The sequence below is a fragment of the Orbicella faveolata genome, unplaced genomic scaffold (genome assembly GCF_042242905.1).
Source record: "Orbicella faveolata isolate gen_17 unplaced genomic scaffold, um_ofav_v1 contig_12, whole genome shotgun sequence".
NCBI classification, from domain to species: domain Eukaryota; kingdom Metazoa; phylum Cnidaria; class Anthozoa; order Scleractinia; family Merulinidae; genus Orbicella; species Orbicella faveolata.
Window position 1 is genome coordinate 20,347,265 of NW_028301539.1, and position 141,346 is coordinate 20,488,610.

A 141,346-nucleotide genomic window follows, 5' to 3' on the forward strand; every position below is an offset into this window, starting at 1 on the left:
CCGTACGAACAAATGGTCTCGATCTTAAAGGAAAAAGGTGTTGTTTTATAAATAATTAGAATGCCTGCATTTGCAAGGACGTCCAAGAAGTGCAATTTAAATTTAAAAACGCAGCTTTATTTACTACAGTCCACACTAATCCGTCACGAAATCGCAGCTAATCGAGAACACTCTTCACACCGGGCGGAGTGAAAACGCTGGTTTTGCGTTTCTTTTTGTGGACGGAAAACATTTTGAAAACGGAACTTTTCGAAAACGATGACATTACGATAATCATGTGATTTCCCTGCTCGAGTTGACCTCAACCACAAATCCAAAATGACCGGTGACTGTTGCGTTTCCCAATTCCTGCGGCGTAGTGTGGACGGAAAACACATTTGATGCGTTTTGAGAGTGAGAACTTCGTTTTCAAATTTCTCCGGCGTAGTGTGGACTGGCCCAACGAGTGAAATTTGAAAATTCTTTCAAAATATATTGCAATACAAATATATTACAAAAAAAGTTATTTGCTTAAGCTTTCATGCGATTACTCATTTATTATACGACTGAGAAAATTGCAAACGTGCCAGCATTAATTTGCACTGCAGTGCAATTAAAAATATAAAATAGATTGTCCCGGTCTCAGCCAATCACAATGAAGTAGTTTTCTCAGCCATGATAGTTTTCTAATTTTGCCAAGCAAACGGAATAATGAGTACTTCGCTTTTCGATGGAATTTTCACGTAAGATTACTTGACCGCCTCTTTGACCAAGACAATTGTCGTGGAATTTACATTATATATATGCAAATTGAAAAAAAAAAAATATTTGATACTCTAGCTTCAGAAAACTCGTACTGCAAATACACTATAAATAGCTTAAACATTCAAATCTTTGGACATACCATTTTTTCGACCGAAATTTTCGTAAGTCGACCATATTCCGGCGAAGCGTCTTGTAAAACATAAACTCTTAGATATGTGCCCAATCTGACCTTAAAGGAGCTCAGTCACGCGCGGTTTGCGCATATTTACAAGTTTAGCCTCAATTTTTCAAATTCGTCGTTTGTAATCCGTGTTAATCTTTTCCGTCCGTAGCCATCCTTGTTTCTTGATGGTTTATCATGATTTCTTTGGTGTTTTTCTATCTTATTAAAGTATTATTATTTAACTCAAAATACCGTAACTGAGCCCCTTTAAATATTATTTGACAGGGTGCCAATATTAACTCTTCTACCTGTTACTGTTGGCAAAGAGAAAATCTAAACAACCAAATGTTTTCAAGTCAAATAAACAAGTCTCTGCTAGATAAAAGACATTGATGAAACCGTGGGATTACTCGGCGGGGAATTGGCGACAAACGAAAACTTTTGTAATTCTGCGCATTGCACACGGTAAGTTTATTAGGTTTGTTTGTTTATTTGATGTATAAGTACGTAAGACTTAACAACTGCTGTCAGGTTTGCATGGGATGGGATACTAGCACGCTATGTACAATAATAAAGCTTCCACGTGTCTACCTGCAATTTGGCGATTGGCAGATACTAGCTATTTTTCATTTACGTTAACTGTACAGGGTCCAACTTAAATATCTGTTGCAAATATATCTGACATTTAAAAAATTGGGGTACCGTACTTTTGTTCTTTACTTTCAAAAGTGACAAATAACATTAAACAATTAACTTAATGTTTTGCTTGGTTTTTGTCAATCGGTTCAGAGCGATGATGTCAGTATGAGACGTTTCGTGAACTACTTTATTATACGTAGCATGTAAGCATTAAACCAAACCGACATGTAAGAGACAGTATTTCATCACATTTTCAAGCACCGAGAAGAGAGCTGAAAATACAGTCGAACCCTTATTAAGCGGCCACTATCGGGGAAATGGGAGGTGGTCACTTGATAGGGCTTGGCCGCCTAATTAATAGGGGTTCGTCAGGAAATAAACATGAGGCTTAGTGGAAACGTCAATTTATTTAAACACAAACATGCTTTAGGCAACATGGAATCACGCCAAGAAAACAGTAATTGTGTGCTTTAATGTTTTTATTAGTGGTCACTTTCTTCTTTGGACTAGCTGTTATCGCCTTTACCAAAACAAAGCCTAACTTCGTGCATTACATTTTGGGTGACCGCTTAAATAGGGGTGATCTGAAGACAATAGTAAAGACCCTCGTCAGGAAGACAAAAAGGTAGCCGCCGCCACTTAATAGAGGCGGCCGGCTGATAGGGGTGTTACGTACACTATTTTACTGACAACAATTTTGGGACTTGAATAACTGGCCGCTTAACAGGTGGCCGCTTAATAGAAGTTCGACTAGACGACGCTGGGAGGAATATTTGTGATATTTGTGATATTTGTGATTCACGTTCGATTGATCTTTTTAGTCGAAACCAAAGCTGAAAAGCTAGGAGGCAATGCAAAATATGTGAATCCCGTGACAGTCACCTTTACGATGAATGATTAAGTATTGTTCAGTTCCGAGAGCCTATACTGAAAATGCAATCGCACCCTTCAATGTGCAGGTTAGCCCTCTCATGGACATTATTATCATAACTTTTTAATATTCTAGTGGCAATGAGGAAGTAAGAGTATTTGTAGCCTACTTGTGCTTGTGATAGTATACTCTAAAATTGAGAAAGCTGAAAACGTATTTGTAAGGTTTGAGGCTTATGAAAAACAAGGTTACAAAGACAACACACCAGTCTGCTCCAGAAAGTTTTCCTGAAGGTACTCATTTTGCAAATTTTACTGTCGAGAAGTCAGAGGGCTGCTTTCTCTAGCAGAGCACAAGCATCACACGCAGAAGCAGTAAGGTGCTGTTAAGTAACGTCTTTTGTTACGAATTTTTCCTAACAAAAGTCACTAATAATACCATCCGAAAATTAAGAGGGAACCCACCAGAAAATCGAGTAACAAGAAGACAAAAACTTTGTACCAAGATTATTTATATTGTATAACAAACTTCTATGCGACTGTTTGAAATACCTTCTCAAAGGAAATCATTTCCTACAACACCAAATGTCGAAAACAAATGTTGAAGTTTATATCATGATGAAACACTTGAAAGTACTGGTGAAATGAAACTGATGATAAACTTTTGCCTGTGTTTGCACAATTTCTCCGGACTTTGAAATTTATTTCCTCGACTTCCCAAGGGAAATTGCTGTTGGTGTTATTTCAGGCAAATATTTATATCTTTAGCTTTTCGAAAATGCACAAAGGACTGTAATATAAAAATATATTCTGGTACAAGTTTTTGTTCCACTAAAAATTGAAATTGATGGATTTCCTACCGGATTTCGTCGTAGAGACATTCAGTACCAAAGTTTTCGGTTTAACGGCAAACCGCAAACGGTAGTTTCATGCTTGGCGTTTTGCGTTTGGCGTTTGACGTACGTTTATGGTCTCTACTGCTTTAGTTATAAAAACATGAAAAATTTGTTTCACTTGAAAGGGCCTGTACGGGTCCGCAAATGATCCCAGGACCGCAAATGATGTCCGAATTCAACCGTAAATGATCCCGGACCGGAAATGATCCCCATATTGGACGGCAAATGATCCCGATCAAAAAATAAGGAATAGCATAGATTTATATCAGAGCAAGGTGAGAACATGTACAAAACTCATGAACTAAAAAGCATGTTTTATCATTTTACAAAAAAATATTCCACAGTTGCTGTTTTGTTCTTCGAAGGGTACAGATCGTTTTCACTGTCATGCAATAACAAAAATAATAAATCGAAAACCAACCAACGGAAAAAGCTAAGAAATTGTGATGTACTCTATAGAAGATAACTAAATAAGACACTTCTCCAAGTTCTAGGCCTGTGCGTTTCCCCAAACTTCAGACTGAAAATGGGGAAGTGGGTGACAGAGTGCTCAGTTAATATTTTAGCCCCATGAACCCCTGGAGTGTCAAGAAAACAAAACCTATAGCCCAAGGAGACGTAGACAGTGGATGGAGAGAAGGGAGCAGGCCTTCACTCAGGGCCACTGTAAACATTCCATGGTAGAGAGGAGGGAGTGGGCCTCCACTAACCTAACTCCACGGGGTAAAATTGGAGGGAGTTGGCCTCCTAAAATCGAGTCTATGGGGGCAAGAGTGTGACGAGTGGAGCATTCCCGGGTTTATTTGACCAACCTTAACAGAACTTGCAAAGAACGGTAACAATATAAAAAAGTATAAATTGTGAATTATGATCTCAAGTATGTATTACTGGACTGGCAGACTGTTCTAATCGACATAAACAAACCTAAGCGAGGTACTTAGTTTCTATAGTTCGTTCAGATAAGTAACATACTTAAGTGTCTCTGAGAATCGTAAAGATCCTTCAATAGATTGACATGTCTAAACCACCTCAAATGTGGTATGTAATTGCTCTAAAAGTTATAAATGTTCGTTTTGGTAATTTTAAGTCGAGTGTACACAAAGAAACCTCAAAAGAGGTACTTATTCTAAGAGTCCCATTGCTTATCTTAACAATTAACGCATCTATTAAATACAACTAAAAGTGGTGCTGGAACCCTCAAGATTTACATGTTATGCCATGTTATTGATTGGGTACATTAAAACCTAGGTATAAAACTGATGTCGCCCTACAATTTAAGTTGTATTACAAAATATCCTAGATGATTGGAAAAGCCCTTAGGCAAACTATATTACTACGAAGACTTATGAGCGGGCAAGTGCTTTGGGTTGGTGGGAGGGAATAAAAAATATTCTGGACAAAATGTCGCACTGTAGTCTATCTCGTGTGAGAGCAAAAGACACTGGCCAAATTTAGCAAGCACGTATCAAGATGCTAAGGTTCACTCTGATTGGCTGGTTTTAAGGATTATCACGTGAGGCCATCCAAGGTCGATGAACGGATGATTAGCAAAGCACATAGCTCAAAATAGAAACAAGAGTTGTTGATTAACTGAAATTTATTTCATATGTTCAATAAATTGTGATATTGTCGAAACGAAGCGCAAGCCTTGGCCTTTCTTGGTCATGAAGCTGAACTTAATTCATAACTATAGCTTGGAATTTTGGCTTCTTAGAATACTCAAGTAGTCATTTCCGAGGAATTAAAGCCAAAACACGACCAAGGAAAAATTACAAAATAAATTTGTTCAAATCTCCAGTTTTACAGAGTGATGAAGCGTTGTAGGCTTGTGGTCTACTCAGGTGACAGCGTCTTCTGTTTAAAACTTTAGACGAGTGGCGTTAATGGCTGATAAAATGTGATTTACTATAACACCGAACTATCAATGTTTAACAAAGGAGGATATGTAGCGTATGTTGCACTGATCGTAATTTTACTCAGAATTGCAAAGAAATGCAAGCCAAGTCGTGTTTTGATAATTGAGTGGTGATATTCATAACATCGTAGTTAGCAACAAAATTTAGTCCAAGGTATGAAAAAAAGCAAGTTGTAAGCCATTATAAATATAAGATGGCTTTAATAAAAACATCGGTATTCACGTACGCCAATTCCCTAGCCACACCATTCCACCATCCATGCCATTCCATATTTTTTAGTCAGGATTATTTGCGGTCCCTATCGGTGATCATTTCCGGTCCGGGATCATTTGCGGTCCAATTTGGGAATCATTTGCGGTCCGGGATCATTTGCAGTCCTGGGATCATTTGCGGACCCGTACAGGCGGCCATACTGAACTTCCGGACAGAGATACTTTGAGAGTCCAAAAGAGCGAATGAGAGAGTTTGTTGATTATTATTTATTCATTTCATTTTAATTTTTTTATTTGAATTTGTGCATTTTGAATATTTTAGTGCGAGATGGGTTTAAGATAATGCACCCTATAAGAATGTTTGTATTATTACATTATTGTGGATAAAAACGACAGCGGTTGTACCTTGATGTGGTCATTAATATCACTCTCTACAATAGTACGACCAAAACAATGCCAGTAATCATTCTGATAATCGGTGACCACACTGCGGTCATTTTCTTGGCATCAGACCGGCTGCCCCTGTAACAATATAACCTGTTAATTTGAGCTGTAGTGGATGTACTTAAAACAAAGTCGTTAACTTACATTTATCACGGAATTGCGATCAAAATTTCCAAATATTGGAACAGGTTGGCCAAACGTGACCAAATGTTCTGCGCAACAACTTAGTTGCAACAAGTGACGCTGCTTTGCATGCTTTTCGCCTTCCCTTAAGGTTACCGCATACCTTCAGGGGTGTCTCGCGTGCAAGCGATGTAGGGCGTGCAGTTTAAGCTGTAGATACCTAAACCCCTATATCAAATTAAAGCTTATAGAGCTGGCTATCAAACTACACCAAGAATTTTGAAATAAAATGAATTGTCGAATTTTTCACGAGCAGTAAATACGAGCGCCCGAATCACCTTTCGAAAGCTACAACTCAAAGCGAATTTTGTTTTTCGCCAATTTAATTTTTTCCTCGGTTTCAGGGCTCAAAGCGCTTAAAAAACGTGTCTGCGTTTTGGCATGTTCAATTGCAGTAAAAAGTTACAGAACATTTTCGAAATAGGATTAAAAAAATGTGGAGTGATCGTACAAAAATCTCTCTCGAAGAAAAAGTACTCCGAAATTTGCAATTCGCAGACACGCTTTTCTAGTTTATATGTTAAACTAGCTACTGTCCAAATTTGAGGGCAATTGAACAAATTCCCTTTGAGTTATAACTCTTTAAAGTGCCTGCTTCGAGCCTGTACCTCGGTTTTTCTTGAAGCTGGTCTGGCAAAATGGGGAAGACTAAAAAGGATACGAACGCTAGAGTGGCTGGGCGAAGGAAACAAACAAAAGAAAGCGCTGTGGAGCAACTGTGTGTGGTCAACTTTGTATGGAAAATATTTCAAATGGTCTCATTGAGTGAGGTTTTCCTTCAGTGTTAACTCAAGATGCACAAGATAAACGAAAGATCTTAGTGCGTCCTCAATCACGTCACACAGACCGCCACGCTGGCTGATAAGATCATCCCATAGTCCTTAGCGATATGCAATATGGAAATGAACATTACATTCGTCGACATCGCACTCATCAGAAGAGTCTCTGTCAACATCCCTGTTATTGCTGTCAAGTTCCAAAATTTTTACAGAACCTTCCTTTTCTCTTACCAAGATTTTTTTGCCCGCCCTATAGCGCATCCGCGTGGCGAACTTTTGCTTCTTCACTCATTGATGTATTTTCATTCGTTCTTCGCTGTTTTCGCTTTTTCGAACTGGTTTATGTTTTTAACGTGGTCTATGTTTACTTCTAACTTAATAGAGTTAAACCAATAACAAGAATGCTTGGTAGTCGGAACAACAAGGCTGACATCCGCACAGGTAATTCCCGCCAAAATCGTCTCGGTTGACTGTACGCGCGCCATAGGGCTGTCAATCAAGAGGTAAACTTTTACCTCCGGCGAAAACGAAAAACCGCCATTTCTCCGCCAATATTTAGCCTTTTTCAAACATTTTTTTCAGAAATTCGAGATTAATCTTCGACCACTACTTTGACTCAAGAAAGCCAAATTTGAAGAAAATTGCCGACTCGAAGGTATACTGTAACCTTAAATAGATGTTTTTGAACCTGGCATACAGGTGCACGTTGACACTTTAAAAATTACGCAAATTGGAAAATAAATAATGTTCTTGAGATATTCAGATGAAGTGGCATGGAAATAAATTTTGTAAGTCTCAAAATATAAAAAAAAACTTCAGGTGTATGCAGTTAGACTGATTTGCATGGAAAATAATTCTAGGTTCCTATCGGTACCTTGAAATCTACTCGAAAAGGTAGTTACACACTGTACATACATTTGGGCTGGTGACGTTAAACGGATCTACTAAAGAATGGCAGTTATCACAAAATGCTCAGTTACATTTGGGGCCTGTTCATTACAAGGTTGGAAATAAGCTTTTAATTTGGAAATTCCTGCAGAAATTTATATTTTTGACAATAATACAGAAGAAAAACAGTTATATCAACCCTTTGAGAGGGCTAAAATTTGATTAAATACTACAACCAGTAGGTTTTGTTTGTAGGGTGAAAACAGGTTATAGTACGTCAGACAAACGAAAGGCGGTGATTAATAAATCACACTACGGGTGTAGAAAAAAAAGAAAAAAAAAAAACAAGAGACGCCGGATAAGCTATGTTATGAGGACTGGCTGTATAGGTAAAATTTTAAATAGCAAGGTTCAAAAGTAAACTTGGCTTAAGTCAAAAGGTTTATTTTCTGATAATCTCATCTCCCACAAAACTCTTACTTTATCTCAGGGCGTTTGGGGCTTCTGCCAAATTAGAAAAGCAGACATAAGAATCTCTAGTGGAAGCTGTTGGCTAATGAAAATTGAAATCTCCTCGAGGGCTCGTGAAGCCGCAGATTTGGACGGTCATAATGTAAAATGATTGTGGCTACTGAATGGCCTTAATTATTGTGTCTCGGCCTCAGATTTCCTAATTGGTCCTGCTCGCTGCCATACAGTTTATCGCTACATCTATACAGCACGTTTCACTCCACTGAGAATAAATTATTCATGCAATGATGTTACTAACAGCCATATCAGGTATAGCATCACCTTCTTTCAATTTATTCGAACACGTGCCCTATCAAAGAAATGCAAACATTGCTCTCAGTTGTTTAGACATTAAGCTGCTTTTTTCAGGTTATGCGATCCACTCAGGAGAGCTGATGTACATCACAATGATTATCCACTTCATAGACTACAGGTAACTATTTGTTAGCCTTTAAATGCAAACCATCATATACAAGGAAGATTATTCAAAATTAATAATTCTTTAACGTGCCGCTGCAGTGAAATATTTAAAAACTGAACATAACAGCCATAAAATATTACTATCAGAGGTATACAGGAAGGCAAAGCTAAGGGGGAATCTTACAGAGACAATATTTTGTGTTGTTTACGATAAGGTGTTTAACAAGAACAACAGAGACATCGAGCCCTTACAAGGACTAAAACATAAATAACGTAATGTTTGGTCTCTTTCACCTGTTGTAATGCAAATATGGTGTTGCCTGTTGTTTGTTTGATAGTAAATATGAAAAAAAGAAAGAAAATTGCAAGTTAAGGCGAGTCGCGGCAAAACTCAGCTGGTAACTGGAGCAACTGAATTTAAAGGCATAAGAAGTCTGCGTGGAAAGACGCTGTTTTTGAGGGGGTCACAAAACAAATAACAAAGCACCAAAATAATCATAGTTGTCGTCCTTCTTTACAAGAAAGTTTCGCAGGCATACAAATCAAATATGCAATTTAGCTGCACGCTGACTTGATTTCATCTCAGTCAGGAAGCAACATAGGCAGAAAGTGTCCTCCATTTTGGGCTACATTTTTCCCAGTTTACCTTTAAAACTGCGTGTAAAGGTGCAAAGGTTCTTAGCACAAAATATGCGATCAGTTACAGGATTACTGAAATGTATTCGCGAGAGCCCGCAAAAAAAAAAAAAAAAGAGAACTAAAAAGTGCTGGTTTATAAAAGGTAGGGCTAAGAAGTTTAATGGCTTCTAAAGCATCGTATGTTAAAACTGCGTTGCCCTCCGAATTAGCTGTCGATAGCCATCAAGAAAATAATTTTCATCAGTATCTATAGACAGCCACCTAACACATTGTCCTCTGTCGATCGATTAACGGTGCTTGAATAGCCAATCAGTTTTCGGTTTTTCTTTTAAAATCAAACTTTTCTATTCTACTTCAGTCATGCAACGACACTAGCCTAAACTTGGCGCAATGACCAAGGACCGTTCAATTAAACCCATCAGATACATTGTGCGATCAGATAACGTAAATGACATGTTAAATCAGATATTGAATACGGCGAGCCAAGCCGTAATAAAAAAAGAAAACAACTTTTCAAAGAATAAGACATGCTTTTGATATTCCAGCTGCTTTACTTTCTAATTCATTAAAATTGGCACTGGTAAGTACTTTAGCTACAAAAACAAAACCGCACAAATTCATTGTAGAAAGAAGTCGCCTTCCTTTCACGCCACCAAAATGCGTTCTCCTAATCCGATCAAAACTGTAGATTTTGGTGCGTTTTTTGAGACGTAGAACGGCTCCTTTTAAACCCGAGAGGCGTATTTTGGAAGCCCGCTACTCTCCTCGTCATTTCCGTGCGTCAGTTTACTTCCCAAGAGTTGCTGGACGCCCTGTCGAGTCATCATGGTCGCGTTGTAATTCCGATGTTCGTTCACATACTGGCAACAAATCATTTTTCTTTTCATAATTTTAGTTGGGGAACAACTCCCTTCATTAACTCATTGTCTGCGTTTTCTTCTTATGTTATCGTTTATCTCCACCGTCACCAATGCCGCGACAGATTTTGAGTATTCTGTTCCCTGAGCGGGAATCGAACGGAATAGCGACTTCATCAATCCATTCTTATTCAGGAACTAGGCCAATCGACCGTACCCAAAGTGGTATAAATTTGTCTTTACTATTTTAGTTTGTGTAGACAAGATTGGAATGTCTGGGGAGATAGGATATCCCCAGAAAGAATAAGTTGAAGACACCCAATAGGTTAAGTCTACATACGAACCAGGTGGGCCATCAGGCCGGAGCTTATAAAGCCACTTTCTACGCAGACTTGAAATGCCATTAAATTCGGTTGCTCCAGTTTGTTTGGCAAAACTCCTGACGAGTTTTGCAGCAACTCGCATTATCTTGCAGTTTAATTTCTGTTTTTCATTTACTTTAAAAAACAACAGGCAACACCACATTTGCATTACTTGTGTTTCGACCAAACAGCCAGACGTGCGTGTAACAGCTTTCGCACTTTTGAACAGACTTAAAAGATAGGTTGGCTGTTTCCCCTCAACGGAGATAGATGGAAATTAGTTCGCTAGCCAACACTTGACTCCAGGGACTTCACTTCGTAAAAAGAGTTCTCAAATAGACGCTATCCTAAGTTGCGCATGTGCGACCTTTCGATCGTCCGGCGGACGATTTCAAACAGATGCTCGGAATTCAAGATGGCGTTGACAATTGGGGACTACATAGTGAATGTACCTGGCCAATTGAGCTACTTAGTGCATCTTGACGAACAAATCATAATTTTCATAAGAATTCACGTTCTCTTAGCTTTCTACTGACGTATTGAACGTAGAATTCTGTGCAGGTATGCTGGAAAAAGCAAGTTATTCATAACATAATATTTGAAAGGTGCATGGATGGGATGAGTTTGAGATGGTTTTAATTAGCCATTTGAGGGTAATTGTGGTGAAAAACGGAATGATTTTTTGGCCATTTGACGATCATGGACTATACTGGCCTCTGAATCTTAGCGTACTGCGGAATCTATGTTCAATTAGCTTTCAAATGGCGTATCTAACTTAGAAATCTGTGGAGAAGTAATGGAGAAAAGTGATTATTTACATGAGTCGGTTAGCACTGTGAAGCTGAAAGCTAAATGGATCGTGTTGCAATTCGACGATAACTACAGCGAAACACGGCATGATTTTTTAGGCTTTTTAGCACATCATGATCTTTGAATCGTCATGTACAATGGAATTTGCGATAACGTTGCTGTCATCAACAGCATTCAACTTAGAAATCTGAGGGGGATATACTACAGAACAAAATCTTTTACACGAGACATGAAGCACTGGTGAATTGTCTCGATCACGCTGCGGCCCGACAGGCCGGAAACACGGCAAGAGTTATAGGTTATTTAACTCAAACAGACCTAAAAGGAATTTAGTTTTGACAAATTTGTTTTCCCTTAAGGTTACTCCAAACCTTCGCGGGGATACTTTTGCCAAATTTTCTTTTTTTCTTCAACCAAATTAGAGTCCATTATTTAAGGTAACGTCTTCCAAAAAATGAAAATGAAATATTAAAGCGCGCGAGATATTGGGAAAAAGATATTTTTATTTAATAAAAGTAAACCGTCAAGGTGTAATAATCCTCAAAAGGCTTTCAAGATCGCCTCCTTGTAATCACCCTTCGGCAATTGCTCCTCGGTTTCTTTTTATTTTGTTAGAGATTGCTTTCGTGACGTGTGCGCCTAAAACGCGACTGTAACACTATCGCTTTCCCGCGAAGCCCCAGTTTGCACACTGTGAACACTAGGGGTTCAGCTATTTCGTTGGTTGGCGGCTTTTTGAGTTGACATATCCCTCTGGGAAGGTGTAACATGTTTATAAATCTTTATAAGGCGAGAACTCGCACTCGTCTGTTTTTCGAGAGAATCCCTCTTCTTTAAATGAATTAATAGGGTATGTAGAATCGACGGTTTTCCGTGAAATTTGGCCAGAACATTCACTGATAGATAACGAACAACACTGTCGGCGAATTCTTTAATTTTAAGTACTTTTCTCGTGGCGACCTCTAACGCAATACGTTACGCGAATTTTTCGATAGTGGAACTTGACAGATCTATAAAGATAACCAATAGAAATAAAAGAAAATACTGACACACTTTGGGAGATTTTCATAACTTTAAGGCGGCTCTGAACCCTATGCAGAGATTTTTTTAAAAACTTTGCCAAAAGTTGCGTCTTATCGTGCTTTTGAAAATTTCATAATATAAAAAAATTTCACCATACCGTTTTTTAATTATAAGCCCCTAAAACTGTAATTAAGGGTATTTTAGCGGATCATACTGTTGCTATGGTAACCTATTGCGTCACGAAAATGATAACATCGTGTTCACCAATGATTGGGCAGTTTTTTTGATACCATGATTGCAGCGTCAAGTGATAAAGAGTGGTTATAAGGACCCATCAAAATCTAAACGCTGGAAACTGTTTTGAGCCACCGTCCGACAACAATAACAATGACAAAGTTGCCAGTTGCTCGCAAGGGTAATGAGTACTTTTGAACTAAATTACAACATTGCAAAAAATTATAAAAATCCTTTTGTACTTCAAGATGAACATTCTTTCTCTTGCAGGTAGAAAAAGGAAAGACCAATCATGAATAACCTGTACAGTAACCAAACACTCAATACATCAGCAGTGAATGCAAGCGTCTCGCCAACTGCAGCACCGGGTTTTCCAGTCTACCTCCACCAGCCATTAGGAGCTATAGTGTTCCAAATCAGTTTGTGGTCAACCATTGTACTCCTGGGTGTGATTGGTAATGTTTTCGTGTGCATCGCTATCCTTACACGCCCCAAGATGAAGAGCTCCATGAATTATTACTTGCTGAGCTTGGCCATAGCAGATTTGGGGGTACTACTTATCATCTATCCTATGGTAGTGTTAAAATACCTCTTCCCATTTCGCTGGTTGTTAGGAAAACATGCGTGTCATTACCTGTATCCTACCGTGGAGATATTCTTCGGAGCCTCAGTCTGGTCGATTACGGCCATTGCCATCGAGAGATATCGGAATATTGTTGGCGCCAAACGATATCAGATCAAGCACAGATCTCGAATGACGACTTTTGTGGTTATTGGCGTAGTGTGGTTGACGTCGTTTTTATTTTCATCTGTTCCTCTGTACGCGGTTATGGCTTACCATTCGACTCTGGAAATCTGCTACCTGGAATGGCCTGATATGTCTGGGGCAAATGCGGTATTCCTGTCTTACTCAATAGCTCTCATCGTCGGCTGGTATGCACTTCCTCTGGTTGTCATAACATTCACTTATTTGAGGATCAAGAAAAGGGTACGTGAAAGTGTCAAGTTCCGAACCTCGATGTCAGAGTACGATGATGGAGATCAGGCAGTCTTGTCGCAAGCTCCATCAAACAAAGAAAGAAGCGACAAAAGAATCTGGCGAAAAAGCAAGAAGACAACGCGAATTCTTACACCTCTGGTAGTTTTGTTTGCTGTAACAATGTTTCCCATGAACGTTCTACGCGTCGTGCTGCTGATTAAGCCAGGGTTTTGGATGAAATCTTACTACAACCTGATCATTGGCCAGCTTATAATGTTGATTATGATCAATTCGTCTGCTAATCCACTAGTCTATTACATCACGAGTAAAGAGTTCAAAGATGCATTCAGGGAGATACTCAAGAGATCCAGTCAAAAGAAGTGGTCGTGGAAACCACTGATGAACAGAAGGAGACAATCATCGAATGTCTCGAGAACGACAGTTGTCTGATTTCAAGATTAAGAAAGATTTAGCCTCATCCAAGGAACACAGCAGCTTAAACTCTCTTCTGGTGATATCCAGTTCGCCCGGAGTTAGGACAAGAGCAGGCCAGTTTAAGGAACTCAGTCACAGTATTTTGAGTTACTTTGGCCGGGTACAAAATCACCTTCAAATTGAAGGAAACCTGAAAATAGTAGTTTACTAAGATAGAAAAACCACAAAGAGATAATAATAAACCATAAAGTAACAAGGGGGCTAAGGATGACGAAGATTACCACGGATTACAAAGGACAAGCTTGAGAGATTTAGCTTTTCAAGATGCGCAAACTCTTCGTCCTCACGACTCGTACCAATGGATTCAAAAGAAATAGTGACCTTTTATTTCACATATTTTGATAGGCTCTAGGCGCGGTTTCGCTTTCAACTACAACACTCTGATTTGTACCAGTACAAGGGATAAAATGTTCATCTCCATTGTACATGATCATTTTTGTTTTTCAGGATAAAAACTTCTTCAGCGGTAATTATTGTGGAGGAATATTTCCGAGTCTCGCTCGTATATCCCACGTTCCATAGTTAGTCTTACTAAGAAACGTTTAGTTGTCTTCGTTAGAAACACGAACCCTCGAGCAAGTCGTAGCATTTACCCATATTCGACCATATCGTGTATAAATAAACGACTTTGTGTTGTTGCTGTTTCACTGACTGAACTTGAAGACATCATCGAGCGACTAATTTACCGCCTTTTACAAAGATTCATATAGATCCGATCTATTGGCAATCTGAAGTGTCCACTTCACTCAGTAGAATTCTTTTTATCCCAGACCCCCATCAAGAAAGAAAGAGAAATGTAAGGAACTCCAACTGTTGTACTATTCGAGGCTACTGCCAACCATTTTTGAAGCTTTTCCCTCACAGGCTACATATGAAAAATACGTAACATAAATTCTTTAGTTTGTTTAAAAGTAAAAACTTACCTATCCAAGAATATAGTACAATAGTTTATGTTTCGTGTTTAACTGTATAGGAATTAATTTTAAGCGTGCTTTAACATGTGATGAATGCCCAGCGACTAGTAGGCTACCGTGTGCCACGAAATTTTTGCGGTTTTCTACACGACACAAAAATTTACTCCGCAAAAAAATTTACTCCACTGGCGAAAACATCTCGTTTAAAAACATCACATGTAGAATTTTGTTGATGTTTTTTATTTAAAACGTGTGTGTCGTTCAGAAACTAAACGGTAAAATTAGGAACAAAACGAAAAAAAGCAGTGGCGGATCTAGGGGGGAGGGGCCCCCCGCCTCCCCCCTTATTTTCGCTAAAAAAAAGAAGAAATCACAGCAGGAAGAAAGGCCGGCAGGGCAATCAAAACACCCCCCCCCCCCCCCCCCACCTTAGCTCAAGGTCTAGATCCGCCACTGGTACACTATAGGTGTATCTGCTAAATGGTTAAGGTACTTTCAGCCACGCTAAAATGTTGTCAATGAATTCAATAAAACGCGGGTCATTGAAAATCGCAAAAAGTAATAACCAGCGAAAACAACCAGTCTATTACGATCGCAAAAATTAATTCCCGCAAAATACAAAAAATAGCCGATCCCCAAACTTAAACTGCCGCAAAAATTTCGGCCCACACTGTATTTAAGGTTTTCTAAGTTATGCAAGAGCCACTCGAAGGCATCTGTCAATGTTGCTTTTCAACGTTTTGGTTTCTACCGCTGTATTTTCTTTGATGATGTAATGCTCGCTGTATCCTGCATCAATAAACGAGATGCCCGCTCTTGATGCGGTGTTTGTGTTTATTAAGATTAGTTTATTATATGGCTTTGGCTTGTGGCCGATATAACGCGCGCTCTGATTGGTTAATTGTCACTGAATTGTAGCGCATTATTCTCCCGTAATGCCCACGGGCCGATTACGGATTATGCAAATTAGGAAGAGCCCGGTTCTGAAAATTCAAGCGCATTGAAGCGATGAAAGCCGATTAAAATCAGTACGAGAATATCAGTAGCTAAAAGTTTAGAGATATTTCTTTAATAAAATTTATATAGTTGACTTACCAGTCGGTAACCTTGGCGGGCACTAGTGAAAAACAATCAAAGTTTGCCTAGTCTTAAGTAAAGCTAAAATCGCTAAGTAAAAAACACCATCGGCAGATCTGCCATGCATCCTGAGCAGAACATCACAAAGAAACTTATAAGTTATCATCTTAGTCACAGCAATTACCGAAGTATTGAACTCCGTCAAAGTTCTCGTCAAATAGATTCCCTCGTTTTGACACTAGCAAGTGTAAATCAGCTTCCAGGATCATCAGATGTAAACAATCGGGCGGTTTCTGTCGGTAGCAGTGTTTCTGATAACTGCAGACGTTCACAAGGCTTGAAATGTTCATCCATAAATCCCAGAATGAAGAAGGCGAAGATATGTTGTCGAAAGCGAATGCGAAGATCGAGTTAAGCTTATTTTGAGCAGTGCATTCTGAAGCATTAGTATTTTCTTTCACCGAAAGACGGTTGGTTTGGACAATTTTGAAGCACTTGCTGTCTTTTCTATATGCGCTGACGTTTCGCCCCAAAAGTCGGAAAAACTTCCCCATCAACTTGTGGTACCACGATACTAAAATACGTTTTTGAGGCTGTGACAGTGACTTTTCCGTAAAGAAATGAGTGTTTTTAACGGAATACGTAATACAGTGGTGAAATTCACTGACTGTGTAGTTTTGCCCTAGGTTTGAGACGATGAATGAATCGGTAAACACGCGCATCGCCGGATGTAAATTGGCAACTTCCGCTCGAACGATTTTTCTCTTTATTAATGAGCCATATAATTAACAACTTAATAACCTCGACCGTTCGGTCGTTACGGGAAAATCTCAAACCTCGGCCTGCCGTATTGACCGAGCGATAGCGAGGTCAATACGGTAGGCCGAGGTTTGAGATTTTCCCGTAACGACCTCACTCTCGGTTATTAAGTAGTTATTACAAAATATTTTACAACCGTTTCAGTGTGATTAGAGGATAACGACAATTGATTTGATGTTGAAGTTTGAGATAATTTTTGGTTTTAGAAATTTCTAATTCTACTAATTTGGAGGCTAATAATCATTATTGTCCTATAGTTGTAATTTAAAACAGTATGCAGAGCAATCTTGATCAGGAAATGCACATGGCTTCACTAAATTATTAATAACCTCAGCCTTGATTATTCAACCACATCAAACAACTATTTAGCATCAGGTTAATTATGCTGTACGAGGAGGTTCAAAATTTTTAACTTCACGGATTGTGTCTGTAGACTGTCGAAAGTTTTGAGCTTTTAAAACATTTTTAACCAGAGAACGATTGAACACCGATTCCAACGGTTATATCACCTTGTGGATTAAATGACAGTGTGAGATCATTAAAAAATAATATACTTATAACGAGAGATAGTGCTACTTAAGTGTAACACTGAGCGCAGTAAACATTTTTGTCAGTTCCGATAATGCCCTCTCCGTATATCCCCTGGAATAATCCCCCCGGAATAATCCCTCCGAAAGTAAGTTCCCCAAACCTCAAACGCAAAAATCAGAAGCCGTCCTCCCACTCCCCTTGAGTGTAAGCCCATGGCATAAGCATAAGCCATTCAATTTCTGATCGAGCTACAGAAATATCAGTTCTGAATATTGAAAGGGTATTGGACGATTAAACTACTATCCCAAAGACTCTGAGCCCGGCCCAAGTATTGAATAACTTTTTTGTTAGACGCGGGTATAAAAACTCAAAATCATGTTGTAAAGAATGTATGCGCCGACTAGAGCTTTTGCCAGCCAGAAATTATGCAGTTTTTGAAATCCAATATCTCCTTGAAAATTACAACCAAAGATCGAGAGCCAAGAGTTTCACCGATTACTAAGTTGCACAAGCTCTTTGAATGTTTGTAGTCATTCTGTATCGAGCATGATACCTTCTCTGTGCAAAGTCGTATGTTAATGAGGGGAAATGTCACAAATAACGTCACCAACGACCGCTTTTTTCAGTGTTAAGATTCATCCCTTGTTTCGTACTTCGGCTTAAACGTATGCGCAGAGACAGGGTGTCCATTAACCGACTGTAGAACTCGTATTGTGTGTTATATAGATATGTTTAGATAATTTTACCATCCTATTTTGCAGGCACCTAAAATCTATCTGATCTATCCAAATGTGACTACCAAGTAACGTAGTAACGTAACATACATTCAGTTTGTGGGCTTATAATCAAAACAAACCCAGCAACATCGAAGAAAAACACCCAGTAAATACAAGGGAGTTATATGGAAGGACACCATCGAAACAGATTAAACCATTATAGAAATATAAAACAACCCTTGGAAGCCACAGAACACTGCGTACCAAAATGAGAAATACGGTCTACGATTATCCTGCGTCATATGATATGAACGAAAAGTCCCCAGGGCGGATTTAGGAAAAGGGGGAGGCAGGTTGGGTGGCTAGCCACACCCTCCCTTTTGGAAAGACAAAAATGAAATTGAAAACGATTGTGAATATTTTGGCAGAAATATGGGCAAACACTCTGAACAGCTACCTCGTTGTAATTTCTACTCTGTGGCAATTGCTAGTATTTTGAAATTAGGTTCCAATTCTCTAATTGCAACATTTTGGAGGAATGCCTCATTGAAGAACCAACGAATCACCTCCTCTTGACAAATACTGGATTCCGCCCCTGTGGTCCGAGTAGGACGCGAACCTGGGTAATAGCAGTCAAGCACTGACAAGCACTGTGACCATTACACCATGAAGCAACCGTGCCTTCGGGCGATCCATCTTCCCCCCCCCCCACCCCTCCCCCCAACAACATTCGATTCCTAGTCTTGATAACTTTTGCTTTCACAGGAGATGTGTCGAAAATCGATCTCAAAGTGTGAAGAACTCTCGTATAAATTTGCTATGTAATGGATATCTTTGTTTGTCATTTCGCGGGGATATAATCAGTAAGTCTGGGCACATTGGAACAGACCAAAATCAAACTACTGCAGGGTGTTCGAGAGTGACCAGAAGTTAAAGTTAAAGTTAAAGCTTTGGACCTTTTAATTCCTCCAATGCAGTCGGACGTGGCCGTGAAACTGATTACTGGTTCGTTAAAAGCTACAACACAACTAAAATTCGTTAATTTATAACCAATTAGCGCTAAACTGTCTTATAACCTCGGTCGGCTCCAGACAGATTTTCGTTAACGTTCTGGTTACTTCGCGCGGCGTGGAAACCCACCGTGCAAACAGCGTTGCCAAACAACGCTTCATAGTCTCCCGAATACTCGAAATCTTATGGAGACTCCACGCTTCGACGTTACGGCTGTTCATTTCTCGCTCTCTTCAGATCCTCAAAAGGAAACAGTAAAACTTGGAAAGGGATCTCATAAACAGACGCGAAATAGAAGGAAAGAAGAAAGGATAGGCGGGAAAAGACAAATTTAAGCGGTTTAAACAAAATATGTACGGTAGCCCTGTCTTTTCTGTAGTTTTTATATGGAGCACACACACGCCACTTCCATCAGTCTTGTTTAGTTCCCAGGGCCCTGAGTCGTTCAATCAGTGGAGGGTGTGAGTAGTGATAGGCAGAATACAGTTTGTCTGCCACAGGAAAACCAAGGTTGTCTTTGTGGAGCTTTATCAGGGATGAGCGCAGGGAGGTGGCAAATCCAAGGCTCTTTGCAAAGTCGTCTGCTTGAAATTCAAACTTTCGGCTGAGGACGGTCATCAGAAACCCAAGAAGCTTAAAAAAATGACACACGTGATTTACGAAGACATCACTGATTGATGACTGCAGTTATATGCACAACTTAAGCAGCTATGAAATTAAGGCCTGAAAAAAATTCAGGCTTGAACGGGATTCGAACCCATGACCTTTGCGATACCAGTGCAGTGTTCTACCAGCTGAGCTATCAAGCCAGCCGGAAGCTGGTCACGTTGTGAGTTCGTACTATACCCGTAGGTGGTGAAGAATATTCACTTGCGTGCTACACATGATTTACAGTTCATAGCTATGTGGATAATTGGTCTTCGTTCCAAGACTAATGCCTTGTCGCTGCATCAGGTTTAGGTTTTCCAATTTGTCGATTACGCTTTACAGTCCTTTTGAGAAGACAAATTACAAATCATTTTGCTAAAATGTTTTATTCAAACAGGGGTTTTATCTTGTTTAGTTGTGGGGTGAGCACAGTATGAGCAACTAATTTTTAACCTTGCTTAGTTAAGCCACTTTTAAACATAGTTAACATGCTGGTATGAACGGGGTATAACTTCGTTTTTTATTAGCCAGGCAATAGTAAAACTAACATAAGGATGTTAAAAATAATAAATTAGCCAAAACTCTTAGCCTAGTGGCAAAGTGCAGATCATTTCCCTGTAAGAATGTCTCTTCTTTTAAACGACTTTACAAAGGAAGGACACAACCGCTTTCGAAATGCTCCAGGAACTTGAGCCTACCAAACGCTTTGTTCCTATTTTTGCACCCAGTCGTGTACTGTTTTTGCACTTTATTTTGGATCCATTGTTGGACGGCTTGTATCTAATTTTCCTGCTATTTTAAAAAGGTTACAGTAATCTTTCTGCGACGATTTCTACCCCTATGTGTAACCACTCCAACTTTAAAAACGTTATCCTATTTCTGTACCGTACCGTTATCGTTTTTATCTCTTTGTGGCACCCCATAACCTGTTTTAGCTTTTTTGCACCTAAATTTGTCTTCATTTTGGTAGTCAACTTCGTACCTCATTGTACTCTTACATACTTAACGCTTATTCCACGAGCGCACGTGGGATGTGAGATGATACATAGCCAACGAGGCGCGTGGCGCCGAGCAGGCTATAATCATCTTAAATCCAACAGGCGCGATTGGTATAATTGCTTTATTAAAAATGCCCACAAAACATAGAAAAATAAAATAAAAATAAAAACGCACCAAAGAATAACGCGTACGCTTAACATATTTGTAGAGCATGGCACAATTGCTCATATATCATGATGGCTAAGCCAATTAAAATTCTTGAATCACATTATCCCATGATCCAGTTTTTAATAATAAGTGCTATATTACCGTAATGTACTACCAAACTCTCAAAACTAAGGAGAAAATAATTACATGACAGACGGTAAGGAGAATTAGTACTTTGTGCTCGGGACTTACCTCATTGTAAGGTGAAAATATGAACTGGAATATAATCACCAAACCGATCATTGTGGGCTGAGAGTCAGGGAAACCAAAACTAGCAAACAAAACCTTGTTGTGCATCAGGTGACCGAATATCATGAACGACAAGAACGTATTCACCTGTGGATAGGTAAAATAATTAAGTGGAGTACTACACTTATACCGGCCCTATCCCCCACTCGGGGGCAAGGAACTAAACAACAACACTTATAGCATGTCTACTTATACGTTACAGTGTATAACCTCCCCCCCCCCCCCCCCCAACCTACTCCCACCCACCCCTAGTCAATGAACAATTTGGAAAACCCAAAACAATGAGTTTAAAATTTAAGAAAAACGTATGCCCCACTAAAGTTTTGGGTAGAGAAACGCCAACCCCATTTCTGACTAAGAAGGCTAAAACCCAGCTCTACCAACTGGCAAGAAATACATGAATATCCTCACAATGCCATAACTAAACGTCCACTACAATTACTTCACCCAAGTTCACCTGTGAAATACCAAGGTTCTTAAGAGTGTGGCTGAGTGACCAGTGACCAAGTTCATGTCCTAGTACCGCTAATATCTCGTCATTTGAGCAGCCTTTGGGAGCCTTTTTTATCTCATCATCTTCAGTGACAACCTATACGAATGTTGTGGTAGAAAGTTGGTTAGCCTCGGTTCTCAAAGTCATTGGGAAAACAAGTAAAATCCGGGAATATATCACCTACATGTATTTTACTCCTAAGCCTTATGTCATCAGTGCCTGATGACACGCGCTTAAAAAAAAATACAAGCGGATAATTTAAAGACATGAATTATCATCGCAGTTACGTACACAACTCACGTAGGCTCCATTACCAGTTGCTGTCCGGGAAAAGAGCCCGTGCTCCTCCTCTGAAGGCACTTAGATCGGACTCGAGAGAGCGGCGGAAATAGAGCCTACATGCGCAGCTTACGCAGTTGTCAAGATCCATGTAATGCCTGAAAAAAAAAAATAGGCTTGAACGGCATTCGAACTCATGACATGACCTCTTAGTCTACCAATTGAGCTATCAAGCCAAATGGCTGCTGGCCACGTTGTGAGTTCGCAGGATGCCCGTAGATAGTGAAGAATGCAAGTGGATAATTTAATAAAATTGTAGATGATGTAAATACGTTCAGGAATTGAAACACAATGAGACCGTGTACCGTGTTTCTATCGAGTTTTAGTATAAATTTACCAGCGGTCTATCACGAATGCCGTTCTCTGATTGGCTATGCTACTCACTATCTATTCTGTAATAGATAGTGAGTAGCGAGGCAGTGTGCGCTTGTTAACAGAATGACGGCCGCTTCTTGGCGTTTTCGAAGTGTCTGTGAAGAGGATCTAGATAAAGTTTTGAACGACTTGTTGATTTATACTAAAAAAAAATAGATTATTCGCCATCGATTTCTATGCGTGATAGTTGACGAGGGCTGCGCCCTCGTCAACTACCACGCGATAGAGCTCATAATCTTATTGTTAAATAGAAACACGATTTTTACATCTACATTTGATTTCGTCGGTAAAGTCATTAGACATCACACCAACGTTAAACCAATCAGCGCGCTTATTTTCTTTGGGTTATTTTCTAACGTAGTACAGTATCTTACCTCGTCCTTAACATCATTTTCCTCTTTTCCCTCAAATTTCCCATGCTCGTTTTCCGTATTTTCAACATTTTCCTTTCCATCCTCGCCTTCGTTGCCTTCTTTTTTTACAGGATTATCAGCCAGTAAAGTATCAAATAACACTATCCTCTTGTTCTTGAAGAAGCCATAAAAATAAGCATTGCTATGAGATGATCGCTTGGAGCCCTCCACTATATATATCTTGGTTAAGGGAAATGAAATCTTGGCTGCTAGCTGTTCAATTGCAGTGCGTAGGGCACCTTCAGGAAGGAGAGTGAACTTGTCAAACAGTGGAGCAATGTAGTCCATGTACACAGTCACTAAAACCTGCAATACAAAGAGACAATTCTTTGTGACGAAAAACATTTTGAAAACAGAGCTTTTAAAAAATAATGGCATCACGATTATCATGTGATCAGGAGGGAGACAAGCTAAAGTGTCCGTATTGGGGGAGTAGGGATGGTGCAGTGGTTAAAGCATTCGTCTCCTACCAAGGGTGGCCCAGGTTCAGATCTCAGATCTCGCATCATAAGTGGGTTGAGTTTGTTGTTGGTTCTCGCTTTGTCCCAGGGTTTTATTCCCTGGGTTCTCCGGTTTTCCTCACTCCACAAAAACCAAGACTTGTAAATTCCAATTCCATCTGGAAACAGTAGACATCTGTCTGTCTGTCTGTCTGTCTTTAATTAATTAATTATTTATTTATTAGTTCATGTGTTTTAACGGTAAACCAGTGTTTGTATAAGCAGGCTAATGTAAGAGAAAATATATAATTAGCTTTTCAACAGGATAAACAACACTGTCTGTGCTAAGTGGACTTCCATATTAATTGGGTGCCCATATGGTGGTGTTCCCTTCTTTAATAGTGTTAAACTGACATACCACATACCAAGGTGACAACAAGTGTAAATAGCCAAGCGTAAATGAAGAAGTACTGTCCTCCCCACTTAATGATGAACTGCAATGCAGCAACTAAGGGAAGTGATATAACCAGCATGACAGCAAGCTTCTTTACAAGGTCTTTGAAAAAGAAACCAAGAGTCTGTAGAATAAACAAAAGTTAAACAATGTCATCTACATTTACACCAAATTCAGTTCTTATGTACTAACAAAACTTGCAAGCTATTATCTTACAATATTGTGATCAGGCTTTTAGCCAGATGGGCATCCAGGCATGACCTGTGGACGGTCACTTCATAAAGAAAATTGCTTTCTTTTTCATAAATTGTTCATTTGCGCAGGCCTAATACAGCTGTAGCACATTTTGGATGGCCACTTTTCAAATCCTGGCTAAAAGCCTGATTGTGATTAATTAAAAATTGTAACTGAAAATAAGTAATTGCTTTGTGTTCTTGGGCATGACGCCTCACAATCACAGCACTGAGCAGTCTGTCCACACTGGAGTAATGTACATACAGTACACTGGCTGTAGCATCGACAAACTGATGAGGTACATGTACCTGACAAAATTTTAGGAGGGCAGGAAAGGGCAGGCGGTACCTAGTCCAGGGAGGATTATTGATCCTGTTAGTTGGTTCATGCTATAGAAATCAAAGGAAGCTTTTGGAGATGGAGGGTTCCATTCCAATATTCAACAAAAGAGGCTGGAATCTGCCCAACTTCAAATAACCATTGAAGCTCACATTTAAGAAAACTACTGTGATGTAATACCCAGCTCTCAGAAGCAGTATTAAGCAAAAAGCATATCACTAAAAAGAAGTAACATTTTGAGTTAAAAGGAATATCCTTCACAGCTTTTGTAAATTAGAAAACTAACTGTACACTGCATTGCAACCTGTTTTAATTTGCAAAAACACAAAATATAAAGTTATTTTCAAAAAAAATAAAACTGCTTAGAAAAATTTGCAAGCTTGAGAGGATAACAGAAACACTAATGCTTAATACTCTGCACTAGTATATCAGACAGTTAATATTATTGTTCAAAGTGTTCAATGTGTGGTTACAAGTAGTTAAAAAGAAAACTTCCTTATAGCTCAGTAAATTGTACTGAACTTACCTGCTTGTTAAATCCATGCTTTTCTTCGATAACAAATGTGCTATAAAGGCTCCAAGGAAGATCAGTGATGGTACTAAATAACATTCCAAGCAAGAGAAATGCTATAGACTGGGTGATCTAGGAAGAACAAATAGCCACTTTTAATACTGGCAGTTTAGCCAAGACTTAAGGGCCGTGGGTATGTTGGGGTTTATTTGTGGAAAATTTGCTGTTAGTTTAAAATTGTTCAAACCAGTTTGATTATATTTCCCTTTGCCTGAAATAAAAAAGACCAACATTTAGTGCATGTTTTGAGAACAATCTTCCACTGACACCTGTTGCTGCAGTAAACTTAGCACTGAATATTAGTTCTCCTGGCACTGGAATAAAGGTGCAAAACACTTTCTGCAGGCCATCATAAAGTAACCAAATTCAGCTAAATGTACATGTACATGAACAATCTGTGAAGTTCAGACTGTGGGCAGTACTTGCTATGTGTAGCTCTGCATGTGATAGTTTCTACAATGTATTTTCTTCAATTCTACAGACCTCATAGTCAGTTGTATATCCAAACTTGGAAATCAGTACTCCAGAAACTCTCCACAAAAATGGAATCCCACCAAGCAACAGGATCAGCTACAGAAATAAAGTAAAACAACATATTTTGAATTGTTAACACATTATTTTTCCCATAAACAGCATAAATTCCTCTGAACTATTTGCTGTTTGTATTGAAGATTCTATGTTTCAAATTATGCTACCAACGACCTTTCTTTTTTCTCCTTTTTAAGGAGGGGATTTATGAGATGGACCAGAGGGGAGCAGACACCTTTCAATCAGGGATTTTAAATATTCAACTACATGTAATACTCCCAAAACATTACAAAACTGGCATCGCAAAGGGCCTTAATTTCAAAATATTCTCGCAACCTCTCCAGTTTGTAATGCTTGCTATGACCTGCTGTTTACAAGTAGAATAAACCAGCAAATCTAACAATGTGTACATGTCAAGTTTGTTTTTATTTAATAGTAAGTATTTTAAAGGAGGTCAGTCAAGGTTTGCTCATATTGAATAGTTTAGCCTCAATTTTTCAAATTTGTTGTTTGTAATCCATGTCAATCTTCTCCATCCTTAGCCATCCTTGTTCTTTTATGGTTTATCATTATCTCTTTGGTGTTTTTCTGTCTTATTAAACTGTTATTTTCAGGTTTCCTACCATTTAAAGGTAATTTTGTATGTGGCCAAAATAACTCAAAATACCGTGACTGAGCCCCTTTAAGGAGATTGAATTTTTCTAAACAAGACAAGTGCACTAATCTTACTGTTGTTTCAAGCTGGGAGTAAGCCCCTGAAATGAAACCAAAAGAAGAGCGATCCAACTGGTAAAGCCTGGCCTTTTCAAAGGATTCATGATCCAACGTATCTTTCAGCTCAACAGGAACATCTTTGGTGTATTTCAAAACTTTTTGCTAAAAAACAAATAGCCAAATAAGAACTTGAATCAGGCAAAATATTCCTACAGTTGCGAAGTATTAAACTTTCTACATGACTGTACACATGTAATTTTCAAGCCCTCTCAAACATTTTGTTTTAAAAATGTATTTATTAATATAAATAAACAATTTAAATCAAATACCACCTCCCCCCTCCTGTTTCCTGGGAGATAAAGCTACATGTCTGTCCAAAATTATAACACAATGACTGAATGTGTGAGTGTTAAAATCTGTTAAATGCACTCAAATTGCAGTAAAAACAAAAATGCTCACAATTCTCATGTCTAATGAAACTGTTATAATTCCAAAACTAGTTCTTTTGACAATTTGCATACTCTATGACCTAGGTCTTCATTTGCTTCAATTCTATTGTCACAGCAATGTTAGGGAATTTAGGGAATGGAAATAATACCTATATCATGGATTTCCACGATACACATTGAACCTTTGTGGCTCTTCCAAAACAGAATACCAATTTTCAAGAAACATCAGTAGCCGACAAGCCTTGAAACCTTCTAATGTGTTCTCCCACGTGCTGTTGCCCCAGTCATGAGGGTTTTGAGCGAAAAATGTTTTGATTTCCAAAACTGGAGGGGGGGGGGGAGAGGGGGGGGGGGTTGAAGCCCCTCCACGCCATCCAGTACACCTATGGTTGTTAATCCACCACACATAAACAGTGATGAACAACGTTTGTACATTACCATATATAAACAAAATGAAAGAGAAATTCGGATTTTTATTGCATCTAGCTATTTCTGCTTGGAAAGTGAAACCTCTAGATAAGCTTACGTGGCTTTAGAAGGGAAATTCAAACATGCATTTGACAGGAAGTAGTAAAACATATGAGAATGAAGAATATTTTTCTCGTTTGCCTATGACACTGAAAGTTACTTCAATGTACTGAATGAATGCTAAGAGGAGGTTTTGTATAAGTCTTGTGAGCTTTAAAAATCAAAAATTCCCGCATGTGCCGAGCAAATTGCTGTAAACGAATCAGTTCGGGTAAGGAAAGGGAGGGGACCACCTCAGTGCAACCAAACTCACATTACTCGTTCTTTAAATGTCTTACCTGACGGTATGAGAGATAATTTTCCCACAAATACGTTATCCACAGAAAGACAACCACAGCGACCAGAATGTCCACCATCTTGAACAGAAGAGTGCCGGCGATCCATCAATGCAGCAAACTACCACGTAAAGTAATGCGTGACTGCGCAATTCAATTCCAGTCTCTCGCAATTTTTGATAAAAATCCAAAAAAATAGTTGTTGATATTGTTGTGGCGACGTTGTCAAAAGATCACTCGACATTGTTGGAATATAGGATTTCGTTTCCTGACGTAATGTAGAAGATTCCGACGCGGTAGGTCATGAAGAACTGAGTGGTTTTGGATTGCCAGCGAACTTTTCTCGGGTAACCGTAAGAATGGGCAACGGGGCAAATTCACGGCCCGAAAACCCTGTCGTGATGCAACCGTCGCGGACCAGAGGACCTGTCCCGCAAACGAGTGGTTATTACGGGTCTCAGCCTGCTTATAGCTCTAGCAGCTATGTTGCTAATGGCGATGGTGGGAGGTTGCAACCCCATTACGGTTCCCACTCTCAATATTCGGGAGATCCCGCGCTCAGAAATGGTTGGTCATCACAGCATTCGGGCACGTACGGCTCCGGTTATGGTAGCTACGGGTTAGACCGAAACATGGAGCGTACAGTCGCTCCGTATTCCAGTTCGAATTCTCGATCGCCTCACCGGAAAGAGAGACACGACAGGAATCATGGAGATTCTTCAATTCATCAGTCAGTCTTGTCGTCACACAATCACCCAAAAAGAGCAAAAACAAATGGACAACTTAGGAATGACAATCAGCGAGCCTACGATAAGACAGAGAGGGATCCATACTCAACTTCAGACGAAATTTTATTCGAAGTTTTCCACTGTGTCAAAACCGGAAGGGATTACAGTGTGATCAATGTGGATGGAGAGAGATATCTCGTGGACTTTTGGAATCCAGGTATAGAGCAATATATTTTCTATTTGGGGGTGGAAAAAAGGACAGGTGGAGGTAGAGTTATTGTTTAGGAGGGGGTTACTCTTCAAACGATTGGAGACGTTTCTGAGCCAAAAAACCCTCATACTGCATGCAGACTGAAGGTTAATTACTACCCTGTTCCCGGTAAATTTTTCTGGAGTGACTGTCAACTTGCATTTGGTCAGGACTATATTAAATGGTACCCTGTGTATTCCAGACTACCTTGTTCCCACAATTTTCTTCTTCATTCAATTAACTAATCAAAATTTCTTTGAGCAATTGAGTTGTTTACATGGTAGAAGGACCCTTTGTTTCTGTTTACAAGTAGATGTTTACTCTACTCGAGTCTGTCAATTAATATTTAGTGGACGTCATGCTGTTTCTGGAAAATTTGTACCCTCATCATGTTGCAGATCAAAATTTTAACAAACCATACAGTGTTTTATGGCACACAAGGAAAAGCTCTCCCTCCAAAGGGGTGCATAGGGCATCAACAGTGTTTCTCCATTCCTGTTTATCCTTTCAGTATGTGCACTTATTATCCAACTGCAGCAAATACTGTCCAAATAACAGTACAAATATACAGCAATATTGTACAGTTATTTGTACACTAGGAGACCTGTTTACCAGACAGGTCGGCATGTGCACGCAAAACTGTCACACTCTCCCCCTTTCCCTGATGAATTTATTGACTACAGCAGTTAGATAATAAATATCTTATTAGATGTTTTGATATGTGGTATTGCTGTATATTTTTACGAGTTCTGCAATATTTTGACGAGCCTGTAGGGTGAGTCAAAATAGGGCATTTTTCCATTAAGGAGTGGTCTTTCTTTTTCATTTTGTCTTGTCAATTTACAATAGTGCCTTTTAACTCCCAACTACCCTCTGTTTTGGGGGGAGGGGTGTGGTAAGGACAGGCTCGTGAATTCATTCCATGTAGTCTCAAGATGTACAAATACCATCATTCTCAGGCCCCCGGAACACAGGAAATATTTGCAAAAGAAAAATTGTGCCATCCACCATTGGAATTGGTCTCTGACTGTTAGCCTTAGGGTGGACATGAGGGACTAAACAAGGCAAAGACTTAATCTGTTGACCTTGGTGGAATTCAATTTACCACCCAAGTTAATTGCACAGTGCGCTCATCCCAGAGTGAGCAATGCGGGTTTGAGCCCTGGCCAGGGACACTGTGTTGTGTTCTTGGGCAAGACACTTAACTCTCACAGTGCCTCTCTCCACCCAGGTGTATAAATGGGTACCAGCAAATTGTTGGGGAAATCTAACAAATTGTGGGGGTAACCCTGCGATGGACTGGTATCCCGTGCAGGGGAGTAAAAGTACTCATAGCCGCTTCATGCTACAGAAATGGGATAAGCTGCAGCAGCTATGAGCCAGCTGGCTCCAAGGCTTCACACTTCCCATGTGGTGTTGTATTTCTAAGGTCATGCATTTGAATCTCACCGAGGCCAAGAGATTGTTTTAATGTCTTGCATGGGCCAATGCTCAGAGGGAAATTGGTGGGTTGTTTCCAGCACTTAAAATAACCTCAGAGTTTACTCTCTACCTTCCACATTTTTAGTACTGATTGAAGTTTTCTACCTTTACCTACCTTAACATGAAAATCCAAACAATCTATTTTGTCTTAAGAAAAAAAATGAACACTAAGTTACTGGCAATTGCACACACAACTTGGCAGATGATAACTTCCTTTTGCTTTCCAGCGGATGAACCACGCCCATTTCCTGAAGAATGGTATCAACATGGTTACATAGAAAACAACGATCAGCCTGGGTCTGCCAACCACATGTATGATGAAGGGTCTTATGCCACAGCACCAGCTGATGACACCTGGGTGCCAAGATGGGAAGATGATCGCATGGGAATGATGGAACACCCACACAGAGGTAAACAGAATTATCTACTCTAGATATCTTTGTTTTGTATTGTGGCTGTGGTTAATGTGGTGTACCATGCATTCAGGCCTCGTGCACACTACACCGGAGGAATTTAAAAATGCAGCTTTATTTCTCTGGTTAGGCCTACTGTCCACACTAATCCGACACCGTAGGGCAAATATATCATCATTCGCTGAAATCTCGTTTAAACTCTCTGGAATGAGAAAAGATGACACCATTGAATGTTCAAGAGTCTTTATTTGGTAGATTACCCATACATCGATTGATTTCAATGTCATCTTCTAATCTCCATACAAACTCTTATATTTCAGCGACAGTTCACCAAACAAACTCTTATATTACGCTTGTGTGACCAGTGTGCTAATCCGTCACGAAAGCGGTGCTTTTCGAAAACGGTCTTCAAACCATAGTAACTTCAAAACGTACCTTTATTTCTAAACGGTCTTAAAAACGGCAGAGTAACAGCAATTTTTAAAAAGGAAATTACAAAACATGTTTCGACATTCCTATGTCATCTTCCGTTGCAAATGTTCGACGGTTGTACGTTTGAATTTTCACTGTATACATGATTACGTTAGAGAAGTACGCCATAAAATTTACGTTCACAAGTTGAATACTTTGCAATAACTGTCCAATTTCTTGTGCGCTGATTGGCTCATTTTTATCATCAATAAGAGTACAGACGGATAAAATTTTATTTGTGTAAGCTTTCAATAGTTCAACTTTCAGCTGTCGAACTGTCAACTTTTTAACCAATGGGATTTTATTGACTTTATTAAGTAGCCAATCAAAAAGCGAGAAAAGCTATTGACAATGTTCGCGTCATTTTGAATAAAATTCACTTATCTTTGTTTACGGCAAGTTTGCGGCGTCTTTTCCCTCATTTATTCCCGGCATTTGACCATTTTGGGGTCTTGTTATTGTAAAAATCAAATTGACGTCAGCTTTTTATGCGTCTGTCCTCTTATTGATGATAACTCTCGTCATAACATTGTCAAAGTTTACTGCGGAACCACTAGCCTGCGGCTCGTGGTTCCACAACCACTTTGGCAATGTTATGACGCAGTTTATCATTAATAAGAGGACAGACGCATAAAAGACTGAGTTCAATTTGTTTATTGGAATACACTGGGAACAAAGGCTGCGCGCGCGCCAACAGTAGTTGAAACAGAAACAAAAAATTAAATAAAACGAAATAAAGAATGAAAAAGAATTAAAAAGAAAGAGACAAATTTAAGTGCCGCAGCTGTTGCTTTATTTCTACGGTTAAGCCTAACGTCCACACTAATCCCTTCGAAAACGCTCTTCAAACCATAGGAATTTGAAAACGCCAGCTTTGCGTTTTAGTGTAGACGGAAAACATTTCGAAAACGGAGCTTTTCGGAAACGATGACGTCACGATAATCATGTGATTTGGAAGTGTTCATCAGTGTCATCCTGTCACCGTTACTGTAACTGTAATTTCGAAATTCCCAATTGTAATCATCAACTACATGTAACTTATCAACTACATGCGGGGAATATCGGAGGTAACATTAAATGAAAACTGAGACAATCAGTTAACAGGCTTGTTTTTTAATCTTTTTTAGGAATGTTGAGTACGTACTTTGAAGAAACAAAGTTGAATGTTCTCAGTGTGTACGATGAAGGCTCGGGTACATGGCTGAAGATGCCTTTAGCATGGGAGCTGTATGTACCAGACGTGAGGTCACGTGTCGCGTCCATTCAAGAGGCTTTTCCAGACTGGGATGACCAGTTTGAGATTCTTGCGTTACTGAGGCAGTGCAACTATGACCTCGACGAAGTCACTAACACGTACATAACGCTGCTAACGGACGATACCGCTGGCAAGAGGGTGGCGTCAAGACTTAAGGGCAGCTCGGGCTCAAGTAAAGAACACGCAGCGGAGATTGAACTTTTGAGGGAGAGAATTGACCAACTCGAGGAACAGCTCCGAGAAAAAGATTCTCAGTTGCAAGATTCTCAGAGAGCGAACGCGGATTTGCAAACCAAGTTGAGATCATCCGAAGAAATGGCTAGAAAGCTTCAAATCAAGGGCACGAGCTTACAGCGAGAAATACAACAGCTGAAGTCCGCGCCAGTACAACCGCAAATGTCTATTCCAATTCAAACAGCTCCTGCTACTGAAGAGCGAAAGATTTCCAAAGATACCTGTCGAAACGTCAGGTCGACTGTACAGGTCTTTTCGCAGATGCTGGTGGAATTAAGGAATTGTTTTACAAGCGAAATGGAAGACATTGCTTTAGTTTTGGGTCAAGCACAAAGCTCTTTGCGTAAGATGAAGCTAATGGACCAAGGTTCTAGCAAGGAGATCATAGAGCTGCGTGCACTCTACCACAGGGAGGTACTCCAACGAAAACTTCTCTACAACAAGCTTCAAGAACTTCGCGGCAACATCAGAGTATTCTGCCGGTGCCGTTACGATCCAAATGCCGACAATGTGTTGAACTTCACCTCAGATCAGGACTTGAGTTTGGTGTCTGCTCAAGGACAGAAAAAGTCGTTCAGATTCGATCGAGTATTCTCTCCGTCCAGTACGCAAGAGGAAGTCTTTCAAGATACCCTTCCACTCATTACGTCATGTGTTGATGGTTACAACGTCTGTATTCTAGCGTATGGCCAGACAGGTATGCTCGCTTTCTTCTATGTACACTACTGAAATAAACAATAATAAAATAATAAATTGCATTATTTAGAGCGGAAGCCACATCGGCCTAAGCTGGTTTTCACGCGGGTCCTCTGTCCTGGTCCAATTGGAATTTGGAGATGTCGGTTTTTCTGGGGGGCGGAAAATCGGAGAATCTGGAGAAAAACCCTCGGAGCAAGGCCAGAACCAACAACAAACGCAACTCACAAATGGCACTGGGCCGGAATCGAGTCCAGCGCTCTCACCACTGCGCCATCCCTTGCCCCCTACTACCCTCTTTTATTTTTGTACGAACGTCTTATTTTCGGACGGAGATTGAATGTTTTTAGTTTTTTTCTTTTTGTGCCATCAAGTCATGGTTACCATATCCAGTCGTTGAAGTTTTTGTTAGTTCTGTTTTAACTTCCAAAGGGACCGAATGAAAACATACAGGCAGCTATACAGCCGAAGATGTGCTACTTTGAACCATACAAGAACATTACATGCTCAACGTTTATGTTTAAGTATGCCCCTAAAAGGATTTGGTTATTGAACTACATAGACTTAAGTTTTGCATTTTAACAGAGTTCATAATTTTCTTTCAGAAAGTTGTCAAAATAAACTTCCTCTAGTGACCCAAATAATCTCAGGCTCAACTTTCGTATATAAAAAAGGCTCATACAAAAACGAAATATTGAGTGTACTGCACCAGCTCATTCCTATTATAGTTCACTTAATTTTATTTTCCAGGGGCAGGGAAGACTTACACCATGATGGGAACAGACAAAGACCCCGGCGTCAACATCCGGTCCATTCTCGAACTCCTCCGAGTTTGCGACGAGCGAAAAAACGTGGATTATTCCATGTGTGTTTCCATGGTAGAGGTTTATAACGAGACGGTTAGAGACCTGCTGAGCGAGAACAGCAGTTCACAGCAACTGAACATTCAAATGAGAAACAAACAACTTGTTATCACCGATGTCACTGAGGTTGATGTTAAGTCGGCAGACGATATCAAAAGCATAATGCAGAAAGGTAAGGACTTGTGTTGATCTACGTTGATCCACAACGCCACACAGAGCGATGAACACACTGCGAGCACATGGGACGACAACACATGTACTAACCAAATATACCGCTGGACAATGTCAGCCCCAGGGCTCTCACGACCATACGACTGTTGCAAACGCTACAGAACGCACCAAACGCTAAACAAACGCTAACAGATGGCCAAGGCACTAACAAACGCCTACAAAAACGCTACTGACCAGACTCGCTCCTGGTCATAAACTATGTAAAATTTCATTGAACTATATCAAACGCTACAAAACGCACCAAACGCTAACCAAACGCTCACAGACGGCCAAGACACTAATAACCGCCTATAAAAACGCTACTGACCAGACTAGCTCCTAGTCGTTAACTATGTTAAATTTCATTTAACTATATAGAGATATCTGCACATACTGTTAACTAAGCTTGTCTCAAAGTCATGTCACAGTAAGCAAAAATTACTGTTACCTCAAGCACAATACAGCGAATTCGCGTGACAAATATTAGCCACTGTTTTCATGTTTTCGTTAGCGAGTAAAATTTTCGTTAGCGAGGAAGATTCGATTTCTCGTCGGGTGCTTTCAGAATGTTTTTGACACAAAATGTATTTTTTCCGTCGACTAACGATATTCTCTTATTGGTACTTTCAGGTGACACGAATCGTTCCGTGAGCGCCACCAAAATGAACACAAACAGTTCCCGCTCTCATTTACTTCTTCTCCTGAGAATCCAGGGCACAGACCACGTGACCAATGCCATCACGCGCGGCACGCTGACCCTGGTAGACCTTGCAGGCTCAGAGAGGATTTCTAAGACCGAGGCTACTGGACAGAGGTTGATCGAAGCGGCGGCCATTAACAAATCACTATCAGCCCTCGGCCAAGTGTTTGCGGCCTTGCGAACAAATGCAATGCACGTGCCTTACAGGAACTCCAAGTTAACGCAACTGATGCAGAGTTCCCTCGGGGGAGACGGTAAGGCCTGTATGTTCGTCAACGTCAGTCCTCTTGCGAGTAACCTGAGCGAGACCGTCAGTACGTTGCAGTTTGGGTCAGCGGCAAAGCAAGTAGAGCTTGGAAAGGCTACACAGAACGTCACTCAAGCGCCAAAGAGAAACTAACCGAAATCTGTCCTGAACTTAACTGAACTGTAAGGTAGATAAGCTGTAGGCTGGATGAAAGCTGAAACAAATTGCCATAATATGACTTATTATCCCTGCCATAAATTCATAGGATCTATAGGGGTGGGGGGATAAGTTATTTTTAACGACACAAGTCCAAAGCATTGGATTTTAATAATTTATTATTCCTTCCATATGTAGGGATAGAGTATTTCTATTGACGTTAGTCCAAAAGCGTTGGACGTAAATTATTCATTATTGTTACCATAGATAGGGGAAAGAGAATTTTTATCGACTTAAGTCCAAAAAATTTGGATTTAAGTCAATTTAATAAATTATTCAAGTAATGTGATAAAAAAAAAGAAAACATGCAACAAACACACATACAAAGAAACAAATAAATACAATTATAAAGGAATTGGACCACGTCAATGGATTTTTGTCTTCCAAGTGCTTTTTAATCATTATACATAAGCTTTGAGTTAGAAAAAAAAAGTGAAGGAAGCCAAAAGATCTAATGTGTGGTTATTAACTGGTCCTCTTTCATCATCATTAGAATCAAAGTGCATATAAAGAAACAACTACAATTGTGCATAAGAAACAGTGTGTTTTAGTGAAAATTGTCCCAAATTTGAGTCTTCTTTGCAATCGAATCACAACGCTTCTCTAGAGGACCATAAAACGTTTATTTTATTAAAGAGTTTAAATGCAAGAGAATAAGTTGACCTTGCCCCTTCATAAAACAGTAATTTCTAAATTTCGACAGTGTTTATATGACAGGGCAATGCTATGTATTTTACTAATATATTATTAGCTGATATTGTGTATTAATAAAATTATCAAAATGGTTTTATACCACGTCCGTCTGTTTGCTGTTTTGGGATGAAAAGGTGTTGCAAATATGGACTTACTAAATGCGTCTCTGCTCCCTGTTCGCTCCCTAAAAGCCGAACGTATCGCTAGGCCTTTACACATTCTGCCGGCAGAATTTCGAGCATAATAGGGCCTCAGTAGCAGAAAATATAATTGGGGCATAATCCGAGCAGAATAGGCCATTTTTGGGCCTGGGAACGAGTCTGAGAGAGAGCTGGACACGAGCATCCGAGCGAAACAAGATGGCGGAACCAAACCCGGAACTGGTAGAAGTCATTGACCATGACGAAGGACAAGAACCACAAGAAATTACCCATGTTAGTTTTAAGGATTAAATAATAAATGCGCTTATGTTGGCATGGTTTAGCCTCACCCTGGATGGGTGAAATAATGTCTCATTTTTCATGTTTCAGTATTTTGAACCCAGGAATATTGATTTTACAGAATCATAATTCGAGCATAATAGTACTTCTGGGGTACCCTGCGAGCAGTTGGTTTCTCCTACGCCGAACGAGAGAGAAACCACTTCAAACCGTCTGTTTTTCCTTCGAGCATGCGCGAATTCGTCACGCCGCACGTGATGCATTTGACGTCAGATCCATTTGTTTGTACACCGGTCCAAAAACACCGACAAAAGACGCCCCAGACCTTCGTCGAAGTGTCAGATTTATTATCAAGTCTGTGGTGTTAAGCCTATAGGTTTTCTTGCCCTCTCTCGTGCGGGATTCCTGAGCTCGTTGAACACAATTATTACCCCAAGCAACAATACGATTTTAACTGAGATAATACGATCGAAGGCGGTTTTGTAAAGCCTGTTTCAAGCGACTGACTCAAAGCACTAGAGGAAGAACTTCCAGCGATGAACAGCACAGTCTCGAAGAATTATGAAACGTCTTTCAACGTCGTAACCCAGATCGTAATCGTTCGCAGTGGAGTTGGACTTTGATCACTACACAGTGGGCTCGCGTAAACACAGCAGTTATGTTGTTGAGCGCATGGGTGCGAGCCTAAGCCTTTTACCAGCTCAAAGTTGACTTGTTCCTCCATGGCGGTGGACGGCGGTTTACTCGAACGAACGGTTGCTCGCACTGGTTTCTCTCTCGTTCGGCGTAAGAGAAACCAACTGCTCGCAGGGTATTTTGGGGGGCAATTCTTTTGAGCAGAATAGCCTTTTGTTCGAATAATAACAATAACGATAATGATAACGATAACGATAACGATAATGATAATGATAATGATAATGATATTAATAATAATAATAGATATTTCTATGGCGCCTATCGAGAACTGTTGTAATACAGATTACAATGAAGAAAATAAATTAAAAATTCTTTCTAGCTAAAATAATAATTACAGGGTTACATTTCCGTGTGCAACGCAGGCTTTTAAAGCCGTTATTGAACAAGTCTGTTTAATCAAGATGGCTTGATATTGGCCTCGATTTTTGTTTCTCCATTTCTTATTTAGTTATTATTGTTATTATTTTTTTTGGTATACTGGGTCTCGGTCTGTAAACACGCAAAAAAGATAAGTCGACTGTGAGAGGTGTCCAGGGAAGAGGTTCGGCAGCTTCACTGCGTTAAAACAAGTAAGTCATCAACTGGCGAATTTTGTTGTACAAAGGCTGAAATTTTATCTGACGGTAAAAGAGCGATTTCGAGCTTGGATTAAACCTAAGAGCTTTTAAACATGTTTTTTATATAACCCGGTCTGTATTGGCACCTGCAATTTAGTCGAGAAAATAAGATATGTCTCTTTACTAATTTCCCTCTCGAAGTTCGTAGCGCAAACCAGCGAAAAGAAAAGTAAAAAGTTCCCTTGCGCAATCTGCACGCTTCAGTCTCGTTACCAGATCTCTCCTCGTCCCGAAGTCGCATGCATGACAGAAGGTGGAGAATCTCTAATTTCCGCCGGCTGTAAGTATCTCAAACCAATTTGTGGGAACAAGATGATTGGCCGAAAAACTGCGGAGTCCTTTGATATAAGCAATAACACGAAACCCTACCGTTACTCAGGCAGGCATAAGAGAATGATTCGATGACGTCAAAAAGACATCACAGAGGGCCGCTTTAGATGTTGCGCACGTTTAAGAAATACTCAAAAACAAGCGAGTCGTTTCGATAAATGTTCCGTGCCGTGATTTGTTATTTGTTTTCTGACGGTTAGAAAGCTTTTCTACGCTCCCAGCCATTCCAGCTGTGAATAGCAAAATGAAATTTCGCCTTTCTGGGATTTTCACGGCGGGTTTGCTTTTAGTTTTATCAAGCCCTTACGGTGGGGTAGGCACGCATAGTGAGAACGTAAAAGAAGTGAAAATCGGAGTGTTGCTCCCGATGACCGGTTACTGGCCGATCGGCAAAACGTCTGCGTCCGCCATCACAATTGCTGTGGACAAAATTAACAAGGATCCCACGCTACTGTTGGGCTATAACATGAGTTTCTTGTGGAACGATTCGATGTGCTTGGCCGCCGAAGGACTGAACCAAGCGGTGGAGTTCCGCATCTCAGGAGTCGACGCCATCATAGGAGACGGCTGTGACATAATTTGTGAACCGGCTGCCATTTTAGCGGCGTCCTGGAATCTGCCCATGATCTCCTGGGGCTGCGAGTCAAGCAAGTTGTCAGAAAAGAGCATCTACCAAACGTTCGCGAGAACGGTGGGGTCATTTTCCAAGATGGGCGGCCTGTTTATGTCTGTTTTGGGTTACTTCAAGTGGAAAAGTATCGGGATCATTGCGTCCACGGAGAGCATATGGCAGCTGGCTATGAGTGGGTTGATGAAAGTCTTTTTGGAGAATGATGTTGATATCCGCTACATTCATACGCTGAATCCGGGACATGTGTTGGTCACAGAGCGAGAGGAGTACAAAAGCATGCTAGCGCTGGCCAAGGAAACAGCGAGAAGTAAGTCAACCTCTACATACCTGCCAGAAATGTTTCCAGTCATTCCTGATGTAAACTTCCTGATGTCGTATTCACAAAAACCCGGCGTTTATGGTCATTTAATTGTTGATCGCTCACTAAGTTTCCTTTGCTATGAACCACGTTGTTAGTGTTTTATTTTTATTTTTTTTATTTTTGTCAGAAATCGATTTTTGAAATATTGAACGAATTAATACTTTTTGCTAGTAGCTGGTATTTACTCGGAAAATCAAACTGGGCAGCGCCTCAATGCTTTAAAATGACGTCAATTACTTCAGTTACTTTTCTTGAACGACCTTCGACGTGAAAATGAATATGACGATTTTGACAAAATTTTATCAGGCAAAATCAAGCTGATTTAGATACCTCTTTGAAGGACCCTACAGGCCAACTAAGTGGACAAAAGGAAAGCTTCCTGGTTTTATAGCGTATTTTTCACTCTTCCCCATACTTTCCATGTTCTTGCTACAATGAAAGCAAAGCATTGAATTCTGTCATGAGCTGAATCAAAATCGAATAAAAACGTCCTCACTACGAGCAAGCTTTTTCTCCGCAAAAAGAGCGTAGAAAACACGCGAAAGAAAGAGTGGAGCAGGTTTTATAGATGCCATTTTCCTCACAGACTGCTTTTTAAATTTTCATTTCTTTACTTTTTTTTCGTTGTTGTTTCCGTTAATTTTATACTACAGTCTTTATAATGCTGTGTTACGGCGGTGACATGCGCGCTTTGATGCTCTTCGCTCACGATCTGGGCATGCTCAATGGGGATTATGCCTTCCTTACTGTCAACCTATTGCCATCCGCTGCCATTGGTAACAACACCTTTATGGGGAATGACGGCAGAGATGCGGAGGCCGCCCTGGCGTTCAGAGGGATCTTGAGCATACACGTGAGAGAACCAACCACGGATCTTTGGAGATTGTTCACGAAGAATGTGAGACAGAAGATGAATGACTACCCTTTCCACATTCAGTTAGATGACCAAGAACAGGTAATTTCAGATGGGGAGAGGGGAGACGGTAGATAGGGCGGACAACCAGCAGGAAGAAATCATCAATTAAATATATAGAGGATTAAGTCCGCTATGCCAGACCGGCCGGTCAGAGACCAGTAGGACAAACCAAGGAAAAATGGAATGGCATTTGCCGATAAACCGGGACAACCAAGAGGAATAGCACTTACCATTTCCCTCTCCTCAATCCCCCACATAAGTGAAAATCTAGCGAAGGGGAGAGTAGGGCAAGCAGCCGGGTAGCATGAACGACACCACAGTAAACTTGAAAGCTGTCTTGACTAATGATTATTATCAAGAGATCATCAAGGTAACTTATCTTGAAAGACTCGTGTGATTGTAACTTACATTTTTGCGACGTTGAATGAAAAACACGCATGCGCACACACATACTGCAAAGGGTATGCCATAATCAAGGTTATTTCTGTTCATATCCTGCAAGGGGAAAAGCCCAAACTGACTAACAAGCCAGTACAGACTGGGCGTGACCAGGGGTGGCGACTTATTTGACTGCCATGCGTCAGTGCTCAGTACATTGCACTCTGCGTTACCTGAGATTGTCTCACGAGTTCGTTTTGTCCCAGAACCGTTCCAATAAGAGCTAATATGAGATCAAGAAGCTAAAAGGTCTCTTTTGTTTCTATGATCTTTTAATTTGTCCTTAAAAGCTTTAAATCGTTTCCATGGTTATCATGTTTTCAAGGTTGAAGTGTACGCTGGAGCCATATATGATGCCATTTACTTGTATGCCATTGCACTGAATGAAACTTTAGCAGCCGGAGGAGACAAGAAAGATGGACGAGCTATAGTGCACAGGATGCTCAACAAAGAGTTTGAAGGTACGTGCTCCTGTGACACAAAAAAAGTGTAGTACAAAAAATAGGTTTATACCGTGGCAGTATTATGCAGACGATGGTGTCTTTACGATCTTTTTTAATACATTGTCTTTTTGTTCTTTTTGCCGATCAAATGACAGGCAAGATATAAGTTTGAGCCACATGACAATGCGGATCATTGTGGGTTTTTGAAAAGCGAAAATGAATAAATAGCGGTAGACGCATTGGCTTCATAGTTAGGGCTCCAGATTGAGTTGTCCGGGTTCGAGCCTGGTCTGTCGTCAGTACCGCGTTGTATTCACGGGCAATACAGGCATCTTTCCAGCTCCACCCAGGTAAAGTTAGAGAGGGGAAGAGGACTGAGATGGACTAGCATTCAACTCGGAGGGAGTAGACATTCGCAAAGTTGATTCTTATTACTGAAACCTGGTAAGCTCCCGTGCTAGTAGACCCTTGCTTCGATGAAGGCTTTTTAACCTTTTGCTGTTTTACTTTTTTTAGGTGCCTCAGGAGCAGTGCGAATCGACGAATCAGGGGATCGCGATCCCGATTATTCTCTCAAATATTACGTGAACGGAAGTTTTCAGAACATCGCTGATTACAATCACTCCACGGGTGGCTTCAATTTAAGAGGTCATTTCTTAGATGAAAAGCAACATTGTTATTGCTGTTCAGTCTTAGGCTTTGTCCACTCTTTCGTCGAAGAAATTTTGCCAACGGCGTTTTCACTCCGAAAACGCATTATCGCACTTTTACCGTCCTGACACTGCGCAGAAGAAATTTGAAACCGCAACAATCACCAGTCACTTTGGATTTGATTTTGAGAAATACTCAGGCCAGGAAATCACATGATTATCGCAAATTCATGGTTTTCAAAAGCTTCGTTTTCAAAATTTTTCCGTCCACACTAAAACCTAAACCCGGCGTTTTCAAATTTCTCGGGTTTGAAGAGCGTTTTCCACTAAAAAGCCCGTTTTCGTAACCGATTAGTGTGGACGGTAGGTAGCGAGCACCCCTATCATTTTTTTTTTTAATTTATGCTATTATAATAAACTACTTTTAACTCTGGGGATGAAATAAAAGTTGTTGTTGTTGTTGTTGTCATAACCGTAGAGTTGCGATTTCAAATTTCTCCAGCGTAGTATAGACGGGGCCATGAATCTTTGACTTAACGTTTTTCCAGCGAGCCTGATTGAATTCAAAGTAAGTGCAGCTCTACTTATTCACGTAATTAACGATGTTAATCAAGAAAGAAAACAAATAATTTGTAATCTTTGCTTAACAGATGTGAGAGTAATTTGGGCTGGAGGTCGTACAAACCCACCTCTTGACAAACCAAAGTGTGGATGGGAGAATGAGCTGTGTATAGAACAAGACAGACAAGGTAAGTATTCATTTAACAATACCTCTCTGTCGATATTGCAAAAGCGGATACTCTTAGTGCGAAATTACCCAGTCTATACTGAAACTGATGTTGTGCTACAGTAATATGTATACCAACACAAGTCTATAATGTAAGCATTATAAACTTCTGACGTCAAGCGTTGCTGGATGCTCGGTGGATTCTAAATTGTGGGTCGAGGTTATGGTAGCAGTGAATTTAATGCAGGGGGTAGCCCTACGATGGACCAGTATCTTATCCAGGGGAGAGGGGAGGGACTCCTAGTCGCTTCATGCTTAATGAAAACCGAGAAAAGTCACATGCAGGTGCAATGAATTTATAAACCACTATCGCAGAATTGACCTTACTTTGCTCTTGTTTTAAATTTGATTCTAGCCACTATACACTTGGTCAAGGTCGTGATAGGAGCATCTACCGCTGGTGTGTTTGTGTTAGCATTTATGTTTTTCCTCATCATCAGGTAAATAATTTCCTTATATCACGGCATTTTTTTTGGATGATGTACCTTTTTGGCTCTCAATGTTTACGTTTGAAACAATTTTTCAGTCGGGGTGAATTTTTTCAAATTTCTGCAAGTCACGGTTCTTCTAAATGTCTTTTAGCTATCCATAATATTTTAACAATTGTTGGACGAGGCTGAGCAAAGTATAGTAATTTGTCAATGGCGAGAAGATCAATTATTTGCCGAAACGGAAGGCTGGGCCGGGTAAATAAGTAATCTGTGAGACACTGACAAATCACGATATTTTGCAAAATTTTCTCCTTGACGAATGGGTATGTCTTACTTGTTTATTTGCAGGAAACTCCGGTATGAGACAGACTTGGCACAGAACGAGTCTTGGAAGCTTCGTTATGAAGATCTGCACATTCAGGACCCTAGCGGAACGGAACCAGAAGTTCAATCGCAACAGGGACTTCCGATTTTCAAGAGAGAGAAGAGGGCACCATTATCAGCTCGTCAAATTGCAGTAAAGTTCCATATCTGTTACTTTGTGTAGTTACATTGTCGTTATGTAAGCTACACTATTATATCTCTCAGTTACTATGCGCGCTGTGATTGGCCAATTTAACAGGCCGCCATTTTACTACGCAATCCGCTAAAATTTAATCTGTTTTTGTTGCCAAAATGTTTCGTGATTCATCTTGGACTAGATATTTGTTTTGATGAACACAAACACCATAATTCCCTGCTTGGTGGGGGGGTTGGGGGAGGGGGGCACCAAATTCTGCGTTCTCTGGAGAATCTGACCACGACGACTATTTTTTTAAAATTTTCTCCGTCGAATTTAACGCTTATTTTTATATTCATTCTCGAGAAAGTTACGACAAAGGGAGACAAACTAAAACGTTAATAACGTCTGTTGTCCAATTGATCATGGGTAAGAACTAATGAAAATGCGAGGATAATTCGACATATTATATAATTGTCAATACTCTATTAGGTTCTTTCGTTTTTTGACTACGATATTTCGCTGGTAACGTTTATTCTGTGCCAGGGAATCGCGGAATAAAAATGACCATCCAAATCCTATCAGATCGCAAGATTATTTCTCGCAAATTATCGTCCTTCGTAGGAGGAAAAATGTTCAGTAATACTGTGTTTTATTCCACGCAAACACTCTGTGTCTTACAGCATACTGGAGGCATTCATGGCTTGAGCATAGACTCAATCAAAGCAAATACTTTCTCCAGTCCACTGAGTCAAGACGAGCAACCATCAGGGACCTCCAACTCACAGTGTGCAGCAACCACCGAACAAATATTCACCACCATTGGCAACTACCAAGTAAGACATAACTCTTACCAGGAGTTGGAAAGTGGAAAATACGAGCCATTTCTCTTTCCTTCTTCTGCTAGTTTGCTGATCGAGGTGCAAGATGCACACTGTTTTCCCCGATCGTTCTGTATGCCTGCACTTTTCGCATGCCAATCCAATCCCACATCCCGCCACTATTTTCTCGCTTCCACCGAAATATTTTAATCCCACATTTCCCTTCATGTTTTTTTTTTTCTCTCATCCCGCATCCCGCATCTCGCATCCTGCTCTCAATCTTTTTTTGCTTCTCTATCGACGAATTAAAGAGAAGCTTTACTCGTTATGATTAATCGTATTGATAACAAAGCCCGCGGGATCGAACCCGTTATCATGTCTTTATCGATAATCCTACTTGGGAACTCGAAACGGCTATGGCCTGGACTCCTTAGTGATGAAAACCTCCTCAGATATCTGTTACGTGATCAATATAATCACAGAGGGTCAAAGAGAGCTTTCATAATCCGTATTTGATCAAAAACGGGCTGTTAGAAATCTAATCAGGGAAGCAATAACGTCACGGAAAAGGTCAAGAGAAAAGCTACGGTTAGGTAAACTCAAAAGGCAGCGGTTTTTTTTTTATCTCCATCTAGAAAAAAAGGAAAAATTACACGTTTTGCGAATGACGGCTTAACAGTCATGAATAAAGGATGAGAGTACTTTGAATGAGTTTTGTTTTAAACGAGATCAACAAAAGTGTTTTATTCGATGGTGAGGGACTTGAAAGTTTTTTTATCTTTTGCATTGCACGATTTGCTTTGATTTTTATTTGTGTTAGGGTCGAACTGTAGCAATCAAACGCTTGAACAAGAAAAGCGTGCATTTGACCAGAGAAGTTCTTATTCAGCTCAAACAGGTAATTTTCTCAGAGGACCCTCCTGAAAACCACCTTATGGTGATTGGAGGCTTCCTCTTAAAATATTATGTATTATTATTATGTATTATTATTATTTTAATAAGCATTAATTTAAAATAAACATAAAATAAACATAAAAGAGCCCTCCCCTTCTCCCACTGACTGCAGGGACTCAAACATCAGACGAAGATGATGAATTACTGCATGATTCACGATCTGAGAACATTTTCCATTGAACAAAATCGCCAAATAAACAGTTCAGCGAGTGACAACCTTGTAGAAAATACTCTGACGCAAAGTGACGCGATCGAAAGTTACACACCTTAGGACGTCACTAGTTCCAGGCCCCGTGAAACTTCACTTGAATTTTTTAGTAACTTTTGAGAGATTTAAATGTTATACGCGCCGGACCAGAGCTTAAATTGGAAAATTATGAATCAGTGCAACATAAACTTCATTTTTTTAGAATAAAAAAAGGGACAAAAATTTCATTGCATAGCCACTTTAAGAACAAAGTCAGCAAATCACCGTTTTGTGGAATGAAGCCTTTTTCACCCGTCTGATCAGTGATCTACCTGCTAACAAATTTTTCGGTAAATAGTATTTGACCAATCAGTGTGCGAAATAGGTCAGGATTATTCTGTTAATTTACATGTCTCTTTATGCTAAAGGTGCGAGACATTAGCCACGAAAACCTGAATCCGTTCATCGGAGCATGCATCGAGTCGCCCAACATTTTGATGGTTTGGTCGTACTGCAAGAAGGGGAGCTTACAGGTATTTCAATTCTTACCTAAACGGTAGCAAGTTGTTTTTTGGTCGATCAAAGATCCAAATGAAGTGAAAGCAAAAATATCAATGAAATTTAGACTCAAAGTAAAACATACAACCACCGCTAAGCGAGGGAAAACTGGCGTCGTAAGCCAAACCTGGATGGCACATTGCTTTCTCCGCGCTTAGTTCTGGTTGGCTCTTTACTTCTGTTGCTAAGAATAAGCCATTTTCGTATTCTCAGTATTGAAATGAAGGTTGGAGGTTCATGTGGGGAAATATCATTAGAAAGAGATTAATGTCAGTTGCATTTGAAAAGACTCCCGGCATTAGCCTCACTTGCAAGCTAGTTCCAGTCCAATACTGAGAATACGAATATGGTCAATTCTGATGGGTCCAACGCTTTCATTGTTTCTTTCGCGCTAAGGGAGGGAAAGATTGATGTTACCGTGTGGCACGAAATTTTTGCGGGAGTTTAATGTTGCGGATCGGCGAATTTTTTGTATCCCGCGGGAACTAAGTTTTGCGATTTTCAGAAAGTCCCGTTTCTTTGAAATACAACATTTTCGGTCTCTTCTACTACACCGCTACATGGCAATCAGTCACTCTTTTACAATTACGCCTGCTAGTACCTTCAGACGATCCTTTCCTGTAAACTGCAGCCTTACCTACACATAGTGTACCATGGGCAATTTCATCGTTTTATTTTGAGAGACGTTTTAAATAAATGGCATCAACAAGATTCTACATGTGAGGTGTGTAACAATTATTTCGCCAGTAGAGTAAATTTTTCTGGGAAAAAATTTTTACGGGAACTTTTTTGGGGTATCGTGAAAAACTGCAAAAATCGCAAACATTTTGTGCCACACGGTAGTTTCATTCCTAAGGGATTGAATATCAGCGTACATATGTTCTTAGCTGTTACAAAACTTAGGAGCAGTTTTTTTGATACAAGTACACTTGATCACTTTCGGCAATCTCTGTCATCTGTGTAATGTCTTACTATCTTTCGTCTTCTTTCTTCCCTTAGGACGTTTTGGCCAACGACGAGTACAAGATTGATTATGGTTTCAAATTGTCTATGGCGATTGATATAGCGGCGGTAACATGGCTTTTATTTGTCCTTAGACGGGCCTTACTATTATAAGAGAAGAAAACTTATTTTAATTCTGTTCGTCTCCCTTCAGAAGTGCCATGAAAGATGTATGGCTTTAGGCCATGATATTCTCTGCGTGCATCAAAATTTTCTTGTTGAGACGGTGCATTTCAACTGCGTTGAATTCAAATTCCAGTTCCAGAAACTCCCTTAAATTAAGACAACTGAATGCACAAATAGAAATGTAGTACACGTACATTCCAAAAGTGTATTGCACAGTATTCGACTAGTTCCAGCTGACCTGCGCGGCAATAGACAGCAATAGACGACAACTAATAAAGGATTTGATTAACTTCAAAATGTTTCTGACGTTTTCTAAAACTCTTTCGCTTTTGTACCTCTTTCAGCCAATCAAATAGCAAGCTAGTTTTTTTTTATTACCTTAAAAATCATATCCGTATAATAGTGCTATTTTCTGGGATGAAGCAAACAAGGCGATCTATTTCCAGGTTCAAGAACATTGTAGCCAATCAAACTTTACAGCGCACTTGTTTTGGTGGCTTCACTTGTCACACCCGGCAATAACCTGGAGATATTCTCTTATGTAAACCCGCCTCTTATTGTAACCGTCTTTCAGGGAATGAAATATCTCCATAACGCTGCTGTTAAATTCCATGGCAACCTGACCTCCACTCGATGTGTGATTGACAGTCACTGGGTCGTCAAGATCACTGACTGGGGTTTACACGAATTCAAGGCCGGACAGGAGAACACCAAGAAGCATCCGAACAAGATGTATGCTGGTACGTTTAGAGTCTGTTCACCAGGTCGTTATGTTTATTAATATTATAACATGTTTATTATTTTATCAACGTGAGGCGCGGCGCTCTGATGATTAACCCGCTCGACTCAGGATTGAGCGGTCTACGGGTTCGAGCCGGAGACATTGTGTAAGTGGGTTCATGGCGTTTCTTCGCGAGCGAAGATTTTTTAACAAGGCTTCCCTCCTCTAGTGCAGGCTCGTTGATGCCTGACGAGACGGCCTCTACGAGATAGGCTGGCACTAACTCGCACCAGCGAAACGAAAGTGAAATACTCCTAGTCACCTCATACAGAACAGAAACCGGAGATAAGCGCCAACCCGATCGCCGGGCGACTAGCAAGCTGCCTACTATTTATTCACGGTTGGTTCTCTAATGACGCATTCATTTCGATTCAATTTTTCAGATCTCTTATGGACTGCACCAGAGCACATCAATATCAGCAAGATCGAGCGAGAGGGATTTTCTCAAAAAGCGGATGTGTACAGCTATGGAATAGTACTGCAAGAAATGGCCACTCGGTCGGAACCCTTCAGTGGTAGCCTGTTGCAACCGAAAGGTTGGTCACCTGACTTAAGCACAAGTAATTTTTTATCGAATGCACTAGTGCTTTACCTAGGGAAAAAGATGGATTAAACTGAAGACAAAATACAAATTTAATTAATAAGAATAAAAGCCATAGCTCCTTTGTCACGCGAGTACGCCAAATGCCGAAATGAGTCAACGTAAATTTTCAATATGCATTCAACTTCCGCGCTTCTAATAAAGGACTGGCTGTGTGAGGACGCCTCCAAACAAGAAGTGAGGAATAGTGCAACGGCTTTGTAAGCGATTTAAACCTATCAGTGTAAGTCTTAACTTTCCTCTGCAAGATCAGATTAGGAAAGAACAAACACCCTTTTTTTTTCAGTTCTCATGTGTTGTATCTCTGGATTATATTTTGCATAGTGATCATTCATCGTGTTGTAGCGCACGAAGATCCGCCATTCCGTCCTAACATACCGTCCATGGAAATGAAACCAGAATACATAGAACTGATGGTGGATTGCTGGGATGACGACCCTGAGGAAAGACCGCATTTTTACCGCATTGTGGAGCGACTGAAGAAAATAAGTGGCAGGTACAGGGGAGCGTCGAGACGGGGATGGGAGTTCTTAACAAAGTTTTACACAGGGAATTCCTGTCCAGAAGTCAAAATCTACCCGTCTTTATGCCCTTTTTGACCGAAAGAGCGACACTTTCAAATCCCTCCAAGAAAAGATGATACTCTTCCACACTCCCACACTTGACAAACTGCATCTCTTCTCTATGTCTTTGGACCGACTAACCCCTCAAATCCTTGGAAAATTAGCCTTTAGAGAACGTCTGTTCGTGATATTTTGAAAGGTCTCTTTCTAAGTCTAAGTGACACTTTTTCTTTTTCTTTTCTATACTCCAACTCGTGAGATACCTCATTTCTTTATGTTTCCTAGCCGTTAAAGGGTACAAATTTTGGGCAGGGCCTTCCCAAACTTAAAGGGGTGCTAACTTTGGGTGGAGTCTCCCAAGGCTTAAAAGGGTGCTACCTTCTGGCGGATTCTCCCCGTATAGTTCGTTATTGGAAATATAGAGCTTATCAGTTTTTTCCGGCAACTGGAAAGAACGTATACGTGTGCGAAAGAAAAACTGCAAGCAAAGCGAGGGGAGAGTGACAAACCTTTGAAATGCCATGAAGTCTTTCCATAAGCTACATTCATATCAGCTCAGTTCTGATGTAGCTCTGATATTAATTTTAACCCGATTCATTTTCCTCAGAGGGTCAAACATCATAGAGAACATGGTTACCATGATGGAAAAACACGCCAATCATTTGGAACAGCTGGTAGAGGAACGAACCAGGCAGCTTAATGAAGAGAAAGAAAAGACCGAGAAAATTCTCTACCGGTTACTCCCCCCGTAAGTAGAATGTACAACTAAAGTAAGAGGCAGTTCCAGTTAAGCAGGTTTGAGTGACTGAAGTAAAATTAAACTCAGAGAATGATCATATCTGGCAAGTCGTAACAAATGGAAACAGAAACAGAAACAAGCCAAGCAGCCCTGTCCCTACGGTTCCGAAGAAAGATATTATCATCTTATTACCTTACTTAGGTGTACAAAGTGACCAAATCTCTAAGCGTCTGAAATCATGTGAATACAATTTCTGTTCATTTGTCAATCTTAACATAATTTTTCAAAGCACTCGCCGAATCAAATCTTTCTTTCAATACAAGTACCGTCTAAATCGTTCACAGAAATCTAAGGTCATTTATAAAGCTGCTTGCTGGGACTGCAGTGACTTTTACATAGGCAAAACAAAACGACGGCTTCATGATAGGAAAACGGAACATTTCAGGGCTCTCACTAAGAATGACCCCACATCAGTCATTGCCGACAATATAAAAGCCACAGGTCACAACATCAAGTGGGATCATTTTGATATTCTAGCTTCTGGTAAAACAGATTATCATTGTAAAACTAAAGAAACTTTGCTCATCCAAGAACTTAAGCCGGCTCTTAATGTAAACGTCAGCAGTGAGAAGCTGATACTTTATTAATAAGCTTAAGCTTTTATTGTTTTACTGTTAAGAAACAGATGTTCCTTAATCTCGTTTCCAGACCCCTTATTTACATTTTATATATAGTTTTCAAAAATTGTAACGGTCTTTATTCCACTTTTGAAAATGTATGTTGCGTAGCATACGAAACGTCAAGTTATTAAAATGCGTAAGTTTAATGTGTTTATCACCGCTATTTGTGTTTTATTCCACGTTAAACTACGATGGCCCAAGAACAAAAGCCTTTATGATATAAATGGATATACGTTTTGAACAGGCAGCAAGGATTTCAAAGTTGACTCCTGATTTCGCCGCCTTGACACCAGGTTATGTAAGCTATTTCAATGGATTACTCGTAAAACGTAATCATTGGCCAATCATAAATAACTAGTGCGTGTAGTCGGTGCGAAGCGCGGGAAAACGTGTGTGAGCGAGTGACGATTAGTTTTGGTTCTTCTTCTGATTGGTTAAGAAAATCGCGCGAGCTTTTTTAACCGATCACAAGACGTGGTAATGCAAAGCCAAAGCATAGCTAATCACTTTCAACACAGGCAAGTTAAAAGTTCTCTTTAGTAACGCTTTGTATATCTGTCTTTAGTTTGGTAGCGGACCAGTTAAAAACTCATAACTCCGTGCAGGCCGAGGGTTTTGAAGAGGTCACCATCTTCTTTAGTGACATTGTTGGATTCACAAAGCTGGCGTCAGTTAGTACTCCACTGGAGGTATGTTGTAATGCACTTTGCGCAAACTTGATAAATATTCTTCACTTAATATTGGTTGAAGTTAAAGTACCCTTAAGTTCCCATTGTATTTTCTTCACTCCTTGGGGCTGGTCTGTCCCTGAAGAAAATGTTGTACCTATTATAAGAATGTCATCTTTGGTACACTGGTCCGCGGGTTGTTCTAAAGCCGGTTAACGTTAACCCAGGATTAAATAACAACCTATGTATTAATTTTTCTTGTATAAAAATGTTTTTTTCACTTCTTATGCTTTGTGTAGTTTGAGATTATTCAATTCAAAAGGAAAAACAATTGAAACAGATAACTTCAGAGAAAAGTTACGAAGCTGAAATCAAAGTTCTCGTTAATCCTGGGTTAGCTTAATCGGGCATTAAACAACTTGGCGCTGAGCTTTAAATCAATAATTTAAGTTGAAAATTAAGTCTCTTTCACATTTTCATTCTAAGACGAAAACGCTGCCATTAAAAAATGAAATATTTCATGTCTTGCACATTTTCCTTTTGTTACAGATTGTGGACTTTTTAAACGATTTATACGTATCATTTGATGAAATTATCAGTCGTTTTGATGTTTACAAGGTAAGTTTGCTGAGTAAGTGTAAGGCGTGAAAGGTAAAGTGCAATGGTTATATTCTTGGGCTCTATGACTTTCGTTTCCAATCTTTCCACTTACAGTGTAATCACACAGCAAACGTAAGCTTTCAACTATCACCAACTGCTTATCTGTTCCAACGCTTGCAGCTTATCTTGTCTTAGTTGACCTCTAACGTATGTTAAGAAAATCGGCTCCCTATTTTTGGCAGGTCGAGACTGTCGGTGATGCATACGTGGTTGTCAGCGGTTGTCCCAAGTTGAACGGGATCAAACACACGAGTGAGATCGCGAGCATGGCTCTGGAACTCCTCAGTCACATGGTTGTATTTCGCGTGCGTCATCTTCCCGACCATCAGCTGCAGCTGCGCATTGGCATCAACACGGGTAAGGGTTGCGGTAGTCTTGATCAGCGGTTTAGCAGGCCTTGACTTACTAGCTACTTTCTGAGTGTAGCTGTTTTCGTGGTTGGACCAGCGGGAAGGGGAGGGTGGGAGCCTTGTGGGAACAATAAAGAGACTACGTAAAAACTTATTTCAGTTACCTCGTTTTTATAGGTCCAGTGGTAGCAGCGGTTGTTGGAGTGACCATGCCTCGCTTCTGTCTTTATGGTCATGCTGTCAACATCGCTTCCAAAATGGAGAGCACCTCCTTGCGTAAGTATTCACCGTGTAACTGATCCTAAGAACGCACTCATACATGTATAGAACACGCTTAGTTCTTTTACTTTTAATAATACATTTAGAAAAATTACTCGATTCTTAATGGCTAAAAAGGAGAGCAGTTTTCATGTGACACCAGTGCAAATTTGAAACATCCACCATTTTGGAACGCTTTAGAAGTAGGATAAGGGTATTCCACGTGGCTCTCAATAGGCCATATTCACGATAGCTACCATGATGGTTTCCATTTTGTTGTACAAAGTACCCACGCGATCTTGCAGGGGACAAACATGGGGAAGCTGCTAGTGCACGTTGATGCCGTGAATTTGGTTTATTTATTGAAATATTGTTGCAGCTTTGCGTATCCACGTGAGCAACGAAACACATTTACGGTTGATCGAAGTTGGAGGGTTTTACATGGAGGAAAGAGGACAAGTTCAAATTAAGGTACGAAACAACTGGTAATGACTTTCAGACTTCTTGCGTGCCTATGCAGGTCTAGCAGGTCTATATTTTTAGTCCAGGGCCCCTCTGGATATCAGCCTCGTCGCTGAATGGGCCACCCTTTACCTTTACCTTTACCTTCACCTTCACCTTCACCTTCACCTTCACCTTCACCTTCACCTTCACCTTCACCTTCACCTTCACCTTTACCTTATCAGCAGAGCGAAATCATCTTTTAAAGAATGCATGCGTTCCCTCTACCTATATTCTCATTATCCATCTCTTGATATTGATTTCATAAAGAGAAAATAGATGCTGGTCAGGCTTGGTATTTAAAAGGACTATACAATTAACATATTGTACCGTTTCCACACGCTAAAGTTGTACGTACTATGATAAATTATGACAACCATCATATCTTACAACTTACTGCTGGTTTTCTCTTCCTTCTTAAAAACGAAACAAACGTACAGTACAATTGTAAACGTTAATTTTTCTGCCTGCTAACAAGAATTTAAACTTGTAGTTTTCTGTACATTGGTCAAACAAAGGAACACCAACAAAAAAAAAGTTGTTAAACAATGTCAAAATTTCATTAGAATGTTAACTTTTATTATCTATTTCCATTCTCTTGTGCTAGCGGTTTACTGCATTTCAGTTGACATAATTTCGCTGCGTTTTTTTCTTTTGACAGAGGCAGGGCCTGGTGACTACCTACTGGTTGGTTGGTAAAGAAGGCTTTGACAAAGCCTTACCCGACCCCCCACTGGACGTCTCCGAACCTCTGTTTGAGACGCTGGATGTCTACTACGCTAGTTGAAATTGACACCAGACTGTCCAATAAATAATGAAACTGTTGAAATATCAGTAAACCTGTTTGAGAGGAAACACTAAAAACTGGTTTAATCTCCTGGCTAGACCGCAAAACAGTTCTGATTTTAGAGCGCATTTGTTGACAAAACATGGCACCCGAAAAGAGTCTGGGATGGGTGGGGGATTATGAGTGGGCCTAGGGACTGCACGCGGTGCAGAAGACTGTTTTGTAGTCTTGTCAGGAGATGAGCTGGAAAGAGGGTTTGGAAACAAAAAGTGTCGTAGCTATGAAATATAGAAAACATGGCTACAATGTTTCGTATGGCTTTTCTGTGATCTTAATTTGACTGATCTCCAATGACTTTTATGCATATGTAACTTTATGTAAATTTTAAGTTCGGGTGTCATTTCAGTGAAGTTACTTGCACTTACAGTTAGGTAACTGATTAATCAAGCTTTAATTCATGAAGATGAACGTCTGACGTCATTCACATAAAGAGCCAATGAGCTCAGAGAATGAGTAGTATTGAGCAAAGTTAGAACATGCTCAATATTCTATCATCGTTTCCAGGCCCTTTCTGGTTCTACAATCAAACTTTTCGTTGGGCCCTCATATCAAATTTCTTGACATCTATAACGTAAGAGCCAACACGTCAAAGTTTATAAAGTAATGGCTAATCAATTTCTAATGTGAGTATCTTCCGTGCATGTAAAAACATTTCCCGAGCAAATAAAGCTTGTTGTTATCGATACTGTTATTGTCAAGAACAAGAAGCAGAGAATACATGCAGTTAGTCCATATTTTCACAATAATTGCGGAAATTCTCGCGCGCTCATCGGCTAATTTTCATGATTAAAAACTGACTCATTAAATAATGCAATTCGAGAGTTCCTATTAGCTTAACCATCATGGGTTATGAGCCATTATATAATAATCAAATGAATGGGCGCGCTCTGATTGGTCAATCAGCCATGGTTTATTGCTGGTTTTCAGTGTCACGCCATTCAAAATAGATCAGAATAAAAATCAAAACTGTTCAATAGATAAAGTCCAGAATCTGGGAAATGAAAGAAGGTAAATATGCAAAGACTCTCGCCAAAATTCTGGTCACAGCAATTTTTCTTATGCAAGATATGCGGAGAAATTTTTTACCCAAATTTATAGCGATTTGTATTGAGACGCCATGCTGGTGCCCATCCGTATGGGCACCAACATGGCGCCGCAAAACCAACAGAAACATCTGTCACTGAGTTTTGCTGCAAAAGTGTGGATTTATTCCTCCAGAAACTCTAAAACATTAAAATAATACTTTTTCTAAGACATAAACTGTTCAGATAGCCAAATTCCCCGAAATAAGTCACTTTTTAACCATCATGACTCCGTCATGTAAATGCCGCGTCACGCAAAAGTTTCGAAATTCAAGCGTAGTCTATCACAAAACCAAGAACCCATTCGGAGCGAAAATTGGTATAAATATTAGTTTTCAGCTGCTCTTATACATCATTAAAGTAAAATTTCAGGAAGATCAATAGTTTTGTAGTTTGAATTTTAGTGACGTCATGTGAAAACCAGCTATTGTGCCAGTAAACACATCGAAATTTCGCGGGTCTTCTGAATTATTATATAAAAGCAATAGACCACAAGTTTTTATGGTTTATAGGCTGATAAACCACGCGGGATGTTGGAAGAACACTCGAAGAATTCGTAAATCGCGAGCCGCACCTTCCTCCCCACCCTTACAAATTTATGGCTGAAAGATTAAGTTATACTATGGCAATTTGTTTCGGCTTTCTTCCAACCTACAGTTTATTTAGTTTACAGTACAGTTTAGTTCAGAAATGATTTCGGTTAATTTCTCTTGGACGCTTAAGTAACGTTCTGTGTAGCCTTTCCAAGCTCAACTTACTTTGCCGCAGACCCAAACTGCAATGTGCTGACGGTCTCGCTAGAGGACTGACGTAGATGAACAAACGTACACACCTTACCGTCTCCCCCTGGAGAACTTTATAGACTTCCGGTAAGGCTCAAGCAATTACGCCGGATAAATTTGAAAACAAGCAGCTTTATTTGTACTCGTTTAGGCCTACCGTTCACATAAGCCGTCATAAAATAACGAGGCTTTTCGTAAACGCCCTTCAAACCGGAGGAATTTGAAAACGCCGGCTGTGCGTTTTCCTTAGGACGAAAAACATTTTGAGAACGGAGCTGTTCGTAAACGATGGCGTCACGATATTCATGTGATTTCCCTGCCCAAGTTTTCCTCAAACACAAATCCCAAATGACCATGATCAGTGATTGTTGCGTTTTCGAATTTCACCAGCGTAGTGTGGACGAAAAACTTTGATGCGTTTTCGGAGTGAAAACGCCGTTTGAAAACGCACAGGAGCCATAATTGGGGACCCCGATTATGACTCCTGAAAAGCAACAATAACTGGTCATTTTAGATTTGTGTTTGAGGGAAACTCGGACAAGGTTAAATCACGTGATTATCGTGACTTCGTCATTGTCGAACAGCTCCGTTTTCAAAATGTGTTCCGTCCACACCAAAACGCACAGCCGGCGTTTTTCACATTTCTCCGGTTTGAAGAGCGTTTTCGAAAAGCTCGATCCGTTTTCGTTGCCCTAACCGCAGAAATAAAGCTGCGTTTTTTAATTTCTCCGGCGTAGGGTGGACGGTTTCCAATTGTACTTGTGCTACGAAATTTACAAGATCTGTAACCCACGCGCAAAGCGGTTGTTCTCTTCATTAAACCTTTTGTTTTCGAAGGTTTCGTTGCCTTTGCCGTCTTAGTTTAATTTGAGTTCGCTCATTTTTCTCCCAACACGTTTCCGAACAGATTTTGAGAAAGGCTCAATTCTAATAACCCTTAACTAGCACTAGCACTGTTCTCTTTTCAAGCCACAACAATATAAAAGAGTTAAACCTGTTAAAATGGTAAGGAAAGGGACCGAGTGAGTTAGGCGCCTTTGACTCACGCTGGCATGCCGCTTCACGGGAGCGTGACTTTTTTTGCGTGACAGAACAATGATAATTATGAACGCAAGATTAAACGGTCATTTTGGATTTGTGTTTGAGGAAAATCACATTATTATCGTGATGCCATCGTTTTCGAAAAGAAGGTCTATTCTGGACACCAGAAGGGAAAAGACAACGGGGAAGGCCTAGAACAACCTGGAGGAGGTCAACGGAAAAAGACCATGCACTTGACCTGGAGTGAAATCCGGAAGGCGGCACAAGATCGTCCGCGCTGGAGAGAGACTGTGAAGGCCTTGTCAGTCCGATGGCGCGATGAGGACTGATGATGATCGTTTTCGAAAAGCTCCGTTTTTAAAATGTTTTCCGTCCTCACTATAACGCAGAGCCGTCGTTTTCAAATTCCTCCGGTTTGAATAGCGTTTTCGAAAACGCTCCGTTTTCGTGACGGATTAGTGTGGACGGTATGCCTAACCGGCGAAATAAAGCTCCGTTTTCAAAATTCCTCCGGCGTAGTGTGGTCAGGGTCTCATTTACTGATCAATTTAGCTATACGACTGTAAAATTAATTGCACAATCGTGTACGTGATTGTAATGTAAATTAACTGTAATGTTGGGAAACAACAGTCTGTGCTACAAAGGTTTTATAATGGTTGCTTTGTTACGTAAGAGATGCTCGTTGTTGAATTCATTTGCTAATTTACGCATTCTTTACAAGATAGAAAACAGGGAGGCCTCGAGAAAACCTGATCATGATACTTGGGTCAAGATTCTCGAGACTTATGATTTAACTAGTGTCCCCAGGCTCCAACGAAACGGAGAAAACGCGAGGAGCTCTGGGAAGACTTACTCTCAGCACGTTGCCGTGATCACAGGGCACGCGTGCATCCAGCCGTACGATCGCACGTGCGATCGTTTGGTTTGCGTGACGTGCGCCTGAACTTTATGAATTTTTCAAATTTTTTTCGGTTTAGAACAGGTTCCAAAACATTGGTCCAAGAATTAATACAAGCGTTGCGGCATCGCTTCAAGTGTTAATACTTTAGGGCAAAAAGAGAAGAACTTCCGCAGCGAGCGTAACATTTGTGAAAATGAGAAAACAAAGCATATTAGGGAACTTTGTCTGCCATGTCGTCTGTGATATAATTCAATTCAGGTGCAATTAGAACACATCCACACGTGACGATAATCTGCCCTTGGTGTTTCCAAATTTGACTTGTATGTTGTAAATTCAATTATCCATCTGCTTATCGCAAGAAAAATCATTCAACGCAAATACTTAATTGAAAATGTTTGTAGAAAGTTTTAGGCAACGGATGAATCAAAATATTCTGCCTATTTTAGATATTTTTTTCGTATTATTACATAACATAAATGCTACGCGTGAAATTTCGCGTGATGAAAACCTCCCAAAAATTTTTCAGTTTATGGTAACACTGGTCACAAAAAATATATATAAAGAGAGTTGTTAAGTAGAAGTAGGAAAACAGTTGTTGAGATCGAGTTTAATTTGATAGCGGATTTTTCATACAGCAAAATCCCGATTCTTACTACTAGTATTTTACAGGCGCAACACAGCAACACCATTATTATTTATTCACAACTGTTCAGCAATGAACTTTTCTTCGCCTTAAAAAGACTAAATAGATATAAGACAGAATTTAAATGAAGAAATTGATTCTAAAGGTGCGTGGGTGAAAAACGTTTCCAGAGAGAAATCATGTGCTCTCAAGGCACACCGGGTATCAACAATCACAAAGTTATTTATAACGTGCCTTCTCGTTCTTGCCAAAGAAAAATAAATACTTACTTTGCATTATGGTGATATTAAATTTCAGTGAAAGTTTTCCTTTCAGAAACATTTGGACAATTCAAAACGTTTGCACGTTTTCCGCGAAGCGGTGCCCTGATGTTCAAATATGGCGAGGTTATGTAATCAACGGAAAGCAGCGAAAACTTCGCATACTTTCGCGATTATTACAGAAACACCAACACATCAATCTGACTCAGCCGCTCTTCGACTTAACAGTAAGAATAAATAGTTTGTAGTCACAGAATCCTCCACGATCTGCCGACTGTTCTGCTTTGAGTAAGGCACTAGTTTGTTCGTATCTACCTCGCGTAATCGTCTCTCCATTTCGATAACTTGCAATACAGTTGGTGTACGGGGTATGACTCTCCCTGCGAGTGTAAAGTCTTTCTCTTTCGCATGAAGAGCTTGAAAATCAACCTGGTGCACATCTGTATAACTTGCCCCTTGTACCTTCCCAAAGGGAGTGATCAGTTCCACGTCTCGTAGAACGGTCATGAATTCATCGATGTCCATGTATTTATCTTTGTCCAGAACTTCATTCGTTGTACGACTCACTCCTTTCGTCGAGATGTTATCTCCAAGCTTACACTCGTTTGAGTGGTCTTCCATCGGTGCTAGGCTAATCTTGACTGATCTCCTCTACGCTCTGTAACAGTCTGTTGTAATCTGAACGGCAGGCACACGAAGATTTTTATTGAGGCAACCCATGTCAGGTCACGTTTTCAAGCGCTAGCGTTAAAATTATATAAGTAGACACGCGACAGGTTACGTCACGCTATTCTCAGCGGGGATATGCGAACGTAACTTTGCCGTACGCCGCACCGCTCATTTTCATTTGACGTTTCCGAGGTCTTAGTTTAGTTCGGGCAAGAACATCAAAGAACTTGACGTTTTACTGAGTTATATTTCGACAGGAGTCTTCGTTGTGCCAGAGAACGTTTCCCAGCTTTTGCGTTTCGTGACATTAAAATGGCGTTCCGACAAGGCTGTCACGGACGTCAAAAGATGACTTATCTCTAAGTTTTGACCAACTGAAGAGTCCTTATACATTAGACGAAGTATTCATTTCAAAGGGTCAGGGCTCTTGAATAACAGCTTGTCGTTGCAATAACAAATCTCAAAGACATTCAGATGTTCTGTTACTCACGTTACAGTACATGGCACCCACAGAAGAGGCGTGTCAGTGTTTATATGTTCCAAATATAACGAAATGTATGCGAATATTGAAGAGTCTTAATATCGTAAACTTATATCGAGTAACGTCTATGTTAAACTCAAAATAAACGTAAACCTACCTCAGTTGTTGTGTATTGTCGTTTATGGGTGATACAACGTGTAATAACAGTCAACACCAAACCCACCAAATCGCTCAAATTCGCCATTTTGAGCCCCAGAAACAATAATACACAACAACTGGTTATGTTTAAAGTCTGGAAATGGAACCGTGATCGATTTTAAGTGTAATGGGTCATTTAACCACCATTTTTGCACCAAAAACTGCTCACATTTTTTTAATTACATGTAGCTATGTCAGAATGGGATTGATGTCCAAAACAGACAGTTGTGCAGATAGATCTATCCTAGTTATCAAGAATATCTATTGAAGCTTAAATTGATGACGTCACAAGTGGTACAAAGTGCATGACCCCTCAGTGTACAAAAATGTACAATTGCCAGTTAAAGAGTTAATTATCGGAAAGAAGACATTACATTGAGGTACCTGTTCAGAGAGTTTGCCCTTATTTCTGCCATAATTTTCACAACCGTTTTCAAATATTTTAAGTTTTATTTCAAAAACAGGGGGGTGGCTAGCCACCCAATCCACCCCTCTGAATCTGCCCCTGGGAAGATGGGAAAGGGAGAACGGGGGTAGATGTGGGTGTGGAGGGGTAGGGGGATAGAAATTTTTCAAGTTTTTGCCTTCCCTATACCCTGAAGTGCAGGTTACCAGTATATGATTGAGCTCTCACCCCTTCCCCACAATAGATCTGCCAAGTGGTCAGCATTCAAAGTGTGGTAATATGTTATTGATCTAAAGATCATGTGTGCATTTTTCCACAACAAATGTACATGTCAGCCCAGAGCAGAGGTTCCATTGTTACATTGTCAAGCTTTTGAGGAAATAAAAATTATAATTTGTAAATTTACTGCGATGATCATTCTTCACCTTCATCTACAAACGCAGTTCATATATGAATTATTTCATATATACTTCACATCAGAACAGAAACTATCAGGCTCAGTGGAGTGTTAGAAGAGTTTTCATGCATAATGTTGGAAATGTAGTGAAATACTGTCTTGATTGTTTGAAACATCTTTTCAATCAAAACTAAAACTAAGGAAAAAACAGAGAAATAAAATTGTATGAATCCATGCCAGTTAAGATCAGATATCCAAACATCATCATAGTTACGATTTCCCTTTGTTCTTTGATGAGTTATTGATTAGTTTAGGTTAGGTTAGGTGCTTCATTACGATATCCAAACACCGAGTCTGCAGAAGAGAGTTGAAAATACAACAATAATTTTAAAATCAATTTTAAAAAATCAATTTACTACTCAATCATTTATTAGTATCTAGCAGTTTTACATTTTTACTACTTAGACATTGTAAATCAGTCATATTTATAGGTTGTACATAGTGATTTTAATTAATTTCCATTTTTTGTTTATTTAGAGGGCCATTAGTTTATCGGTTTGTTACTGTCAAATGTTACCCTCTCCAATAAAGTCTACTACTACTACATGCAGCAGAGTATTTTTGACAAAATTTGAGGTGTTTGGATGGCCGAGGAGACACTGTCTTGAGTGTTTGATAGACAATGTATCTTCTTAATTGAAACAAAAACTAAGGAGTAAACGGAAAACTAAAATCATAAAAACCTATGCTAATTAAGACCAGGTACCCAAACCTCCTTCACAGTAGTGATTTTCATTTAACTTGATGAATTATCAATGAGTTTGAAAAGTAAGAAAAGAGATTTCTTTCACTTCACCAGTTCTTCAATAATATGGAGTAACTAGGACTATTGCAGCTACACCCCATATGGGTGGGAAGGAAGTCCATTTGCTATATACATGTAAATTTTGTTGTTGTTGACCAGTGTTGTTGCTGTTTATTTATTTTTTTTTTTTCACTTTTCCTCTTCATCGCTGCTCCAGGAGTCTTGATAAGGATTGACAACTTGATCTGCAGCTCTAGCAACAGCCTCAGCTGATTGACCTTCCTTTTTATCTCCAGTGCGGTTCATTTCAGGAAGCCATATCAAGAGATTTGTATCATTTGCTCCACTAAAGAGAGCTTGAAAATGTTTATGAAATGTGCAACAGTTTACATTGTTGTAATGACCAGTGAGAGTGGCTATATGCTTTCCTGTCTCAATTTCAAACACCTCTATACTGCTACCAGATGGAACAAAAGCCACTTCCCTTGTAGTTCCACTGGATAGGCAAAGTTTAACAGCTTTCCGACTGGGATTGTGGACACGCCCAAAATTTACCAGGGTGTTCTTGCCAGTGAACGTGTCCCACAATCTTAAACGATCATCTGTCCCATAAGTCAGTAAATACAATCCATCAGGTGAAAAGGAAATACCATTCACGTGACCGTTGTGAGCTGTGTTTATAGTTGATGATCTAGAGCCGCCTTTACCATTGTGCTGATCCAGCGAGAGGATGCTTCCCACTGCTTTACGCACATCCCACAAAAGTACTTTATTGTCACGGCTACCGCTAGCTAAAAGGTAGTCATTCCTTGGTGACCAGGCCAGTGAAATGACTGCCCTCGAATGCCCTTTTAAAATATGAATCGCAGAACCTGATTTCAAATCACAAAGGTACACTCTGGAGTCCTCACATGCCGTCGCCACCAGACAATGTTTCTTGGCATTCTTTGGCATTTGATGATGGTAAACCATTCCTTCGAGCCGAAAGTTCTCAACAACTTCGAGTGCATTTGTATCCCATACTTTGAGTGTCGAATCGACTGAACTGGATAAAAACATGCCAGTGTCATTTGGGTACCACTGTACAGTTTCCACACTGAGTTTGTGACTGTCTTTCAAAGTTCTTTCCACCGTAGCGACTGACGTGCATTTGAATGTGTCTTGGTAAAAACATTCCTCTATATCGTGAATGGCTATTTTTCCATTTGAACCCGAAGACAACAGATATTTACCTTCGCCTGTGTCGATGTCAACACAGTTTATCCCCGATTTATGTACCTGTTCCATTTCGCCATTGCGACTCAGTTTCACGGATCGCACTCGTTTCGTTCGCTCAGCTTGGGGAAGAAGAAACGCAGGAAGTGTGCCTTGCTCTCTCATGTAAAAGGAACGAAACATTTTACGCTGAAAATATATCACACATGGTTTAGCTGCCACAAGCAAAACGAAAATTGCCGATGAAGCAAAATCAACCAGGTTTCGCATGTCACGTGGCTGATTGGGAGACTGGGATCAAAAACAAACCAACATGGTGGTCGATAATTGAGAATTTTGGCTCCAGAAACATAGTTAGGCTTATTTGTTTTTTTTAAAGGAAGGGGATGCCTCTTTGTTGTAAGATCTGTGGCAATAAAGCCATTTTAAAGCGACCAAAAACGGTAAGTTGCGTTTGGTACGACACTAATTCAAAAAAGTCGCTTTTGAATTGAAAGATTGACTTACAAAATTATTGCATCACAAACTAACTAGGTGAATTTTGGGGGCATTTGACCGATAAGATAGTTTTTTTAACAACTGATTTTGCTCAAGGCTTTTTTAAACGTTGTTAGATGCCATAATCTTAAACCTTATTTTAGTGATACGTTTTTTGCTGCCTACTGAGCACTGTTCAGGAAAGATTGTTCAATGTGACACTCTGGGAATCGATTTTCTAATTGAATCATTTTGGATCATGTGTACTTAACGCATCTGTAGGTTGAGTATCAGTCGATACTATTGGCAAAGTATCAGTCCACATTAAAACTGACACTTGATCGACATCTGGACTGATACTCGGCTATGTTGATTGACAATCAGTCGAGGGTCCCTTGCAATGTTCTTCAGCTTGGTGGACCATTGGTTGCCATTATTGGTCGACATATTATAATACAGTCAGTATGTCAGTTGATACTCGGTTGACACTTCAACTGTTACTGTTATGATCAGATGTCAGGAGTATACCAGTCAACTATCAGTGGTATATCGTGTCTTATTAATCATTATTTCTCCTGTAATGGTTTGAAATGTCAGCCATCTCCTCCCCCTAACTCACAGAGCTTGAGGGTGCAAAATAACAGTCTCTCTAGCCTCAGTGCCCGTATGGGGAAAGCCAGAGTGGCATAAGAGTATCAGCCAAGCGTCATAGAGTATCGACCAAGTGTCAGTGGCTTATTGACCAGTATCAGCCAACTTGTGTCAGTTGAGAGGTGACCGATGTTGGTCAATATATCAGCAGATACTCTATCAACATGTTGACAGACACTCCAACAGATACTCAGTCCGCAGCTGCCTTAAGACACATTATCCTCATTTTTGAGAGACCATTGCTACTTCTAGATATATTTTTAATGTGTTCGTTATGTATGCATTAGTAATTTTGTTGTTTTTGAAACACTTTACGATAGGGTGATGCTTTGTGTAAGGAGTGCTTTTATGTTGTATTTGAGACTGAGGTCCACCACACAATAATCTCAAATAAACTCTTTACAAAAGGACAAGTTGTAGCTATTGGTGCATCTGGTGGAAAAGGTAATGCGTCAACCTGCTACTGATATTATGCTCCTTCTTGTAAAAGGCTCCTTGTAAGAGGTCCTATTAGGGTAAAATTCTGACCTACATGGACATGTATGACACAGTGTTGATGTGGTCAAGGCTGATAAAATGATTATGAACAGCATAACTTGTGTTAAAATGCTGATGGCAATGTGGGGATGTTCTGAAAAGGTTTGAATTTCATTATCATACAGCATGTAGGGGGGTGAGGGAGGGGGGCATGCATAACCTACCTACATAAACATGTAACTAATCTCCCAAATGAGGATACCCTTCTTGAGGATGCCTTTCATAATACATGTGTGTATAAATGGAGATTACTTGCAGGAATGCGGCTGAAAATACATGTACTACGCTGGCTTTTTAACAAGCTTTTAAGCTTGATGCCTGAAAGCTACTTTCCACTGACATTTTAGCCTGTGATAAGTTCATTGAAAGGTGCATGTTATTGTCCAACCCCTCCTCTGAATAATCCATTCCTTAACTCCAGCAGCTGTCATTTACTAAGCTCATGAAGAAGTTATCACAATACTGTAACTGTTGTTTTTGTTTCAGATTCCACGGTGTTGGCTTATGTACTTAAAAAACTCAATGAAGAGTATGACTATGGGTTAAAATTGATTCTATTGTCTGTGGATGAGGGAATAACTGGTTACAGGGATGATTCATTGGAGGTACATGTAAAGAGCAAAACATATAATTTTATACATATATCAATGACACGATAATCATGGTGACTTTGGCAACATTTGAGCTCTAAACAGTTGTTAAATTATGATGAAGCACTGCTACTCATACGAAAATAACTGGCACTTAACCAACATGAAGTAAATGAATTCTTGATGGAGGATTAAAGATATTGAAATGCGTAGAGCCCTAACAGAATTTGAATGCTGGATATCAACTTATTTTGAAGCCACACACTGGGAGCATTTGCACTACAAGTACCTTATTCTCACTAAATTTTGCAATTTTTGTGATTTTGAAAAAATCGTGAAATTTAATACTCACAAAATATAGGACATGTGAGGATTAAATGGCAAAATTTAATACCTATATACAGTAATATCAATTAACTAAATGAAATTCAAGCTGTTATTTCATCACTGTTATTCCAACATGTCTCAGCTTCATGTTTAGGAGTTTGTTGTTTGGTTTGTTTGTTTTGGTCTCACTGTCAGATCCTCTGCTGCTAAGTTCTTCAAAATCTCAATTGTACTGTCATCAAACTTTGTCACACTTTGTTATGTTTGCTATTGTTTACAATAACGATCATATTAATTATGTTGTTACAGTTCTGAGGTCAACGCTACATATTAAAGAATTGAAAAAAGTCCCGAAATTTAGTACACTCCAATTGTAATTTCCTCTGAAGATCATGAAATTTAATACCTGCAAAATATGGCGCTTGACTTTTCGCAAAATTAAATACTCACGAAATTTAGTGAAATAAGGTAGCATGTGAAATAATGCAATATTACTGTGGAATCTGGGTTAAGCTATAGAATTCCAACCCAACCACCATGTTAGCCAATGCGTCAGCTGACACAAGACCAATACATCACCAACACCCTACCAATGTGGAAGTCATACATGTATTTTACTTCATATGCATCGAAAGGCAGTGAAATGACAGAATGCATTTGTTTCACAACAGACAGTGAAGAGAAATGAAATGCAGTATGAGTTACCACTCAAGATTGTTTCGTATGAGGTAAATATGATTATTTCTTCATGGTGACAAGCTAGATAAATACTAGTAAGTCTGACTAATATTACTGTACACATGAAGTGATACACTTGCCATTCACTCCACACCTTCGTACTTTTGAGATTTAGATAATTGATAGAGATTTAATAATTTGAAATTTCAAGAAAGAAACAGTTACCCTGTATTGGTCATTTTAAAACCAAGACCCATTAATCAAAGCCATTTAAATGTCAACAACTAAACATAAAAAGATGTCAGATGTTAATAATGCGATGATTATGTGTTCAGGAACTCTATGGCTGGACCATGGATGCTATTGTCAAGCAGATAGGACTGAAAAGTAATTGTAAGTGCAGAATTCAATTTCCTTTTATTATTTCAAAGATTGATCTCAAATGACTGTTTAAACTCAATGACTAATTTAAACATTGATGTCTATACAATGTATTAATTACAATGGAGATATTTTGTACACACTACAGCATCTTGAAATCTCCCCTGGATACATGTAACTTGAACAACCATGTGCAGATTCTTCTTTCTGAAGCCCTGATCACAGGTTGTCCTTCCCCCACAGTATAGTTTTTGCATTTCTCTTGTGTTCCGAAAATTCTCATGCGCCCAGAGCTAGGGCTGCATCAGCGAAACATATACTACCTGTCCATAATATTTGCTAACCCTGAAGTTGACCCTGAAAAACGTTCAGTGTTTTTTACTTTTTAACTTTTTCAGCCTTCTAAATAGAAACTATACTACGGGTTGATTCATTTAAGAGGTCATTTAAAAATCAAGAACAAGTCGTGAGAATGATTGGACAATATTTTAACCCTTCTGAAGTACAGTGGAACACCTTTATCTAACAGCTCTTATAATCTCGGGTCAAAAGTTGTTACTTACCACTGACTGTTTCTTATCAAATGTATAACCTAATATAAATTAACTTATAGCGGAGCTCCGGCGGCCTGAAGGGCCGCCAAGCGGAGCCCCATACTCATATGGGAAAGAAAAGGAAACCCATGAGTTGATTTTCTCATGGTTACCATGGCTAGCGGTATTGCTCGTGGGCGCATACGCACGACGACGACGACAGCGACGGCGGAGTTGCCCAACATGGCGGCCATACTCCAAATAATAGGTTGACAGAGACATGCAGCCTTGGTTTACCGTGCGCTTCCTTGACATTGGACATCCATGTTATGATCAATTGACACCTGTCAATACAAGGTATCCGCTGACCAGTATCACGTGACGATATCGCGGGCTCAGGTTTACAGCTCCTCGAGGTCACGTGTTTTCTTGAAGTTGACTGCTGACCAAGCGCTGGTTATCGATTGGATCGCGGGCTCATATTGGGTTAGCTTGTTGGAAACAGGGCAGGATTGCTCGGAAGCCAATTTATGCTAACCCAGGATTAAAAGTTAATCGAATTATAACTTTTTCTTCTATACAAATGTGTTTTGCTGTTTTGTTTTGCGTATATGGTGATTATTAAAACTCAAAACAGAAGGCCAAACAATACACAGAAACCTCACCGCAAAGTTACAAAACTCAAATCAAAATTCTACCTTTTTCTGGGTTAGCTTAATCGGGCTTTGAACAACCCGGCCCAGGAGCTACGCTTTTAGGCTGGCCTAAATCCATATATTACTTCTTAACGTTGTTGAGAACTGCTGTTTTCCTGAACAACCTTTTAATTGTTTCCTGTGTGTTTTACAGGTTTCCAGATCTGTTAACAAGCTGTTAATTCTGCATTGTCATTGATGTCTTTTTTACATGCAGGTACATTTTGTGGAGTATTTAGACGGCAAGCTTTGGATAGAGGAGCAGTGGCTTTAAAGGTTGATAAAATAGTAACAGGTTGGAACAGGATTCACGCCTAGTAATTGTAATTTAAATTAGTGACTATGATTTGTCACAGCATAACATTAGGTGGAATATTGAATAATAGAGCGGTTTTCAGTTGAGTGTCGAAAGTAATTAGACAATTACTTTGGTTTTGGTTTTGGTTTTACTACAGTTCGAGATTAGCTGAGAAGTCTAATTGGTAAGTAATGGGTTTTGGTTTTGGTTTTACGACACTCAATTGAAAACCGCTCTAAAGAATTCTACATGGTAACTATTGTCATAACAAACATTTGATGTTTTCTGTGATCAAAAAATTTAATCTAGTCGCTGAACATCTGGTAACAGCACAGTACTTAAACCTAATTGTGAGCGAGTTTGTTCAGTCCTTGGTTTGTACTTTGGTGAGACATACCGACTTGATATTGCAGAATATCAGAACTGTGAGAAGGCAAGCGTTCTGACTAAGCCTAATAACATTGCGAATTTACATTTCCAGGTCACAATGCAGACGACATAGCAGAAACAGTATTAATGAATGGTAAGCCTACACATAAAGTATTTGAGATCGATATTAGAATTGATGCCTTCTTGTTAAGTGAAACCATCTGTGAAATCATATCAAGCACAGTCCACACTACGTCGGAGAAATTTGAAAAAGGCGTTTTCACTCCAAAAACGCATCAGATGTTTTTCGTCCACACTACGCCGGAGAAATTTGAAAACGGTGTTCTCAGTCTTCTCACTTAGAAATGCATCAACTTTTTTCCGTCTACACTACACCAGAAAAATTTGAATACGCAACAATCAGTTCTGGTAATAAAGTTTGAGTGCACCCTTTGGGAGGTTGATCACATGGTTATCAAGAAGTCATATTTTTTTGAAAATTCCTTTTTCAAAATGCTTTCCGTCCACACTAAAACACAAAGCCGGCGTTTTCAAATTTGGTGTTTTCTAATTTCCCATCCTTTTGATTTCTATAAGACTTTATCTTTCGCTGAAGACGATTGAAAACTTAACGTTACTTTCCTGTGTATTTTAGTTTTACGAGGGGATATAGCAAGACTTAGGCGATGTACAGCTATTGTGACGGTATGGGTTAAATATACTGTTAGTTTAAAAAAAAAAATGTACAATCATATAATATGATGTAACTGTGTTATATCGCTGATGTAAACTGCAAAAAGAACAATTACAGAAAACTTGGGGTTTTTTTTACTAGTGGAAAAAAGGAAACTGAAAAAACAACAACAACAACTAGGGATCTGTATAAATAAATATTTTTTAAAAAATTCCATTGTAATCAATTATTTATGTACTTCCAGTTCATTTTATCACTAGGGGTACGGGCGGAGGCTAGATCCTGGATGTAACACAAATTGTTTTCTGCTAATGACGGACTACTTCAATCTGTATTTGAGAAACCTCTTGCCTGTCTTTCAGATATCATACCGGCGTTATTAATTACATTGCTGATTGTCTGTTTGTTCTAGGGCACTGAGGGTGCCATTCCTCGTTGTAAACCATTCAAGTACACTTACGAAAAAGAAATTGTAATGTAAGTATTACGATTGGACTCCATTGCTCGTTTAACATCTTTTGATAAATGAAAACACGCGGAGAGTTTTATCGTACAACAGGTGATTAGGATCAATAAAATATTTCAGGACCAACTTTGTTGTAGCTCCTGTGACCCAAACAGAAGCCCGGTTAGTCATTTTTTTGTGTGTGTGTTAGAATCCTCTTTAATAAAGCCACGCCACTCTGTTGACGGTCCTTTCGAGTTAACGGAGTTCCCTTGCCTCCTCCACGCCCCAAAAAGAAACAATAAATACATTATGCAACTACCCATCAGGCCTACGTGCCACGCGTAATGGCATTATTTGTGGAAGGTTTTTCCTGTAGTTGTTGTCACACAAATGTGTTTTCACTTGGGGAAATTTAAACAATCTGCGAACGTTCAGGAAAGAGATTTCCTTAATGTCGAATGGCTATTCAAAACGGTCAATTATTTTCTCGTTGTCATGGTAACAGGTACGCGTACTTCAAAAAGCTGGACTACTTTTCAACAGAGTGTATTTATTCTCCAAATGCTTACAGGTGGGTGTGCCTTGTCTTTTCCTTTGAGCCTCAAGAACAGGTGATCTACTGCCTCCTTGCAGTAATAAAATATAAAGCAGTCAATTCTCATTACTAGCGTTGAAAGAAATGTAGGCGAATAACTTAAGAGAAGTTTTGTTTGGAGTTTGGGATTGAAAGGCTTCGTTAAGGCAACTAAAATGGAACTTGCTAATGATGCATGTCACCCTGACCTAAACTTCACATCTTGCCATTGAAGGTTCTTGTTTTGACCTTCAGATAATCCGTTATTACCCAAACTCTGTATAGGACATACTGAACAACTCCGTCGTTTGTTCCAACAGGGGTCACGCAAGAACCTTTCTCAAGGATTTAGAAAAAATTCGTCCAAGCTCCATCTTGGGTGAGTATATGATTTAAGCTTTAATCTGCCTAGGAGTAAGTTGGGAACGTGCAGATTGGTAAATATTGAAGGGACTAATCTGAGAATCATTAATTAGGTCCTCAATTTACGTTCCTCGTCAAGGTGCTATTCGAAGTTTGGCTCCATTTGAACTTTGTTAAGAGGCGCCATAAGCAGTTCGTGAATCAGCTAGACGTTCAAGGATTGTAAATTTGGCCCCAGTTTAAATATATATCAAACACGAAAGACGGTGTTTGACTACATTTCCAAACACCGAGAAGAGATCTATGCAAATTAAGATCAGATATGCAAACACCGTCACGGTCATGATTTGCTTTGTCTAAACTTAATGAATTATTAATGAGTTTGAGAAGTTTACATAAGGTACCATTTGAAGTCCGCGACTGAGCATGACGAAGGCACTTATTCGAGAGTCCTCAATTCGGGACCCAATATGAAGGTCATGTTAGGGATCTGAGGTCCGAATAACGTGGGGATCGATAAGACGAGGAAATTAGAATACTAAAGTCCTTTCACATTCTGTATCCTACAGACATCATCCACTCCGGAGAAAGCTTGTTTGTGAAAAAGGATGTCAAGATGCCCGTTCAAGGTATCGCTTATAGCCATGTTGTTTTTGTATCTCCACCTAACTCTTACTGTGTCCAAACGGACATGTTAACGAATTCTCCTCAGTGGTTTCTGAACAACTTCTGTTGTGCTGGTGGAAAGAATGTGTTTAATCATAAGACTTAGTCAAGCAACTGTCCAACCTGTTCCACTTTTACTCTTTTGGAAAGTCGCCATGTCTGTCTTAAACGAGTAGTCAATGGTACGTGTCGTTAGGCGATTATAATTTGTCTTGATATTGTAGGTATTTGTAAGAGATGTGGTTATATTTCAAGTCAGTCTCTGTGCAAGGCGTGTGTGCTTCTAGAAGGACTTAACAAGGGACTACCAAGGTAAAGAGCATTTCCGGTTTTGCTTTGCAGTTTAGTGTAACAAAGTAACCATGTGCAAGGCTTGGTACAGTAATGGCGACTGTCTTAAACTCAGCATCAAGAGGTTTGAAAGGGGTCATTGTATTGTGTTCTTGGGTAAGATGCTGTACTCTCACAGAGCTTCTCTCCACCTAGGTGGGGTTTACGGGGTATAAGTAACTGAGATTTGTCACGACAACCTTAAAAATTTGGGGTTTACCACGACTAGCATGCTACCTTGGAGGAGCCGCTTCAAGCTCCACAGACTCTGATTGATGCTGGTAAAGACCCTGAGTAACCAGGCGTCGTTTCGCTGTACCATCATGCATCAATTTACTTTGACTGTACAGGTTTCTAATGGCTTTTCTGCTTCTCAGGTTGGGTATCGGCAAAACAACCAAAGCTCAGGTAAGTTCCTTCTCTTTCGGTTCTCTTAATTTAGAGCGTTTTGCATCAACTTTATGTTAATTTCATATCATTTCAACGAAAGTTAATCACGTTTGATCAATATTGTACGGAGCAAGTAAAGAGAAGCGAGGAGTCTCATCTGCCCAACGACGTTCGTAAAGGAAATCTTCATAGATGATTTGAAAACCTGTACACTACAAAGTGATACAAATGAGAACCAGAGTGTGCAGAACAGAACTACTTAAAATTTTGACTAGGATCAGGATAGAAATAGGTCATTGTCATTTGTGGCCAAACTTTGAGACGTTGGGTCACGTTCCTAAGTTTAGCTTTATGGTAGACGCAGTTAGACTGGTCTTTAAAATTCCTGTTTCAACAGATTTTGTTGAAGAATCTCGAACAATTTACAAACGTTACTGTCTTCTTTCAGTCGCTCTTACAACGGCGTCGTGCACTTTTTTCATCACCCTACCTCAAGAACTATCGCTTCGTAAGTTAACAAGGGATTATTTCACAAGTTTACAAGTAGTCGAATTCTTGATTACTTTAATTTACTTTTCTAGATCGAAGCCCTGAGCAGTGCTGATGGTTCCAGTCCGCCTGCAAGTCGAGACAACTGCAGCGCTGCGACGTCTCTTGAATTTTGATACTTGTGTAACAAATAAATATAATTAAAATACAAAGACAGTATTGAGGTCTTATTCAGTCTTATTCAGTCAGTATAGTATGTATGTATAAAGCGATTTTCGTGCCACTGGGTAGTGATTTGTTCGGTGGATAGCGTTATCCAGCTTTCAAACAACCCGGGTCAGAATACTGAAGAGTGAGTGACGTCGTAGACAATAGCAACTTGCAATCCGCACGCTTCAGAGGCTTTGCGTGTTCACTGAACCAACCAAAAGCCGCGCCCACTGGCCTCTGTTCGCTGAACCAATCATATTGCTCACAACTAGTTTGTTTTTTTGTTCGTATTCAAGCTAATCATTTCAACGTCATAAGGGAAATCGCTCAAATTTGTTTGAGTGTAGATGCGTCGACTTGCTACGTTATGGTATTGCCTTGGCACAAGTAGGTTCAGTTATCAATTCCTTGCACGTGATTTTCTCTGCTTTCGCTTATTGCCTTGATACTGAAAGTAAGAGTCATTCCTTCTTGTCCAGCTACATAACTTGAACCAACACACAGAACTGAGTTGTCAGAAATCTTTCTGTATCCACTTTGTAATAGTCTTTGCCCCACGAAGTGCCAGTATGACTGAATCTACCACAGGGTTTCCACTTTCACCTTGACTGAGCAAGTACGAGAGGAACTGGAAAGGAATGGGTATTTTCAACCACAGCTCTTGCATTAAAAGAGACAATAAATCTTGTAAGACCACATCTGAAGTAAAATGAACAAGCGTTGATTAGCATACATGAAGTGGGGTACTGGTATGCTATTATTGAGATTAAACAAAAAATCTATCTTGATTGTGCGCTTAAAAATCCAGGTAGAAAAAGAAAAACAATCCGTCTCCCTCTCCACCTTAAATATGGCTCATTGAAATTGTAATTTTTTCTGTAGCAAGAATGAATACAAATAAAGATTGATTGGCTCAGGTGTTGGGGGAGGGGTTAGGGTTGGAGGCACGGTGGCCACATGGTTAGAGCGCTCGTCTCCGGATCGAGCGCCCTGGCCGGGAACATTGTGTTCTTGGGCAAGACACTACTCTCAAAGTGCCTCTCTCTACCCAGGTGTATAAATGAGTAACGCTGGGGGTAACTCTGCGAAGGACTAACATCCCATCCAGGGGCAAGGCGAGGAAGGGGGGTGGGAAGTAGAAATACTCCTAGTCGCTTCATGCTACAGAAACCGGCCTGATGGCCCACTTGACTCATATGCAGACTTAACCTTTTTTGTTGTTGTTGGGCGAGGGGGGAGGGGTGAATTGGTGCACAAAGTTATGAGAGATGTACGCTCATGAGCCGCTGGTTTGGAATAGTCTGATGAGCTCGTAAATAACTACATCCAATTTTCGTAAGAAGAAATATTTAAGGCGCAAGGAACAGTTTTGGTAGCTGTGTTTGACAGTTGGAAAACTTGAAATTCCCAGGGAGATAGTACACCCTTATCTCCACAACTCGTGTTTTTCTATAAGTTATACAAGCATACGGTTGACAAACTGTACAACGGGTTTCGAAGAATTAAAGTCGGCTCTGTGGTAATTGAGACTGGAGGTAAATTGGGCTAGTTTTTTTTCCATAGAACACCCTCTAGTTCAAAAAGCGCTTGTAGCCTACTCGCCTTCATCCTTATGGTAACTCCCTTCCTCCAAGTCTCCACAGGGGTCGGGTAGCAAAGGAAGAATCACTTTTTCCAGTCCTTTAGTGATAACGTCACCATAGGGCTCCTGAGAGATGAACTGGCAAACTGCTGGCTGCGCTAAACCTTCCTCAATACCCTTACGCTTTCCGCGCTGGGCAGCAGCAAGTAAAACCAAACAAATCATATTCAGCTCCCTTGTAACTGCTAAGCGAGAGTTCTCAACGCTTTTGAAATGCTCCACATGTAAGGCAGCAGTCGCGTTGTTGGAGGAACCAGTCTGGTAAAGCTGCACTAAAAGTTTAATTTCTGAAGCTGGGTTCTCTATGACAAGACGATCCTGAAGTACGCGGTCCTGCACAAGACATTTTCTAAACCAGCTTAGAAGTGTAACTAGGCAAACAGAAGTTTGCTTTCTACTGCTTGACGGAATGTCGATATGAAGCTTGATAACCTGGAATGACCCACGACAGCACATCAATCCGAAGTGCCAAACAAGAAGAACAGTTTGTTGTAGTGAAACCTGGTTTGTTCCTGCGCCCGACGGATGCCACGTTGTGAGAATAGCCAGCAAGGAAGACAAGCTTTCTGTCTTGAGGTTACTGTAGTCGCGTTCGGTTGCACCAGTTTGGACGTCACTGTTCAACACTTCATTCAATTTTAAAGAAGAGAGAAGTCGACTCAGCATCACTGTTTCGTCAAATGCCGCACACCACAAGCCCAACAGGCTCAAAGTACGGTCACATGACATGCCAGAAGGCTGCTCATTGGCTGCTAAGTAACTGATGACGGATGCCAGCAGTTGTAAATAGCTATAGGTATCAGCTACAACTGGGCAAGATCTGCAAGTTAATTACAGTATGCGGTTACTAGATGAACTGAACTGAACTGAGAGATCAAACAGTCTTTGCTTACCTTAGTTGTTCAAGAAGAGTCCAGCAAACTAATGCGCACTCTTGAGCCAAGTTTGGAGGCAGACGGACATGTTTTTCTTCCCCATTAACGTCATTGCTTTTCTTGTGGGCAGTATGTAGTGTAAACCAAAGGGTTTGAAGTAAGTCCAGACTTGTGCTCAGTCTTCCAGGACTAATAACAGAAATACAAAACAACAACAAAAACAACAATCTTTAATTAAAATTTGTACAGTTAGACTGGCCCCCGGATAGCTAGTGCTAGTCTGGGCGGACCAGTCTGTCAAGATCTCGTTGGGTTACAGGGCGCTCGATAACGCACAATAATATCAATGTCGGCAAATATTGCTCCAGAAACAACTTGCTCCAAATGCGATGGAAAATATACGCCAGATCTTTACATAGACAGCAAGGATAGGTTATCAGTTAACGTACCTCTTGTAACACAAGGAGTGGATCCAGGCTACAACACCGTAGTTTTTGGTCAAATCATAAGCAGCTGGATGGATCTTCAGAGCTGATAACAACAACTGAGTCACCAGGTTCTACACAAACAAACATAAACTTAACTAAACCATTTACATTCTAGGATTGGTATGGATGATCGTATGAATGCGAGTGCAATTGAAGGCTTTATACTACCCGTGACATTTGAAAATTCTTTCTATTTGAAAATTTGAAAGAACTTTCACAAATCACGAGTAACATATATCCTTAATTGCTCGAGCTTACGATAAGCTGGCCTGCTCTCAGCAAATCACAACGAAGTAACTTTCTCGGTCACATAATAAAAATGTAATTCTTCTTATTGATATTGCGATCGTTCGTTCCGAGAATTTGGTGGTACGTAAAGACGACATACAATTGATGATGATTGTGTATGTTCTCACTCCCTATCTGCTTCATAACAAACTGATATCCTAAGGAGAAATTAGATTTTTATCACGCCCAGGAGTCCAAGTTGTCACTGCTATCGGAATTTGCTAGCAGTCTTCTGACGACAAACTACATGTATCGCTCGAAACGTCAGCTTGACAAACTCGCTACAGCGGTTAATTAGCCTGCGTGCAGACATCTACAATAACCAGTAGATGTCTGCAAGAAGGCTGTGGCGAATTTACCTTTATCAAAGCCAAGTTGATAAATAACTACCTGTTTCACTTGCCTACTGACGCAGCACAATAGTTTCAAAGAAACTAACACCTTTGATAACGAGTGTTTGTTACCAAAGTTTGTTCCTTTAAATGCATCTTTGGTATAAAACCCAGGCTTATATTTGATGCAATCTTACATGGCGTGTTCTTACCCGAGAGTGATGATCGCTGACCGGTGAGTCATGATAACTCAGCGCTAGTTCAATCACGTGACGTCGTTTGTACAAATAATAATCTGGACTGTCCTTCATTCCATCCACCAGCAACTGCAGCATCCAGGACCGCTCGGTGACGTGCTAGCAAACAAACCAGGGCAATATATTTAGCTGCAAAGCAGGGAGATATGAATTGTGGTATAAAATATCGAGATTATTAGCCCACTTTGTTAGAAATCCCTCCATAAACCTGGCGAATACGGCCTGGGTTTACTAAATTTCTTCTTCGTCTTCAGGACCCCGAGTGCCAGGTTTAACGAGCAGAACAATGGTTGTTTAAGTGCGTTATAAATCATCATACAATTCTTAGCGGTCTCCTGAAAATAACCAAGTTCTGCGTGCAGAAAGTAAAAGCAGCTTCTTACGAACCGTGTTACGCCATATGACACATATATGATAAATGCCACAAAAATTGTTGGACCATTTTAAGTGTCTTCAGATAGTTGTTCGCGTTGCCAAAAAATCAACCAAGCCACCATAAAATTAATGAGAGTTTTACCTGCATGGAACTGCTGTTGAACATGGTGAAAAACAGAGGTAAGTCTCTGAGATTCAAAGCAGGTCTCTGAAGTAGAAAGCTGTTCATCATAATGTAGAAACTATGCTCTAAGGATAGGAAACAAAAATAAGAAAAATTCGGTTATCTTTTTTTGAGAAGAGAAGTTAAAAAGCACATCAAGGCCATCACAGACCTTATAATAAAAAAAGTGATACTGATAAGCCCCAAATCAACGTTCACCTGGTTTCAGTAGAATGTTTGCCACTCGAGCTATGAAGCATACCATTAAGCTGGATATGCGGCAATTCGCTTCTGTAATGCTATTCTTCAAACACGTTAACAAATGGAAAATCTAAGAAAAAAATAAAGATCAGTCAATACCTATTTAATCCGTGTGCTGGAAGTAATTCAAGTGCCAACTTAACCTTTCCTTGCCTGATCAAAGTTTCAGTTGGAGGGTAAAGAAGTGAATGTCAGATGTTGAAAAGAATTCGGGACAAAAACAAGGAAGATGGCTGAGGAGAAGTAGGGAGCCAATCTTTCCGCAGGCTTCTCAAAAACTGGATAGAAAGGCCTCCCTGACAACCTTCTTGATACCTAGTCTGTAAACCTATAATCTTCTTGCCTGGGTGTGCCTGCCTATCTGACTGTCTGTATCTCACAGTCTGTCTTTGTCAGTGTCTCACTGTCCATCTGTCCGTCTGCCTGTCTGTCTGTCTGTTTGTCTGTCTGTCTATCTATCTGAAAATCTGTACCTGACTGTCTCTATTTCTGTCTGTCTCACTGCCTGTCTGTTTGTCAGTCCATATCTCTGTCTGACTGACTGTCTGTCTGTCTGTCTTTCCCTCGCACAATATTGAGTGACCTGCACTGACCTGTTTTCTCTCTTTGAATCTGGCCCCTTCAAGATGCATCATGTATCTACTGAGCACGTGATATCCCGCTTGCCGGACGTGCACATCACGTGAGGACAACGAGGCTACTGTAAAACCCAAGCAACCTTGCTCCACGAACTTCCGACAGTCCACTTGAAAATCTGGCAAACAGAAAAATAATAATAATAACACGATAGCTGTTAAGTACATTTCATGCTGCAATTCAGCGACTGTCAAACCCAAATTTCAGCTAAATGATTTCCTGGGGTTACACAATCACCGACCATATAAATGCAAACAGCCTCCGTACTTTCCTTGGTGTCCGCATAGTACAAGTTTTACTTTAAACAATAGAAATTACCAAAATAAAATTGATTTTAGTGTCCGTTTAATAGTAAATTACCGTATTAATTACTGGATTTAAGAAAACGGTCTTCATGAAGAGTTTCTTCCCTTGCATCAAGTGAGCTAAAGACCTTAATTTTACGACAGCTTAAGGCCGTAAAAATCTCTCCAAGTGATGGGACAAAAAGGAGAAGTGTACAAAAAGGAACACCAGACTCTACTGCCAGTGGTACGAGAGAGTCGAGGAAAATTTAGACTGACATTCTTTTGACATTTTATATCTCCTACTATGGAAATACTTAGGAGAGTTTTTGGCGAGAACAAAGTGCTAAGACCGAGTTTCAATGACACCGTTTTCATAAATCCAGATAAACATGTAAGACACTAATTTCGGGGCCAGACTTATATAAAAGGAAAAGTTGTCCTCTTAACTGGGGGCTCCCTCACAAGAGTTTTTACTGTAAGAAGGTTTCTCTCGAGGTTTTGGTGTTTTAAATACGTCCCCCATTAGTTTACAAGTTTACAAAGCTAAACGCCTTGACACTTACAGGTTTTCACTTCATTTTATCCTTCCAACATCATGGAGTTTCTAGCGCCAATAAACCATAGAAAGCTTCAATAACCCCACTAAGTGCTTGCCAAAAACAAAGTCCAGCCCGTGAAAATTAAACTCTTCCAAAAAGTCAACTGTCACTTGTTTAAACCGAGAAAAATACCATGGCAACCGATACCATAAAATTGACACATTTTAACAAAAATGTATATTAGATTATCAATATTAAGATTCTAAAGCCTAATCAATAGCAACAGTCAAAGTACTAACTTGGAGCTAGAAGACAGCTGAATAACGGTAAAAGGAAGCAAGGGTCGTAAACATCTTGGACTGTCTGACGCGAAAGCTCACTCTGGACTTGAGGCTAACAAAAAAGCAAAAGGAAAAAGTACAATTTACAAACAAAGTGTGGGATTTTGGGGAGCTATTAATATTGCAAAGTTCTGCTGGGAGTAGAAAGTCCAGTGGGATGCAAATCTTAAAAAATTCTAAGTAATGCAGACGCCTGACGCACTGAGCAATCGACCCTGTATAGGTCTGCAACACGTGCTAATAAATAAAATATGTCAAACCTAGACAAACCACAGGAACCATACATTATAGTTGAGTAGGATTAGAACAATTAAAGGAGTTAAAAATATGAATAGTTTACCTGTCATTCTTTGTCTGTCTCCTCTTTGTCTACTCATACGTGAAACAAAACACTTACACGGCAAAGAATCACATATATTGTTAAATATTTATTCGTATCACTCGGTTATTTTCTCTCATCCTGCTTAAGTATATCGTATGCTTGAGAGCTTACTGTGTACAAACCTGAAGAAGCCTGCTCTGTGGAAATGACACCGTTGACTGATACATTTTGCTGGCATCCATTTGTTCCAGTACATCACTAACACTTGGCTGTTGCCATAATGATGGACCCAGGCTCTTGGTGGTTTGGTGATGGTGAGCAGCGGCTGGGCCCCAGAGAAAAGGTCTGAAAAGAAGGATGTGGAAAATTGAGATCTCGCCAATTACAGGCAGCTTTCGCCTTGTGGACACTACGCTATTAAGGACAGAAACTACATCCTCAGATGTAATACCGATACTACAGGAGCTGTAATTACATTTACCGCAAATGCACATCCTAATGTGTTGCTTCAAAGCTCATTCGGTAGAGTGGCATAACAAAACAAACGTGGAAGCCATGTGTTTAACCCCGTTGAAGCCCTAGTTTTGTTTTCTTCAGGTTTCTTGACACTTGCAAATACTGACAACTTCGACCATCATTTCTTTCACTCTACACAGTTCCATAGTCTTCAGCAGTGACCTTAGTGTCCAAGACATATTCAGGTTTCATTCGATTCATAGACCCATTTTTATTTGAGAAAATCCTCGAAAATTCCTATTTCTTTTTTGCCGATTTTAACATACTGCCACTTCTGTCAAATCCTCTGCCCTCATAACCGTTTTCAGACCTGGTTGTCGTTTCGTGATTAAGTTTTACTAGCTCGTCTGTGAGACTGATTAGATGTACAAGAAGTTACTGTCCGATGTCTCTTCAATACCTGTAATTCTTAAACGATGTGTGGTTTTTCTCATACAGACTCAACAGGTATAAAATGGACTGATCTGAAAGCAAACACAACAACAATTCGTTATGCTACACTGCTACTAGGTAACGTTCGACTTTTGAGACACAAGATGTTGTAAGGTTAGGAAGAACAACATGCTTGTAGCTCGACAAGCATTACAACGCACAATAACTAACGACATTGCTGCACAGCTCACAGCGTGGTTCGTTTATATGACATAGATGTTCGATTTTTTCTGGCCTGGACATCAGTGGGCTTGAACCAGGCATTTAATCCGAGTCAAGAACAAAGACACTTAAGAGCTAACTTGGAGAGCTAAGTTGGATTGTTTCATTTACCAACATTATTTACGTTTTGCTATAATCTTAAGGGTTAGGGTTAGTATTCGGCCTTAAGCGCCTACTGGGGCGCACAGACTTGATGATGATAATCTTAAAGTAACATTGTTTGTTGCAGCGTACTTAACAGTAATGTTCTCTAATATATGTGATATTTCATACATTCACAAGCATATCTTCACCATCTACAAGTATATTACAAATTCAAAACTTGACCATGGCTTCCTATTCCCGTCCCGTTGATTCCATTCAAGCCTGCAGTTGTTCAGGCTTTTTTTTTTTTTTTTTTTTTTTTTGCAGCTCCCTAAGTTCTGTACTAAGCCGCAATGATATTTAATTTCTTTAGATCTTTCTGGCGCATTTAAAATAATCATGTTTGATATTCACTTGCTATAAGTGTTTTCACCTGTGGTTGACAGTGACGCGGAGTAAGCAGTAAAGAGTACTGGAAGGTGTGACGACACACAGCAGTTAGGATTCAACTCCACAACTGTAACCATCAGCTGAGCGAGGGCTTCTGTGAATAAAGACATCAGTAAAAATCTTGGAACATAAATTGTGCTACAAAGAACAGTCCCCGAGGAGCTTGCACAAAAAGCTTTATGAAATGGGGCCTACAGCTACTAGTGGTGTTGCAACAAAGAAACGTTTTATGAAATCGAAGGCAGATTTGAAAATAGCTCTCTCCATTTTAGTGTTTCATGTTACAAAACCAATTTAATACATCTTAACCAGTTTTTGTCATTGAGACTTCCTCACGGCCTCGTTCTAACAGCGTTCTTGAAAAAAGATTCACAAGCTCAATCCACTACAATCGAGTTTCTCACAATTTTGATCTTAACAAGATCATACTGACAATAAAAGAAAGACATAACAAATGCAAGAAGAATGTTACCTTTTGTTTTGCTCCTTCCATCAGTATCGAGGATAACATTCAGAAACTGAGAATGGCTTAGTAACATTTCATACAAAGTTTCCAAGAACAGCAGTTCACCAAAGAAGTTCTTGTTACTCTCCTTGTACAGTGCTTTGATAATGAATCTCAAAGTTCTAAGAACCTGGGAGCATTCAAATTTGTATCTGAAAAACACACAAACCCAAATTAGCTACATTTAAGGTTGTGGTTATCAAAACTGTATTTCCAGAAGGCAAGGATTCTCTGAGCCATTTGATGAAGAGGAATGGTGCCAATAGCTTTGTCATTTTACATACGTAAATATTTCACATATGTAAAATTCATATTACAAATTAATTTATAGTGTTCAGTCTTATTTTTATTTAGTTACATTATAATATCAGGGCATGTAAAATAATTGATGTTACTGATGTTAGGTGTTATTAAAATATGTTATTTCTTTTTGTTTTTGAATCTCACAGGGTAATAATAAAAAAAGTGGAAAAGTGAAAGAAAAAAAAACGGCTTTGTCATAGTATAAAGGCGCAGAAACGGTTGGCCACTCTACTTTCTATGGCTTGGGATAAAACAGTTACAAGGTTCGTGTGTATACAGGGAAAATACAAGTCACCCGTGGAATACTCCATGGTATACCTCTCGAAAGCGTTGCACGAGTAGTATTTATAAGATTTATATACCTTAAACAGTTAGTCACAAACTTATTCCACTTTGAAATACAAGTTTCATCCACGACATTGACAGTAACAGCATTCTAAACAACAAGATGAAAATATCAATATTAGTTTACTATGTAGAACTTTATCTTTTCTTTCAACCCCAGACGCAAAAATACTTATTACACGACAAAGTTAGTTCAGAGGGCCAATGACTAAAATCAACCAATAAGATTGCTCCATTATTGCCGGTCAAATATTCTCTAAGTATTCATAAATTCTTGCTTTCAGCGGATATTGTGTACATTTCTTACTGCAATGAGACATCCTGTGTCAGTAAATTCCTTGCAAATCGATTCCAAGTGACTCAGAGCATCCTCAATTACTGTGTCATAGACATCCTTGTTTTCTAGAAATTAACCAAGTAAAAAGTAATCAGACCTTTTGTTTCATTATAAACTACTCTAGATTCAGAAAAAAGAACGTTTCCGGGTTTGCAGGACATGTTTAGCCAGAAACAAATGTCATCTTGAGTTACAAGATTTCAATGGATGTTACTACTACAATGAAATAACTTACATACAGAGTCTTGCGATTCAAGGCTAATTTTCGATCAATGGCGATAACTGACGATGAAGTTTCAGTGCATTTACATGTCAAAACTGAAACAGATTGAACATTACTTGCTACATGTCCAAACTTCCGTTTGCTATCAATGGGAGCTGTAGATACAGCTTACAAAATAATTTACCTCTCAAAAAACTGGACAAGAATTCCATACAGGCAAAGCCGAATTTGCTCATAGCATCTACTCTCTGGTCACTGGTCGAAAAGTCCTGACATACGCTTGTTATCAGAACGTGACAGATTCTCAACTGGTAGCTAAAAAATAAAACAAAAACGTCAAAAGGACGGTATTATAAAAGCATATAAGCCAATTCAATTAACACATGTAATGTCTCGCTCATACCTGTCCCACACTGACGCTTTCGTGAAAAGTTCATCGAGCTTTTTGTTGAGAGTGCCATCTAGAGAACAATGGAGAACTTATATTATCAATACTTGTATGTACAGAACGTTATTGTTGGGAACAACGTTACTGACATAGATGTATACATCCTTAGCCAAATAGCATGTTAGTGAAGCTCAACTTTCGAGCGTTGGCCATTTGTTAGAACAAAGAGACGCCCCAGATAGAAGCTTGAATACATTAATTTTATAACCCACAATTTAAAAAAACATTTCACAACGAAAACTGCGGCCTAAAATTTGGCAAAAAATTTGATGACGTATGTTACCATCAGCTTCATCCACATCATCATCATGTGTTATAAAAACAAGTTCGTTTCAAAACTTTTATCATAATTACGTACAAATTTTTTTTGACCTACACGTGACAGTGTAACAGATCATTCACGCATAACATCTAACCTCTTTGCATGGTACGAATCAGAGTAGTGAGCAGCTTCATACATAACTCCTATGACGAAAAGCAGAAATATAAACTTCAGTGTAGCATTTCTGTTCTGCTCGATCATAAATTATTACAGAAATCACATGCGCACTTGTTTACACATATAGTTAAAGTACCTCGTTGTGTTTGAAGATTCCCTCTCTATCATGAACAAGCCACTCCCACAATGGTGCCCAGTATGCTTGAATCAAATGTGAAACTGCAGCTTGTGTTCTTGTCTTATCTACCAGTGCAAAGAAAACAAACACGTAAAGCAGCATTCCGTTTTATGACAACACCTTCAACTTAGGAAGCGCGTTTCCTTTCAACATGACATAAATAAAAGTTGGATTTCCATCAAATGAAGCACAATGCTAAATCTTAACAAGTCACTAACCATTTAACTAGCAATTTGTTTTTTAACTTTCCAGACTTTCAAGTTATGAAAATATATTGCAACATTCTAGTTTTCTATTGTTTTTATTTTTGCCAAAAACAACGATTGAGAGCATGGGCATTGGGTGGCAAGAATACCTGAAAGAAGCTCACAACACCAGAAATAAAACATTTAAGAAAATTTAAATTTTGAAGCTAACAGACGCAAGGCAAAGTTATACTTTTGCCTCTTGCGGCAATCGAATGCATTACAAAGCCAAAAAAAAAAAAAAAAAACATTGATGAATGCTCACCTGAAGTCTCTTCCCTCATTCCTTGGATACAGTTTAAATATGACGATACTAAAGGAAGGTATTCTACCAGATGATCCTCAAATGTTAATAAAACGGTTGACAAAGGTTTGCTTGGTGTTTTCAGCTTCTTCCTCTTCGTGTTGGGTGTGCACAAACAACAAAGTTCAAAATGTGACCTCAGAGCTGGAGAATGAGTGACTAGATGTACAGCAATAGAAACTTTGATTTCTGTTGGTTTGTTGAGACATGCATCAAGGAGGGTCGTTGATGATGCGACTACATACAGTAACGACGTCTGCAAAAGTTTTAAAATGGCAGAATCCAGCTGTGTGCAATTCACATCTTCGGAAATCTTGATCAACTGTTTGAAATGCGACGCGGAGAGTGGTTCCTCCATCTTAAGTGGAATGTCTCTCAGAAGAGCAGATGATGAATGTGGAAGTTTTTCTTCACCATGTGATTCCCCTTCTAGCAACATCATTAGAGTCACAAGAAACACAGATGGCGCTGTTTCTTTTGATACAGGATCAGTTGTCATTAGCATGCTGGATGGGAGTTGCACCAGCTTTGAGATGAATTCAGCTTGGCGCTCTTTGTCACAGTAGTCATGAAAGAGGCCAAGTAGATAGAGAGCTTGAGATGATGGCACCACTATTTAGAGAAAAAAACAAAAAAAGATACCGGTCACGAGAAGACACTCTTCCAAGTTTGTATAAGCAAGTAGGTAGGGAGAGAAGACAACTTGAGGAATTAAGGAAGATGTAAAACAGCTCAAGAAAATCCAAAATTTGTGTGCTTAAAAAGGATTTTTCTGTTTTCTGGTCAGAACAAACAAGCGGCTGTGTAGCGCTGCAGACTGACACAAAGACCCACTGTTTAAAATCATAAATTGCAAGGACTTGCAGACTTAACTATCCGTTAAATGTGGCCAAATGTAATTCAGACTAATTTAAACTCGAAACAATTGCTAGCCAGCGGTTTCCCTCCTTGATGCAGGGCAGTCTGGATTCTGCAGGGAGGCCTGGAAATTTACAGCTCTTCTGTTGAGGTAAATCATTTCGCTCGTGTTGCCGTACGTTTACGTTGCTGTCAAAGGTTTGCTCTCAACCCATCCCTCCCCAATATAAGTAAAGGGTAAGGATTTAATCCCCCTTTGTATTTCAGTGCAACAGTGCCTAGTAGTTGCCGCTACAGGGTTGTCATGGTAACCTTGCACGCTCAGTCGGTAGGGCGTGGCTCCACCAGCCTTGCGGGTACCTTCCCTACACATACATATTCATAGTTGGATAGTATATTGACTATTTCCTAGCAAAATGATATCACATCTCTGATTGCATTTTAAGAACTAAATATTACCATTTCCATTTTGTGCAGATTGGATTTCCATCATTCCATCATTGCAAAGCTTCTTTACAAAAGGAGCCATCAGAATCTTCTTCTGCAGCAATGTTAGGCTTGGCAGTACAGCTAACAGAAGGTTGACCACATTGTATGTCAGCTCAGTGCCTACATCCCGTGAAACATTACACGAGTCTGGCAGGTGCCGTGGCTTCCAAAGAAAGCTGTTCAAAACCACAGGATGATGAAGAACAGTGCAACACGCGTCTTCCACGTGACTCAATTCCTGTTTGTCAGGTTTGTAGGAATCCATAACAGCATTGACGTGACCCGCATTTTGCACCTCTTCCACTGAATTTGTCTTGTCTTTGCTTATGCTCTGTTGGAGCACCAATAAACGCTGTAGTAGATACTGAAGCAACTGAAAGCACAGCTCCATTGCAGATTGCAGTCCGCCCTGTTCAGCTGGATTGGCAATAATGACAAGCTTTGTTTTGAGAGAACAAAGATACAGTAAGAGATGACAGCAAAGTGGAACAGTCTTCAGCAAAGGTTCCTTCTCTAAGGCTGTCATCAACAGGCTCTGCATCCATGAGCTGGGAAGAGGGCTTGAAGTGTTAACCTCAAGGGAAGACCTTTCTGACGTCAGTTTTACCTTATATGGAGCTGTATTTGTATCTTGAATAACTTCTCCAAGTACCTGCCACAAGAGGGTGCTAAAGGGAAGGGCTTGTAGCAGAGGGGCAATGGTTTCAGGAGATGTGGAACCTTTAAAATTATGGACAAAAATGGTTGTAAGGATATGTCACTTGTATTCCGTTAGTGATACGTTAAATCATAGACTTCATTAATAATGGAGAGAACAGTAATTTTTCTTTTTTTCAGTTGAGAACTTCAAAACAAGAGAGAAGATCCTACTGACGAAACACACAAAAAAACTTCCAACAGTGGAACTGCAATATCAGTACTACTCGTCTTTTCCATGTCAAGCACACCAAATCTTGCAACAGTTTCATTTAGGATGAGGAGTGTAGATTCATTTAATATGTTATTTGATCACCTGCGATACTATAATTCTTGGCTTGCAAAACTTGAACAAGGGGTGAGAAATCCTCAGAAAGTCGATGCTTGCAAAAGTCAACACAGTTGACAATTACTGTCCTGAGCTGTGATTCACTGAGGGACTCAAGATAGCGATACAAGTCTGTCAGTGCTGTTACTTTGTCTGCAAAGAACATGAAGAAACTAATAAATCAGTGAGAATTACTTTTGAAACCAATAATTATATCTACAGATTGATATCAGAAATTATTACCTCTGACACGGCAAGGTTTGACATACATGTTAGGTTTTCGAGCAACAAAGATCACGATAAACGAACACCACATGTACTTGTACATCCATGATGATTTACACCGTTTATGACAGACTGAGAGTACAAACTCTAGCATGGTTGCCACAAACATTGAAACCTCAGTTTTCAAAATTCCCTCACTGACCTTCCCTGATAGAAACAAAATTTCCCTGACCAAATAAATAATTCCCTGACCATTTCCTGACCTGTGGCAACCTTGTCAATCAGTACTTCAGTCATATATTCAATTAAATACTTCAAAATTGGCTTCTCTAAAGACAGGATCTAAGAAAGTCAGTGCCTTCTCAGAAACACCACAGTACTTGATTTGAACTCGAGATGAAACCAGAATATTTCTCGGTATATAAAAAGAGTCACTACTTAATTATTTAATATTTTATTTTTTTATTAGAAATGTCTGAGATGAATCGCTCCTCACTGTTGTTATTTTCACAGTGATGACTCACACATCTCATTGTTTATTTCCGAGGCTACTGCATGCCAACAGATCTCACCCGTTGGCATATTGAAACACCTCAGACCTACATTGTACATTCTACACCTTAGAACTACAGCAAAAGTAAAGTGTTCATTACCTTGCTCACTATTCACAGTAGTCTTGGCCAAAAAACAGTGCAGTTCCTTCAAGCTTTTGTCTTTGCCCATTGGTGGCTCCTGTCAGATACACAAAAATTTCAATTGCAGTAATTTGAGCTAGAAAATTAACATAAGTAAAGTAACATGACATTTCGAGACTTCAAAACATCAGGTTACTTTACTTACGTTGATTTTCTTGCTTAAATGTTGTTCAAAATAAATAGTTTTTTATTCAATACAGTAATACTGCACATTACTGTTTGAACATTGATATAATCCAAAGTGAATGTACTCCAGCCTGAATGCAAAATCCAATGAAATTCTCCGTCATTCAAAGGAAAAGCAAGGACAGGAAATGCGCACAAACGTGAGGCAATAACTTCATTTAACTTTAATTACTAAATTTCTTATTAATATTTTGATGTTGCTCATGACAAAATTTGACAGTTACAATATTCCACATCTATAATGCATTCCTCATCCAAGTTACCTCCATGTACAGTTGTAACTTACATGTATCTCTTCAGAAAGATAGCCGAGGGAAAAAAAATCAAGGAAAGAAACAAAGATAACTTTGCATACTTTGTTACTGCTTATAACCCAATTTTGGCTTTACATTACCTTTAAAACATCAGTTACACCTTCCACTTGCACTGGAGCAGGAAACCAGCAGTTCACATACTGCAGCAAGGCTTGGTGCAAACTTCTAATGACGGTCACATGGTCTGGCAGTTCAATGCTACCATAGTAATGAAGCACAGTGAAGCACAGAATGACTGGATTCAGTGTGCTGTGAATCATATCAAAGATCACACAATTCATGTACCGGGCTATGCAACCTGAAACCAGAGGAAAACTAATCAAAAATTACAAATAAAATCACTTGTCTTTGACAATAACTGATGAACATTACATAAGGTTGCTATGTTCCCAGTAGAGAATAAAAATAGTTGTCATAAACGTTTCAACTAAAAAATATTAATTGTCTAGTCTCATGCATTTTGTCTTAAAATAAGTACTCTTGGGGGCTAATAATATTATTTTGTGTGTTTCCAAAATGTAGCATGTGCACCCCTCAATTTCTAAATGAACCTCCTCTTCCTCAAAGATCAAGGAATAACTTTCAACTAATTGTATAGATATAACATTTTACATGTCAATGCACAAATGCTGTTTGCAGTTATTTGTGTTTATCATTATAGTGCATTGTAGAAGCTGGAAGGCTTACTCTACAGACATGTATATTACAACAATTGTTCAGCAAGTCCCTAACATTTCAAGGTATAATTACTCAAATACCTACACTGCACATACCTAGACTACCCACTGCTGTCTCCTCATCTGATTCATTGATCTTAGAGAGCATCTGTGAATACTGCTTTAAAGCTCCAACAAGTAGTAGACTCACTGGCAGACTGAAAAGAATCAAATCTCAGTAAGTTTTCTAATCATGATTCTACTATTTTTACAAGACAATAAGAGCAAGATAAGTACATAATGGGTGTATATTGCACGCTGTTACTGTAAGTAATTAAACCAGCAACTGTGACTACTCACATAAGGCTGCATGGGTGATGTTGAAAAAGGGGCTGGCCCATTTTATCCTAGAAACAGAAATTCAAGTAATCAAAGTCAAACCTTTTATCAGGGGACCAATTCCTTTCAGTAGAGTCCATAGCAAACTGCACCTCATTTGCCTCTTGAGCAACTGCTTCAGTCTGCATGTCAATTACAATGTCTGTGTACACGTATGGTTCAGCAGCTACTGCAGTGAATACTTCATCTAAGAACCTCAGAAGTGTCTCTCGGTGTCCTTCGTATAGTTGATTATGGCACAGGTGACTCAACCAAGTTTCTACTTCATTTCCATGAGGAGAGCTGATGACAAGCTCCATTTCACTTAGAAGCTGCAAAAAATATTTTGAAAAATGTCATCAAACACCAATGTACATGTAAAGGTATGTTAAGTCTGCAAACATGATAAGTGGCCATTCAGGCTGCAGCCTATTTTGGTTTCTGCGGCATGAAGCAACTAGCAATATTTCTACTCCCCCCTGGATGGGATGCTAGTCCATTGCAGGGTTACCCCCAGCATTAAATTCACCATTGCCCATTTATACACCTTGGCATTGTCATCCCCAGAGGCAGTGCTCCTTTTGGTCAGCACCAAGAATCGCAACCTCTGGGCTGGTCCAACACCGGAAGTCTGCAATTCACAGACTTTCTGTCAAATCTGTCAAATCTGATTGGCTGAGAATACGAAACAAAAACTCTACACATGCTCAGAAAATCAGGTCCAGCCAGAGGTCGCAATTCTTGGTGCTGACTAAAAGGAGCATGGCCTCTGGCGATGTTAATAACACCTGGGTGGAGAGAGGCACTGTGAGAGTATTAAAGGGTCTTGCCTAAGAACACAATACATTGTCCCCGGCCAGGGTTCCAACCCAGACCGTTCAAGGCGGGGATGAGCGCACTAACCATGAGGCCACTGCGCCTCCACAATCATAGACTGTATTTCTCTGTATCTTCTCTTATTTGGGGAGTAATGTGTCTTGCCCAAGAACACAATGTCCCTGGCAGCTCCTTAACATCAAACACTAAATGTCACTGCAATAAATTATTCATTTTTGTCCCCACTCCCTGGATCCATGTTCACAGTGTATAAAATTGAGCAAAACCACATACCCAGCGAAAATCAACTGCACAGAACAAATGTTTTTCCATGAGACTTTGCTGTACCCCATTTCCTACAAGATGTCTTTTCCTAAGAAACTAACCTTCCAGAGAAGTTGTTTAGCTTCACCCTTGATATCCTCACTTCTAGCTGATGTATACCATTTGAGCACTGAGTATACAAAAGATGTGGAGCTTTTACCTTTCTAAAAACATAAATTATGGAAACTTAATTATGGGTAATCACAAGAGGGAAAGATATTACGTTGACATGCATCAAAGTTCTGTTAAAAATGAAATCAGGCTCAGGTTCCCCCTAAGAAAGAGAAAAATCTGAAGACATTTCGATCATGCACCAACAAATTTAAGAGTACAGTTTAAGGGTCAAACATGATATGAAAGAAATCATCAATCTCTTCACTGGTGAGGATATGGAAAATATGGCACTCGAGACCGGGATGTTGTTTTGTTCAAATTTTACAAGTGGTATATTTTCCAGTAAAACACTTGTGAAGCCCTATACACACCCTTTAATAGTGCCTGTTACATCTTCCTCTGCAATCCTTCCTCTAAATTACATGAAATCACACCAGTGTGTACCCCTACAGCAAGTTTTCCCACCCCAAAAACTTATGGAAAAAATGCCAAGTTTTTTGACCTAATTTAACCAGACTGTATCCAAGATGATTTCATGAGATACGTGTACACATGTAGAATTTTTATATCTTTCTGGCAGAGAACATACAGTACACGTACATATACAAACGAATCTTAAAGCGTTCCAACCTCTGGTACACTTGTCAACCAAAAGGCACCACCCCTTACCAAACCTACATGTACAATGTCTTGCCTTCAACACATGTAGCTCTGCTGAAACTTAACATTGCTTGTACTGTAAATTGAAATTTGCTGGGTAATACTGACCTGCTGATACCATTTTAAGCTACCAGGCGGGGCCTGCAGTAGAATCTGCAAAGTCAACTGCTGTACAATGGGTAGCAAAGTCATCTCCTGTTGCCCTGGTAATAATTTCCTGAGGTCAAAGTTAACATGAGAAAGGACTGATGGCCATAGCATCAGAAATCCATAGATAACTTTCAGACTTTGTGCTAGCAGAACTGTGGGACAGGCTTTTTCTGAAGAAAAAAATAATTGACATACATGTACGTGCGAAAATGAAGTACATGGTACAGTGTACAGCAAACTATATTTATTTCTATTAATTTCTTTTCTTGACAGAAAACATTTCTTGCTGACTATGTGTCTCAGTAAAATAGGTAAAGACAGTAACAGTACATGTACAGTACACGTATGTAATCTTGCCAAAATTATCCCCCTAAAAATCAGCCACCCTCCAAACTTAAACAAACAACATCTTATGCACAAAAGTCAATTCAGAGATTTCTGTCCCCTAGACAATAAAAAATAGTTTATTTTTAATTTTTGTAGAATATATTATTACATTCAGGGAGTCTTGGCTCTTATTTGACCACAAACCTTCTTCTTGGGACTCTCCCTTTGCTTTTCCACTAACAAGGTTTTGCCGCAGTGAAATGATGGTTGTTACATCAGGTAGTGCCTTGATAACCTCTTCTCTAAAATGTTGCAGTAATGGTGTCTCAGCTGACTGTGACGCAGCATTTGTATGATGTGGTGGTGATGATGATGATGATGATGATGATGATGATGATGATGATGATGATGATGATGATGATGATGATGATGTTGATGATGCCAGATAATCTGCAGTATTCTGTGCTCTCTTGAGGATCAAGACTAACAGTGATAATGTTGTATGCTTCACCAGGGAACTAGCATGCTATTGAGAGAAGAAAAGCTAAATATTAGAGAATGGCCATCGAAATATGTAAACAAATGTTCTGTAACAGTGGTTTCATTAACATTTTCAGCAAGAGCGCAACTGGCTTTCACAGGCGGGCAAAACTATTTGAACTACATGTACACTTCTTTATTAATTATAAGAAAAACATTCCACTAGATGGTCACACCAGGTGGGCAAAATCCTCCTCAAAGCAGGTCAATTGCCCATTACCTGGTCCTTAATGAAACCCTGTGTAAACTGACGGTTTTGAAATGAAGCATCACACTAGAACTATTGTAAGTAATATTACAAATTACAATGCAAGGTCTTCAATCATACCCACACAAGTTTTTTTTTTTTTTAGCCAGGCAGTTTCATCTCATTCCTCCTGTGGGCATTGTATACATTCTGCCCAAGGTTGCAGTTCACGTAACTTATATCGATTGTCCAAATGATTTCAGGCAGTAATATCTTGTAACAAAAATAAACTTCTTAACTAAATTACCTGAACTCCACGACTTAAGCCTGTCCGGCTTACTCCCAAAGGAACAACTACATTGATCAAGGCTGGTAGCATTTCTGTTGACATCTTCAAACCAGATTTCCCCAGCATTTGTGAAGGCTGAGGCAGTGCCATGTAAATCTACAAAATCAAAACCAACATATTTTATAAATTGGGTCAAACCCTATGTTCACCAGGAATGAAGGGGCAAGCCTGACATGGCACAAGTTGATTCAATTCTTGTCTTTAGAGCATATCTTCATGAATACCACTACTTACTCCAAAAAAATACATGTACAACTTCTGATCTACTGCTAATATGATGGGTAGCAAGTGGTAAAACCAAGACTTTATGAGACAGGAAGACCTAAACCGTGCGAGCCAGAGACTTTCTCAGCCTTGCAAAAGAAGCCACAATTGCATCATTATAGTCAAAAAATTGAGATGGCAAGACCCAAGAAAATTGACCATGATATACAGGTATAATTATTTTGGGGGGATGAATCACTATTTACACTGTTACATGTAATAATATGAAAACCAGTATCAGCACTTTAACTCAGTTCCTGAAGCATGGGGTAGCAAATTACTTCTTCCTGTAAATGGGATATATACTAGCCAAAAACAAGTTATCCCTGGCAGCATAAAGATTTTGCTGATTTTTGTTGAGTACCAACCTCCTTAATATACAGCTCATTGGAGAGAAACTATGATACCACTGAATGAATTAAGAGCCTCACCCAACAAGAACAAGAGCCGAGCTTGTACATGTACATGTATGTACAGTGTAGCTAGAGCTCTTCGAAAGGCATTACACATACTGATCTTTAAACCTTTTGTTAAGCAGCAAAGAATCATCAGAATCACTGCCACGGCTTGTAATGAATGTCTATGGTAAACAGCAATTGAAATACTTAATCACCCATTCGAACACTCATTGAAACCCATTTCAAATGGCTTGGTGACCCATTTGTAACCCATTTGATAGCCGTTCGTTTCACTCATGTAACGGAGAGTTGTTAAAGCACGTTTTTGCGTGAAAGGTCACATATTTATTGTTCCTTGAACTTTACGTCATCATTTTCTCACCTTTGTTACCAGATTCATATTTGCAATCCATGGCATAGAAAGCCTGGGTTCATATGTTGCTGACATACTTGAAAGAAAAGGTGTGACCAAATCTTGACAGCAAGATAACACAGTGATGACCAGTTCTTGGATAAGTACATCTGTTGTTACTGAAGTTAAGCTTTGAAGGAACTTCAATAACACTGGGTTATTACTCCTGACAAAACAAAAATTACAATTAATCACACATCTACATGTACATGTACATATTACTTTACACATCTACATACATGTGCATTTAATATATAAATCTACTAGTATTGTATCATGATTACCTCTTATTGGCTATTCTTTTCACTATCTATTCTATTTTAGATAGTGTGTAGAGCTCTACATGAAAGCAGTGTGCAGTTGTTAACAAGATTGCAGTCAATTTTTTTGCATCTGCAAAGTGTCTGTGAAGAGGGTTTAGATGCAGTTTTAAACAACTAGTAGAGTTATACTAATAAGAAGAATTTGATTAATCATTATTTGCTCTACATTTCTGTGTTATTCTAGTTGACTTGGGCTGCGCCCTTGTCATCTATCACACGTTGGTATAAATCTACTAGCATTCTATCACAAATGCCGTTCCCTGATTGGCTATGCAACACACTTCCTATTCTGTGATACACAGTGAGTAGCATAGCAGTGTGCAGTTGTTACCAAAATGACGGCTGCTTCTTTGCGTTTTCGAATTGTCTGTGAAAAGGATCTGAATAAAGTTTTGACGACTAGTAGATTATACTAAAATAATAAGATTATTCGCTCTCGATTTCTGTGTGATATTTGACTAGGTCTGCGCCCACATCAACTATCGTGCGATGGAAATCTCAAGTTCATAATTTAATTGTTTAAAAGAGATTTAGAGCTTATGATCTAATTGTTAAGATAACATTCTTATTAATTAGGAATTACAGCCATATTGTATTGTGCAGTAAAGGTATGCCTAATGTCATACAGGCGAATTTTTGCCTATACGTACCTGACACAGGTACCTCAGACTCACAATAAGAGAATTCAAAATCACTCCATACAAATGAACAGACTGTACCTGGTAGCAAATGCTCCAGTAGTATTGGAGAAACAAATTCCAAGTTTGAGTGACCCACAGATCTTCAATAGCAGTTTATGGACATTGTGACACACTGTTTTATCAGATTGTTCCTTGTTGTTGTTCTCCTCCTTGGCATCCTTAGCATACTGATAAAGATTAGCCAGTTGCGAAAGGACATATGAGTTGAAGAACTGCACTTTGGTTTTCTTTGTTATCCCAGAGTTTTGAACCACCTAAAAGAAAATGCAGAATTTGTAGTTGATTTTCAGCATAACACTTAAAACACTGGTAATAGCATTGTTTTACATTAGACTTTCAGGTTTGTCAAAAATCACCATCTCCTTCATATACATCTTGTAGGTCAAAATGAAAATCAGGTTAAAATGAAATTCCTTTGTCTCTTAACCCTAATTATTCGTGGCTCATGAAGAATAAGGATTAGAAGACAAAGGAAATTGAGAATCAAACTAGATTAAAATCATTTTAACCTGAATTTCATTTTGACCTACAACATACATGTACACTGTAGCCTTGGTCAGCTATGCTGTGGGACGGTATGCATATTTGCTAAAACAACATTATGTTACCCACCTACAAAAAACCCAGTTTAAAAACCCTTCCCTAGCTAAGAGCAAGTTGTTATTTTACTTACTTGTCCCTGAAGGGTTGACAACACAGTGTTAATTACATCTGGTGCATCAAACTGAAGACCTTTCATTATTGACTGAAGGAATCCTAGGGTCAGAAAAGGTGTCGGGAAATGATTAAAACTCCACTGACAGACATTAAGTAACTTACTAAAGGTACATCTAATCTTTCCATACTAACAGATCTCCTGAGGTACCTACAGTACCATTAATTGTTTGATAAAAGACCTCAGAGTGAGTGTCAAGTACATGTACCATTGTTGATCTGTTCTTACTATTGAAGCTCTGTTTTTAGTGGACCATAATTAACTGACCTATTAAGTAACTGTAAGTTAGACTTAATACAGCTCACACCGTTTTTCCAGCTGGGTGTGTACATGTACAATAATATAGATCTTCCTTAGATGCCACATCCACAGTAAAGGGGATTGTGGAAGTCACCTACAGTCCCTACAAGAGTCTTTTTTCATATATTACTTAATACAGAAGCTTGTTTATGACTGCTTGCAAGTGTCTCCAAAACAAATTGAAGTAACTAATTTAGGGGAACATCAATTTCCAAAGGTGACAAATTTGATTGTTTTAAATGGTACACATTTAATGGTCAAAATAAACATCATTGCTGTGGTGTTGTACATACATTGAGTGGAGTATGTTGTAGACACATGGCTTCTATTAGAATGAATGTTCTACAAGGGTATTTTAAGAGGCCTATTATTGTTGAATAAATTTACATTCACATGATTTTCCATCTCCACTCATTAAGACAGCCTATACATGTATCTATGTTGCACACTACTTTTATCACGCAAAAACAGCTACTAAACTACGTTAACAAAACCTTTCTCCTCGACTGTCATTTCCTACTATCTTGTTTTTCCTCGTGAGATCCTTTTTCTTAATCCCATAATAATCACTTGGGCTAGTCCCAGTTACTCTCATCTTTTTAGTTAGTCCCAGTTACTCTCGTCATGCTTGCTACATCTATACAGTGAATGCAAACTACCTTTCAGTTCTAAAATCTGCTTCATAACAGCCAAGTCACCAAACATCAAGAATGAGAGACATAAGTATATGAAACAAGTCCTGACATCTTGCACTGACTGAGTAACAAAACATTCAAACAATCATAAATTTCTCAGAAATAAGACACTTTCACAAGCATGCAAGTGACCAGTCAGAGCTTGACACAAATAGTGGAAATGGGTTTTAGCGAGCCAATCAGCCATGGAAATACTGGTCTGTGCTATGTGCTGTGTGTATATGTGGTGGTTCAATTTTAACCTTCATGCAATTTTATATTACATAATAAAACGAAGAAAATTACCAGATTGAACCAAGGGTAAAATTGAACCCAAAAGGCATGTATTACATGTGAACATTTTATGCAAGTATTCTCATTTCCACTGAAAGAGTGCATGGGCATGATCATCATTGTCATCATCATTATCATAACCAAAATTACTTATCAAAATATAAATATGCTATCTTGCTGTATAAGGAAGTACAGATACATGCAATGAAATATTCTTATAGTCTTTCCCCACCTCTCTCTTTCCTATGACCTCTAAAACATTTAAGTACTGAGTAAATACAGAATTGATATATACTGCACCTTGCTGTCACGTTTGTTTGGTAGTGAGGAGAGGGACTTAAGGGTAAAGTCAAATGACCGTTGAACTTCCCTCGCAGCCGAGGACCCCTGTGTAACCATGGCTGTGAGAAGTTTCAAAGCAGACTTTATAACTTCAGGGGGATTTGCTGGGTTCAAACATGAATAAAGTAGACTTAAGTGACTTTGCAGGACTCGTTGTACTATTGACATCCCTGTTCTTGAGGAGAGATGGCTTTCTGCTGCAGTGAACAACAAAATACTTTCCAAGATCTCCAGGCATGTTTGGATCTATAACAAGAAAGACATAGTCGTCAAATGTCATATGGTGGTGTTTTAGCACTGTCAGAGTCTGAGGAAGCTTGTAAGAATAATAAAAACAAATGGCAATGTAGCATCATAGCAGCATTTTATGCACTTCACTGGACATAACATGAAAAATAAAAGCTACACGTGTACTTGTATATCAACTCTACCTCAAGCTGAGAAAGATTGTGTCGGCCTCCTTCTAAAATTTTGAAAATCTCCTGAAACTCTGCTCCCTCCTTGACGATGCTTTCCACTGATTCCTTATTTTGCGATCCATTTAGTGCATTCAAAAGTTTTTTCAAACCTTACAAAAACAAGCAGAAAAATCAAAGCAAACAACATGCTAATTGATCCAAGCTTCTTATCGTACATAATGACATTCTCCAGTACTATAAGATTACGAATCTTTTTACATCTGTTAATTCAGCCTTTGTAGAATGAACAAAAACGGTATTATTATGGAAAACAAAAAGTTAAAAGTGATATTTCTTTCCTAATTTAAACATACCCGCAAGTCTTGTCTGTTCTTTCTGTAACAACCCCTTCACCGTGCGCAAAAACTCACTCGGTTTGTTGTTGTTTTGCCTCTCGTCTACAAGACTAGAAGCCTTTCTCTTCCTTTGCGGCATTCCGTCTTCGTCTGCATCTCCACCTTTTCTTTTCTTCATGCTTCTTTTTACATTTGAAATCTTCCCTACAAACGTTTACACTGTACTGTAACGTGTGTGTAAAGTTTCGAGGACGCCGCCATATTGTCTACTTGCACGTGTTTCAACGAGTACTTTATATAGCTGGTATTGTAATGTCACAAATCCTCGCGTGACTCCGTAGCGTGACAGATGTGCTCCAAAGCAACGGTTTTCCCCGACTGAGGAAACATTTTCTTTGCAAAAACTGTCAAGTTTGGGGCCACAAATTTTTTCATGAGTTTGCAACGGATTCTTATGAAACTTCGCATACTTTCAAAATTTGGCATGATAAATCGAGCCATGAGGCTTACTTTTTGTTTGAATGAAAAAAATATTTAGATGAGTGTGACATCGGTAACTTACTTGTTTTATTTTGTCCAACAAAAAATTTGTAAACATGCTGATTTTTTCTGTTTATAATATTCACAGTCACTCAAGATAAGTACAGATGGCAAAACCTTTGTTTTTCAATGTGTTTTATTTTTTTGAACTTCCCTAAAGTTGAATAAATAATACATAACAAATTCTTTATAATTTCAGCTATATATACCAGTTATCAAAAATGCATGTATAATGTAAGTGTGAATTAGGACACAAAAGTAACTACAATGTTTTGCTTTGTTTTGAAAAAACGTTGTATTGCTTAGCCTGCGTCGCAGACAGTCTAAACCACCAGTATAGTGCTGGTGGACAGACCATACCGGGGATTTTGTGACACGTCTGTGTGTAGCCACCACAGGCATATTACTAGACTTAGTAGGATCAAACATCAAGTAAGGGAAAAAATTACCTCAAACATCAAGTAAGGCAAAAAATTACCTCAAACATCAAGTAAGGTAAAAAATTAAAGATGGTAAATGTCATCTTGTGATCATACTGTCAGAAGTAAATGTACTCAGTTTGCAACAAGTGATAGGACAAAGAAAAAAAACGTTAAATCCTCAACAAGTCAAAACAATGATCTTCCACAAATTGTATATTCTGTTTGGTTTTAATCAAAAAAATTCAGATTTTGTTTCTGGAGGCAAATTCCAGGAATTTTATGAGTCCCATTCCAGCTGGTAAATATATTTATATACATGATGCTTGATTTCTAAGCTTGAAAAACATGGAGATAATAAATATTGGGGACAGGGGATGAATTCTTGTCAATGGGGTATTTTCAATAGCATGATATAAAAGTAAAAGTTTTGTGCTCACTTCCAATTTCTGCCCCCACCCAGCCCCTATCAATCTAACCCTGTGTCAACTGTATATAAAGTGATTTTTCTTCAATTCTAAATTTGAGTATGAATGTATTAACATACCTTGAGAATTGTGAAAAATCAAAATCAATTTTATTATATCTAAAGTTCAAAATGATTTAATTTCTAAGAAGCTTTGTGACTATATGAGCCATCGGAATGTTGAATGCTTAATTGATCGAACACCACACTCATTCCCTCTTTAGTAGGAGAACAACAGTACAGTCCAATCTTCACTGCATTCCCTCTGGAGTCCAGATGACAAATTCGAACAAATTTCCATTCATCAGAGCTTCCGTTTGGTAATTTACTCTCAATCTATTACAGAAAGGAAAAATGTTTGATAATTTTCCAGTGCACACAGGATTTAATTGTGAAAATCAGTGGAGACTAAGCCTGGTCAATAAATGACATAGGAATCTAAATAAATTCAAACTTTAAAACTCTGGGGATAGGCTGACAAACCTCTAGGGTGCTGTCTGCAGGGAGAGGCAAATTCCACGTTGACTTATGCAGCAATTATTTATATGGCCTTATGTCCCAGCAGGGACAAAGAAGAGGGAGTGTCATGTAACAGAAAATGGAATTACACAATAAGTCCTCTGTCTCTTACCAACCCCTCAATCTGACCCCTCAATTCTTTGCTTTCATTAACCAAGATACCCGACGATAATTCGCACTTTGAAAATTTAAACCTCTCCAGTAGTGCTACTATGCAGTATATAGCTAGCATCTCAATACACATGTACAGGATTGCATTAGGCTAGCCTAAATTGCCTTCTCAGCGTAACAACAAACATATGCAAATTGCCATAAAACATCATGTCATGTTCCAGCTTACCACATAATCATCTTGTATCTTGTGAATTCTAATTGCCAATTTGTTGTTGTTCCAGGCCTGTGTTGACCAGTCACTCCAGTAGTTTGTCACTACACAACTCATGAAACATACTCCATCAACATACTCTAAACCCTTCCAAGTTTGGAAATATGAAAATAAACAACAACAACAGCGTTGAAGTCAATAAAGGATCCACAATCTGGAAATGACCACATCACCAGAAGTCTACAAGTCTTTGGCACGTGCACAAGTCTTGCGCTACGTTTCCTTGAAACTTCACACAGAATTTTCTTCAGTGCACGTTTGACGTGCTGCTCTTTGAATCATGCGTACTAACATTAATATTTCAACTGATGAGGACTCAAGCACCAGCCAAAACGTCTTTAATGAAACATCAAAAAATAGTCAGTGTCAAACCATTATCTTACAATGTTTGCTCCTGACTACCACTACCCTATTTTAATTTAAACAGCAACAACACTTCTAAATCTGACCAACTAAGTTGCAAACGCTTGCTATCTTATAATAGACCCTTCAATTTGGTTTATTTTCTATAGGAAATTTTATGGAAGGCTGCAAATAAGGACAGAGGCGCAGAGACATTCTTAACATTTACAGTTTTACAAAAATTTCCCAGATATGTTGCAAAGGTTTCTATTCCTTATAAAAGATTAAAGTCAGGGTTATTTTACAATGCTTGAAAAGGACTAGTAAATGTGATTCACATAACCACAAAACAATGTCTTACGCAGCATTAGCAGGTAATACTTACTGTCTTTATCCAATGATCACCATCTACTCTTATCATTATACCAGCCTGCGGATATAAACATCATACTACTAAATCTCACAATTAAGACTCAATACAGCTGGTAGAATAAGGTTGTGAAAGAAGTGACAGCTTACCCCTGTATAAAATTAGGTTTGCTATTCAGGAAAGAGAAGATGGTCAGTGATCATGGATTTCAAACAGAACTTTTTCTAAAATCATGAGTAGTTTTGGTATACGTGATGAAGAGATAACTTCAGTTGTGATTCAGAGATCCAGATGCCATTGACTAACCTGATCAAACTGGTTCACAGCTGTTAGTTCAAATGATGTCTCTATGATGCTATTTGTCTGTTTGACCACAAGATGAAGCAAATGCCCATTGTCTTTAATGATTTCTGGGTTGTAGTAAGTTCTAATTTAGATAAAATAAGAGTCAGTTACCTTATTTCAGGAATTTCGGAACACTGAAAATGTCCTAAGGCTTACAATTAACAGTCTGATATTATTGTGAAATAATGCTTTTGGAATAGATGGCATCCTGCCAATGCCACTTTCTAACTCTAGAAAGAAGCCTAACTCTGTAGAGAAAATTGCTGGTAACCCACTTAGCACAACATCCAGCTAGTGTCCGCTTAGCATTGCATTCTTGTGTCATATCCATTTAGCATCCCACTTCATTAAGGTTACTTCAACCCTTCACGGGTGTCCTCCAGAAAAAAATTCATATGCGCACTGTCTTGAAGGAAACCCCCACAAACTATATATCAATAGAAAGGTTATAAAATGTAGAATTCAATAAAATTATATTCTTTTTTGATGACTGCTTTCCTAAGGCGGCAAAAGCCGTTAACGCCAAAACAACAGACTGAAATTCCGGCGAATTAATTGGGTATCAAATGCAGTCGTTGATGCAAAATAACTGTGCAGTGTTAATCACAAAGCATCAATCTCTCAAAGCATGTCAGCATTTTCTTTCATTTCTATTGGTTATCTTTTTATAGATCTGTCAAGTTCCACTATCAAAAAATTCGCATAACATGTTGCGTTAGAGACCGCCACAAGAAAAGTATTTGAAATAAGAGAATTCACTGACACACTTTTGTTCCATATCTATCAGTGAATGTTCTGGCCAAATTTCAAGGAAAACTGTCGATTCTACATACCCTATTAATTCATTTAAAGAGGAGGGATTCTCTCAAAAAACGAGTGCAAGTTTTCGCCTTGTAAAGATTTATAAACATGTCACGCCTTCTCAGAGGGACATGTCAACTCAAAATGCCGCCAGCCAGTGAAATAACAGAACCCCTAGTGTTCAGAGTAAGGAAAGTTGAGCTTCGTGATAAAGCGATAGTGTTACAGTCACGTTTTAGGTGCATATCTTTTAGGCCGGTGGTCAACAATAAAGGGCAAAACGGAGAAAAGCGATGTGCAACAAGACAAAAAGAAACTTAAGAGCAATTGCCGAAGTGTGATTACAAAAAGGCATTCTTGACTGACATGAAATCTCAAATTGAAAGTATTTGATATAGGATCTCTGGATTAAGCCATTTGCCACAAAAAGGTCGCCGAGGAGTCCATGCCTTTTGGGGATTATGACACCTTGACGGTTTATTAACTTTTGTTAAAAAACCTCTTTTTCCCAATAACTCACGCACGTTTTAACATGTTATTTTCATTTTTTGGAAAATGTTACCTTGAATAATGAACTTTAATTTGGTTGGAAAAAAGAAAATTTGGAAAAAGTAGCCCCACGAAGGTTTAGAGTAACTTTAAGAAGAAACTGTTGCAAATTATCTGTACCTTTGATTAAGTGTGCCACTTTTGACAATTCATTACCATGAAACTTAGACCACAAGAGAAATTCTTTGCACATTCTAGACCAAAGCTTTGAGCTCCAAGGTCAACCTTTTTAAGCTAAGGATGCCAGTGTATGTGAAAGACTACAATGGTATGCTAGATGCTTTGCAAACCCAAGTCAGAGAACAAAAAAGGGCTAAACTACAGAATACCCGGCCACTTATTAGCATCTCATTGAATAAGAATAGCAACTATTGTTATATACCTCATTCTTGAAAGCACACTGGCACATGTAAATGAAGTGGCCGGGTATTCTGTAATTGCTCCCAAAAAAGCATTAACTGCAGTGTACATAAAAATATTTTGGCACAAACCTTAAGATAGAGCAATAAAAAGAAATAATTCTTAAAGTGTTTCACTTCGATAATATATGATGCTTATTATAAACAATTCGTTAAAACAAACCTCTTCCAAAAATCTGTTTGTCCTTTCTGAAAAGAAGGACACCATTTTAATATGATGTATTATGGAAATTCAGCAAACTTGGATTGGCATGCCTAGCTACTGCTCCATATCCAATCTTTAATCTTGAGCAAACTCAAAAGTATTATAACCATGCAAATTCTGATCTTCATAGGAATATTATACCAAGAACCAAGCAAAGAGAAACTCAGCTCTACCTTTTAAAGCTTCTTAAATAAGTCAAATATTATCAACTGAAGGAACAAGTTTATTCTACAACGTTGTCTAGTACGTAAGCGTCACTTTCAACCCTCTTTGACTTTGGCCTTAAATTTTCTCGTTATCAGAATTCATGGTTTTTCCAGCTAAACCGGGTGAAATGCTATTGAGAAGATCTTAATTACTTGAGCTCATCTGTTGATGACCCTAGGAGATACCGATTTGTAGACCTTAATTGGATGTTATGCATAATTTACTATTACTAGATATGGGGACATACCGATAAAACTTTTAATCCTGTGTCGCCATTGCAGCGTAGTTTATACTGCTGTGGTGGATTATACCAAAGAACATCTGGACCAAGCTTTTCCGAGCTGAAATTTAGAGATAAACAAAACTGCTCCCCAACAGCCGCCATAATCAGCGGCTTCACTGATCGCAGGCTCGCATGTGGAATCGAATGTGGCGCGACTAGCGCAGCGAAACCTCTTTTAACTTCTTTTCCTTTGACTGAGGGGAAATTTTCTGATTACGTATACAGATCCTTGCACGCGATTAATTCAAATCGGAACTGACATTCCAGCTTCTATCCCCGAATGATCCACGGCCTTTCTTTCCTTCTTTCTTTCAGTTATTTTCGTTTGTTACGCTACTCAAACCCGGTTTTCTCCTACCCAACAGAGCGGTCTAGAAATATAGGCGTAGGTAAACAGGCTATGTTTAAGTCGGATTACGCACAAAGCAGAACTGTCAGATCAGGACACCATTGCCACCCGGGTGGAATCCCATATAAAAAGGACGGGGGTGCTCGTCGGAAAGTTCGAAAACAACCCCTAGAGTGTACCATGATAATGTTTTGTGGGCGTGGCTAGAAAATTCTTTCACCCCTATTTATAATATAACTGCAATTTCAAACGCTAACTTTCTTGTCAAGAGAAATCTTGTAAGTGAATCGGCGCTTAGAAAAACAGACTAACAATAGAACAAGTTCTTCCATGAAAATCATTGGTTTAATAGCCAAGGTGAATGAGTTTTGACACCAGTAAGTAAATAGTAAACATCACTATAACAACAGATACAATTCGTCAGGACAAACGCACACAACATTGAATTAAAAAAAAAAATTAATTCTCTTTGGCCATTAATATTTTAAGTTGCTTTTGACCTAGTTCAAACGTAGTCTTTTGGTCCGGCCCACTCCACAATATCTCGCCCTGGATTCCCCTATCCTTTCCGTCTTCGCATCTGTTTTCCAAAATTTACCTTAAAACACAAATATTTTGCGCTCGGCTATTCAACGATGCTGTCGAGCCTAGATGCGACGCGACTAAGATAATTCATTACTGAACGGCTAAAAGAACAAAGATATGAACAATACTGTTTTAATTTCTAGTTTTCCAATCTCTCCGCAAAATGATGCTTGAAGGCTAATGCCAAAAACCTACACGTGTATAGAACAAGCGTTGTTGTATAGACAGAAGTAGACTGAAAAACCTGATGTGTTTCCCTCATCGCGACTTTCGGTCAAATGAGCGAAGCACCTCTACATGTAAGGACATTTTCTGTCTAAATAAACAAAATGGTTTCAGAAAATGACTACAAACTGAACTGACTTCGTTGAAGTAATCTGGGAAGGAGTCAGAATGTTCCGCGCGCGCTGCGTCATAAGACAGTCACTGTGACGTCGTTTTTCACTTCGCTCTTTTTCACGGAACGAGCAAGTTGCGAGTTCATCGTGAGAAAAAAGAAGTTTTGTTGGCAAGCATGAAGGTGATATTTCCACTTTCGGCGCTGACATTTTTCTTGTTTTTAGCGTATCTTACGCACCCTGGAAAACGAGACGGCAAGTCTTAGCTTTAATGCGTTTCATTTCTATTCATGTTTTCTTTTTTTCTTTTTTGTCGCTCTAAAACTTTACCCTACACTCTAACAACAAGCGTTTTTCCCATTATTGATACTCGTGTTTCTAAACAAATCATGTAGTTGTTATCCGCTGAATGCGAAAGAAACAATTCACCACAGTCTTTAAAAACGAGAAGTTTGCTCTTGATTCTGGGGAAAGTTAACAGACAAAAGTTTTTTTCACTTTTTAGAAAACATAAACAACTATGGTTGTCATGGAAATCTTCACGTGGGAACTTGCGCACGAGCGTTCTTCCGTTTTTTCTCTGTAAAGCGCGCGCTTAAACGGTTGCATTTAAGTTCACTCCCAGCTCAACGCCACTGTATTTTTTTGAAACCGTTGTTCTGTTCTTTCTATTTGTTTGTTAGTGGACAAACAATTGTTTAGTACAGTACTCACGCTTCCTTTTGTTTTCTTTATTCTGACCTTTTAAACTACTCCTTCAAGTGAAAAAGCTTCTTTGTTTTAACCGAGATGCATAATGAGACAATTAATGTAAATTCATCTTCACAGAAACTCCACAATCTGTTGAGAAACAGGATTTCTTCTTCAAGGATTTTATCCATGGTACGACCATCACTGGAAGCTGGATTAATGAGGTGGGTGAATTTGTAAAAACCTGGCGCAAAGCCATACTGCATTGTTCTCTGTTTGTTTGGCCGGTTGCAATTGCTGTTGTTGTTGTTGTTGTTGTTAATTTTGTTGTTGTTGTTGTTGTTGCGCGGCGCGTTATGTTGTCCACCAAATTTTGATTGCGCTGGACTCCGTATCTATTGGTCCGAGCTCCGACCCCACGGTGCCTCACGCCATCCTGGTGTATAAAAATTTAATGCTGGGCCGAGGGTAACCTTGCGATGGATTATTATCGCATCCTTGCAAAAGTAGAAATACTCCTAGTCGCTGAATGCTACACAAACCGACATAAGCTCCTACAAGAATCGACACTGGTCTTCCCCATAAATTTCTTCAATTTACCTTACAGCGAAAAGAGAGACCATCACAATGATCATGGCGGTCACTTGAAACCCGATAAAAGAGAAACGTCATTTGCAGGACCAGGAAATCCCCCCTCCTCCCCCCTCCCCCCTCCCTCCTCCCGCTTCCCCAATAGTATGCTAATATTACTATTTTCTTGTTACAGGATTACGTGGTTAAGATGGAAATCAACTCCATCAGACTGGACATGAAATTGGTTTTCGAATTCACTGAGAACATAGGCTCGGCAGATATCAACAGCTCACCCGAACATGGCAAGGTATTGAACGTTCATCTTTGCGAAATGAGGTTGATATATTTCTCTGTCGTGAAAATTTAGTAAGTCTCATATTTGTTGACAAGCTTTGGTAAGAAGTTCTCAGGTAAGAATAAGTAATCTGTGTGCCGGAGAGCTTTTAATATAACTTTCACACCTAGCAAACTATAAACATTGGTCTACATGTAAGACGGTTTTAGAAATCTCTTGTCATATCTATTGGCAGATGCACAAGTTCAAAGGATGTCCTAAATATCCCCGAAATGCCACGTGTCAGGACTTCGAATCATTCAGACCCAGGTCTCCTGGATTGATCGCAAGGGTTTGGGACTTTTCATGGGCAACGATGACAGGTGCACAGAACAAATGTTATGGCATTACGGTGGCAATGGCTGCTGGGGTCTGGAATGGAGTGACATGGTTGGCCGAGAGGATCTGGAATAAAGTTATATCGTTGGCTGATGGGATCTGGAATAGATTTTCTTGGATGGCTGACAGGGTCTGGAATGGAGTTACGTGGCTGGCTACTAAGGTCTGGAATGGAGCTACATGGCTGACTGATGGGGTCTGGAATGGAGTTACATGGCTGGCCGATGAGGTCTGGAATGGTGTTGCATGGCTGGCTGATTTGACCTGGAATGGAGTTACATGGCTGGCGGAGTGGATCTGGAACGGACTTACATGGACTGGAAGACTGTTTGTTCCTGGCAACTATGTAACTGATGGTGTTGTCAAATTCTATTATGGATATTTAGACAGTAAGTGATAAAGAACCTAGGTGATCGCTGTGATAATAATTCGACTGATTTGTGAACAAGTAGCTAGTGGAGCATCGCCCAATATATTAATAATCTAGTGAACATTACTGATCCCGTTCTGGTTTCTACTATGCTATTTGTTTTTTCATTTAAGTTCAGGTCGTTTATTTCCTCTTTGAGTGAAAAAAAAAATAACGAAAAAGGAAAGTAAAGAAAAGCAGGAGATATCCTGCTACACGTACAGATTAAGGACCGTAGATGTTTTCGTTGATAAAAGCAGTCAGTTGTGTTGTTTTTTGGTATTGTCAGATCTTAAAGTGCCTATGAAGTAAAAAATAATTGCTGCTCATTTGAAAGGCTTTTCAAAGTAAAGAAGAATGGCCTTTCCCTTTTTGCAATATCTTTTTTCGTTCTAGAGATATTTACGTTTTTGGATTATGCAAATGAGGAAATTGATGACGTCATAGGTGGTTCCACTTGAACAGTAAAGCACTGAATCAAGAATATCTCTAGGAATATTGGAGCAGTGTTCTTCAAACGTGGCACCACAAATGTGCATCACAGAAGAAAGAGAATAACACCTTCTGTGTTGTTGCCATGGCAACACTTTTGGCTCCAGTCTCTTTCTGTGAAAAACCAAATATGCCAATTTGTGACCCTTCAAAAAGGGACAGAGGGTCTTGCTCGGAACACACATGATTTCCATATTGTCTTAACTCTCCCCATTAGATTGTTGGGAGTAGATGATCCTTGTTTAAGATAAAATCTGGTAATGTTCGTTTTAATTGAAACAGGACCAGGGGCATAACTGCTGTCATGGCAACGGCACAACGGGTGCCATTTTGTTTCTTTTGTGATATACATTTCTGGTGCCAAGTTTCAAGAACACTGCTTTAATATTTCTAGAGATATTCTTGATTGAGTGTTGAACTGTTTTAGTGGAACCACCTATGACGTCATCGCTTATAATACAAAAACGTGAATATCTCTAAAACGAAAAAAGATATTCCAAAAAGGAAAATGCCATTCTTCTTTACTTTGAAAAGCCTTTCAAATCAGCAGAAATTATTTTTTATTTCATAGGCACTTAAACAACGAAGTATAGTTGGCAGAAACGCAGAATTCAATTATTTTAAAACAACATGGCGAGTTCCGTGCGTAAAACTAGAAGAGACTGAAAAAGCGCTCCCACTCAATACGCCTCTATCATTTTGGTTTCTTCTGCCTTACACTGTTAGTTATCTGATTTATACTTTTTTCCCCACAGGTCATGTGAATCATATTGGAGCTCGCATTGCTGCCTCCACTTGGCAAGATGTCTTCTACATGATGTCCGCTGTTTTTGTCGTGAATTTTGCTCTCCTTGTCATTTACTTGTTGGTTACACGTACAGTCCACTTCATTCGACGACTATGGTGAGTTGCTTGACGGAACTTCTGTTTTAATCGCCATTTAATATCTTTCCCAGTCTACTCTCGATATCGACAGCGTGACGTTAGAGCTTTCCAAAAGACACTCGCCCCAGACCTCCAATATATAGAGGAAGAAAAGAAAGAGATTGCAGGTGATTTTCGAAAACACCAAAAATCAGCCAGTTTCTGGAAATGATCCTATATATAAAGGTCAACACTTAGAGCATTAACGACGAAAACTGTACGAAACCACGGCCAGTTTCTTTGAAGAAGAGATTTTGAGCGAATTAGTTGCGTGTCGCTAAATTTTGACCTAGGCCGGAAAAACGTGCCACACCGTGCACATCACAGAAAACGCAAATAATACAATAATCGAACGAAGCAAATGAAAATTTCCACCGATTCTAAGCGCGGGAAAATAAGTTAAGGCCAGAAGGCTTTGAATTTGACTGGATTTTGATTGATTGCTCCAAACGACTTAAGTTGGTAGATTCATCGTTCGTGTGCTATAATCTGATTGGTCTCTTTTGTTTAAGTGACCCCGGACACAACAGCTGCAATTAAACACATGCTGTTTGATTTGATCAGTTATTGATATTGCCAATTGCAAACCCACAGGTATTAAAAGTTACTCAGGTTACGCAAACTGTCTAATTTTACTGGTTGTCTTTTTGCAGGCAAGCTCGCAAAGACAGGATAACTGCGGCCAATTTGCCCCCTGCCCCAAAGAAACCAATATGGCGACCAAAGCCCAAGAAAAAACGAAGAAAGAACAAGAATGGCTGGTAGCCGTCAAGGCGCATTTGAATTATTCACTTTTTTCGTCTGGAAAAAAAATTGTCTGAATTGTTCTGTTAATAATAATGTTAAAGTTCTTTGAAGAAAACGAAATAAACAAAGTTATTGGAAACCAGAAGAATTTTATTGGGATTTTGTTATTAAAGTTGGACGTATTTTTTATCCTATGGTTCGGTCATGTGCTCAACATCCAAACTTATAACCCTTTGTTCACCACTCACTCACCCCTAACAATAGCTTTATTCCATCATCTTTTCAGTTATCGTCAAGGGATAATACAGTTGTGAAGGGATCAACGGGCTGGCTGCTGCCCGAATTAAACCCGTCACATGACGACGAAAGATCTCATAAAAGACCGCGATCTCAGTTGACCTCAGTTGTGCATCGTCAAAGCATTATAAACAAATTCAGCGTACACGTAAGCACTAGCTTACGTGATTAGGACTTTACTTTTTTCGGAACAAACAAACCGAAATAGTAAAATTCCCGTCAGAAAAACTAGGATAAACAATCGTCCGTTTCTAAAACGATATCGGTTTCTACAGTGGTTTTCGACAGTACAGCTTTGGGAAACAAATTAAAGCCCTTATTATATGGTTAGCAATATGAACCGAATCCTGCGCTGTGATTGGCTACCCGTGCGAGCAAATGGCGCTATCTCGCCTGCTCGGAACTACCCGCTGTGTCCCGCAAGAAATAGTGTTCTTTTTTTCTATATAATAGGTTCTTTATCGACCAAGCTTGTTCGGTCAGGATGGCTTGATATTGACCTTGTTCTTTTTGGCGTGTTTGTGGACCTCGACTCCACCTCGGTCCATAAACACGCAAGAGAGAACAATAATCCAAATCATATCCAGCCATCTTGACCTGACGCTTGGTCAATAACCCATAATATATAGATTTAGCCGAGCCTAAAAGCAGAGCTCCTGGGCTGGGTTGTTGAAGGCCCGATTAAGCTAAACCAAGATAGGCGAGAATTTTAATTTGAGTTTTGAAACTTTACGGTGGAGTTTTCCATTTCTGTTGTTTGGCCTTCTGTTTTGAGTTTCAATTATCTTAAGGTCCACGTAGGTAGGCTCTTACCGATAGTGCTCGTAAAAAAAGCATTAAATGCTTAAAGCAGTGCTTGCTTTTTGCCAAAAAAGTGCTAAAATAATGCTAATTTTTTTAAAAAGTGCTCGTGGGTTACATATAAATGCTCACTTTTTTCCGATTTTTTTGAACATAGAATATTACATTTTTCAGATTTTCAGTTACATTTTTCAACAACAAAATGTAACGATCAATGTTTTTTTTTTTCCGTTAGTCCATTCTGGCTGACTTCCATTGTTGCTCGATGACAACGTGGATGACGCCATCTTGGAACGAGTGTGATGGACTGGGTTTCTAGAAGGCAACCGCTGACCCATCAAACCTATTCCCCTGGCCTCCTCGGCTCCTTTGACTAAAATGAGGGCAAAATGCATCTGGGAGGCTTTGGACGCCATAAATATAGCCAGATTGTGCTTTTTAACACAAAATTATACAAATAATCAGTCGAAAATCAAAAATAATGCTAGCAGTGCTTTTTGGGATAAAATGTAAAAAAAAATGCTCGCGAAGCCAAATAATGCCAAAAAAAGTGCTAGCACTATCGGTAAGAACCTGATCTTCAAAATACACAAAAAGCAGTGAAAAACATTTGTATACAAGAAAAATTATACTTCGGTTAACTTTTATAATCCTGGGTTAGCGTTAACCGACTTCCGAACAACCCGGCTAGCAAGTTAACCTGACCTGACATGAGCCCGCAATCTAATCGGAAACGAGCACATGGTCAGCGGTCAACTTAAAAAAATACGTGACCTTTATGAGCTCTAAACTTGAGTCTGAGATATGGTCACGTGATACTAGTCAGCGGAAACCTTGTTTTGACAGATGTCAATTGACCAGTACATGGATGTTCAATATCAAAGAGCTACGCTACAAACCGAGGATGCATGTCTCTGTCGACCTATTAGCTGGAGTATGGCCGCCATGTTGGGCAACTCCACCGTCATCGTCGTGCGTACGCGCCCACGAGCAATACCGCTAGCCATGAAAACCATGAGAAAATTCATTGTTGGGTCTCCTTTTCTTTCCCGTATGAATATGGGGCTCCGCTTGGCGGCCCTTCGAGGCGCCAGAGCTCCGCTATAAACTAATAACGAAATCAATATAATGAAGGAAGGAAAAGATTCGTTTACAGATATAGAGTTTAACCTACTAAACCTTTATTTCTCGATGTTCTACTACATAACTGGTCAGTTAAATGCGTCAAATACAAAACCATATTTATAGTGTTCTCTTTCTACATTTAATTCAATTTAGACAGTGCAATAGCTTGCCTAAAAAACCCTTCCCTTCACAATGTAAATTTATAATTATGTCTTAAATTATGATAATAGGTATTTTTACATTGTAAATGTATTCCCGAGTATCCCGGTATCGCATTCTTCGAGCTACTGAAATGAAACGATATACAGTCTCTCAAATTTGCCCTGTTATACCGTCATATTAGTACGATTAAATCAGGTCAATAGTTTATAAAACCCGTGAGAGTGGTCCTATTTCCGTCCTCTTAAACTTTTAAAGATCCTGCTTTCTAACATGGCCGTCGGAACAACACTAACTAATACACCAAATGGATTTTCCTCTTTCGTAATTGGGCGGGTAGGGGGTTGGGTTGGTATACGCCTTCCAAGAAACTACTGTTATTTCACTAAGACTTAACTGAAATTCGGAAAACTCGTCGAAATATCGCCGAAATCGTAGACTTTCCGATTCTCTTTACCCAATCACAGACTAGTGCAAGTATTCGTGAATCACTCCGAAAGTTGTGACGTGAGTATGCGCCGTATTACTACATTACAATACAAGTTACTTTTACAACGAGCTACACGCCTTCGTTTTTTATGAGCGAAAGTCAACTCGGCTGCGAAATGTTCTCGTCGAGTTTTCTCTCAAGCAAAAGGAGGGCTCTGCAAAAATTCGCATCATATACTTAGTTTTATGTAAAAAAGTTTGCATCAGTTTTCTAAAGTTGAAATAAAGTGATAAAACAATATCTATTCGTGTTTCCATAGTGAAAGTGGGAATAGCTTGCAATTAAGGCTAATACAAGCCATTCTCGTTTGTAGTTGAGTAATTCTCCTCATTGCTTCCACTGCAAGTTCATTCTGGAGAATTTAACATAGCTTTAGCACTAATTCAATGAATCTTTAAAAACTATTTTTCAGATCATGTCGAGATCCTCTCTCATACCGACTCACAATTCCCCTAAATTTCTTACCCTCTGAGGAAATATTCTCAAATTATGATTTCCCCGCTAATTGTTATAAAATGCCATATATGGAGCCCACTCTTCGCACGACCTCGCACACTAATTGCTTCACTTTGGTATCAGTACCAGTGGAAATAAGGCATGTCACCGCGGGAAAAACCGCTGGCAGGACGGCCTTGAATTGCAGCGTGGGTAAATTCAAAAGAAGTTCAAGCATGGTTATAACTAGATTTGTCCAAATGTTAACCTGAAATAGTTCGTCTTCTTTTCTCTTTAAGAATTGTCTTTCAAACTCTATCATGCGGATATCTTCCTCCAGGAGATGTTGATAGTGTTTCGATTTCGGATCCCGCGGGAATTTCTCCGTAGCGGAGAGTTTCCATCTTGCGAGAGGAGAATGCAAAGGTTCTTCCGGATACCCGTTGCCCCAGTTTGAAACATCGCGAGCCGGAGATGACGTAGACGACAAGGAGAAACTTCTCTCCAGCTCAACTTCGTACGACATGTTCCCCTGCGCTTCACTTTTGTATTGATTATAAAGACGAACGTATACGCTGCTCAACTGATCACAAGCTTCATTTAGTCGCCGCACAATCCAGTCCACGTTCCGATCGCCTTTGAGCAAGTCATTGTGGCTGCGCGCGGGGCTGTTGACTGATTCCTCTTTGACGACATCGTCTTCTTTCTCTTGGGTGTTGGTTACACGGTCCCCGGTCAGAATGCGCTTTATGTGTGAACTGGAGAAGTGTTCGCCACTGTGCCTGCAAATCTGGAACAGCGTGTGAAGGTAGCACGTGAACGCAGTCGTGGACTGCCGCAGGAGATTCGCAGGCGCGTCCAACTTCGCCAGCTTTTGTATCAATGACCGCAGACCAGGTCTAGCATTGAACTCGTACGCGACAGTGTGTGACTCCATCAGACAATCAAACAACACTGACAAGTTAGCTGGTGACAGGTACGAAAGGAGACCTGGGAGATTAGCCTCAGAGCCTTCGTTGTTAAAGTTTTCCACAGACGAGGCTGGGCTGCCTGGGTTCGAACTCTGCGCCATGACACTGTCTGCATTGTCGAGGAGAATGGAGCCGAGAGTCTGTAGCAAGAGCTGATGGGATAGCAGACTGACCAATAAACCGCGCAAAGGAACCCTGGGAATGAGTGAATGAGAACGAGGCTGTTACAAACTAAACGACTACTAATCCCTAGCTCTCCTCTGGGAGAATAGGGCCATAAAACTAAACGACAAAATACTCTATTTCCTATTGCTCAAAAGCCTTTCCTCTCTTTTAATGCTTACTCCCAGTATCTAGCAAAACGAAGTTATTTATTAACTAACCTATCGGCATTCTCTGGCTTCTCTTTGTTTTCCACCGAAGACAACACGAAGACATAGGACCGCTGATCATCTTCTTCATTCGCGGGCCCAGGAGTGTCTTGTTTGTGAGTGGAAGACTTGTCAACTTGGCTGTCCAGCAGAAAGACCTAAAAAGGTGGAGAAAGAGGAACGAAAACTAGCTTCGACCACAACTGGCTTGGTAGCTAGAATTTGGGTATGAGGAACTAGAAGCAACAAAGGGCTAACGCTAGCTGAGATCTGAAGTAGGCGATTTGAGTAAACTCTATCTTGGTAAGTAAAAAAAGTTAATTTACAGATTCACTCCGCAAAATTATAGCCAGGTCACTTCCCATTTCGTTTTTGTCCTCAAGTGTTAGTAGAGACTTGCCTTTCCGTTACCTTCAGATGGTCAAAATGTGTCGAAAAACTGCGCGTTTTCATACGGATTGTCTGATGTTGACGTATAGATTAAAATTTGTGTTTTAATAGGAACTAAATGTCCAAGAAACTAATTCCAACTGGTCGGACAATTGGCTATCAAGTTTGGTTACAGTCGAGGGAGGGTCTCTAAAATAACGAAATGGTAGTGGCGCGTGTTTTCGATTCACTACTTAGATACTCTTGTCCATACGTACACAAAATAACTGATTTTCTTCGTTGCGGTTTACTTTGAAGTTCCATGCTTTTGCTAAGGACAGAACTCGAATTCATTCGAATAATCAGAAATATTTTCAACTTCAGATAACCAACCTGCTCCGCCACTTGCTGTAGTCGTATCATATCGGCCGTTATGACGTCACGTCGCGCGACAACCCTGACCGTCATGCCCTCGTCGCCGTAAACACTGAATGATCCCGGCTGGAAGCACGCTACCATGTCCCTAAGGTTTGATAGGGTAGTGTGTACTGCCTCCCTGAGGCCCTCACTGACAATGAGCCATAGGTCCTCTGTGAAGACAGGCCCTCCGGAGAGTAACAGGTGCCTGGATAGAGAGAGAAACAAAGTGCAAAGGCGTTATTTGGTGTGACTTTGGCTTGAAGAACTAAGAGTTTTTCTCCAGTGACACTGTCACGTGTCAAGTACAAAACTTGTTGATGTCGTGATAGCTGTCACGCCAGCGTTTCACCAGTTATCACGTTACGTCATTACATAGCTTAGCGAGTTGAGAGAAGATTGCGACCGTACCTGACCAGTGCCTCAGAAAACTTTATCTCGTGTGCCTCGCTCACTGAATGAGTAGTTTTAATTACCTTAGACAAGAACATCCAAGTCTGGCTATTCCTTCTACAGGTTGAGAGACACATTCTAACAGCAGATCCAAGGTTTGCTTGATCATTCCAGGAACACACTCTGCCGCGCCTGAAGTGTTGAAGCAGTATGAAACATTAGACGTACTTGAAATCACGTCCATTGTTTTGCGTTATCTCAGCGCTATAACCTAGATAAAATTAGTTTGTGAAACTTCTACAATGTGCTTAACAGAACAAAGATCATGCTTCATGGTCTGCCTTAAACCAAAAGGAATAATCGAATCTTGGTTCACACTGCTTTTAGTTTCTTTCCGCCATGTCCATATCTTTACTTTGAGTTGTTATTAGTTAATACTGTGCTGAAAGGCTGTTTATTTATGTCGAAGCAGTTACTAGAAGTGGGCTTCGTGGCAATATCTGTCCTAGGTCCTCATGCGAAACCTTGCGTATTTGGATGAAATCTGATTACTGGTTATCATTGCGATGTCTATAAACAAAGAAAGCCAACTTACCTTGAACGCTTAAGAACTGTCCCAGCTCTTCTACAACCAGTTCAGTTACGAGCCCACATGCGTGCTTAAAGTTACCCGCTGTACTTTCCCAGTAGCTCCCATCCCTGTTACCGCGCTCGACCCAGGACTCAAGCATCGGCAGCAGGAGATTGGTGACCACGTAGATAGAGAAGTTAGGGCCTGGCACGGTGATAATTGAGCGCAAAATATCGAACAAGACCTCTAAAGTTTGGGGCTGAAATTTGCAAGGACACTGTGCGACCACCTTCGTAAGCCCCTCCAGCAAAAGGAACCATACGCGCAGTACTCCCGTGTCATCGATTGACGCAATCGAAGCTGCTGACGTCATAGTTGGGCTTTGGGTTTTTGCTTTCCGATTGGTTGATTCGCTTTGTTTAATGGGACTTGAAGTGGGACTCGGGGTACCTGGAAATTCTGAAGAATGGTCCACCAAACGAACAGCATGTGATCCATGAAAGACCAAACTCGAAGGCATGATGTAGATGGATGCCAACTTTTTCGACATGCCCAGCAGGTACTCTAAGGCCGGTAGGCACATCTCATTGACTGTTCCCACGTCACTGTTCGGGTTGCTTTCGGAATCAGTTCGGCTGCTTTCGTAGTTGTCGTTGACGCCCGAGCCACGTACGAACATGAGAAGGGTCTGGATGCACTGCACGGCGGCAGATGCGAACACCGACGAATTCTTGTTCGTGAGAAAAGCCGAGAGAATGTCAAGTATCTGATGAGGTCTACGGTCTTGTTCTACCCCGTCCGTAAGCTTGCGAGAAACCACTGGCATGTTTCTCAATGCGGAGAATACAGGTCTCCAGCCAGACTTGATGCTACTTAAATGGGTTTCTACCAGTTGGCAAAGCGTTGTCAGTATCTGTCGAAAAAAGTAATATTTAATTGAGGAATATGGCACAAATTCAGAAACGTTTGCGTTGCTATTCGTGGATACTTTGAAATCCAGGTGGAATAGTACAGCCTCTAGCGCTGGAAGGGTAACTGTGTTATGTTCATTGGCAAGACACTTTTCTGTTACATAGCTTCTCTTCACAGAGATTATAAGCAGGGGCTGATGAACTGTTAGGAAAACATGGGAAAACGTGGAGGGATGGAGTGGTGGGGAATGGTGGGGGAGAGGGGGGGGGGGGGGTGTTATAGGCTGTCTCCTGAGCGGCCTAGTATCCATTCATCTATACTTCTAAGCACTTCATTCTACTAGGTGACTCAGAAAAAGCTTCCCTGGTAAGATTCCAATCCTATTTTCATTGTAAAGCCACACTACTGGTTTGTCGTTCTCATTATTTACCTGTTCTTGATCGTCTTCACTGCAAGATGGTGAAGACAATATGCCGTCAAACGGTTTAAACAGCGCCTCGTGGAACCAAAAGTGAGGGAGCTCGCTGCGGTTGCTCAGGAGCTCTGTCATGATATCGTGAAGGGACGTGATTGCTAGTTTGGATATGTGCCTGTCTTTGTGAGACGCAGCCTATGGAGATTGAAAAGATGTCAATACAACATTTTATGCATTGATAAAAGTGTTTCAATGTTTCAATATGAGACTCAAAACGTTTGCACTGAGTTAGCAGACAGCGTTTAAACAGAACATGTTTCATACTACAGTGTAAAAGAGCATATTTTTGATTCCTCATTTAAAGGCCCAGTTTCACCCATTCGGCATTGCGGCCGTTTGTTATTGTTTTCAAATGACGAAATGATTTTTGATTGGCTCTTTGCTTATCGCGGGTTTCCCCTGTTTCTTGTCGGTTCGAAGCGCGCCACTGTAAGATCGTATCTTTCACTTTGTTGGCCGATAACTAGTATTCCAATAGTTTGCCGGATCCGTGGTTCATGGATAGCTTTCCAGAAGATGCCCCAAGCACACTTGTAAATTTTTATGGCTCAGCATTGGACTCGAATGAAGAGGACAACGAGGAAGATGTAGACGTAACTGCAGAGGTGAGATATTTCAAAATGGCCATTTCACGCGGCCGCTGTATTTACTTTATAATTATTTCGTCACAGCTCCTAAATTGTTTCTTTCTTTATCAGGGTGTAGAAAACGAAAGAGTAACCTGTATTTGTTCTGGGCAATGTGCACGGAAGAGAGGAAAAGGAGCGTGTCCGTGCAAAGCAGCCGACCTCAATTGTGCTGACGCTTGTAAATGTGTCAAGTCCAAGTGCAACAATCAGGTACGAGACCGCCTTATGATACAAAAGCTTACAAATGAATTTTCTGTCACAATAATTTAACTATTCTTCTAGCGCTTATTTATTTGTAATTTCGTCTACGGACAGGTATCAACAGCAGCAGTCGCACAAAGAGGCCAGGAAAATATAATTCCTGATGGTGCCGAGCGTTTGGAGGCCGAAGTTCAGCAGTCCGCCGCACAAATCCAGGTAAATTTTCATTACACAGCCGATGCTCAGATATGTAATGGTGGCATCTATCCGTAAATTTCAAGTTCGTTTGCACGATTGATCACACTAATTACTTTCAATGCACCTGGTATTGATAGTTATTGTAAAAAAATTAACTGCGCAAAAGGAAGAAAAGAAAATGCCTGTTCAGATAAACCACTGGGATTTTGTATATTTCCACACTTCAAAGAACTGTTTGCCCTGTTGGGGTCATGATGTGCAAGTGAAAATAACTTGATTGCCTTTGAATCACAAATGCATCTCAAAACTATCTAAGTACTAGTAAAAAATTGAATTGATATATGTACTCATTTCAGCCACTGGGCTGGCATTCACTGTATGGTAGATTCAATTATCTTTATTAGAATATTTTTAAAATTTCTTGCTTAGTTTGAAAGGAACAAATGGCAATACGGAAAACGTTACGAAATCAATTTGCCTAAAACCATTGGTGTTTGACTCAGCTCATGAAATCAAATCCATTTCCTTCTATTCCTTATTTTACTAAACTAAACCTCCAAAATAAGCAATGTTCAGTGATAAAAGAGTCCCGCCACAATGTACCCAGTGGTAACAATGTTGCATCATTGATTTGGAAAACACGCGAACGAAATTGATTTTCTCTCATACCAACCTCTACAAAATGGGGCGCTATAACTGCCCATGCTCTCATTAGATGCAATAACGGTCTGTTGGTATTGCGGGCGCTCCTCAGTATCACATCCGCTAGTCGGTACAAATGAAGTGTTGTGCTAAAAGATGGCGTCTGACCATTGGAGCTTGCAGGAACTCCTCCTCCAGGGGAATTTGAACTCTTGTCAACTACGGAACCAAACAGCTGCGTCTTGGAAGCGTAGACGAGGGCTTCAAGGAACGACAGAAGACCCTCGAGGTGAAGCGTGTTGGCGGCGTGCTCGAAAAGACGATCTACAGCGGCGGAAAGAGCGTAAATTGCGCGGGAGGCATCGGCTGGGGTCAACAGTCCGCCGTTGGATGGCGCATGGTCCGAGCCATTTTCGGAATTTTGTCGGACAACGCCGGTACCATTCGGAGAGAGTTCGCCAGAAAGGTAATCAGAGATGCTGGAAGATTCCGACATTGGTGAAGGAATGTCGGAGTTTATGCGGAAAGAGCTCGGCGGTGTCACGTGTGACGCCAAGTCTCCTACACCGCTACTGAAATGCACACGTTCCAGCTGCGATATGTACGTACAGCATCTGCAAATAGATACCATGTGATCAATCTCCAGTTTCTCCTTAAAATTTCTCAACATAGTTCAAGCTGGAGGGTGATGAGAATTTATAAAATTATCAACTACATGTTTTAGTGTAATTGTTATTAGTGTAAGGCAAATCGTCAGCTTGGGAAAACGGCTTTGACGCACCTCCACGCTTTTCTTCAAACTAAAATTTAATCGCAATTAACAACAACACTGGCAGTATTACTTATGTAATTGTCAATTGTTTCGTTGGATAATTAGTGCTTAGTCACTTGGTTTTTCTTAATTATTACGACTGGCTGTACCTGAATACGTGTTTCCAGCATTTTGGTGCGTGACTTCCGAGTTCCACTCCAACGGCCAGCAGTCCATCCATACTTAGGACATGCGCAGCGTGAAGCTTGATGAAGCTTGGCGAGGAGTGGGACCTGGTTCTCTTTCCTTCCAGACCCTCTCCCCCACAAGAAGCACTTGCTAACTGGGCTAGAACCAGTTCACAGCGGGTTTGAATTCCCAGTGTGCAACACAAGCGGGCTGCTCGTCGCAGACCATCCAGACTGAGGCAGATGGTGTCACGTTCGCGATTGTGATCTCTCTTGGATTCTCCGCCCAGCATTGCAGCAACGTTATTCGAAGTACCTGGATTGTAAGATAATTATTACGGACTCTGATCAAAGGATTACCAAAAAAGCCTACATTAGTCATGGGATATTACCCTGTGTAACTAATACAGGTATGTACATCCCAAAAGGTATGGCATGGGTAATTAGCTGTTTGGTCGGAAAATATATAGGTCATAGATTTTACCATTTCGGTCTCAAATTGGGTATGGTTTTAAGGGAGCCGCTTGAGCATATTTAATCAAGCGTGTTATCTCTATAAAAGAGAGAAAGAGCGGCAATTGAAAATTACATTAGATCCTATAAAGCACGATTTATCGCTTCAGATAGGCCAACAGCAGGTTCGACAGAACTGGTATGAAAATTGACATACTTAATGTTATTAGAGGTCAGGATTTGGAGGCCCAGGGCACACTTCCCAGTGAACGTTCGAAGGGATATGCAGCCCCCGCCCCCAGCCTCCTTCCAAGTCTGCTCACCTGAGATGGAAGTCTCCAGAGGAGCTGACAGAATCTCTAACACTGAATCCCACGTGGTAAGCAGCACCCTCCTTGCAAACTTCATCCCCTCTCTCTTAGCTGGCGGCAGCGTGCTGGGGTTCCTGTGGTGAAGGAAAGGGCTGTCGTCTTCCTCGGAAAGCATGTTGTCGTTGAGTGTGTTGATCAGGGCCCGGTTGGTCAATGGTGAGTCCAGTGTGTAGCCGGCCTTTCCTAAAATGTTGTAGGTGGTGACAAGGCGGTACAGCTCACCCAGCCAGACGGAGGACAGACCAATGGGAACGCCACTGTTAAGAATGGCACTAATGAAGTCCTCCTTGGAAATCAGAGGAAAACAGGAAAAATTAGTTTTATATATCCCTCCCTTCTCTCCTCACCCTCTCAGACTAACTAATTCTTGGTTATTTAGCTATCAGTTCAGATAAATGTGGCCATATCTCCTCTAGCCTCGAAGTAAAGGATGTTCCAGGTGGGTATATTTGTATTCTTAGTCAAAAGGGAAAAAATGCAGCTATTTTCCAAAGGAGAAAATCTCAATAAATAGAGCTGGCCACAAAGTGAAACTTTCTATTTTCCTTCAAAATTAAAGTCCTAACTTTAAGTACGCGGGTAATTAAAGTTGGCATTCTTTAGGCATAATATTCGCAATTTGTTTGCGTTGCTAATTCTCTGTTTGGCTAGCTTCGAGCGAGAAAGATGGACCTAGTGACCCATTGTGATTGGCTACCCGAGTGGGCAAGATGGGACTCTCTTGCTCGCCCGAGAACACCCGGTTTGTTGCGCAAGAAAATAAAAAAGGCTAGTGTGTTCTTGATTCTATGTAATAATTCCTTTATTGACGAATTTTGTTCGATCAAGATGGCTATGAAAGTCGACTGCACCTCGGTTCATAAAGACGCGGGACAAAAAAGAACTTTGCCAATATTCGACCATCTTGACCTTGGTCAATACCCCATACATAGCACGATAAGCCGCGGTACGTTTTATTTTCTTTCCTACCTGTGCTAGTGCGGGCGTGGCTGTTTTCTTCTGATAGTATCCACTCTTCAGTAACTTCAAATTCAGCGTCATAGTAGCGTACACAGTGACGTACACACCATCCGCATTAAGAATAGGGAAGCTCGGGTCCGACATCGCTCCTTCGCCCGACTTCTCATCGACCAAATCCGACCGTCCCCGAAGTGTTCCGAAGTTTGGAACGTTTTTGCGCTTGAGTGCCATGCATGTGACCGCTTCACAGACGTCAGAAGCGAACTGCTGCAGAGCTTCGTCAACGGCCACTGGATCAGAGAGGCTCAGTACTGATGGAAGAATGCCAAGTAAACAGCGTGCAAAGTTTCTAGCGCCTTCTTTCTCGTTTTCCTCGACACTCTTTTTGACGTCCTTTACTTTCTTTTTGTCTGGTGATTTGCCTGAAGCGTTTTCTTTGCCTTTGTTCACAAAAACACCGTTTATTTTCACGCCCTGCGACGAATTTTTCCTCGGCATGCTCGCTGCTCCCTTAGCATCAGGCTCGTCCAAACTCTGGCTTTTAAGCAGAATTCCTTTTGGTTTATCACCGTTGCCGTTTTGTTGTTTACGATCGTATTCCGAAGCCGAACGAGTTCTCCGAAGAGTCCCTCGGGGGCCTTTCGTTGGCGATCGGTCTTTTTCCTTTTCCTCCCTCAGAGCCTTTTCTCTAGCTTCGATTTTATTTGCTTTGGACTCGACGTATTTCCTGTGCGTTGGCGAAGCTTGTTCCGCAGGTTTTCTGTTCATAGGTTCGACTATTTTCCCATCATTCGGCCACCGTCTTAATCCGGGTTTCGGATTGAACGACGAATCATTTGATGAATGCGCTTGAGGCTTGGGAATCCCTCCTCTGTTACGTTTTGGTTGACCTCCTCTCTTTTTATCGCTATCAGCCGAAGGTGCTTCGTGGTTTTCAGTTATAAGCGACGCCCAAGAATTACATTTTTTCAACGGAAAACGTTGCAGACTAGGCGAGGAACCTTTACTAATCGAAAGATCATTGTCAGAATAAGACCTTCGCAATCCGAACTTGCTCTGCGTCTTAGAGCCGCTTTGCGATAGCGATGCTAAAAAGTTCGCTTTTCTTTCCGACAATGCACCACTGTCTGACCCTGCGCGCTCTCGCTGATGCGCATGCCCATTCATGGTACGTTTTTGAACAGTCGGTTTCTGCCTTGTTTTGCCATCAAGTGATGAAGATCGTTTGACTGTTGTCCGCGCATTGCCGTGAGGACTGGTGCCAACTCTTCTCGGAAGGCTGCTCTTGCGTGGAGTCCCAGACCGCGGTGCATTGTTGAGGCGGGAGTTTTTGATGTTTTCGGTTTCGTGTATTTCAAACATTGCTATCTCGTCTTCTGAGGCGAAGTGTACGCTCTTCGGTATAAGAGGCCTGATTTCAGGTTCGTCCTCTGAAACTGAACGAGAAAAAGAGAATTACTGCTAAGGTGTTATAATTATATACAGATCTACACGTGATATCTGAGCTGACAATTGCACACCTCGTGTGGTGTGCCAAGGGACAACTTGCGGAAATCCAGCTGGCTGACATACTTGCAAATTTGCTATCTTAATGGTTACACTATCGAACGATAGAGAGTCCTCGGGGTGAGCGCAGCGTTTTTTGTGATTCTTGGCGCAAAGCATTCAACGAACATAAAAAATAGGGCTTCTTGCTCTCGATCTCTACCGGCGATTGTGATAGTTGGCTTGCAGCTTTGACCCTCGCCAATTTTCAACCAAGAGAAATCCCAAGCTCTCAATTCAATGTTCGGTATGAGAACACCCAGAAAAAATTCAGCAGTTTTGATAATTTTTGGGATAAGTTCGGTAAATGTCAGATTGTCTTCGTAAATGCCCGAAATAGAACTTTTGAAACTTTTGTTCTGAGGCAGTCCTGTGCCGTTATTTTTCCTTCAATTTATCGCGTGTTCATTATTGTTAGAAAGAAAACCGTGCATGAGCTCCACAACTTAATCATTGATACACTCTATTTGGTGGCTTTAGATATACTTCTTTAAAAAAGTGTATTCTTTAAGCACATGTTTGGTTAGATGTCTTACCATCATTTCTCATTATTTCGCCATCTGTAAGATTGTCCCAGGCTCCTCCATCCTTCTCAAATCGCTCGGTCAGAGACTCAATATCTCCATCGGGGGATCCCTGGGAATTCAATTCCCACCGGTTTCCCCCTCTATAACTGCTTCCCTTTCCATTCATCCTACCGTTAACAGAGTTTCCCGATTCTCGAGCAGAAGCAGCGTTGTCGTATTGTTCTATGAGCGTGTCCCAGTTATCAGTTTCTTTCATTTTGCTCAGGAATTCGATGTGTTCATCGCTCAAGCCTCGTCCTTGACTTAAGTCTTCTAAGGATCCAAGCAACGCTACCACGCATGCTACACTACAGCTGGCCACAGTACTGTCGGCGCAACGGGCAGATTCCACAATGCCATCCATCAAACTAAATAAAATAAAATAAGATATTAATCAAGGATTGTTATCACAATACTATTCCCTAAAGATAGTCGATTCAAACTTGTGATTTGAAAACTTATTTTGTTTCAGTTAAGGCTGCCGCACACTAGCCGAATTTTCGTCGTAGAAATGCAGATTTTTTGTCGGGGTCAAATCGGTTTAAAATTTGTCGGGCCATTAGCTTGCCGCAAACTAGCCGATTTTTTGAAGCGACTAACCGCGTTGAGGCTTGGGGCCAAGTCATCCAAAATCAAGATGGAGCCTATTCCACCGACGTGACTCTCTTGACATTGCCTAATTGGTTGAGGCGCGCGCGAGCCCCAACAAATTGTCTTGTTCCACCGCACACTAGCCGACAAGGCCCGACAAGAAGTTTTGAGATTTAGAACTGTCAGATATCACCCGACAAGCTGCGATCTTGTCGCAGACTTGTCTGAATTTACCGCACACTAGCCGACAAGTGAAGATTTTTTGTCGGCCGACAAAAAATCGGCTAGTGTGCGGCGGCCTTTAGGCTTGCATTTATACCAAGAGGCCCATAAATATCGAAACTGTAAACTACTCAAATTTTAACCATTACGGTAGGTATTGTGGCTACTTTGGAACTGACTCATTGTGCAAATCTTAGGGAGCTTTCCATTCCAAAATTTCCATTGGCGACTTGAATGGAACAGCATTTCCCACAATTTCTGGAAAAGAGGATAACCTTGTGAAGTACTGGCAAATTTTGGAAATTTCTCATCTGGAATTTTCGTTTTATTTGATTTTCTCCAGGATCTGCAATTTCCAGAATTTTTGGTTGAGTGGTTTGTATTTCGGAAATTCAACAATTCTCGGATTTTCCGGAAACTTGCTAAGAACATTTTCGAACGAGTTGTCTCTTTCCCGGAATTTTTGGTTGAATGAAAAGCACCCCTTGTTACAACCGGGGCACACTGTGCCGACTTCGCGGAAACTCTCGATTAAGTACCGGAGAGTCGCATTCTTTTTGTCCTAGCGACATTCCTGTTATTAAAATAAGTTAACACGGACTATATTTCTTCTGTATCACACTTACAGTCGTAGTAAATCCAATTCAGATTTCTTCTGCTCGGTCGGGGAGTCTGGTGATGGAGGATTGTCCTTGTCAATAATCGTCGGACCTGCGGCATCCAATAGTCGCTGCGGACTGGAGAGAAACTGGAGACGAATTAAAAATGCAATTAACAACGTAGAAGTGAACCTTGAAAAATGGCTACTTCGGGAACAAAATTACTCAGTGTAGAGTGTAGTCTAATCAGTGTTGAGTGGCAGCCGTGAGGAGCACCGTTTTGTGGGTCATGAATGTAACCTAAACAACATTTTAACAATAAGGAAAGATACCACTTAGATGAACATTTTCTTCTGGAAAGAACCGTCTATTCACGTGAAATTTTAGACGCTCAAAGCGTTCCGAAGGACAATACATGTTTAGAATAAAACTAATGTGAACGCCTGGACTGAAATAAAGCTGCGTCATAACAGGATTTGTCTCAGTGAAGTCAATTTATCTTCCGATCAATTTTAAATTTCTCCGTACTGTTCTTAGCAAATCTAACATGCAAGTAGTGAGAATAAACTACTTGATCAGCCAATCCACTGTACCTCTTTTAGCGCTTTCAATGCCTCCGCTCTCTGCTGCGCTGGAGGATACAAAATAATCCGATGGAACAGTGACTCTAACACGGGCCTCATGGCCGCCAAGGGGCCCACAAGCCGCAGGAGCTCCGTGGCTATGTTATAAATGGTCCTTGGTATAGGCCCCACAACCGAGGACGATTTAGCGAAGTTCCCTGTTCCGCGTCCGCCTCGGTTGATTTCTTCAGGGAATGGAGTAACGGTTTTAGGCCGCTTGTTTAGATCATTCAGGGGGCTGCCTAGCAACTGAATGAGCGCGGGACAAAGAAGTTGCCTGAAAGAGAAAGAGAGAAACAATCGTCCTGGCTCTGTAATGTCTGTAGCTATTAAATTTAGATTTGGTGTTTTCTGTTCTTGGAAACGGGGGAAGTGAGATGATTCATATATGAAGTACTTTCTGAGATTTTTTCAAAGAAAAACTGATAGCTTTTCAGTTAATGATCGTCGTAAGTTCTTGTGGTAACAAGTGAAGGAATCTGGTGGGATAATCATTTTCGTTACTCGTATTTCTATCCACTAGACAACATGTTTATATATACTGTCCTGAAGGATTAGGTGTTTAACGCTTTTTACTAGTGGGATTTATTTGATAATAAGTTGTGAACGTTTGCTCGCGGTTGTTGAGTTTTGTCTCGCAGTTTCAACCCATTTCAAACGTTTACTATCCTCACTTCCTCAAAGGTTCCTGTCGTTTTTCGGAACTGTTACAAAATCAAACGTCTGTTTCTTGAATAGTAGCAAATACCAATAACTCCGCCATGTTCGCCATGTTCCTGAACTCACCAGATGACGTTTATAAACTCTTTCTCTTGTTGCAAGGCTGTCGATAGGCTGCTAAGCATCACTAAGATGGCCTCCAGGTACAATGGGATGGCCTGGCCGCTTTGCACCGGCACACTACGACAATAATCAAAAATAATTGTTATCCACGTTCATGGAGGGAAATGCCATGGGAAACTCACCAAGCAAAATCAAAGTACAAAGTCAGGTTTTCAAATCGAATAAGAAATTTTATCTTTCCAAACAAATATCGCTTAAAGAATCACGATGGTTAGATAATGTAACCCGAAGACTTCCAAAGATCGCTCGAAAAATTCCGAAGATTGCCGAGATTTAACGATGTTTTGCCTGAAATTTCAAAAACTTCTGAGCTTACTCCGAGAATTTTCCGAAGATTTTACGAACACTCCTAACGACTGCAGGAAGATTTCTAAGTAAACTGTTTTTGCACCGTTAATAACTGGAAGAAATAAACAGTTGTGAATTAATTGTTTTCTTTCTTCGTGCCAAAAGTCACTGACTACAAACGCATAAGATAAGATTACATCGACATAGAATCTGGATCGAATTTTACCAATCGAACGGAGCCGAAGAGCAGATGGGAGTTTTTGTTTTGTTTTTTGTTATGAAAACTTTCCCAGTCTTTTCTCGTATTTTCGGTTTTCAATTAAATGGAAATTAGAGGTAACTGAAGGACAACGAGAAGAGAAAAAATCAACTTTTGAGGATAACATTCTCATAAAGTCGTACATATGTTTTCTGGTACGTGCTGATGTTTACAAAAAAATTTTCAAGTTGAAGTTACAATTTATTCTTATAGCATTGCGTGCCCGGCATTATTCTTTCCACAGTGATCCCACGCTGAGCGACAGAAAACTGAGTAATTATATGAGCGCTTTACCCTTTGATTCCTGGTAACAACTAAATCACATCATCCTATCGCAATAAAAACCACACAGGGCGACAAACTTTTCAGTGCCTCAATATCCGCAAGCCTACATAATGAGTTATTATCTGAGCAAACATTTAGTCAAATTTTGACTAATTTTTTTATTTGTTGTGTTACTTATGTTAACATTCAATACTACATTTTCCTAATTATTTTATTTGTTTTTATTTTAGGTGCCAAACGGTTGCCAAATGTTCCTTCCTAATAAACGTCGAGGGAACTACATTCGATCAGTACGAAAATTTGTTATTCGTTGTGTTCAAATTTTAATATTCTCTATGGGACAATCACAATGATTCATTGTAGGGTGCATAGAGGAACCATAATTTTATTTTGAAGTACAAAACATATCCTTTACCCCAAAAAATAGCTATGTTTAACCTAAAAGGCGCAAAACAAAAAACAATAATTTTACCAGTTATAGACACGTTCATTTTCTCCACCCTTAGTACATGGACTCTGGTCTTTCAACTTTTTCATTTCAACTTTTTAAATGAAGCAGTGAGAAGCGACCGCTTTTATTTCTCTGATATTTTTCAAGTTTGAGTTATCTATTGAACTGCAAATGATACGAAAGCTCTAAATTGGAAACGAAATGCCAAATTTTACTGTACGGGAGAATGAAATACAGACATTTCAACGTGAAAAAACTTCCAAAGAATTTCTCAGTTAAATGGTCACACGCTTTCATCTACAACCACAAAACTGAGAACCACATAATTGTCTTTGTGAGTAAAAGGTGTTAAAGACCTTCTCGCGCTAGTATTCAGTTATAATTTTGTTTGTTTGTTTTGGCCTTTTTGTTCTATAAATCGAGTAAACAGATCTAAGTATCTCCTTACCTTGGTCCCGCGGTGAGTCGGAAGCAGAAATGCTTCAGTAACAGCACCACGTCTTGACTCAACAACTTGGCATGGTCGGTAGAGAGCAGATTCGTGTCTACATACATGAAGGGAAAGTAGAAGGTAATTACGTTACGTCACAACACCGTATTTGAAAGCATCGCAGGTGAAATGGTCTGGTTTTGGCGGGAAATAAAGCGATTGTCTCACAAATAGAACACCGGTGTACAGAATGAAAAAATACATATAGATTTACTTACGTTTCACTATCTTGGAGTCCGTTGAAGATTTTGATGTCTAAAAAAGGAGTTGTACACACTACTTTATCATTGGTACAGTCATAACGGAAAAATGTTGCAACCACGCGACATTAGGGACCTCACGCATATACGACGGCGACGGCGAGGACGACGCCTAGTAAAAAATGTGTTTCTATTTTACTTTGGAATTTCTCATTTATTTAGATCTATTCAGTGTGTTTGTCGGTATTAAAACTTGCCCCTGCTGAATGTGCTACGGATGCGTTCAGTTCCAAATAGAAATACGAAAAATTAGCCGTCGTGGTTCACGTTCTCCAGACAACGCAGAATTTGGTCATTTCACGTTTATGTTTTGCAGAGGACGGCAAAGAAATGTACCAAGAATTATAATGCACGTGCACAGCCATTGTTCTCCTCATTAAACCTTTTGTTTGGTGACGTTCTCGTTGCCGTTGCCGTCGTGTTTTGCGTAAGGTCCCTATTACCGCAAGCTTTAAGAGCTCTCAATGTTGTGCTCCACCTTTAAAAAAACTCCTGTTGCCCGCTAAATTGATCTTTTATTGGCCTATGAAGTTTAGCTTTATCTCAGTAGTGGAGCTTGGGGGCGAGGGTAGTTTATGGAGTGTGTAGAAGCAACGTGTCAAGTCACATATTTATGATATAGAAGGCAGAATTGAGCATTAGCTCTATTGAACCATCTGCTTGCGCCCTCAAATCCCAGAGACTGGGATGCACTCTACATTTACTCTTAGTAATCGACTATTCTCTGAATATATTTCATGTGCTACTATCAGAAGTTAACCAACTTCTCTATCTGCGCGGTACAGAGATGCAAGATTCGACTTAAATTCTTCGGTACGCAGGACACTGATTAGGGTAGCGTGTCTGTTTGATTACTGCTCGATTACTGATTCGTCTCCAGTCGTCTTCAAACAACTTCATACAACGCGCGGCACGGGGTGAGGTGGGAGCGCGGGGTAAGTCAGGCTCGAATATAAGATTTCGCTTAAACAAGAGCCAATCAAAGCCAGCTACGGGGAACTCTGTATAAGAATGTTTCGGGTCATATCTCAAAAGTCCTAGACTCCGGCGGAGACAATGACGTCAATCTTACCATGGGACTTGCCAGACTGTCCTGCAGACGATGACACACTGAACTAAGCATCTGTGTTAAGGTGGCTCTGCACGCTGTCTTGGTAGCGACCTGATGAGCACGCGTGTACGTCTCGATGCATATCTGTGAACAAACACGCGGAAATTAGTGTTGGCTGGGTGCGGGAAGTTAGACCTTTTAAGTCTCCTACGGGTTAAAGCGTTTAATTCGGCGTCGTAAAATAAGACTCGCTGTGACAAATGATTGCTTTAGGGAAATCCGTGTTATAAAGCTATAGATTATCTGTAAATTTGAGGTGTTCTCACCATTGAATATTCAATGATTCCACTCATATTTGCAGTAGTTAGTAAACGGCACAGGTGCTAAAAAATGTGTGGTAGAAGTTTGCCTGGTTTTAGGTTCAATTTTCGGTTGATTAATGCTAAATAATTAAATATGTCGGCGAACGCCGGTGCAAAGAAATAATGCCCAATATATGCAAAAGCTATCCATAATTCCTCTCATTGGGTGAATGCGTCGCGAACTGGGATCAACCTAGATACGAACATTTGCCAAAAGAATCGATAAATTGTTGTCTGAGTTGCAAAATACTTTGTTTTATTACTCTTACCTCAGCAAGTTTGATGAGATATTCACCGTGAACTTCACAAGACGCAGAACACGTAATGATAAGCAGCAGCTGAAGAAGTAAAGGCAGGAAATGTTCTCTCCATAATTCGCAATAAAACTTCTCGCCATATTTAGAGCCCGTCTTCATCATACGTGAGTGAAGGTTGCATTTATCGTTTAGAAATTACGGAAACCAAATGAGAGCCAGTTAATATGAGGGTCGTACAGGGGTATTCTCTTGATGCGTGATTAGCTGATTTTATTTTTCGTGAAACGTGAATTTAGGAAATCATTCTTCGTTATCCGTGACCAAAAGGTTTTCCGTGACCGGCAAAGACTTGAATTATTAACCGAAATTCGTGATTTCACCACTCTATTCGACGTTATTTTGAGACGAAAGTCTTCCGAATGGTTAGAGTCTTCTATCGAGATTGACTTAGGTATGCGATTTGCAATATGGAGCCTTGACTTTGCCTTTCACGATTTCGCCTTTTTCAAACACTCTTTCTAGTGTAAGAGCCGATTATTAAAAATAGTATCTTAATTACTTATTTTCGTGATTCGGGAAAACGAAATTTTTATACCCGTGATCCGTGATCCTCTATTTTTTCCGTTCCTGAACCGTGCCAGAGAACCCCCTGAACGACCTTCTAATATGTATCACATTAATATGTACCACAATGATAAAAACCAAACATGTTCGACGCCGAGTCACTGACAGATGACTCTACCGTGTAGAACAGCTTCTTTCATTACTATAACTAGGCTGATTTCCGTCTACGTTTGAGATTGTTACCTTCATAACTTCGACCTGTACTTCATCTGCCAGAGAGGGAGTGGACGCTACTGTGGCAAGAAACTGAACCGGAAGTTGACTTTCTGCGTCTTCTTCATTCTCCGAGCGAAATCGATCATCGGAAATTAACTTCTGAAAAAACAAGATTTAAAACAGAGTTAGGTCAACGACAAGGGATAAGTGACCACCTCTCTAAGTAATTTTTGGCCCTGTTAGGAATACTTGAAGAACCAGCCGAACATCGCGAGACACTTGAACATCTGGCACCCATTATAGCATATAGCTATAACGAGCGTGTCACCCTTTCGCTTATACAGTCAACACTCGTTTTAGCGGGCACCATCGGGGGAGAGAGTCTGCAATAGTGTCACGTGCTGCTACACTCTTTTAAGATTTCCAGTTTCTTTTCATTTGTAGTACATTATTTGGCTTCGATAAGAGAAATCATAGCCTTTTGCTTCGACTTATAATCATATAATATAGGTCAAAATAGTGTACAGTTTTTAACTTTCCAAAACTGCAGAATAATTTAGTCATTCAATACGTCAAAGTTGTCCGTTGTAACGAGAGAAGAACAATAAAAATGTTAGTTTGGGACCACCTGATGTGCCCCAAATTCTGTAATAGCGGGAGTCCTTCATATAACGGTAGTTATTTCCATACGTTTCTTTGTAGTTTCGACTGGCCGGGGATCTAGCTTCAATTCGTAATAGCGAGTGTCCATGTTAGCGGGGTGTATGCAAGGCGCAAGTTGACGGTAATACTGATTTTCTCAGTTACCAGCTCCTTTCCTTCCGTCCTCTCCCGCTATTCTTACAGTACCCAAAATATCGGGATTTGCGGAGCTAATAATGCCCGAAAGTGGCTGAAACAATATTTCAGTCAAGAAGGGCAGTTGAATGATTTCTGATGTTACCACGGTGATATACTTAGTGTTTGACCTGTCTGACATCTTGGAACAAAAGTTTCTTTTAGAAACCTGTCCTCCGCATTATCATGTTACCTAGGCAACCTCGCTGATCAAGAAATCGTACGATTCTCGTACGATTCGGCTAAAACGTTTTTTGTCATCCTTGGTCACATTTTAATTGCCACTTTTATCGGCGTGCTCCGGAAATTCGCCGCAGCTGAGTAACCATAAGTGTTTTGTCCAAGGTGAATTGTAAATTATTTATGTCTCAATTAGTATACATTTGTACATTACTTAGGAAAGGTTCCACCCGAGCAACTGGAAATCAATTTACAATCCTGATAAACGTCAAAAACACGTCAACTGATTCATGAACTCACATAACGTTTAACAGACACGTTGCCTCTCTGCCACCATACAAACTGACGACTCGAAAGTGAACAAAACTTTAAATCAAACATTTCCGTCCAATATTTTCCCTTCCTAGGCTGTTTCTAATCTTATCAGTGTTGTTAGATCAGATCAGGCATAAAGTTAGACATTCTTTTAAGAATTAATAAGTTTTTGTTTTCCTCCATAACTTAAGCACGATTTCAAAAGACGACGAAATCGGAATAAACAAGATAAAATGCTAAAATTGCAGTCAGGGATGGCCATCGGTAGCATAAATCAGTTGTATATATTCAAGATAAGCTTAGCTGGGCGAATTTGTGCCAGCTGTTGTAGGGGATTTTAGTGACTTGATTGGCCTGAAGGCTTGAGCATTCGTTTAGGCTGTTTTATACTTACGTCACGAATTTAAAGATAAATTTAGAGTCAAGCGCTACGCGGATTTTCTAACGCATCGATAACGTTTCAGTAATATTAAGGCTGGTTTCCATGTGATCACCAATATTGCCACGTTTACCGCAAGCAAGGCTCAGTGATCGTTGCGATGATATGTCCTGACCATCACTGTGGTAGACATCTCAACGATGGTAGGTATCATATGTCATAAATAGGTAGTCGTAACGATCGTTCAGTTAAAGCTGAACCAGCTGTGGTGACCGCAGCGGCATGGGAACCAGCCTTGAGATAGACCTGTAAACCTTAGCTCCCAGGAGTCTCCTGTAGCTTAGTAGTAGAGCATCTGACTAGTAACCAGAAGGTCGTAGGTCCAACTCGCTCGTAGCTAGAGAACTCTGAATTCCTTTAATTTCCGAGTATATCTGTGTCAGTGGCAAAAGATCATGTCCCCAGTTTAGGTCTATCTCAATAATCGTTGTCGCAACGATCGCTAAAAAGTTGTTTCTATATGAATGCAGAGATCCCTGAACATTTTCTCAGCGGTTGCAGTGATCATATGGTACAGTGTAAACCACGGTTGATTAAGCAAATTTGGATATATCGGGTTCAACAGCAGATAATACCAAAGTTACGCAATCTGGGCGCTCGTTCTGCCCAATTCGCTGAGAACATTAATTCATCGCTATTTTCACCTTTAATTATGTTTTATATCGTAAAATTCGAAAATATCTCTTCAGATCAGTTTTTAATAAAATGTCTGATTCTTAGAGCGAGTAAAAACTACAGGTATTCTCACTTGAAACGACTGGTGTTAAACTGAAAGCCGTATTATTTAAATCTCTCCCTGTTGACGAAACGTATCTTACGACTACGCATTATGTTAAGTTTTTCCATTTGCAAAAATTGTTTGAGTATTGGCTCAGACAGTTTTTTAAGAGGAACGAAATTTCAACCGAGCAATTTTGTACACGGGGCAGAGGATTTCGCGGCAGAGCGCGGCTTATTTCGGCGAACAAAAGGAGCGACTGAATTTCTTGCAAGTCGTCAACAAACAGTCACAGAGCAGGTTGCAAACGGCAGGAAAGCTTGAACGATCCTTGTTCGTTCTGGTACTGCACAAGCAACGAAAGTACCTCAATGACTTCAAGTGGGACTAAATTTTGTTCGCTTTTGACTTTGTTAAAACCGCACGTAAAACAGTGAAAGCCGGGAGTGAAAGCCGGCTTGCTGCGGAATGAAACCTTTGCCACAGACAGCTCAAGAATTATGTTAAAAGTGAATTTCATCATTAAAACCTAATGCGTTCTTGTCAAAATGTCCTTCAGTTTCCCGACAATGTTAAACGACGTGAACTGTTAGTGCCTCTAAACGTTTGTTAACAAAGCTGACTGCTGAGCTATTCCACGAGGATGTCATAAATTATTTATTTTCGAGTCAAAGCCACTGGAGAGTATATATTTTTCATAAATTTACGCAGAGAAAGAGATAGTTGTTCGTCGCTAATGATTTTTAGAAAACCATTTGTAAACATTCCCCGTTCTGCTTTAATTAAAGGAAATATCTTCAGAACGTTGGTGCAAAATGTTAATTGATACTTTAAAGAAAGCCTTTTTATGTCTTTTTTTGACAAGACAAGTGGTTTACAACTTTGAAAATCATTTTCTTCTGTTTAGAAGCTCTACGTAAACATGTCCTAAACGGAGACTAAAACTAACTGCAGCTAACAAAAACAATTCTATAATAACTTTTTACGGAGTAATTGCGGCAAAAATGTTTCTTTCGCTATGCAGATGACTTGGCTAATTTGTCTACTTCGTAAAAACTAAAGTTTGATTGGTGTGGAGTGTTTTTAAGGGCGAGCGTGAAATAAAGAAATCAATTCTTTTCTTGCCTATTTGCAAGAAAAACAATTGCTTGAAAAAATTAATTTTAGTTGTCTTCATATCTGAGTTGAAATAATGTTCAATTACAGAACGACAGTCAACGAAATGTCTTTTACTTTAAAAAAATCAAATTTTAAGAGATCAGCTGATTAAATAACTAAAAATCTGTGATTAGCAAGGATACCTGATATATTGACGGATTCGAAGTTTGCAAAATCCTGTCTCAAAAATTGCATATTTCTGTATCCCAGTTTCGTATCGCAGTTACGGCTATTTCGTTATGGCAATTTATTCCTTGCGGTAAAAATGTTACTTAAGCGACCAGCCAGCGGGCATTCAAATTAACTTTCAATTTTAATTCGTAAAGTATCCATTTTCACCTTTCCATTTTACGGAGACAACACCTCGTTGTTATCGTAATGTGATGTACTATTTTGTGTTACACGGGGCCTTGAGTTTAGGAAACTTTCAATTTTATCATCCGTAGAATTGGTTTGATTTTCAACTCCTTTCATAAAATCCACTCATTAATTAATCAAATCCATCCGTCCATTGACCGTGCAAGACGTAGATACTACAGAATATTCCCCGCGAAAAACTGTTATTCGTCCACTAACCTGAAGGCCGTTTACAGCATGAAGCGACAGCTTGCTTGATCGAGACTCCAAGGCCAGTTTCAGCGGTAGGAAGCACTTTTCCCTGCGAAAAGAACAGCCAATTATATTTACAGACCATTTGATCCAACAGTGGTGTCCACTTTCCTACCTGTAGAAGCCGATATTAGCGGCAGAGGGGTTTGACTAGTGCTTACCTCAGCTCGTGGGGCTGGACTTTTCGCGTTCCATTTCGACTGATGAAGAGTCCGTCTGAAAAACCAAAACCACATTAATCAGCGTATTCTCCTGGCAAATTTCTCGCGGTTTTTTTCTTCACATTGCAACTAGCTTACCCGTCGCTGAAATACACGCGTCTCGTAGGTTCTTTGCTTTACTTGACGTGGCATCGTGAGCTAAGTTAGATAACACTTCCTCCATGGCTCTCTAACCCATCAGACAAGCCGCGCACAAGAAATAATTCCAGAAATTCGACGATTATTCCCGTCTCTATTGCGAGATCATCTTCTCGAAAGCTTTTTCAAGTCACAATATTTTGCTTCAGCAGGTCGTTAGCGCGTTCAACGAAAACAATTCAAACAATAGAGTAGAGAAGGTTATCAGCGATGCGCCGATCGCGTGCGCAGTGTTGTGTGCAGATGAATGGCTTCCTTCTTGGCACCTGTACGCTATCCTATCAATCATCTCCTTATAAGGAAAGCGCGCGCATACCTGAAACCGAGCGTACATTGGCATGACTGCAGACTTTAGCTCCTAAACTTGAGACGGTCGAAGCCAAAATATCTTCTCTAAACTGCGCTGTTTCAATCGAGCCCTCTCCCTGAATCGAATAATTCATACGCTTACTCTCTTACTGTTCTACAGCGTAGAACAGCGTACAACATAGAAGCCAGCTGATTAAACAAACGCAACTTTGAATTTTTTTCACTCGCCAGTACAAATTTCTCCAGAAATCAAATTCCTTAAAAGCGTGACGCCTTGGTGCGCGTTTGATTCACGCGTGTAGTTTGAAGTTAACATCTTTTCCCGTTTTGTTCTTAAGACGGTAGGGAGTGATTTCTGACAGATATGACTGGAGAGGTGCGGAGCAGGGCGGTACAATATTTCGCTCCCGTGTTCTCTCCGTGTGTTCCCTCCCACACAGTCCAGCAAGGGAATCCCCCACGTCGTTACAAGCAGGGTGTTCGTAAATCCACAAGATAATTTCAGCCCAAGGGATTTTCGCAACTAAAGCAAGTGCAAAGAACTCCATTTTTCCTAAGCCCGTTTATTTCGGAACAAGTGTTAACAACTTTATATACAAATGACAATTAAAAACCATCACAATACAGTTTTTGAGTCGAAGGTGACAGTGATTTGACAAGCAAGTCATCCTTTTGACATAACTACAAATTATTACCAAAAAGGTTAATGCAAGGACTGGAAATACAGTCGCTTTAATAAAATACTAAGCCTAAGGTAAAGAGTAAATATAAACCAGCTTTGGCTCAATTAACTTTGCTATCAAGTACACTGATTAAATAAAATTCACAACAAATATTACTCAACCCTTTGTTTGTCTGACACGGTTAGGGACAATTACACTAGACACTTGGTGCACTTTCTGACAATTTTCCAAGGTGTGTGAGTGTTTGCTAAGTTATATCTGGCGCGCAACTAGCTTTAACCAATCAGCGCAAAGGTGAAGTCCATATTTGGCCAATCACAAGCGAAAGCCAAACCGAATGTGATCGACTTAGGGAATTTCCCACACTGCCGGTAGCAATTTAAGGAAATCTACTCTGTGGTTTAACAACAATCATGCGGTTAGTTATCATAAACGAACTTACTTACAACAGCGAATTTAAAACTGGAAGAGAAGACAACAACTGGTTTTACCTCAACTAAAAGGAGTTTTAGAAACTAGTCAGTGAACCAAATCACCTTGAATCACAATTCGCAGTTACTTTCAGAGATAGTAGCTGTCTGGCTCCATAGGAAAAATAACAGCACATGGATGGCAATAAGCTTCTGAAAGGTTGAGAGCCAGGTCAAAGTAACTTGTTGTCTATCGTAACAGGCCTTGCGCTTACACACAACAGGAACTAAAAGAGCACTCATCCACAATCAGTAGTCCAAACATAAACTCTTGGAGTGTCTTTAGATACTTTGACAGAGGACAGTTTAGATACAGGCACTTGGCTAGGTAATGAAGGATGAGTATTAGCTATATTAATACACTGTATGACAGGACAGCTCCTGTTGAAAGAAACTGCACTAACATTGTAACTTAAATTCGGAAGTACAACACAAGCTTTGTTAGAGCTATTAAGAAAGGCTGAGCTTCTTTTAACATCCCCGCCTCCCCCCGCCACCCCACTGCCACCTCTACACCACAACCACAAATTAAACCCTGGATGGAGATGAATGCTGTGAGGGTAAAGTATCTTGCCCAAGAGCAAAAAGCCATGACTTTGAACAGACCTGCATCTGAGGCTATTAGATTAAACTACATGATCACCATGCTTCAAAAACAATATTAAGTACATAAGCAATTTCCAGTATAACTGTGCATGCCTTGCCGAGTCAGACAAACAGTCAGTGCAAGTTGTCACCATTTAAGAAAAAAAGGAAAATTATCTAACTTTTAACAAACAATTCTTGGAAGTATTTTCATGCATCAATGACCAACTTCTGCTTTTCAATGGGAAGCTTCTGCTCCAGAGCTGGGGCTTCAAACTCGCCATTGTATTCAAACTTGTCCTCGAAGTCTTTCAAGTCGATCTTCTTTCCTGAAGCTGGTGGCTTGCAGCAGAACACCCAGAAACAGCAGCTGAGGGTGCCAATTCCAATCAGAGCCACCACCGAAAAAACTGCCACACGAGCAGCAAATGGAAGGCTGTGGAACTTTGAGCAGAATCCCTTCTTAGTCTGAGAGAAAAACAATACAGTGGGACAGCAAGTGAGAAACTGAGAAATACATGTAATAAGTGCCTAGCTCAATACAAATTCTCCTTACTGGCTAAGAACATGTCTTTTTACGTTACTTTTGACAACTTGTTGTTACTTCAAGACAGTATTCCCAGTGCAGTGCTGGAAATAAGTCAGCCATTGGAGATTTTCCCACCAAACTTCGGAAAAGGCAAGAAAATGACTTAGCTTTCAGTCCTTGTTTGCAGACCAGGTCATTTCAATGAGAAACTAAGTGTTGATCACTCTTGCTTATCAGACATACAATATTAATTACTTATTATATGGCTGTATCGCACAAGGACTGGGAACTACTGAATTCACGAATTTGATTGGCCGAAATCGATATTGACCGTGGTCTAGATTTTCCCATCTAGACCGGCATCTAGACCGGTTTCATTTTGCGTTGACAAAGCAGCAAACTAAAATACAAAAATGTTCACCATTTTCTTTTATTTCCTTCTCAATTATTTATGGAAGTACCAAAAAGCCTGATGACAAAAAAAAAGTAAAGAGGACGAGCAAATTTTGGCAGGTTTAAGTTAAGCTCATTGCCGTTCGCAAGCAAAATGTCAGCAAACCAGTTACATTAAACGAATTAAAGTTTTCTTCTTTGCCATATAATAAACATCTTATTAACCGAGCTAAGTCGGTCTGTATGGGAGAATCTTGACCTTGGTCGCGTGTACAGACCTCAGTCAAGATTCTCCCATACAGACCTCCAGCTCGGTTAATAAGAGCTAATTATTAACTGAGAGAGAGGTCTTTATCGAAAAATCCCACTGAGAACTTGCTGTATTGACCGGCTGAGGTTTGAGATTTTCCTGCAGAGACCGGAAATTACTGGAGAATACTACCTTAGAATCACACTTTATATCAGCTACAAACCCTAGCCGCACCATATTCTGATATTTGTTGATTAAAATAAAATTGTCATTCTCCTCAGCATGTCATAATAATAACACTGACTAAGCTCTTTACATAAATTGTGCACCTCCCCAAGACCACATATATTTGGCTAAAATGTCACTTTAAATGGCCTGAGAAATTCCCTTATCAGTTTTGTAAACAGCCATAACTATATTAAAAAGAATATTGGTTCTCAATGGTTTGATATCCTTGAACAAACAACAGCTCTGAACAACTGGACATGATAAACAAGCGTTCTTACCGTGTCAGCTTTGTAAGGGTGGTCCGGCAGCTGGGCTGGTTTGGGGGCTGGGTTATCACTGTATGGTTTGTCAGGCAGGTGACCTGAAAAGCAAAATAAACATTCAGTTAGCATGGTTCACGTAGTTTAGCAATGGTGGTTAAAAACATGTAGGAGCACTGTAATCCTGGGGGAAATAACTGTGGCCACACTGTTAACGAAGGAAAGATATGCCTTAAAACAGCTTCAACAACAAAAAAAATGCATGATCCAGTCACTATTGAGTGCAGCCTCAGGCTAAGAAATGTCTCCATAATCTTGGAAAAAACTGTTGGAGTAATCAATCTCTTACAATAGGTTTCGTGACTACATACATTTTACGACTAAATAACCGGTAAATATAATTTTGTATTTATATAATGGCAAATTGTAACTTCATACATGTATATATAAAAAACAAAATAACAATAATGACATAAATGAAGAAAAATAGCTTCATACCATCTGGATATTTATGTGTGTCTTTATCCTGGGGCGTCTTGTGAATGTCGGATGACTCCAGCTCAATTGTTGTGATTTCACGCTTGGCAATCATCTCATTGTTGGCAGAATCCAGTTTCATCACCAACTGCGTCACTTTGATCTGCCTCACCACCTGGTGGTCCACCTGAACAATTTCCTCCTGCACTTGCAGCACTTTGAAAATTCCGTCATTTGTGGTCTGTTGTGACTCCGTCACCAACACCCTGATCACAATAGGGACCTTGGTCATGTGTTGCAACACTTCTTGGTTCTTGCCAATTTCATCTGCAATGGGAAGATCATACATCGAAACAGTCAGGTTCAGATGACTGAATAAATTTTGAACCTACATTGTAGATGAAGTGCAGTAAGAGATTTAAGACTTAGTTGCGGGTTTTGCGAAAGAGTTTGGGGGACTGTAAAGGGTTCATAAAGGAATAGATTGTGTGATACTGCCTGCACTGAAACAGGGTGTCATCAATGGGAGAACAATTTTAAAAACACAAGTCAAACCAATTCTGTAAGGCATGCAGTGTGTCTACTATTTTATGAGACCTTCTCACTACATCATGGTAGGATAAATCTGGAGATTAAAGAAGTTACCTAATAAACCTTTATTGAGACTGCACTTGTATATCTATGATTTCTTAACATACAGGTATATATTATACAGTTCAATGTTATACATACATGTAGCATTATGATTGGGAAGGGAAGGGGTAGGCTTTTTCATGTAAAGTTCTGGGGCATCTGGCATAATTTTCCAGGTCACTTTTTCAGACAATAATAATGCATGTTAATATCTCACAGAAAATATGACAACAAGAGAACAAGTTTGTACATAACTACGGAAACAGAAAGAGAATAAATGTCTCACCAATTTCTGCATAGAAATGAAACGTTGTGACTGCCTGGTGTATGGCCTTGGTGTTGTTCACATGCACTACACCATCAATGACACTGATTCTGATGTTTACCTATAAAATATAATATTTTTAGCATACACTGTATGAGGTGTTAATCAGTGATTAAAAACTACTTGAGCAAAAGTGTACTCTGAATGTCGCTCAACTAATCAGTGATCCCTGTGAGACCATGTCCATTTTGTTTAGGTGATGGGGTCAAATTACAGAAATCTGAAATTTGCATTTTTAATTCTCTTTAGAAGGGCTTGTTGGAATGAGTTGGACTAATAGAAAGCCTATGTATTATGCAATGAAAAAAATCACGAAAAAAATCACTGGAAGTAATAACACCTTAGACAAAATACTGACATGATAATAGTGAAATTCGCAAACAAATAAAAAATATTCACCAATCTCAGCAAACAGTGCTTTGGATCAATCACACACATGAAAATTTTCTCACTTCAGCTGTTGAGTTAATTTTGTTGTTGCTATTTACTTTGCTCCTTCCACCTTTCTTGCCACCTACACCTATACATTTGCAACTTATCATAGCTTGGCAAAAGACAATAGTTGTTATACAAAGTAATTTCAGTTGTTTTGCCACTGGAGACTCATGAAGAAGATATTAATCAATGGGTTTCACTGGAACTTTAAGTGATTACAAGTGAAAAAAAAATTGTTGGCGTGTTAAAATACATGGAATTCCATACTATAAAATGTGCAAATTTAAGACAAAATTTAAGACAAATTAATCTATAAAAAAATACATGAAAAATAGGTTTCACTGGAGGTAACTGCATCTTTTATAATGTTCCAGTGACGTCACTGCTAACGCTGATGAATACAATGTCTTTCTGCATCTACTCCATAAAAAATTGTTGGTGATGAAGGAGAAATTGTTGGCTTTCGGCTGCAGTTGCCTGCTACTTCCAAGGAAGTAGGTCCAAGGAGGTTGTTTTTCATAACAGGAAGATTAGGGATGACAGCTGCTCAGATTAACACAGCAACTACAAATACTTGTATTCAAATTGTCACAGAAGCAAAAAAAAAG

The 141,346-nt window shown here is 39.8% G+C and overlaps 13 protein-coding genes across 15 annotated transcripts in view; 7 read left to right on the forward strand and 6 right to left on the reverse strand.

Annotated features, from left to right (window-relative positions):
* The first annotated feature begins 8,412 nt into the window (after positions 1–8,412).
* LOC110055951 (adenosine receptor A3-like) lies at positions 8,413–15,347 on the forward strand. Its single transcript, XM_020762393.2, has 2 exons — positions 8,413–8,677; positions 12,860–15,347. Exon 2 carries the CDS (start codon positions 12,882–12,884, stop codon positions 14,016–14,018), a length of 1,137 nt encoding a protein of 378 aa, XP_020618052.2. The 5' UTR covers positions 8,413–8,677; positions 12,860–12,881; the 3' UTR covers positions 14,019–15,347.
* A 3,709-nt stretch (positions 15,348–19,056) lies between these two features.
* LOC110056117 (CAAX prenyl protease 1 homolog) lies at positions 19,057–27,504 on the reverse strand. Its single transcript, XM_089282751.1, has 9 exons — positions 27,390–27,504; positions 26,150–26,296; positions 25,376–25,462; positions 24,848–24,964; positions 23,720–23,872; positions 22,816–23,160; positions 21,692–21,823; positions 21,178–21,321; positions 19,057–19,764 (listed from the first exon to the last, which is right to left on the reverse strand). Exons 1-9 carry the CDS (start codon positions 27,465–27,467, stop codon positions 19,543–19,545), a joined length of 1,425 nt encoding a protein of 474 aa, XP_089138877.1. The 5' UTR covers positions 27,468–27,504; the 3' UTR covers positions 19,057–19,542.
* Positions 27,505–27,575: 71 nt separating this feature from the next.
* On the forward strand, positions 27,576–35,946 carry LOC110055932 (uncharacterized). The gene is made up of 5 exons (XM_089282750.1): positions 27,576–28,331; positions 30,074–30,256; positions 31,858–32,916; positions 33,666–33,950; positions 34,619–35,946. Exons 1-5 carry the CDS (start codon positions 27,746–27,748, stop codon positions 35,086–35,088), a joined length of 2,583 nt encoding a protein of 860 aa, XP_089138876.1. The 5' UTR covers positions 27,576–27,745; the 3' UTR covers positions 35,089–35,946.
* Positions 35,947–38,294: 2,348 nt separating this feature from the next.
* LOC149117077 (guanylate cyclase 32E-like) lies at positions 38,295–39,014 on the forward strand. The gene has a single exon (XM_089280864.1). It carries the CDS (start codon positions 38,295–38,297, stop codon positions 39,012–39,014), a length of 720 nt encoding a protein of 239 aa, XP_089136990.1.
* Positions 39,015–39,553: 539 nt separating this feature from the next.
* Positions 39,554–53,361, forward strand: LOC110056108 (atrial natriuretic peptide receptor 1-like). Its single transcript, XM_089279197.1, has 20 exons — positions 39,554–39,874; positions 40,599–40,734; positions 41,233–41,364; positions 42,017–42,115; positions 42,509–42,593; positions 42,933–43,101; positions 43,767–43,919; positions 44,725–44,802; positions 45,474–45,578; positions 46,603–46,674; positions 47,306–47,471; positions 47,896–48,048; positions 48,438–48,609; positions 49,284–49,424; positions 50,661–50,784; positions 51,313–51,381; positions 51,606–51,780; positions 51,951–52,049; positions 52,411–52,502; positions 53,194–53,361. Exons 1-20 carry the CDS (start codon positions 39,581–39,583, stop codon positions 53,317–53,319), a joined length of 2,640 nt encoding a protein of 879 aa, XP_089135323.1. The 5' UTR covers positions 39,554–39,580; the 3' UTR covers positions 53,320–53,361.
* A 7,289-nt stretch (positions 53,362–60,650) lies between these two features.
* Positions 60,651–62,529, reverse strand: LOC110055859 (DNA excision repair protein ERCC-8-like). The gene has a single exon (XM_020762281.2). The coding sequence runs from the start codon at positions 62,527–62,529 to the stop codon at positions 61,234–61,236; it is 1,296 nt and encodes a 431-aa protein (XP_020617940.1). The 3' UTR covers positions 60,651–61,233.
* A 39-nt stretch (positions 62,530–62,568) lies between these two features.
* On the forward strand, positions 62,569–71,968 carry LOC110056087 (cytoplasmic tRNA 2-thiolation protein 1-like). 2 transcript variants are annotated; one of them, XM_089282754.1, is made up of 15 exons: positions 62,569–62,702; positions 63,708–63,831; positions 64,411–64,529; positions 65,513–65,569; positions 65,855–65,912; positions 67,346–67,423; positions 67,908–67,949; positions 68,451–68,500; positions 68,902–68,966; positions 69,443–69,508; positions 69,832–69,890; positions 70,444–70,503; positions 70,765–70,852; positions 71,248–71,278; positions 71,842–71,968. In XM_089282754.1, the coding sequence occupies exons 1-15, from the start codon at positions 62,646–62,648 to the stop codon at positions 71,923–71,925; spliced, it is 1,038 nt and encodes a 345-aa protein (XP_089138880.1). In that variant the 5' UTR covers positions 62,569–62,645; the 3' UTR covers positions 71,926–71,968. The 2 variants fall into 2 exon arrangements, with proteins under 2 accessions (XP_089138880.1, XP_089138881.1); XM_089282755.1 differs by lacking the exons at positions 70,765–70,852; positions 71,248–71,278; positions 71,842–71,968 and adding an exon at positions 70,883–71,241.
* Positions 71,643–97,445, reverse strand: LOC110055799 (nucleolar pre-ribosomal-associated protein 1-like). 2 transcript variants are annotated; one of them, XM_089282752.1, is made up of 37 exons: positions 97,284–97,445; positions 96,943–97,079; positions 96,470–96,757; positions 95,861–95,957; positions 94,860–94,942; positions 94,205–94,440; positions 93,133–93,328; positions 92,047–92,184; positions 91,217–91,538; positions 90,644–90,855; positions 89,824–89,925; positions 88,685–88,953; positions 88,361–88,461; positions 87,668–87,885; positions 87,046–87,124; positions 86,156–86,320; positions 85,114–85,863; positions 83,758–84,408; positions 83,206–83,312; positions 83,047–83,095; positions 82,586–82,643; positions 82,367–82,497; positions 81,930–82,024; positions 81,640–81,713; positions 80,942–81,126; positions 80,453–80,563; positions 79,682–79,745; positions 78,948–79,110; positions 78,402–78,495; positions 77,234–77,394; positions 76,599–76,710; positions 76,359–76,465; positions 75,797–75,940; positions 74,926–75,035; positions 74,495–74,665; positions 73,562–74,421; positions 71,643–72,658 (listed from the first exon to the last, which is right to left on the reverse strand). In XM_089282752.1, the coding sequence occupies exons 1-37, from the start codon at positions 97,441–97,443 to the stop codon at positions 72,474–72,476; spliced, it is 7,185 nt and encodes a 2,394-aa protein (XP_089138878.1). In that variant the 5' UTR covers positions 97,444–97,445; the 3' UTR covers positions 71,643–72,473. The 2 variants fall into 2 exon arrangements, with proteins under 2 accessions (XP_089138878.1, XP_089138879.1); XM_089282753.1 differs by lacking the exons at positions 71,643–72,658; positions 73,562–74,421; positions 74,495–74,665; positions 74,926–75,035 and having other exon boundaries at positions 75,904–75,970.
* On the reverse strand, positions 97,446–103,227 carry LOC110055680 (uncharacterized). The gene is made up of 6 exons (XM_020762077.2): positions 103,080–103,227; positions 102,584–102,609; positions 100,613–100,733; positions 100,322–100,366; positions 99,550–99,681; positions 97,446–99,026 (listed from the first exon to the last, which is right to left on the reverse strand). The coding sequence occupies exons 1-6, from the start codon at positions 103,215–103,217 to the stop codon at positions 98,835–98,837; spliced, it is 654 nt and encodes a 217-aa protein (XP_020617736.2). The 5' UTR covers positions 103,218–103,227; the 3' UTR covers positions 97,446–98,834.
* Positions 103,228–104,563: 1,336 nt separating this feature from the next.
* LOC110055719 (uncharacterized) lies at positions 104,564–109,490 on the forward strand. Its single transcript, XM_089282756.1, has 6 exons — positions 104,564–104,642; positions 105,216–105,301; positions 105,844–105,957; positions 106,181–106,712; positions 107,980–108,127; positions 108,802–109,490. The coding sequence occupies exons 1-6, from the start codon at positions 104,564–104,566 to the stop codon at positions 108,911–108,913; spliced, it is 1,071 nt and encodes a 356-aa protein (XP_089138882.1). The 3' UTR covers positions 108,914–109,490.
* Positions 109,491–111,152: 1,662 nt separating this feature from the next.
* LOC110056055 (brefeldin A-inhibited guanine nucleotide-exchange protein 3-like) lies at positions 111,153–135,628 on the reverse strand. Its single transcript, XM_089282757.1, has 22 exons — positions 135,102–135,628; positions 134,964–135,018; positions 134,770–134,851; positions 130,574–130,705; positions 129,779–129,847; positions 129,169–129,291; positions 128,055–128,091; positions 127,795–127,891; positions 126,007–126,120; positions 125,191–125,497; positions 124,625–124,746; positions 123,156–123,553; positions 121,084–122,510; positions 120,067–120,400; positions 119,273–119,606; positions 118,383–118,965; positions 116,637–116,816; positions 115,319–116,207; positions 114,807–114,915; positions 114,307–114,538; positions 113,557–113,702; positions 111,153–113,368 (listed from the first exon to the last, which is right to left on the reverse strand). Exons 1-22 carry the CDS (start codon positions 135,184–135,186, stop codon positions 112,276–112,278), a joined length of 6,948 nt encoding a protein of 2,315 aa, XP_089138883.1. The 5' UTR covers positions 135,187–135,628; the 3' UTR covers positions 111,153–112,275.
* On the forward strand, positions 116,986–117,784 carry LOC149117078 (uncharacterized). The gene is made up of 2 exons (XM_089283572.1): positions 116,986–117,520; positions 117,626–117,784. The coding sequence occupies exons 1-2, from the start codon at positions 117,179–117,181 to the stop codon at positions 117,782–117,784; spliced, it is 501 nt and encodes a 166-aa protein (XP_089139698.1). The 5' UTR covers positions 116,986–117,178.
* Positions 135,629–136,013: 385 nt separating the features above from the next.
* LOC110056146 (uncharacterized) overlaps positions 136,014–141,346 on the reverse strand; it is a 7,601-nt gene continuing 2,268 nt past the window's right edge. Inside the window, exons 2-5 of the mRNA XM_089282758.1 lie at positions 140,265–140,364; positions 139,367–139,672; positions 138,887–138,969; positions 136,014–137,676 (exon numbers count right to left, since the gene is read on the reverse strand). Of these exons, the coding sequence (XP_089138884.1) occupies positions 137,419–137,676; positions 138,887–138,969; positions 139,367–139,672; positions 140,265–140,364 (747 nt within the window). The 3' untranslated portion in view covers positions 136,014–137,418. The remainder of the gene's footprint in view (positions 137,677–138,886; positions 138,970–139,366; positions 139,673–140,264; positions 140,365–141,346) is intronic.

Excerpts from the sequence above, each read along its gene's own strand:
- LOC110055951 (XM_020762393.2), top strand. The coding sequence starts at position 12,882 with ATGAATAACCTGTACAGTAACCAAACACTCAATACATCAGCAGTGAAT.
- LOC110056117 (XM_089282751.1), bottom strand. The coding sequence starts at position 27,467 with ATGGTGGACATTCTGGTCGCTGTGGTTGTCTTTCTGTGGATAACGTAT. Across the intron at positions 26,297-27,389 it reads ATTATCTCTCATACCGTCAG|CAAAAAGTTTTGAAATACAC; the intron begins GTAAGACATTTA and ends TTTGTTTTTTAG. Across the intron at positions 19,765-21,177 it reads TATTTTCACCTTACAATGAG|CTTCTTGGGTTTCTGATGAC; the intron begins GTAAGTCCCGAG and ends CATTTTTTTAAG.
- LOC110055932 (XM_089282750.1), top strand. The coding sequence starts at position 27,746 with ATGGGCAACGGGGCAAATTCACGGCCCGAAAACCCTGTCGTGATGCAA. Across the intron at positions 32,917-33,665 it reads TCTAGCGTATGGCCAGACAG|GGGCAGGGAAGACTTACACC; the intron begins GTATGCTCGCTT and ends TTTATTTTCCAG. Across the intron at positions 33,951-34,618 it reads CAAAAGCATAATGCAGAAAG|GTGACACGAATCGTTCCGTG; the intron begins GTAAGGACTTGT and ends TGGTACTTTCAG.
- LOC149117077 (XM_089280864.1), top strand. The coding sequence starts at position 38,295 with ATGACCGGTTACTGGCCGATCGGCAAAACGTCTGCGTCCGCCATCACA.
- LOC110056108 (XM_089279197.1), top strand. The coding sequence starts at position 39,581 with ATGCTGTGTTACGGCGGTGACATGCGCGCTTTGATGCTCTTCGCTCAC. Across the intron at positions 48,610-49,283 it reads CTGAAGAAAATAAGTGGCAG|AGGGTCAAACATCATAGAGA; the intron begins GTACAGGGGAGC and ends CATTTTCCTCAG. Across the intron at positions 51,382-51,605 it reads GTCGTTTTGATGTTTACAAG|GTCGAGACTGTCGGTGATGC; the intron begins GTAAGTTTGCTG and ends TATTTTTGGCAG.
- LOC110055859 (XM_020762281.2), bottom strand. The coding sequence starts at position 62,529 with ATGCGAAACCTGGTTGATTTTGCTTCATCGGCAATTTTCGTTTTGCTT.
- LOC110056087 (XM_089282754.1), top strand. The coding sequence starts at position 62,646 with ATGCCTCTTTGTTGTAAGATCTGTGGCAATAAAGCCATTTTAAAGCGA. Across the intron at positions 62,703-63,707 it reads TTTTAAAGCGACCAAAAACG|GGTGATGCTTTGTGTAAGGA; the intron begins GTAAGTTGCGTT and ends ACTTTACGATAG. Across the intron at positions 65,913-67,345 it reads GATAGGACTGAAAAGTAATT|GTACATTTTGTGGAGTATTT; the intron begins GTAAGTGCAGAA and ends TTTTACATGCAG.
- LOC110055799 (XM_089282752.1), bottom strand. The coding sequence starts at position 97,443 with ATGAAGAAAAGAAAAGGTGGAGATGCAGACGAAGACGGAATGCCGCAA. Across the intron at positions 91,539-92,046 it reads GCTTAAGTCGTGGAGTTCAG|CATGCTAGTTCCCTGGTGAA; the intron begins GTAATTTAGTTA and ends TTCTCTCAATAG. Across the intron at positions 88,462-88,684 it reads AATTGGTCCCCTGATAAAAG|TCTGCCAGTGAGTCTACTAC; the intron begins GTTTGACTTTGA and ends GATTCTTTTCAG.
- LOC110055680 (XM_020762077.2), bottom strand. The coding sequence starts at position 103,217 with ATGGCGGCTGTTGGGGAGCAGTTTTGTTTATCTCTAAATTTCAGCTCG. Across the intron at positions 102,610-103,079 it reads CAGGATTAAAAGTTTTATCG|AAAGGACAAACAGATTTTTG; the intron begins GTATGTCCCCAT and ends CCTTCTTTTCAG. Across the intron at positions 100,734-102,583 it reads CAAACAGATTTTTGGAAGAG|AACTTACTACAACCCAGAAA; the intron begins GTTTGTTTTAAC and ends TATCTAAATTAG.
- LOC110055719 (XM_089282756.1), top strand. The coding sequence starts at position 104,564 with ATGAAGGTGATATTTCCACTTTCGGCGCTGACATTTTTCTTGTTTTTA. Across the intron at positions 106,713-107,979 it reads CTATTATGGATATTTAGACA|GTCATGTGAATCATATTGGA; the intron begins GTAAGTGATAAA and ends TTTTCCCCACAG. Across the intron at positions 108,128-108,801 it reads CACTTCATTCGACGACTATG|GCAAGCTCGCAAAGACAGGA; the intron begins GTGAGTTGCTTG and ends GTCTTTTTGCAG.
- LOC149117078 (XM_089283572.1), top strand. The coding sequence starts at position 117,179 with ATGGATAGCTTTCCAGAAGATGCCCCAAGCACACTTGTAAATTTTTAT. Across the intron at positions 117,521-117,625 it reads AGTCCAAGTGCAACAATCAG|GTATCAACAGCAGCAGTCGC; the intron begins GTACGAGACCGC and ends GTCTACGGACAG.
- LOC110056055 (XM_089282757.1), bottom strand. The coding sequence starts at position 135,186 with ATGGAGGAAGTGTTATCTAACTTAGCTCACGATGCCACGTCAAGTAAA. Across the intron at positions 116,208-116,636 it reads GTGAAGACGATCAAGAACAG|ATACTGACAACGCTTTGCCA; the intron begins GTAAATAATGAG and ends TTTTTTCGACAG. Across the intron at positions 113,703-114,306 it reads TACAGCAAGTGGCGGAGCAG|GTCTTTCTGCTGGACAGCCA; the intron begins GTTGGTTATCTG and ends CCACCTTTTTAG.